The sequence below is a fragment of the Oncorhynchus gorbuscha genome, linkage group LG18 (assembly GCF_021184085.1).
Source record: "Oncorhynchus gorbuscha isolate QuinsamMale2020 ecotype Even-year linkage group LG18, OgorEven_v1.0, whole genome shotgun sequence".
NCBI lineage: Eukaryota > Metazoa > Chordata > Actinopteri > Salmoniformes > Salmonidae > Oncorhynchus > Oncorhynchus gorbuscha.
Window position 1 is genome coordinate 13980428 of NC_060190.1, and position 144179 is coordinate 14124606.

Consider the following 144179-nt stretch of genomic DNA (forward strand, 5'->3'; position numbering starts at 1 on the left):
ACCCATAAAGTTTATGCAGCCACCACAATGCTTGAAAATATGAAGAATGGTACTCAGTGATATGTTGTGTTTGCTTTGCCTCAATCATAATGTTTTCTATTAAGGACATAAGGTTCGTTGTAAGTTAACAAGCTAGCTTGCTAGTAAATACTTTTGCTGCTCTAAGTGAAGTTTGAGTCAACTGAATCTCTAAGAGCAGAACTATCAGTACGAGCCATCAACACAGTCAGTTCCACATTCCTCTTTCCACATTTGCCTTACATGATTTTATTCCCTATTAATGATGTTGTGTACTTGTGACCCATGTGAAATGCACTTAAAATAAAACTTTAGTTACTAACATATCCTGACTGTAAAACATTCATTATTGAGTTGGTGAGGATCAGATGATATATGTTGGGTCGTCTTTTTTTCTCCTAGGCATGTAACGAGCTGGGTCAGATCTGGATGTTGTCAGGTTTGAGTGAGCACGCCATGTTTGAACACGTCCCGAGCTGCCCCTCAGTCCAGTGGGGTCATTAAATAGGGTCGCCGTGGCTAGGAGGCCACGGAAGAGGACAAGGTGGGGGACTAAGACTACGGTGAAGGTGGGGGAGGGGGGGGTACTGTCACACCCTGACCATAGTTTGCTTTGTATGTTTCTATGTTTTGGTTGGTCAGGGTGTGAGCTGAGTGGGCATTCTATGTTACATGTCTAGTTTGTCTAGTTCTATGTTTGGCCTGATATGGTTCTCAATCAGAGGCAGGTGTTCGTCATTGTCTCTGATTGGGAACCATATTTAGGTAGCCTGTTTGGTGTTGGGTTTTGTGGGTGATTGTCCTTGTTACTGTCTCTGTGTTACTTTGCACCAGTATTAGGCTGTTTCGGTTTTCGTGGTACATTTATTGTTTTTGTATTTGATTCGTGTTTACTTTGTTTCATTAAACATGGATCGCAATAGCCACGCCGCATTTTGGTCTGACTCTACTTCACCTAAAGAGAACCGTTACAATATCTTTATGTACATATTCTTTATCCCTTTACACTTGTGTGTAAAGTTTTAGTAGTAGTTTTGGAATTGTTAGGTTAGATTACTCATTGGTTATTGCTGCATTGTCGGAACTAGAAGCACAAGCATTTCGCTAGACTCGCATTAACATCTGCTAACCATGTGTATGTTACAAATAAAAATGGATTTGATTTGATTTGACCAGTGAGCTGAGATAAAGCGGGGCTTTACCTAGCAAAGACTTATAGATGACCTGGAGCCAGTGGATTTGGTGATAAAAATGTAGTTAGGACCAGCCAACGAGAGCATACAGGTCGCAGTGATGGGTAGTATATGGGGCTCTGTATACTGTGATAGACTACATCCAGTTTGTTGAGTAGAGTGTTAGGGGCTATTTTGTAAATGGCATCGCCGAAATCAAGGATCGGTACGATAGTCAGTTTTACGAGGGTATGTTTGGCAGCATGACTGAAGGAGCCTTTGTTGCGAAATAGGAAGCCGACTCTCGATTTCCTTTTGGATTGGAGATGCTTAATGTGAGTCTGGAAGGAGAGTTTACAGTCTAACCAGACACCTAAGTATTTGTAGTTGTCCACATATTCTAAGTGAGAACCGTCCAGAGTAATGATGCAAGTCGGGTGGGCGGGTGTGGGCAGCAATCAGTTGAAGAGCATGCATTTAGTTTTACTAGCATTTAAAAGCAGTTAAAGGCCACGGAAGGAGTGTTGTATGGCATTAAAGCTCGTTTGGAGGTTTGTTAACACAGTGTCCAAAGAAGGGCCAGATGTATACAGAATGGTGTTGTCTGCGTAGGGGTGGATCAGAGAATCACCAGCAGCAAGAGCAACATCATTGATATATTTACAGAGAAAAGAGTCGGCCCGAGAGTTGAACCCTGTGGCACCCCCATAGAGACTGCCAGAGGTCCGGACAACAGGCCCTCTGACTTGACACACCAAACTCTATCTGAGAGGGAGTTGGTGAACCAGGTGAGGCAGTCATTTGAGAAACCAAGGCTATTGAGTCTGCCGATAAGAATGCAATGATTGACAGAGTCGAAAGCATTGGCCAGGTCGATGAAGACGGCTGCCCAGTACTGTCTTCTATCGTTGGTGGTTATGATACCTCAGGCGAGACTTCTTTAATATTAGACATTGCGCAGAAGCTGTTATTGACCAATAGACGCACTTCTCTGCCACTCGTCTTATCAGACATAGCTTCATTGTCTCGCCGATGCATGGAATATCCCGCCTTTGCCCAGTTCGAGGTGTGTAATCGCTGTTGTGATGTTCCAGAAGTAATTTTCGGTCATAAGAGACGGTAGCAGCAACATTATGTACAAAATAAGTAAAACAATAAGTTACAAACAATGCGAAAAACTAACAAAATAGCACAGTTGGTTAGGAGCCCGTAAAACTGCAGCCACCCCCTCCGAAGCCTTACTTGCTACATCCAATGATTTTGATCATGTTGTTATGTTAAACTGTCTCTCCCTACTGTGTTTTTCAGGGCAGCCAAAGTGTTCCCGACTGTGCCCCTCAAAAACCTAGCTTTCATTCACATTTAGAGGAGGGAGTACGAGACTGCAGAGTAGGAGATAGCCCTGCACATCAGGATGAGAGCATGGATCCCCCTCCCTGGCCTACAGTACACCCTCAAACACCTGGGCCTGCTCTAAAAATGCAGGGAAGGTTGAGAAGATGGTATGGTTTCAACTCAAGATGCCATGGTGCTGTTGCATATAATCCAATTAAGCCAAGTCTTAGACACATTTTATTTTTACATTTTAAAGAAGTTAACTTTTTTACAAACAAATCTGTATTTTGGATGCAAATGGCATGCTTATAGAAGTGAAGAATAGAAATAGAAGTGTACAGACTGTTATAGAGGTGTACAGACCGCAGCACTTGGTTTTGAGAAACTTATTCCAACCAGCGATTTCCTCATCCTTGTTGTGTGTATGGGGGAGCCAAAAAAACATGAACAATGGCTCTACATCTGCATTGCTTACTGTTTGGTGTTTTAGGCTGGGTTTCTGTATAGCACTTTGTGACATCGGCTGATGTAAAAAGGTCTTTATAAATACATTTGATTGATTGATTAATAACACCCAAATATGTCCTCTTAAAAACGGAAACACTCTCAGTATATTGCTGCGTGTCTTTAGATGTTGTACACATGAAATTGTGCCATTCCGAACTTTATCCGCAACGTTACACCATTTTGTGTGCCAGCTGTTCCATTCTCCGTGTAGCCTGCTGCTTGAATGGATGGAGAGGTATCGCTCTAGTCACAATATAATGTTACGAAAAACGTTCTGAATAACACAATTTCATGTGTACAACATCTAAAGACCGGCGTCAAAATACTGAGATCTGTGTCTCCTGAGTGGCACAGTGGTCTAAGGCACTGCTTTGCAGTGCTAGCTGTGCCACTAGAAATTCTGGGTTCGAGTTCAAGCTGTCACAGCCGGCCGTGACCAGGAGACCCATGGGTTGGCATACAATTGGCCCAGCGTTGTAAGGGGAGGGTTTTGTTGGCAGGGATATCCTTGTCACATCTCGCACTAGTAACTCCTGTGGCAGGCCGGGTGCAGTGCACGCTGACACAGTCGCTAGCTGTACGGTGTTTCCTCCAACGCTGGTTAAGTGGGCATTGTGTCAAGATGCACGGCTCTCGACCTTCGCCTCTCCCGAGTCCGTACGGGAGTTACAGCGATGAGACAAGACTGTAACTACCAATTCGATACCATGAAATTGGCGAGAAAAAGTGGTAAAAACATTAATAATTACTTTGCTTTTTCTAAAAGGAATTTGAGGTGATTTTGGAGCCTTTGTTCATGTTTATACACAGCTCCCATACTGCAGAACAAGCAATGAGGAAGTTTCTCAAAACCAAGTGAAATCACTAAAACAGTGTCTGGACCCTTCTATAACATGCCATATATATCAAAAATAGAGATTTGGTTCAGAATATGTGAACCACTCCCTTTAACATTGTTATTGATTTTACAGACCCAATAAACAAAGTGACCACCACATAATGCTCCATGCCACAATCAAATAAACACAAAAAATATAAAGACAATGGAATAAGTACTTTGGTCAAGTCCTCGTCTAAAGAGAGTATACATTAAAATTGCATTTAGTCCACTCCAGATGTAGGCTTGATCTGAGTCTGTGCAACCGTCCCATGTCTGGTAGCGTTATGTGCATTACTGTTTGGCAGTTAGCCTAGAGACCTTGAATTCTATTAGCTTGTAGCTTGTTTGCAATCCTGGCCTGTGAAGCTGACAGAGAAGATGTGTATGTTGTCCAGGGAAAGCTGAAGAAGTTTATTCCTATGCATAGAGCTGGCACTGGACATCAGGGAGAAGAAGAGTTTTGGACCCAAACACCCCAATATGGCCACAGCATTGTTCCACCTGGCTATACTCTGCTGCAAAGTGCTGAGAGGACCAACAGTGCTAACAGTTCACTGCATACCAGACACGGGTTCAAATGAGTTTTCCAGGAGTGCCAGATGTACGGGGTTTGCTGTTTTGGGTCTTGTTTTGGTTTATTAAACCAGGCAAGCTCAAACAGGCACAGATAAAGTGTTTGAAATGATTTTTCACATTAAACCCCAGGTCTGCTGCATGCATATTAGGGAAAGATGGGAACTGCTGGAAAGTATACAGCATGTGTATGGTTTGATTTGATTTCCCAGCTTAATTGGACTTCAAATCAGACTGTTTCTCTTTAATTCTATCTGGACATTGGTCTGACTGTGTGTTATTGTGTGTCTGACAGAAAAAGCACAGTGAGGCGCTGCCCCTGTATAAACAGGCTATGAGAGTGTATGAGGACAGTCTGGGATGCTCACACCCACAGGTCGGAGAGACACTGAAGAACCTAGCTATACTCAAGTGAGTACACACACCATCTTAGTGTTAATATACATACAGTACTATAAGCTGAACGACTAGTTTTATCATCATTGTCATCAACCCCATATCTCTTTCTGAGCCTTATCTTCTCTCTTCATCTTCCTCTCCTCCCTCCCTCCTCCCTCTCTTTCCCCCAGCTATGTGGAGGAAAGCAGCAGAGCTCAACAATCCATGGAGATCAAATAGGCGGAGCAGTCTCTGGTTTGTGGAAGGCCCATGTCGACACTCGTCCCCATTGGACGAGTTTCGACATGGGCCTTTGGCCTGCGAGGGCCCACACCTCTCCCACATGCCCCCAGGTGACCCCTCTCTATTCCGCCCCTTCCAAGAACACAGGTGGTGGGTCTCATTTTGCCTTTCATTGATCCTGTGTGTCCATTTCCTCGTCTCCTTCTAGAAATGCATTGGTGGAGAAGGTCAGAGGGAGGGACCTTGCATCTTCTCCTCGAATGCATTTTCAGGAGGTGGAAAGGATAGAGGACATGAAGAATCAAGGAAGTACAATTGAAGGCCATCCATGGTTCGCAATCTGCTTTCCTGAGAATAACAACGTCCATCACACTCTGAATAGTTTGTTATGCTGCTTTGAGATGGAGCAGTGTAGTGGTGTCGCCTGTCAAGAGTACTGTAGCTAACTTATAAAATAAATTATGCTTTAATGTCTGTTCAATGGCTATATTGTTAAGTGTTTAAAAAATAAATATATATTATAAATGTAATCATGATGTAACGTCTGCTTCCAGCTCACACTCTCAAACACATAGATACGCTGAATGCAGCTCACTCTCCAGATCCCAATCATCGGAATTCTAATAACCTGTTCACACACCTGTATGTCATTATCACACACAATTTAGTTCAGTTCTTTGCACCCAATCATTGTAGGTATTGTTTGTTTTGTGACACACTTCTAGCCGGAGTGCTGGTTTTCCTGTAATATACTCCTCCCCTGTACTTTCCTGTTATCAACATATTGCCTGATCTTCTGGATGATGTTAAATAGCTTTTTCCCTGCCTGTACTGTTGCCTTTTTGGACCTCCTGTGTTTGACCTGCCTGACCCTGGACTCAGCTACCTGCCTCCTCCTGTGGTCCTTTACAATAAATACCTGCTGCGCCCTGTGCTTGAAACCAGCTCTCTCTCTCCCATCGTGTTTATTACATATGAAATTACGTCAACACCAGGTTATGAAGGTTTTTTATTGCATATTCAAACGTTTCCAAATTACCACTGCTCTGTCATCTGTCAATTCAATTTCAATTGTATAATGATAAATCAATATCACCATCGACTGCAAGTCCTCTGGCTGAGTATCTGCTAAATTACCAAAATGTCAATGTAATTTGCTTTTCAAATAGATTTGACACTTAGTATTGGGACAGTGACACATATTGTTGTTGTTTTGGCTCTGTACCCCAGCAATTGGGACAAATTCAATGATATGTTTATTAAAGTAGTCAAGTTTAGTATTTGGTTACCATGATTACGAATAATCCTGAATAAAATTGTGAATCATGATGAGTGAGAAAGTTAGACGCAGAAATATATACTATCCGTAATCATGGTAGCATCCACATTAATGTAGAAGTGTTTAGAATCATATTCTATTCTTATCCAAAATGACACAATACTTTATTTACCATGAATTTCTATTGGGCACAAAATAATCTGAAACACAACCAAGCTTAATGTAATCATCGAGTACTAGGAATATGGGACCAAATACTAAATGTTTGACTTCTTTAATACAAAAGTGTGAATTTGTCCCAATACTTTTGGTCCCCTAAAATGGGGGGGGGACTATGTACAAAAAGTCTTCTAATTTCTAAAATGGTTCACCTGATACGGATTAAAATACCCTCAAATTAAAGCTGCCAATCAGCACTTTAACCTCATAGTCATTAGTGCTGGAGTACAAAGCCAAAACAAAAATATGTGTCACTGTCCCAATACTTTGTCACTGTATATGCTTCCATAATTATTTGGTGATCAATTCATCTTGGGCTCCAAAGTGGCGCAGTGGTCTAAGCCACTGCATCTCAGTGCTTGAGGTGTCACTACAGACACCCTGGTTTGAATCCAGGCTGTATCACAACCAGCCATGATTGGTAGTCCCACAGGGCGGTGCACAATTGGCCCAGCGTTGCCTGGGTTTGGCCGGTGTAGGCTGTCATTGTAAATTAGAATTTGTTCTTAACTGACTTGCCTAGTTAAATAAAGAATATCAATACAACTATTGGATGCATGCTGACTTAATACAATGACTCAGAGCTGTATTGATAGAGAATACTGAGCTCAGGTACTGTTGCTGTGTCAATTATATAATCAGTGCCAAGTCTCCATGCAGTACAGGACAAGGTACAAAATCTGTCGTTCTGCCCCTGAACAGGCAGTTAACCCACTGTTCCAAGGCTGTCATTGAAAATAATAATTTGTTCTTAACTGACTTGCCTAGTAAAATAAAGGTAAAATAAAAAAATTGATTCATATTGTATTTCAGTCATGTAAACTATGACATAAATTGCTTATTGTGTCGTACTGACTGTGTTGATGGCCACTACTGACAGTTCTGCTGTCAGTGCAGCAGAAGACCCAGTTGACTCAAACTACTTTTAAAGCAGCAATATCTCGTTAAGTTCTAAGAGCAGCTGCGCTGATAGTTTACCTGAGCTGCACCTAGAGCAACAACATAAGATGACGCAGTACAGAGGTTCTACAAGCAGCAGTGCTCCCAGTATACTGCTCATAGAACAGCAACATAAATGACAGTACAGTTCTGCTTTTAGAACAGCCGACAACCCAGTTGACTCAAACTGTTCTTAGAACAGCAAAATCTAGGCCTAGTTGAGTAGCACCGCTGATAGTTTACCTGAGCTGCTCCCAGAGCAGCAACATCAAGATAACACAGTAGACTTATACTCTTGGAGCAGCAGAAGTCCCAGTTGACTGATTTAATAGCAGCACTATCTACTGTGGTTAACAAAGTTCTGTTCCAAAAGCCGCAGCGCTCCCTATTAATTTATGCTGCTACTAGAACAGCAACATACAGTGCAAATGGAAAGTATTCAGACCCCTTGACTTTTTCCACATTTTGTTATGTTACAGCCTTATTCTAAAATTGTTGAAGCGAAAACAGTTTAACGTTTTTGTGTGCAAATGTATTCAAAATGTTAAAAAACATACCTATTTAAATAAGTATTAAGACCCTTTGCTATGAGACATTGAGCTCAGTTGCATCCTGTTTCCATTGATTATCCTTGAGATGTTCGTACAACTTTATTGGAGTCCACCTGTGGTAAATTCAACTGATTAGACATGATTTGCAAAGACACACACCTGTCTATTTAAGGTGACCGTACATGTCAGAGCAAAAATCAAGCCATGAGGTCGAAGCAATTGTCCCTAGATCTCCAAGACAGGATTGTGTCGAGGCAAGAACCTGGGGAAGAGTACCAAAACATGTCTGCAGCATTGAAGGTCCCCAAGAACACCTCCATTATTCTTAAATGGAAGAAGTTTAGAACCACCAAGACTTTTCCTAGAGCTGACCGGCCAGCCAAACTGAGCAAATCGGGGGAGAAGGGCCTTGGTCAGGGTGGTGACAGAGCTTCAGAGTTCATCTGTGGAGATGGGAGAAGCTACTGTACAAGAAGGACAGCCATCTATGCAGCACTCCACCAATCAGGCCTTTATGGTAGAGTGGCCAGACAGAAGCCACTCCTCAGTAAAAGGCACATGACACCCCACTTGGAGTTTGCCAAAAGGCACCTAAAGGACTCAGACCACGAGAAACAACATTCTCTGGTCTGATAAAACCAAGATTGAACTGTTTGGCCTGAATGCCAAGCGTCACATCTGGAGGAAACCTGGCACCATCCTTACGGTGAAGGAGGGATGTTTTTCAGCGACAGAGGCTGGGAGACTTGTCAGCTTCGAGGGAAAGATGAACGGAGCAAAGTACGGAGAGATCATTGATGAAAACCTGCTCCAGAGCGTTCAGGACCTGACTGGAGCGAAGGTTCACCTTCCAACAGGACAACGACCCTAAGCACACAGCCAAGACAAGGCAGAAGTGCCTTTGGGACAAGTCTCTGAATGTCCTTGAGTGGCCTAGCAAGAGCCCGGACTTGAACCCCAATCGAACATCTCTGGAGAGACCTGAAAATAGCTGTGCAGCAACGCTCCTCATCCAACCTGACAGAGCTTGAGAGGATCCGCGGAGAAGAATGGGAGAAACCCCCCAAATACAGGATTGCCAAGCTTGTAGCATCATACCCAAGAAGACTCGAGGCTGTAATTGCTGCCAAAGCTGCTTCAACAATGTACTGAGTAAATGGTAAATGTGATATTTCAGTGTTTTATTTTTAATACATTTCCAAAAATGTCTAATAACCTATTTTTGCTTTGTCATTATGGTATATTGTGTGTAGATCGATGAGAGAAAAAACAACAATTTAATCAATTTTAGAATAAGGCTTAAATGTAACAAAATGTGGACAAATTCAAGGGGTCTGAATACTTTCAGAATGCACTGTATTTCGCTGGATAGTTAGCTGGTTGTAGGCTTAAATTGTTTACTAGCAAGATAGCTTGGTAACCTGAGGCTAAAACTGTTGAGCTAGCTAACATTACTTAGAAAATACAATTTTAGCTAACTAACCTTAGCTTGCATTACATTTAGTATTTCATTAATGATTTAGACTAGCTGGATACAGGACATTAATGTGCAAAATGAACAATTTGCTAGCTATATTCAACTTAACTTGTTTTGCTTTCTTGCTGCTCGCTCCTGCAAAATTTTGTTCTTCCTCTTCTTCCCTCCCCTTTTCCCACAAATGTTTTTGAATCCCGCCATGTGACATGTCTATTTCCCAGCCTGCACTCAGTTTGGTATTCCAGCCTCCTCCCCATTTTCAATGTTTGCCTGCTCTGAGAACATGTTTGAATAAGTAACATAACAAGTTAGGTCTATTTGTATCAGCCAATGTGAGTGTTAAGCCAATTCTTTGTGTTAAGAATTCACTGAGGAATTAAATGTACTTTGCTGTGCAAAGAGTTGCCTCTGTTGATTCTAGAGTTCATGGGTGAGTCATCATTATACTGGTAAGCAGCTCCAAAAGTGTTGGGCTATATCAAGTAGAGACGTGAGGCTCCTTTTATACAAACAATATGTAGGATAGTCAAATAGACCTGCCAAAAGGAGATGCATCGCCTCGTCAAATTTGAACAGGTTGCTTTGACCATAACAAAAACAGACCTTTACTTAATTGTTCCAGTGACAGTCATTGTCGTTTGGGAAGGCCGTTTATTTAAAAATTGGATGACTGTCATTCATCTCCCAGCTCAATGTACATCAATGTACATCCATAGGTTTAGGCTACTACTTGATTCAAATATTTTCCCTAGCTGATCTAGGGTGTAATAATTACTCCAAACAGTTGCAAATGAGAGTTTCTATTGGACAAATTCTGGTAGGTTTATCCCCGTTTCGTTCCGTTTGCTTCTGTTTAAGAAACGTTTTAACAGAATCGGCAGAATGAATACAACCCTGATCACCCGCGCACACAGTTTTCTGTGTAGCCACCACATACAAACAACATCATCACTTTGCTTGTTGTATTATTTCTTCTCGCATCTACGTGCTCTCCTCCTCTCACCTTTTCTCTTCAATGTTGGACTTCAGTGCTTGTCACCAAGCCAATCCTACCATAGCCACTAACCATGGCCGAGGAAAAATGTTTTGGGGTGGGGGTGCTGAATTTCTTCCCGCTATACTGACTAGTATTTTGCTCTGCTCCACTCATACAGGAGTAATACAGGCCTAGTGCATTTATATATATATATATATATTTTTTGTGATTTATCAGGGGATGCTTCAGCACCCCCCCCCCCCCCCCCTTTCCTCTACATCATTGTCAATCACAGGAGGCTGCTGAGGGGAGAACAGCTCATAATAATTGCCGGAACAGAGCAAATGAAGTGGCATCAAACACATGGAGACCAGCCATTACCTCAAGCCCGTTCTCCCCAATTAAGGTGCAACCAACCTCCTGTGATGTCAGTGTCACCATATTAGCTAACGTCATAGCTAACATAGTTATTAGAACTAACGCGGTAGTTAATCCACTACAATCACACAGTACAGTGCATATCAAGCAGTTTACCAGTTACACTGGTGGGCTCCAATGCCAATAAATAATACAACTTAAATCTTATCTTGACTTGGAAGAGTTCCAGTGTTGGATAGCCTTAGCCAGCTAACGATCATACAGTGCCTTGCGAAAGTATTCGGCCCCCTTGAACTTTGCGACCTTTTGCCACATTTCAGGCTTCGAACATAAAGATATAAAACTGTATTTTTTTGTGAAGAATCAACAACAAGTGGGACACAATCATGAAGTGGAACGACATTTATTGGATATTTCAAACTTTTTTATCAAATCCAAAACTGAAAAATTGGTAGTGCAAAATTATTCAGCCCCTTTACTTTCAGTGCACCAAACATGTGGAAGAAGGTGCTCTGGTCAGATGAAACCAAAATTGAACTTTTTGGCAACAATGCAAACCGTTATGTTTGGCGTAAAAGCAACACAGCTCATCACCCTGAACACACCATCCCCACTGTCAAACATGGTGGTGGCAGCATCATGGTTTGGGCCTGCTTTTCTTCAGCAGGGACAGGGAAGATGGTTCAAATTGATGGGAAGATGGATGGAGCCAAATACAGGACCATTCTGGAAGAAAACCTGATGGAGTCTGCAAAATACCTGAGACTGGGACGGAGATTTGTCTTCCAACAAGACAATGATCCAAAACATAAAGCAAAATCTACAATGGAATGGTTAAAAAATAAACATATCCAGGTGTTAGAATGGCCAAGTCAAAGTCCAGACCTGAATCCAATCGAGAATCTGTGGAAAGAACTGAAAACTGCTGTTCACAAATGCTCTCCATCCAACCTCACTGAGCTCGAGCTGTTTTGCAAGGAGGAATGGGAAAAAATTTCAGTCTCTCGATGTGCAAAACTGATAGAGACATACCCCAAGCGACTTACAGCTGTAATCGCAGCAAAAGGTGGCGCTACAAAGTATTAACTTAAGGGGGCTGAATAATTTAGCACGCCCAATTTTTCCGTCTTTGATTTGTTGAAAAAGTTTGAAATATCGAATAAATGTCGTTCCTCTTCATGATTGTGTCCCACTTGTTGTTGATTCTTCACAAAAAATACAGTTTTATATCTTTATGTTTGAAGCCTGAAATGTGGCAAAAGGTCGCAAAGTTCAAGGGGGCCGAATACTCTCGCAAGGCACTGTAAATAGCATTTCTCTCCGTTTGAGCGGGGTGTTTGAGTAGGCTAAATTAGCTGGCTGCATTAAGTAGCTAAGTAAGTTAAAAAATACAACTAAGTATATTTTTCTCTCTCTCCTGCTGCTTCCCCTTAATTTTTGAAGAAATTACTTTGTTCAAAAAGGTTAAACTATTGTCTTCTTTTGAGTCAACTACTCACCACATTTTATGCACTGCAGTGCTAGCTATCTGTAGCTTATGCTTTCAGTACTAGATTCATTCTTTGATCCTTTGATTGGGTGGACAAAATGTCAGTTCATGCAACAAGTGCTCTGGTAGATTGGAGGACATCCTCCAGAATTAGTCAAAATTACTGTGTACATCTATGGAAGGTGGTGAGAACCATGAGCCTCCTAGGTTCTGTACTGAAGTCAATGTACCCAGAGGAGGGTGGAAAAAGCTGTCCACCATAGTGCTACCCCAGAGAGTGTTGTTGAGGCTACTGCAGACCTTCATTGCAAAACATTGTGTTTTAATCAGTTATTTGGTGATGTGAATATATTTAGTATAGTTTTTAAAAACTTTTGAAAATGTTTCAGTATTTTTATTTTTATGAAATTCGCTGAGTAGGATGGTCCTTCCCTTCCTCCTCTGATGAGTCTCCACTGGTGTGTTCTCGTTGTATTTCTAGGGTGATGGTGACTTTGGCTCAATACTAGTTTGAGTTATAGGAGAATATTAAACATGCCCAGTTGAAAACCAAAATACAGTATATTCAGATCCTCCTCGTCTTCAGCTTTTAAGTGAACATTTGTATCTTTATACAGACTTGATTTAATTCATTCACGGTACAAACCCTCCCCACTTCACTTTCTATTGTATCTCTACAAGTAAAAACAACAGTAGATCTGGGTGTGGCTTTGCTGTTCACGTGTTCAACCTCATGTGGGCGCACTGAAGAGCAGGGTGTGTCCTTGTGACTGACTGACGGACTGACTGGTGATCGGTACACAAGTAAGGTGATAACTTGCATAACAATTGCTTTTTTACGTGACATGGGCTGTATTAGCTCGTGAGTCATGACCGCAGTAAAAATCTATGTGCTTGCTGAGTCACAGTTATCTCCTCTGCACTCTGGACATGCATTAGTAGTACCCAACTTGCTAATGATCATCAGGTCACTAATGGCCTGGTACTCAGAGATCTATTGTCCCTCCACCAGGTCCTAATGGCCTGGTACTCGGAGCTCAATTGTCCCTCCATCAGGTCCTAATAAACTGGCACTCAAAGCTCCATTGTCCCTCTAACCACTCTGACATCAATGCAAATGCAATCGAAAATCACATCAAACACTTATAATCAAAACAGTATGTGCTTTGATTGATCAATATGAAGAAAGAAGTTCAACAACAGGTTGAAACTGAGTGGAAAACATGGTCGTTGTGGATGTTGTTTCAAAGCTTAACACAACAAAATGGATAATGATTTCTAAGGTGGTGATAAATCCCTTATGCATATTAGAGTTTATGCATAGGCCTATATTAGAGCCATGGCCTGAAGAAATACCTGATTTAAAATAATGATTGTGCAATTATTCAATACATATATTCAATACATAGCCTACCACATATTACACGAGGCAGAAAAACACTTAAAAAAATACTAATTTAATATATCTTTGGTACATAATTGGTCTTGCCTAAATTAAACCGATTCAGAGTTAGCCTACAATTATAGTGCATTTGTATTTGATTTTGAGTAGCCTAGAAATAGGGCATGTTTTTATATTTTCATAATTAATTAATAGGCTGACATTACTTTTATCTATCTCACCACCGTGCATTTCTATCTCCTCTCTGCTCTTCTTCATTCCTTTCTCCAGCGCCCAGGGAGAAGGGGTCTCAACAGTTCAATTACATATGTTTCGCTGTGAAAACATGTTACTATCGATGTTCCCAAACAGATTTCACTTGGTTTCCCAAATTAAGCAACAGGGTAGGAGAGCCTATGGCATACAGAGTTTGGGCAGAATATCACCTGTTGCATGGCAACAAAAACTGGAGTAGCCTACTCAAAATGAGTGAAAGGAACTTGTGGGAAAGTTGCCTCCATTCTCTATTTGATTGTATACGGATTACATGTCTTTTTTGTATTGCACCGGTTCCTGCCCATTTGATAATAGGCCGTTCTAAATCAAAACAAATTGTAAATATTAGGAAAGGCAACAGTCTGATGGGTGAAAAATATGATCACTTGATGAGAGAACAGCGTGTGCAGCCTGAGGCAAGGAACAGAGCCTAGCCCACATCTTTTGATTTCTAAGGCGTTCTATGGTTTGTATCATTCACAATTGAAGTTGCCAAATAACTCTAAATCTAGCATATAAGACCTGTTTCAAATGATCACTCATCAAGCTCAACTTAGCCACTTCATATGTGCACTCTGACTCCGTAATGGGAAACATATCCTTTCTATTTTATTAAACTAAGTTAAATTATATTCTTCTTACTAAAATCATATAATATAAAATAATTGCATGGGACTTATAAGGATATCTTGTCTGCTAAATGAACAAGCCTAGAGCCTAGGCCAAGGCGCATAGCCAGATAACATACAGTCGGCCAACTCATATTCTGTTCTTCTGAAAAAAAGATTCTTCATATCATAATGTTTCTTTGGATCTGCCTAAAATAAATAATGGATTTATTGTGTGGTGTATATTCAATTGATTTACGTATATATATGTTGAAACGTAGATGTTCAACAGCTTGTATCCATCGAGGCCTGGAGATGCTATATGTGTTTATGTTAATGAATGGTCAATTACCATGAGACTGGCAGTCTTTTGACCGACATTAACCGACTGACAAAATGTCAGGACAACTATAGTATGTCCATAACCTGATAATCTATACAAATGTTAATTAATAACTTGCATTCACTTTCTCCCCTGGCCTATAGCAGTTCAAGCATGACTGTCTTTATCATGACTATCATTATCATGACTGTCTTTATCGTCACTGTGTTTATCATGAGTTTTTATCATGGCTGTCTTTATCATGGCTGTCTTTGTCACGGCTGTCTTTGTCACGGCTGTCTTTATCATGGCTGTCTTTATCACGACTGTCTTTGTCACGGCTGTCTTTATCATGGCTGTCTTTATCACGACTGTCTTTATCATGGCTGTCTTTGTCACGGCTGTCTTTATCACGACTGTCTTTATCATGACTGTCTCTGTCATGACTGTCTTTATCTTTACTGTCTCTGTCATGACTGTCTTTATCATGAATGTCTTTATCATAAAATACATCCCAATCTGCGGTCAAACGTCCACCCCTCATCACTGTCAAACGCTCCCTAAAACACTTCAGCAAGCATGCCTTTCTAATCCACCTGGCCCGGGTATCCTGGAAGGACATTGACCTCATTCCGTCAATAGAGGATGCCTGGTTATTCTTTAAAAATTTAGAAACAGGAATAGATATAGCCCATGGTTCACTCCAGACCTGACTGCCCTAGTCCAGCACAAAAACATCCTGTGGTGTACTGCATTAGCATCGAATAGCCCCTGCGATATGCAACTTTTCAGGGAATTTAGGAACCAATATACACAGGCAGTTAGGGAAGCAAAGGCTAGCTTTTTCAAACAGAAATTTGCATCCTGTAACACAAACTCAAAAAAGTTCTGGGACACTGTAAAGTTAATGGAGAATAAGAGCACCTCCTCCCAGCTGCCTACTGCACTGAGGCTAGGAACCACCAAAAATCTGTGATAATTGAATTTCAATAAGCATTTTTCTACGGCTGGTCACGCTTACCACCGGGCTACCCCTACCCCAGTCAACAGCACTGCACTCCCCACAACAACTTGCCCAAGCCTCCCCCATTTTCCTTTCACCCAAATCCAGATAGCTGATGTTCTGAAAGAACTGCAAAATCTGGACCCCTGCAAATCAGCCGCGCAAGACAATCTGGACCCTCTCTTTCTAAAATGATCTGCCACAATTGTTGCAACGCCTATTACTAGCCTGTTCTGTCATGCAGGTGAAAGAGGACCCAAAAGCGACTTGGCGAAAACAGAGTCTTTAATCCAGTAAAGTAAATACAAACAAAAAACACAACTTTCACTCGAAATGACGAGGACAAACTGGAGACTCGATCTTGAACAGCAGGTGAACAGCAGGTTGCCTCGGGAAGGCACTTGAACCAGACAGACTCAGACACCTGCTTACCACGCAGCATCTGAGGAAAACACGACACGACAGGGCGATACACAAACACAGCACGGTGAATTCTAGACAAGGAACCGACAGGACAGGAACGGAACACAAAGGAAGAAATAGGGACTCTAATCAGGGGAAAGGATCGGGAACAGGTGTGGGAAGACTAAATGATTGATTAGGGGAATAGGAACAGCTGGGAGCAGGAACGGAACGATAGAGAGAAGAGAGAGCGAGAGAGTGAGAGAGGGAGGGGAGAGAGAGGGATAGAAAGAGGGAAAGAACCTAATAAGACCAGCAGAGGGAAACGAATAGAATGGGAAGCACAGGGACAAGACAAGATAATAAATGACAAAACATGACAGTACCCCCCACTCACCGAGCGCCTCCTGGCGCACTCGAGGAGGAATCCTGGCGGCAACGGAGGAAATCATCAATGAGTGAACGGTCCAGCACGTCCCGAGACGGAACCCAACTCCTCTCCTCAGGACCGTAACCCTCCCAATCCACTAAGTATTGGTGACCCCGTCCCGAGAACGCATGTCCATGATCTTATGTACCTTGTAAATAGGTGCGCTCTCGACAAGGACGGGAGGGGGGAGGGAAGACGAACGGGGGTGCGAAGAAAGGGCTTGACACAGGAGACATGGAAGACAGGATGGACGCGACGAAGATGTCGCGGAAGAAGCAGTCGCACAGCGACAGGATTGACGACCTGGGAGACACGGAACGGACCAATGAACCGCGGAGTCAACTTACGAGAAGCTGTCGTAAGAGGAAGGTTGCGAGTGGAAAGCCACACTCTCTGGCCGCAACAATACCTTGGACTCTTAATCCTGCGTTTATTGGCGGCTCTCACAGTCTGTGCCCTGTAACGGCAAAGTGCAGACCTCACCCTCCTCCAGGTGCGCTCACAACGTTGGACAAACGCTTGAGCGGAGGGAACGCTGGACTCGGCAAGCTGGGATGAGAACAGAGGAGGCTGGTAACCCAGACTACTCTGAAACGGAGATAACCCGGTAGCAGACGAAGGAAGCGAATTGTGAGCGTATTCTGCCCAGGGAGCTGTTCTGCCCAAGACGCAGGGTTTCTGAAAGAAAGGCTGCGTAGTATGCGACCAATCGTCTGATTGGCCCTCTCTGCTTGACCGTTAGACTGGGGATGAAACCCGGAAGAGAGACTGACGGACGCACCAATCAAACGACAGAACTCCCTCCAAAACTGTGACGTGAATTGCGGGCCTCTGTCTGAAACGGCGTCTAACGGGAGGCCATGAATTCTGAATACATTCTCGATAATGATTTGTGCCGTCTCCTTAGCGGAAGGAAGTTTAGCGAGGGGAATGAAATGTGCCGCCTTAGAGAACCTATCGACAACCGTAAGAATCACAGTCTTCCCCGCAGACAAAGGCAGACCGGTAATGAAGTCTAGGGCGATGTGAGACCATGGTCGAGAAGGAATGGGGAGCGGTCTGAGACGACCGGCAGGAGGAGAGTTACCCGACTTAGTCTGCGCGCAGTCCGAACAAGCAGCCACGAAACGGCGCGTGTCACGCTCCTGAGTCGGCCACCAAAAGCGCTGGCGAATAGACGCAAGAGTGCCTCGAACACCGGGATGACCAGCTAACTTGGCAGAGTGAGCCCACTGAAGAACAGCCAGACGAGTGGAAACAGGAACGAAAAGGAGGTTACTAGGACAAGCGCGCGACGCAGTGTGCGTGAGTGCTTGCTTAACCTGTCTTTCAATTCCCCAGACTGTTAACCCGACAACACGCCCATAAGGAAGAATCCCCTCGGGATCAGTAGAAGCCACAGAAGAACTAAACAGACGGGATAAGGCATCAGGCTTGGTGTTCTTGCTACCCGGACGGTAAGAAATCACAAACTCGAAACGAGCGAAAAACAACGCCCAACGAGCTTGACGGGCATTAAGTCGTTTGGCAGAACGGATGTACTCAAGGTTCTTATGGTCTGTCCAAACGACAAAAGGAACGGTCGCCCCCTCCAACCACTGTCGCCATTCGCCTAGGGCTAAGCGGATGGCGAGCAGTTCACGGTTACCCACATCATAGTTGCGCTCAGATGGCGACAGGCGATGAGAAAAATAAGCGCAAGGATGAACCTTATCGTCAGACTGGAAGCGCTGGGATAGAATGGCTCCCACGCCTACCTCTGAAGCGTCAACCTCGACAATGAATTGTCTAGTGACGTCAGGAGTAACGAGGATAGGAGCGGACGTAAAACGTTCTTTTAGAAGATCAAAAGCTCCCTGGGCGGAACCGGACCACTTAAAACACGTCTTGACAGAAGTAAGAGCTGTGAGAGGGGCAGCAACTTGACCGAAATTACGAATGAAACGCCGATAGAAATTAGCGAAACCTAAAAAGCGCTGCAACTCGACACGTGACCTTGGAACGGGCCAATCACTGACAGCTTGGACCTTAGCGGAATCCATCTGAATGCCTTCAGCGGAAATAACGGAACCGAGAAAAGTAACGGAGGAGACATGAAAAGAGCACTTCTCAGACTTTACGTAGAGACAATTCTCTAACTCTCTGAAAGGAATGTCATGTTTCCGAACCCATGCTTCGTCCATGAAACAACCCTCAGCCCCAGAGTCTATCAAGGCACTACATGTAGCACCCGAACCGGTCCAGCGTAGATGGACCGACAAAGTAGTACAGGATCTTGATGGAGAGACTTGAGTAGTTGCGCTCACCTGTAGCCCTCCGCTTACAGATGAGCTCTGGCTTTTACTGGACATGAATTAACAAAATGTCCAGCAACTCCGCAATAGAGGCACAGGCGGTTGGTGATCCTCCGTTCCCTCTCCTTAGTCGAGATGCGAATCCCTCCCAGCTGCATGGGCTCAGACTCTGAGCCAGAGGAGGGAGATGGTTGCGATGCGGAGCAGGGAAACACCGTTGATGCGAGCTCTCTTCCACGAGCCCGGTGACGAAGATCTACCCGTCGTTCTATGCGGATGGCGAGAGCAATCAAAGAGTCCACATCTGAAGGAACCTCCCGGGAGAGAATCTCATCCTTAACCACTGCGTGGAGTCCCTCCAGAAAACGAGCGAGCAGCGCCGGCTCGTTCCACTCACTAGAGGCAGCAAGAGTGCGAAACTCAATAGAATAATCCGTTATGGACCGTTCACCTTGGCATAAGGAAGCCAGGGCCCTAGAAGCCTCCCTACCAAAAACTGAACGGTCAAAAACCCGAATCATCTCCTCTTTAAAGTTCTGGAACTTGTTAGAGCAATCAGCCCTTGCCTCCCAGATAGCTGTGCCCCATTCTCGAGCCCGGCCAGTAAGGAGTGAAATGACGTAAGCAACCCGAGCTCTCTCTAGAGTATGTGTTGGGTTGGAGAGAGAACACAATCTCACACTGCGTGAGAAAGGAGCGGCACTCAGTGGGCTGCCCGGAGTAGCAAGGTGGGTTATTAACCCTAGGTTCTGGAGGCTCGGCAGGCCAGGAAGTAACAGGTGGCACGAGACGTAGACTCTGGAACTGTCCAGAGAGGTCGGAAACCTGAGCGGCCAGGTTCTCCACGGCATGGCGAGCAGCAGACAATTCCTGCTCGTGTCTGCCGAGCATGGCTCCTTGGATCTCGACGGCAGTGTAACGAGCGTCTGAAGTCGCTGGGTCCATTCCTTGGTCGGTTCCTTCTGTCATGCAGGTGAAAGAGGACCCAAAAGCGACTTGGCGAAAACAGAGTCTTTAATCCAGTAAAGTAAATACAAACAAAAAACACAACTTTCACTCGAAATGACGAGGACAAACTGGAGACTCGATCTTGAACAGCAGGTGAACAGCAGGTTGCCTCGGGAAGGCACTTGAACCAGACAGACTCAGACACCTGCTTACCACGCAGCATCTGAGGAAAACACGACACGACAGGGCGATACACAAACACAGCACGGTGAATTCTAGACAAGGAACCGACAGGACAGGAACGGAACACAAAGGAAGAAATAGGGACTCTAATCAGGGGAAAGGATCGGGAACAGGTGTGGGAAGACTAAATGATTGATTAGGGGAATAGGAACAGCTGGGAGCAGGAACGGAACGATAGAGAGAAGAGAGAGCGAGAGAGTGAGAGAGGGAGGGGGAGAGAGAGGGATAGAAAGAGGGAAAGAACCTAATAAGACCAGCAGAGGGAAACGAATAGAATGGGAAGCACAGGGACAAGACAAGATAATAAATGACAAAACATGACATGTTCAACCTCTCTTTCTCCGATCGTCTGAGATTCCCAAAGATTGGAAAGCTGCAGCGGTCATCCCCCTCTTCAAAGGTGGAGACACACTAGACCCAAACTGCTACAGACCTATACCTGTCCTATCCTATATCTATCCTTTCTAAGGTCTTCGAAAGCCAAGTTAACAAACATATCACCGACCATTTTGAATCCCACCATACCTTCTCCGCTATGCAATCCAGTTTCCGAGCCGGTCATGGGTGCACCTCAGCCACGCTCAAGGTCCTAAACGATATCATAACCGCCATCGATAAAAGACCATACTGGGCAGCTGTATTCATCGACCTGGCCAAGGCTTTCGACTCTGTCAATCACCACATTCTTATCGGCAGACTCAACAGCCTTGGTTTCTCAAATGACTGCCTCGCCTGGTTCACCAACAACCGATCGCTGCCCACACCTGCCTGCCCGTCCAGCATCACTACTCTGGACGGTTCTGACTTAGAATATGTGGACAACTACAAATACTTGTGTCTGGTTAGACTGTAAACTCTCCTTCCAGACTCACATTAAGCATCTCCAATCCAAAATTAAATCTAGAATCGGCTTCCTATTTCGCAAAACAAAGCATCCTTCACTCATGCTGCCAAACATACCCTCGTAAAACTGACTATCCTACCGATCCTTGACTTCACCGATGTCATTTACAAAATAGCCTCCAACACTCTACTCAGCTAATTGGATGCAGTCTATCACAGTGCACCCCAGTATCTCTACTTGTACACTCATCTTCTGCACATCTATCACTCCAGTGTTTAATTGCTATATTGTTATTATTTTGCCACCATGGCCTATTTATTGCCTTTTCCTCCCTTGTCATTCCTCATTTGCACACATTGTATATACACTTTTTCTATTGTATTATTAACTGTATGTTTGCTTATTCCATGTGTAACTCGGTGTTGTTGTTTGTGTCACACTGCTTTGCTTTATCTTGGCCAGGTCGCAGTTCTCATCTAGCTTACCTGGTCCAATTTGTAAGTCGCTCTGGATAAGAGCGTCTGCTAAATGACTTAAATGTAATGTAATGTAAATAAAAGTGAAATATATATATTTTTTTAATATAGCTTTCATCAACTGCATGTGTGTGATACCATGTATAAAATGAGGAGGTACTGTAAGCAACACCATAATTAAAATGATTGAAATACTAATAACTGTCAATAGTACCATTGTGTGTAATCAAGTGCCCATCTATTACTTCAGAATGTGACTCATTGAATGAATGTGACTCGTCGCTATAAAAGCTATAACATAACGCTGAATACAGTAATTAGTAGTAATCCCTTTGACAGTATTTGAATGAATTGAAATAAAGTCTAAAAACAGAACCTAGATTGAGAACGATTACAGCTGAACTATAACTTAGACTCAGAGCAAACGTTGTTACTCTTTAAAAACATGTATTCTATTTTACCTACATACAGTTGCAGAACAAAGGTGCCTCCTTAGTCGGGTCCTTTCTGGGTCAGGTAGGGTGTGGCCAGGCAAGCCAATAGCTGTGGGGCATAAACAGAAACCGCAGAAACCAGTCCTGACCATGTACACATAGTACAATGGAACAGAGCCATGGCTGTGGAATCGATGCTGGCAGTGAGTCATGGGATCTTTAAACTCTATAGTGCCAGAGGGGTTAGAGTGTGAGAGTTACAGAATGTGGGAGAGAAACAGGGTTTAACTATACAATACAGCCCTGATGTCCCTCTGACAGACTGAATAAAAGGTGTGGTCCTACCAGGGCTATTCAACAGGTAGGACCAGGGTAGTTTAGTTTAGTTAGACAATACACATCATCAGTAGGCATTCTAGTTAGAGGATGGTACAGTTAGTTTTGCCAGATATGACTGTGGGAGAATTGAGAAACTCATACAAGATTTGAAAAGTAGAGTGCTCTACTCACGGTGGTGCACAACCATAAATCAAGACACAGACCACATATGGTGTCCTCCATAATTATTGGGACAGTGAAGCATTTTTTCTTCTTTTGTCTATATACTCCAAAAGTTTGGATTTGAAATCAAACAATGACTATGAAGTTAAAGTACAGACTGTCAGCGTTCATTTCTTGGTATTTTCGTCGCTATGAACCATCTAGACCTTGTGACATTTCATTTTATGTTTCAGATTATTTTGTGTCCAATAGAAAGGAATGGTGAATAAAGTATTGTGTCATTTTGGAGTCACTATTATAAATAAGAGTATAATATGTTTCTACATTCATGTGGATGCTACCATGATTATGGATGTAAATTAATTGTATAATGATGAGTGGGAAAGTTAGACACACAAATATCATATCCCCCCCAACAAAAAGAAATGCTAATCTTTCCTGTTTTTGTAATGGTGAGAGGTTAGCATGTCTTGGGGATATGATATTTGTTTGTCTGCAACTCTCTCACTCATCAATCAAGCAAGCACATGTATTCATATAGCCCTTTTTACATCAGCAGATGTCACAAAGTGCTTATACAGAAACCCAGCAAGGTGGCTAGGAAATGTGTAGGCCGTCATAGTAAATAAACATGTGTTCTTAATTGACTTGCCTAGTTAAATAAAGGTTAAATAAAATAAAAAAGGAAAACTCGCTAGAAAGGCTGGAACCTAGGAAGAAACCTAGAGAGGAGCCAGGCTCTGAGGGGTCCTCGTCTGGCTGTGCCGGGTGCAGATTATAAAGAGTACATGGCCATTTAGGCCAGATCGTTCTTAAAGATGTTCAAATGTTCATAGATGACGTTCATAGGGTCAAATAACAATTACAGGGGTTGTAGAGGGTTCGACAGGTCAGCACCTCAGGAATAAATGTCAGTTGGCTTTTCATAACCGAGCATAGGTCGAGACAGCAGGTGTGGTATAGAGGGAGGGAGGGAGAGAGAGAGCAAGGGAGGGAGACTCGAAGGCAGCAGGTCTGGGACAAGTTAGTACATCTGGTGAACAGGTCAGGGTTCCAACTGTTCTGCCACAGGTAGAAACAGCAGCCCGACCAGCTGGACTGGGGACAGCCAAGAGTCATCAGGCCAGGTAGTCCTGAGGCATGGTCCTAGCGCTCAGGTCCTCCAGGAGGGAAGGGAGAGAGGGAGAGAGAGAATTAGAGGGAATATATTTAAGTTCACAAAGGACACGAGATAAGACAGGAGAATTTCACCAGATAGGACAGACTGACCGTATCCCCCCCCCCCGGTACTTAGACTATTGCAGCATAGATTCTGGAGGCTGAGAAGGGAGGGGTCAAAGGACACTGTGGCCCCATCCGACGATACCCCCGTATAGGGCCAACCAGGCAAGATATAACCCCACCCACTTTGCAAAAGCACAGCCCCAACACCACTAAAGGGATATTTACATTTACATTTAAGTCATTTAGCAGACGCTCTTATTCAGAGCGACTTACAAATTGGTGCATCAACAGACCAACTTACTAGCCTGAGACACGTCTGAGTATATCCCTCGAAGAGCACCAACACCGCACATGCCGAGGGAGCGCAAGACTGGGCAGGAAGATCAAGTCAGTGACTCAACCCATTCAAGTCGAACATACTGTAGCGCAAAGAAGCCTGTCACGACGTGACGCACCCGTCCTAGCGACGGCACGAAAGAGCACTTGTAAGCCAGTGACTCAGCCCCTGTAATAGGGTCAGAGGCAGAGAATCCGAGTGGCGACAGGGGAGCCGGCCAGGCAGAAACAGCAAGGGTGGTTTGTCATTCCAGTGCCTTGCCGTTCACCTTCGCACCCTTGGGCCAGAATACACTCAATCATAGGACCTACTGAAGAGATGAGTCTTCAGTAAAGACTTAAATGTCAAGACATGGTCTGCATCTCTCACATGGATAGGCAGACCATTCCATCAAAATTGAGCTCTGTAGAAGAATGCTCTGCCTCCAGCTGTTTGGTTAGAAATCCTAGAGACAATAAGGAGGCCTGCGTATTGTGACAATAGCGTACATGTAGGTATGTACGGCAGGACCAAATTGGAGAGATAGGTAGGCGCAAGTCCATGTAATGCTTTGTAGGTTAGCAGTAAAACCTTGAAATCAGCCCTAGCCTTAAAATGAAGACAGCGTAAAGACGCTAACACTGGAATAATATGATACCTGTCATGTTTTGTCTTAGATTGTCTTGTCATTTTGCTTTTCCCTCTGTTCGTTTTCCCCCTGCTGGTCTTTTTAGGTTCGTTCCCCTTTTTCTCTCTCTCTTCCTCTCTCTCTTCTCTCTATCGTTCCGTTCCTGCTCCCAGCTGTTCCTATTCCCCTAATCAATCATTTAGTTTTCCCACACCTGTTCCATATCTTTTTCCCTGATTAGAGTCCCTATTTCTCCCCTTGTTTTCCGTTCCTGCCCTGTCGGATCCTTGTCTATTGTTCACCGTGCTGTGTCTGTGTATCGCCCTGTCGTGTCGTGTTTCCCTCAGATGCTGCGTGGTGAGCAGGTGTCTGAGTCTGCTACGTTCAAGTGCCTTCCCGAGGCAACCTGCAGTTCTTGATCGAGTCTCCAGTCTGTTCTCGTCATTACGAGTGGAATTATGTCTTATGATTGTAGATTTACTTTACTGGATTAAAACTCTGTTTTCGCCAAGTCGCTTTTGGGTCCTCATTCACCTACATGACAGAAGGATCCGACCAAAGAATGGACCCAGCGACTACAGACGCTCGTAACACTGCCGTCGAGATCCAAGGAGCCATGCTCGGCAGACACGAGCAGGAATTGTCTGCTGCTCGCCATGCCGTGGAGAACCTGGCCGCTCAGGTTTCCGACCTCTCTGGACAGTTCCAGAGTCTTCGTCTCGTGCCACCTGTTACTTCCTGGCCTGCCGAGCCTCCGGAACCTAGGGTTAATAACCCACCTTGCTACTCCGGGCAGCCCACGGAGTGCCGCTCCTTTCTCACCCAGTGTGATATTGTGTTCTCTCTCCAACCCAACACATACTCTAGAGAGAGAGCTCGGGTTGCTTACGTCATTTCACTCCTTACTGGCCGGGCTCGAGAGTGGGGCACAGCTATCTGGGAGGCAAGGGCTGATTGTTCAAACAATTACCAGAACTTTAAAGAGGAGATGATTCGGGTTTTTGACCGTTCAGTTTTTGGTAGGGAGGCTTCTAGGGCCCTGGCTTCCCTATGCCAAGGTGATCGATCCATAACGGATTACTCTATAGAGTTTCGCACTCTTGCTGCCTCTAGTGACTGGAACGAGCCGGCGCTGCTCGCTCGTTTTCTGGAGGGACTCCACGCAGTGGTCAAGGATGAGATTCTCTCTCGGGAGGTTCCTTCCAGTGTGGACTCTTTGATTGCTCTCGCCATCCGCATAGAACGACGGGTAGATCTTCGTCACCAAGCTCGTGGAAGAGAGCTCGCGTCAACGGTGTTTCCCTGCTCCGCATCGCAACCATCTCCTTCCTCCGGCTCAGAGACTGAGCCCATGCAGCTGGGAGGTATTCGCATCTCGACTAAGGAGAGGGAACGGAGGATCACCAACCGCCTGTGCCTCTATTGCGGATTTGATGGACATTTTGTCAATTCATGTCCAGTAAAAGGCCAGAGCTCATCAGTAAGCGGAGGGCTACTGGTGAGCGCTACTACTCAGGTCTCTCCATCAAGATCCTGTACTACTATGTCGGTCCACCTACGCTGGACCGGTTCGGCTGCTACATGCAGTGCCTTGATAGACTCTGGGGCTGAGGGTTGTTTTATGGACGAAGCATGGGCTCGGAAACATGACATTCCTCTCAGACAGTTAGGGAAGCCAACGCCCATGTTCGTCTTAGATGGTAGTCATCTCCCCAGTATCAGATATGAGACACTACCTTTAACCCTCACAGTATCTAGTAACCACAGTGAGACTATTTCCTTTTTGATTTTTCGTTCACCTTTTACACCTGTTGTTTTGGGTCATCCCTGGCTAGTATGTCATAATCCTTCTATTAATTGGTCTAGTAATTCTATCCTATCCTGGAACGTTTCTTGTCATGTGAAGTGTTTAATGTCTGCTATCCCTCCTGTTTCATCTGTCCCCTCTTCTCAGGAGGAACCTGGTGATTTGACAGGAGTGCCGGAGGAATATCATGATCTGCGCACGGTCTTCAGTCGGTCCAGAGCCAACTCCCTTCCTCCTCACCGGTCGTATGATTGTAGTATTGATCTCCTTCCGGGGACCACTCCCCCTCGGGGTAGACTATACTCTCTGTCGGCTCCCGAACGTAAGGCTCTCGAGGATTATTTGTCTGTTTCTCTTGACGCCGGCACCGTAGTGCCTTCTTCCTCTCCTGCCGGGGCGGGGTTTTTTTTTGTTAAGAAGAAAGACGGTACTCTGCGCCCCTGCGTGGATTATCGAGGGCTGAATGACATAACGGTTAAGAATCGTTATCCGCTTCCCCTTATGTCATCAGCCTTTGTGATTCTGCAGGGAGCCAGGTTCTTTACTAAGTTGGACCTTCGTAATGCTTACCATCTCGTGCGCATCAGAGAGGGGGACGAGTGGAAAACGGCGTTTAACACTCCGTTAGGGCATTTTGAGTACCGGGTTCTGCCGTTTGGTCTCGCTAATGCTCCAGCTGTTTTTCAGGCATTAGTTAATGATGTACTGAGAGACATGCTGAACATCTTTGTTTTTGTCTACCTTGACGATATCCTGATTGTTTCACCGTCACTCGAGATTCATGTTCAGCACGTTCGACGTGTACTCCAGCGCCTTTTAGAGAATTGTCTCTACGTGAAGGCTGAGAAGTGCGCCTTTCATGTCTCCTCCGTCACTTTTCTCGGTTCTGTTATTTCCGCTGAAGGCATTCAGATGGATCCCGCTAAGGTCCAGGCTGTCAGTGATTGGCCCGTTCCAAGGCCACGTGTCGAGTTGCAGCGCTTTCTAGGTTTCGCTAATTTCTATCGGCGTTTCATTCGTAATTTCGGTCAAGTTGCTGCCCCTCTCACAGCTCTTACTTCTGTCAAGACGTGCTTTAAGTGGTCCGGTTCCGCCCAGGGAGCTTTTGATCTCCTCAAGAAGCGTTTTACGTCCGCTCCTATCCTCGTTACTCCTGACGTCACTAAACAATTCATTGTCGAGGTTGACGCTTCAGAGGTGGGCGTGGGAGCCATTCTATCCCAGCGCTTCCAGTCTGACGATAAGGTTCATCCTTGCGCTTATTTTTCTCATCGCCTGTCGCCATCGGAACGCAACTATGATGTGGGTAACCGAGAACTGCTCGCCATCCGCTTAGCCCTAGGCGAATGGCGACAGTGGTTGGAGGGGGCGACCGTTCCTTTTGTCGTTTGGACTGACCATAAGAACCTTGAGTACATCCGTTCTGCCAAACGACTTAATGCACGTCAAGCTCGTTGGGCGTTGTTTTTCGCTCGTTTCGAGTTTGTGATTTCTTATCGCCCGGGTAATAAGAACACCAAGCCTGATGCCTTATCCCGTCTCTTTAGTTCTTCTGTGGCTTCTACTGATCCCGGGGGGATTCTTCCTTATGGGCGTGTTGTCGGGTTGACAGTCTGGGGAATTGAGAGACAGGTTAAGCAAGCACTCACTCACACTGCGTCGCCGCGCGCTTGTCCTAGTAACCTTCTTTTCGTTCCTGTTTCTACTCGTCTGGCTGTTCTTCAGTGGGCTCACTCTGCCAAGTTAGCTGGCCATCCCGGCGTTTGAGGTACTCTTGCTTCTATTCGCCAGCGCTTTTGGTGGCCTACTCAGGAGCGTGACACGCGCCGTTTCGTGGCTGCTTGTTCGGACTGCGCGCAGACTAAGTCAGGTAACTCTCCTCCTGCCGGTCGTCTCAGACCGCTTCCCATTCCTTCTCGACCATGATCTCACATCGCCTTAGACTTCATTACTGGTCTGCCTTCGTCTGTGGGGAAGACTGTGATTCTTACGGTTGTCGATAGGTTCTCTAAGGCGGCACATTTCATTCCCCTCGCAATGCTTCCTTCCGCTAAGGAGACGGCACAAATCATCATCGAGAATGTGTTCAGAATTCATGGCCTCACGTTAGACGCCATTTCAGACAGAGGTCCGCAATTCACGTCACAGTTTTGGAGGGAGTTCTGTCGTTTGATTGGTGCTTCCGTCAGTCTCTCTTCCGGTTTTCATCCCCAGTCTAACGGTCAAGCAGAAAGGGCCAATCAGACGATTGGTCGCATACTACGCAGCCTTTCTTTTAGAAACCCTGTGTCTTGGGCAGAACAGCTCCCCTGGGCAGAATACGCTCACAACTCGCTTCCTTCGTCTGCTACCGGGCTATCTCCGTTTCAGAGTAGTCTGGGTTACCAGCCTCCTCTGTTCTCGTCCCAGCTCGCCGAGTCCAGCGTTCCCTCCGCTCAGGCGTTTGTCCAACGTTGTGAGCGCACCTGGAGGAGGGTGAGGTCTGCACTTTGCCGTTACAGGGCGCAGACTGTGAGAGCCGCCAATAAACGTAGGATTAAGAGTCCTAGGTATTGTCGCGGCCAGAGAGTGTGGCTTTCCACTCGTAACCTTCCCCTTACGACAGCTTCTCGTAAGTTGACTCCGCGGTTCATTGGTCCGTTCCGTGTCTCCCAGGTCGTCAATCCTGTCGCTGTGCGACTGCTTCTTCCGCGACATCTTCATCGCGTCCATCCTGTCTTCCATGTCTCCTGTGTCAAGCCCTTTCTTCGCACCCCCGTTCGTCTTCCCCCCCCGTCCTTGTCGAGGGCGCACCTATTTACAAGGTACGTAGGATCATGGACATGTGTTCTCGGGGACGTGGTCACCAGTACTTAGTGGATTGGGAGGGTTACGGTCCTGAGGAGAGGAGTTGGGTTCCATCTCGGGACGTGCTGGACCGTTCGCTGATTGATGATTTCCTCCGTTGCCGCCAGGATTCCTCCTCGAGTGCGCCAGGAGGCGCTCGGTGAGTGGGGGGGTACTGTCATGTTTTGTCTTATATTGTCTTGTCATTATGCTTTCCCTTCTGTTCGTTTCCCCCTGCTGGTCTTATTAGGTTCGTTCCCTTTTTCTATCCCTCTCTCTCCCCCTCCCTCTCTCTCCTCTCTCTATCGTTCCGTTCCTGCTCCCAGCTGTTCCTCATTCACCTGCATAACAAATCTTTGGGTTGTCCGAGGATTTATTGCTCGCCTTCTGATAATCCTTGGTTGAGGTCTGAGCAGATTATTTGATGCGATTGCAATGGTGGTCCGATAGTCCAGGATTATGAGGAAAAACATTTAGATCCACAATATTTATTCCACGGGACAAAACTAGATCCAGGTTATGACTGTGGCAATATGTAGGTCAGGAGGCACGTTGGACAAAATCCAGTCGATGATGGCTCCGAATGCTTTTTGGAGTGGGTTTGTAGACTTTTCCATGTGAATATTGAAATCCCCCAAAATTAGAATATTATCTGCCATGACTACAGGGTTCCGGGAACTCAGTGAGGAACGCTGTATACTAGCCAGAAGCTATAAAAAGTGATTGAGTTGGCTGCATAGATTTCCTGACTAGAAGCTCAAAAGACAAAAAAAATGTGTTTTTGTGAAATTAAATTTGATGTCATAAATGTTAGCACCTCATTAACACTTCATTATTCATCATTATTCACGATTCATTCAGGATGATCTGTAATCATGGTAGCATCCACATTAAAATGTAGAAGTGTTTAGAAGCATGTTCTATTCTTATTTACAATACAATGACTCCAAAATGACACAACACATTATTTATGAGTATTTTTGATCCCCTAAAATCACATTTCGACTCATCAGACCAAAGGACAGATTTCCACCGGGCTAATGTCCATTGCTCGTGTTTATTGTCCCAAGCAAGTCTCTTCTTCTTATTGGTGTTCTTTAGAAGTGGTTTCTTTGCAGCAATTTGACCGTGAAGGCCTGATTCCTCTGAACTGTTGATGTTGAGATGTGCCTGTTACTTGAACTCTGTAGCATTTATTTGGGCTGCAACCTGAGACTGGTAACTCTAATGTACTTATCATATGCACCAGAGGTAACTCTGGGTCTTCCTTTCCTGTGGAAGTCCTCATGAGAGCCAGTTTTATCATAGCGCTTGATTGTTTTTATGACTTTCAAAGTTCTTGAAATTTTCCACATTGACTGACCTTCATTTCTTAAAGTAATGATGGACTGTCATTTCTCTTTGCTTAGTTGAGCTGTTCTTGCCATAATATGGACTTGGTCTTTTACCAAATAGCTCTATCTTCTGTATACCAACCCATACCTTGTCACAACACAATTGATTGGCACAAATGTGTTAAGAAGGAAAGAAATTCCACAAATTAACTTTTAATTTTAATAACTTTTAACCTGCAAATTGAAATGCATTCCAGGTGACTACCTCATGAAGCTGGTTGAGAGAATGCCAATAAAGTGCAAAGCTGTCAGCAGCTTGGTTACTTTGGTGGCTACTTTGAAGAATCTCAAATATAACAAATATTTTGATTTGTTTCATAATGTTTTGTTTACTACATGATTCCATATGTGTTATTTTATAGTTTTGATGTCTTCACTATTATTCTACAATGTAGAAAATACTAAAAATAAAGAAAACCCCTTGAATGAGTAGGTGTCCAAACCTTTGACTGGTACTGTATGTGTTCATACAAAGGGGATGTTTGTCTCTACACTTTGTGTATCTAAAGAATCAGTTACGGAATGCCGATGGACATGGGTGGGGTTTCAGGTGAATCTAGTGACGGACAGCGGCTCTATGTTGTTTGTTTGGATCAGTTCCGTGTGACTGGGTTGTATACAGCTACAAACAACAGGAAATATTATGAACGGTAAAAGGGCGAGGCTAAGGTGAGGAGGTATATTTTAGTTAACACGCAAACAAAATATTGCGTGCTATATTTATATAAAGAGTACAACAAAAATGTTACTAAAACCAGAGACTGCATGTCACTAGCTCAAACTCAGTGTAAAGTACATTCTAGTAGGAAGAAGAATAATAAAGCTATTGTTTTGCTTTCAAAAGGCTTGTGAAATGATGTTTGTCTTCTCTGTCAGTTTAAGTTTATATTGTTTTATGGGTGATTGCACAGTAGGCTCATCCTGCGAGTTGGGTGTACACCACTGTTCTATTTAACACATATTCTACCAGTCGAATTGACTGAGAAGAGAACACATTGCTATTTATAGCAACAACCTGGACATGGTTGCAGTAGAGAGGTGAGGGGGTGAAAGAGGAGACTGGAAAGCTGGGATGATTAGATGGCCATTATGACCGTAGGAGGTCCAGATTGGGAATTTAGCTGGGACACAATCTTAGTACACTAGATTGTGTGGTCTGTCAACTTTTTTGGAGGGGAGAAGACAGGCAGAGGTCAGTTTACATAGTTCATACGTTTTCTCCATGGGGTTACTGCATGTTCATTCCTGTGAAACCTGCACATTCTTTGATAATTGCAGAGGAGGGACAGACATAAATCAAATTGATAAATGCTGAAAATCATACATTAACCGTCATTGTCAGGGCATGAGAAAGACACTCCTGTGGTTTTATCTGGGTGTGGCTTTCTCCTTTGAAGAGGAAAGCTGCAGGGCACACAAGAACAAAACGTTTCTCACTCTCTCTCACTCTCTCACACACTCGCTCTCACTCTCTCTCTCACTCTCTCGCACACTCTTAGAAACATGTGTGTACAAAAGAAAGTGGGGACTAGAGGGATGACAGTGGGACATGGCTATGCCATTTACCCGCCCGAGTTTCTATGTCTAAACCCTGAGTTGTGTTACAGACACACTGGTAATCCGTAGAGTACGTGGAGAAAAGGCTGAAGTTTTGTGAAGATGAGAGGAAATCACTCATATGAGTGAGAGTGTGAGCAGGAGAACCAGGCAGATGGCCTCAGCTAATTAGTTTCTCACTCATTCATTCACTTATAACTTACATATCAGAAACTTGGACTGATACATCTTGCCGCAACTGCCACGTAACTAGTACATGCCATACAGAGCCTAGAGAAAGTCTACACACCCCATGCACAATCTGCACATTTTGCTGTCTTAAAATCACATCCAAAAGTGATTCAATTGGATTTCATTCCTACCAATCTACATACTGTAACCTACTCCACAAGTGAAAGAAAATGTATAGAATATTTTGCGTCTTCACACCCCATGGTTAATACTGGGTGGAAGCACCTTTGGCAGCCATTACAGCTGTGAATAATACAATTCTAAAACACTTTAGACGGCTCTTAGGCCAACGTTTATCCATTGTTTTTGGACTTGAGACTGGAGCACTCAGGAACACTCAACGCCTCTTGGAAAGCCATTCTTAAGGATCTTTGGCTGAAAAATACACCTTTTTAGCAGTGCTTTGCACCGTTCATATTAAAGTTGATATTGACAAACTCCCCAGTCCTTGCCGGTGACAGGCATACCCATAAGATGATTTTGCCATCACAAAGCTTGAAAACACACAGGGTTTCAACCTGCGTTGTTGACGTCAGGATCAAAATAAATATGAAAAGAGCAAAGCCCAGGTTTAAAAAAAAAAAACCTGCCTCAGTCTTCTGAAAACCTAACTCTGGGATAGTTTTATTTTTCAGCTGGACAATTACAATTTTTCCTTCACTTTTAAAATGACGATTAGGTTGTGTATATAATATATAATTTAACACATATTTAGAATACATTTTAAAGCAGCAAAATGTGAAGACTGTGCAAGGGGTGTGTAGACTTTCAATAGGCACTGTAACTACAGTGTTTAAATGTCACTTTTTGATTTTGACATCTTCTAATAAGACCATGTTGACTGAGAGCTAGCTAGCTATATTTCTTTTAAGCATCTTCACCTATGTCACAATATTGCATTCTACTGCAAATCATTAACATAACTTGCATTGGCTTGAACAAATGTAAATCAACTTTTCCATGTACAACATGTGAGACTCAAATTGTAACCGGGATGGAATTTTCTGGTTATATGGAAATATGCAAACAAGCAATAGCTTGTTCTTGCACGCTGCAGATGTCAAGTACCCTGCCAAGGTGTTAAGGGAAAAGAACAGGGCCCACATTCACAAAACCTTTTTACGAAGAAATGTCTTCTTAACTGACTTCAGAAGAAAGTTAAGCAAAGTTGCTATTCCTCAAATGTTATTGGAAATGTTCTTATGTTTCTCCTTAAGCAAGATTCTTGAACATAAAGTTATTGTAAATGTTGTTAATTCCAAGAAAATCAGGGCAGTGAGCGGAAAACACAATTGAACATGTTTAATTATTTTTTTACCCCTTTTTCTCCCCAATTTCATGGTATCCAATTAGTAGTAGTTACAGTCTTGTCTCATCGCTGCAACTCCCTACGGACTCGGGGGAGGTGAAGGTCGAGAGCCATGTGTCCTCCGAAACACAACACAACCCAGCCAAGCCACACTGCTTCTTGACACAATGCCCCTCCAACCCGGAAGCCAGCCGCACCAATGTATCGGAGAAAACACTGTACACCTGGCGACCTGGTCGACATACACTGTGCCCAGCCCACCACAGGAGTCGCTAGTGCACAATGAACATGTTTTAGAACAGTAATCTCAGTAAGAAATATGCTAACATGATTGCCATTGCCATTGCTAGCTAGATAGCTAGTTAAATTGTCAACTAGAAACAAAAGTTTGTAAGAAAACAATTAATTATTAAGATATTGTTGAGGAATTGCACTTACGAACTATCTTATAAACATATTTTTTTCTTAAGAAGCTTCTAGTGTTTTGTGAATCTGGGCCCAGTACTTTATTCCCATCCGGGGTGAGTTTTCCTGGAGTAATGACTCCTCCCATGGTGGCTATAGAGTGGTACTTTTGTCGGTCCTGCAGACTCCTACTGTTGATGGAAAATGCATGAAGTTGAGTGAAACTTAATACAATGGTAAACTGAGTATGTGCATATTTTCACAAAAAACTATTAAGGAACAATGGACTGTTGCGTTGAAGGAAAAGAAAAGTAGATTTTCTTGCGAGATATCGGTGTGTGAGTAAAAGACAGGTCTGTTTGGGGAGAATGTTGTGTGGGTGTCATGCGAAAAATCCAATTTTACCGTAAAGTTTCAATTAACTGCATGCATCTCTGCAACTTGTTTCTTGGTAAGATAACATGTGCAGGAAATATGCATTAGGTGTGTCAATCAATATGCTCAGGAAATATGGCAACGCTCACCTGTCACAGCATGTCAAAGTTATACTGCGTGTGTTAACTGACTGATTGACCTACCTGGGGCTAATAGAAGCTGGCGTGTCCATGCTTTCAACCAGACACTTTTACGGGAGAGGAATTCCAACTCTTTATGGGTGTGTGCACATTTATATGTCTGTGTGAGTTCCTGCAAGCGCTGTGCAGGCAGAAGCCATATATAGAGTGAGATGGGGAGAGTGGAGTTACGCAACAATATTATATTTTCAATTTTTGCGTATCCACAAATACAGTACATATCTATCGATCCTCTTCCATCTCCTTCTGCGTCCTAGCGTGTTAATAGTGGGGGGAGTAGCCCTGCTGTGTCCCAACATGAGGTAATGACTACCTGTATTCCTCCCTTCTGCCTCTCCCATCCATGTCCACCTCCCACTCTCCCTCCACCCTTCCGCCCTGTGCAGCATAAAAAGGGAACAGTGCCTGGGCCGTGCACCACACTCCCTCTCCTCATCCCAGGCAGGCAGACTCGCTTTCAGCAGCCATGTCCTTCTCCAGATCTAGCATGTCCTACAGCAGCAGCGGCGGTGGAGGCGGAGGTGGCACCATGTCCATGAGGTCTGGAGGTGGAGGTGGAATGGGTATGGGAATGGGCTCCTCCCGCTTCTCCTCGATGGGTGGTGGTGGTGGAGGAGGCCGTGTCACTGCCATGAGGGCCGGCAGTGTGTATGGAGGAGCAGGAGGCTCTGGGGTGCGCATCTCTAGCTCCTCGTTCGGTTCCGGCGGCGGAGGTGGTGGTTATGGTTTCGGAATGGGAGGGGTGGTGGCGGCGGCGGTGGTGGCTTTGGTTTCGGCATGGGAGGGGGTGGTGGTGGTGGCGGTGGAGCCGACATTAATGTGTCCGCCAACGAGAAGGCCACAATGCAGAACCTGAACGACCGCCTGTCCACCTACTTGGAGAAGGTGCGCCTGCTAGAGACGGCCAACGCCGAGCTGGAGCTGAAGATCCGTCAGTTCATGGAGAGCAAGACGTCCCCCAGCGCTCGCGACTACTCTGGCTTCTACGCTACTATCGCCGACCTGCAGGACAAGGTATGTGACGTGTTTCCTAGATGAGAAGAGCACGGCATGTCAAAACATGATAATGTCTGCAAAGTGACAATGTTATCCTTTGCTAGAGAGTACAGGTGACATCGACTTGTTTTTCCAACAAGTTACTGAGACATTGAAAATGCTCAATTATATACATTTGTTATAATTGATTCAACCAAGGCACCAAAGATAGATGCAAAGACAGTATCCATATTTGCAGCTGAATCATTGAAAATTAAGCTGATCATTGAAGCTATTCCTTCCTCTCTCTTAAGAGCCCCTAGGCGATTGCAGAAGGCACAATTTGTTTCCTTGATCCATACTTTACAATGATCATAAAGACGACTGTTTCCCTGTAATGCAATTATGAGCTATTATTTACAGTGCAACTGAAACTCAGAATTCAATGATTACAATGTGGGATCACTGTGTGTACTGCATTCGTGTCAAATTCCACGCATGCCCCATCCTGATTTTGTATGCCATCCTCCACCTCTCAGATCCAGGCTGCCACTCGCGTAAACGGAGGCATCTATCTCAGTATCGACAACGCAAAGCTCGCTGCAGACGACTTCAGAAACAAGTAAGTACATCCAACACTATCCACAGATACAGTACACTGCTGGCACATTACATTAACCACTTGGAATAACCCCAAATCTGTAAAAACTCGCATACTGTTTTTTATTACATTTTGTGTTGAATCTATAAAAAGGAAACCAAATGACATTACCCTTCACCTCCACCATAACCACACACCCCCAACAGACATATCAGAAGCCTGGTGTTACTTTCTGTTATTTTCCCCAAACTTAATGGAATAATATAATCTATAACCCCCCTGCTCTTCTCACAGAGGAACACATTCAGGCAGTTCTTTGACCTAAGCTCTCTCCATCTCTCAGGTATGAGAACGAGCTGGCCATGCGTCAGTCAGTGGAGGCGGACATCGCCGGGCTGAAGAGGATGCTGGATGAGATGACCATGGCCAGATCTGACCTGGAGATGCAGATCGAGGGACTGAAGGAGGAGCTCATCTATCTCAAGAAGAACCATGAGGAGGTGGGTGTGGGCTGATGGGACATATTCATACAGTCCCTTAATATATTACATCTATTGACCATGTCAACCTGCTATGGGTCTTCACTAGAACACCATTGCTGTCTTTCTAGCACATCTGTATCAAGCAATAGTGTTCAAATGTATAATGAAGACAGAGGGCAGGTCAAGTTGTTACCATCAGGCAGAAGTTAGTCACTTCTTAGTCCTTTAAACTCACCTCTATGTTTTTCTCCAAAGGAGCTGCTGGCCATGAGGACTCAGATGACTGGACAGATCAACGTGGAGGTGGACGCAGCACCACAGGAGGACCTGTCCAGAGTCATGGCTGAGATTCGTGAGCAGTACGAGGCCGTTAGTGTCAAGAACCAGCGTGACCTGGAGGCCTGGTTCCAGACCAAGGTAGAACCTTTAGAACCCCTAAACGATGTTCATGGTGTAGATGTTCCTTTACTTCTAGTTGGTAACATTGTCACATTCTATCATGAGCTGAAATGTTGTGTTTTACAGACAGAGACGTTGAATAAGGAGGTGGCGTCCAGCACAGAGGTTCTCCAGACCTCCAAGTCAGAGATTTCGGAGATCCGTCGCACACTGCAGGGCCTGGAGATTGAACTGCAGTCACAGCTCAGCATGGTGAGCTGTAATTACAAACATCTGACCAAGGACCACAGTTTAGGGCACATTACTTACACAACGTTCTGCAACTTTCTGCAATAATCAACATTTGACTCTTCTATCATTCTCTACCATCCCTCAAGTATCTCACTTTCACCTGGACTCTAACACTATCCCTCAAGTTGTTGTAGCCAGGCACCACTCCATTACTATAGCTAACATCTACCTGCCTTCACATTCAATTACTAGAGATAACTTTTTCAGTATGACAGTAAACATTCCAAATTCCAAACCTACTCCCACAGTTTTTGACCCATCATCTCTATCTCTCCCGGCCAATAGAAAGGCTCCCTGGAGAACACGCTGGCGGAGACGGAGGGCCGTTACTCCATGCAGCTGGGACGCCTCCAGAGCCAAGTGACCAGCCTGGAGGAGCAGCTAATGTCTCTCCGCAGCGACATGGAACGCCAGGGCCAGGAGTACAAGATGCTGCTGGACATCAAGACACGCCTGGAGATGGAGATCGCTGAGTACAGGAGGCTGCTGGACGGAGAGGCTAGCGGGTAAGGCAGGAAGCGATTGGACAGAGGGGGGGCAATGAGACAGATAGGGATGGGGGAGGAGAGTGCTACATCTTTGTGGGATGGGAAGAGGGGTGACAGGGGACCTTGAACCACTTGAAAATGAATTGATTTTTTTAAATTTAAAATCAATGTTAATTTGAAGTTGACCTTACTATGAACCATGGTTACTTTTGACATGAATCTACGTGACCTTTTATTATATACTTATTATGATCATAGATGCTAATTATGCTAACCATGAGTTTTCCTTCCTCACAGCCTCAGCTCCTCGAAATCCGGCCACGGCTCCTCCAGCTCTCACGTCAGCTCCTCTAGCTCCGGCGTCAGCTCTGCTGTCAGTTCCTCCAGCTCCATCCCCAGCTCCTCCACACGCAAAGTGGTGATCGTCACAGAGGAATTGGTGGACGGCAAGGTTGTCTCCACAAGTGAAACCAAACATACCTCTTAATGTCCCACATACACAGCGAGCACTGCAGCAAGCAACGGGTTAACCCCATAGAAATATAATTACTAGAATGGGTATAGGAAATGAGAGGCCAGCACATGGAATATTACTGCTCCACAGTGTTTTGTTCAGGCAACCTAAAATACAACTTATACAAAGTCTTTGTCAGATGAAAATCCCTATTTTCGTTATCGGTCTTATTTGTTAATGGAAGCTCTGGTTATCTCTAGTTTAAGATGTGAATTCCATCCTCCTATTCTTTCTAGAATGGCAAAAGCCCATCAAATACCCACCATGGAACATTGATTTGAAGGGGGATTTATTTTCTGGTAATTCTATTTCTATGGTTAACACCTCCAGAACAACATATTCTACTACATCTGGATGGGACACCAACAACAAACCCCATTGTGAATACAATAAAGATGCTCTGACTTGCTGACACCATCATCCTGTTTTCTGTGTCTTTCAACTTGATGTATCTGATCTGGCATGCTCCTATACATCTGACTATCATACAGGGTGTCATCTTTTGCAAATGAGGCCAATTCTATGGTCTTGAGAAAGTGTCAGTATGATCTTGAATATATTTATGACATTCAATGGGACTGAGTTTTATTCTAGGAAAACACATTTAAAATATTGATAGTAGAAATGTTGAAAGTTGTCAGCAAAATTATATCATTATATCTCTATTAAGAGAAATTCAGAGTGCTTAGATTCAGAGTTATATATCTACTGTATAGAGAGTGTTTGTGGAGTCAACTGTAGAGCTGGAAACCATGTTTTGGTGGAAAGATTTAGATTTGAAAACAATTAATTTGACATTAGATGACAGATTGAATCTATTATGACATCCATTCTCAAAGATTCATATTATTAGTCTATGATAAAGAATGAATATCTCTATAACAAGTGAAACCACACAGCCCATTCTCATTGAACCACATAATCTTTATTGATGGTTACGTTGACAAATTATTACTTGATCTCATCCACATTCACATCGAGGTTCTGGGTGGTCTCCATCAGAACTACCATGTAGGTTTATGGAAGTAGGTCTGGTGCACAAGTGTCCTATTTTTTTTATTTGAAGTCAATGTAGCCAGAGGAGGATGGAAAATAGCTGTCCTCCGGCTACACCAGGGTGCTACAATAGAGGGTCCTGTTTAGACTTCTGTAGACCTTCATTGCGAAAGTGTGTTTTAGGACATCAGGTATTTGGTGATGTGAGTATATGTAGCATAGTTTTTTGTTAAGTATCTCTTTTGAAATGTTTTATTTTTTTGTATTTTCCTGAAAATCACTGAGTAGGGTGGTCCTCCTATTCCTCTGATGAGCCTCCACAGTTACACAACATCAGTAGTCATTGGAGTTAGATGATGGTACAGTTCGCTCCCTCCACTGGCTTCCAGTTGAAGCTCGCATCCGCTACAAGACCATGGTGCTTGCCTACGGAGCTGTGAGGGGAACGGCACCTCAGTACCTCCAGGCTCTGATCAGGCCCTACACCCAAACAAGGGCACTGCGTTCATCCACCTCTGGCCTGCTCGCCTCCCTACCACTGAGGAAGTACAGTTCCCGCTCAGCCCAATCAAAACTGTTCGCTGCTCTGGCCCCCCAATGGTGGAACAAACTCCCTCACGACGCCAGGACAGCAGAGTCAATCACCACCTTCCGGAGACACCTGAAACCCCACCTCTTTAAGGAATACCTAGGATAGGATAAAGTAATCCTTCTCACCCCCCTTAAAAGATTTAGATGCACTATTGTAAAGTGGCTGTTCCACTGGATGTCATAAGGTGAATGCACCAATTTGTAAGTCGCTCTGGATAAGAGCGTCTGCTAAATGACTTAAATGTAAATGTAAATGCATTGACAGATATGACTGTGGGAGAATTGGGAAACTCTTGAAAATTTGAGTGCTCTACGCAAAGTGGTGCACAGCCGTAAATCAAGATGCAGACCACATAAACACTACATGGCCAAAAGTACGTGGACACCTACTCGTCGAACACATCATTTCAAAATCATGGGTATTAATATGGAGCTGGTCCCCTATGCTACTATAATAGCCTACACTATTCTGGGAAGGCTTTTCACTAGATGTTGGAACATTGCTGCAGGTCCTTGGTTCCATTCAGCCATAGGAGCATTAGTGAGGTTGGGCACTGATATTGGGTGATTAGGCCCGCAGCTGGCATTCCAATTCGTCCCAAAGATGTTCAATAGAATGTCATTGTATGCTGTGGCATTAAGATATCCCTTCACTGGAACTAAGGGGCATATCCCAACTGGATCTCATCCACATTCACATCGAGGTTCTGGGTGGTCTCCGTCAGAACTGCCACGTAGGTCTATGGAAATAGGTCAGGAGCAAGAGCGTCCTGGTTTTTGTATTGAAATCGATGTAGCCAGAGGAGGAAGGAAAATAGCTGTCCTCCGGCTACACCAGGGTGCTACGCTAGAGGGTCCTGCAGAGACTTCTGTAGACCTTCATTGTGAAAATGTGTTTTAGGTAATCAGGTATTTGGTGATGTGAGTATATTTCATATGGTTTTATCTAAAAAGCATAACTTTATAATTTGAAAATATTATTTTTCAGATATCACTGAGTAGAGTGGTCCTTATATTCCCCCTCTGAAGAGCCTGCCCTGTTACTCAACACAGTAGGCATTGGAGTTAGAGGATGGTACAGTTAGTTTTGCCAGATATGACTGTGGGAGAATTGGGAAACTCATAAAAGGCTTGAAAAGTAGAGGGCTATACTCACAGTGGTGCACAGCCATAAATCAAGATACAGACAGAAATAAACACTACATTTTTTATTTTGAAATGTAACCTTTATTTAACTAGGCAAGTCAGTTAAGAACAAATTCTTGTTTACATTGATGGCCTTCTGGGGAACAGTGGGTTAACTGCTTCGTTCAGGGAAGAACGACAGATTTTTACCTTTTCAGCTCGGGATTCAATCCAGCAACCTTTACGGTTACTGGCCCAACGCTCTAACCATTAGGCTACCTGCCACCCCAAAATACATGGCCAAAAGTATGTAGACACCTGCTCATCAAAAACCTATTTCCAAAATCATTAATATGGAGTTGGTCCTCCCTTTTCTTCTATAACAGCATCCACTCTTATTAGAAGGCCTCCCACTATATGTTGGAACATTGCTGGGGGTACTTGCTTCCATTCAGCCACAAGAGCATTAGTGTGGTCGGGCACTGATGTTGGGTGATGGGCCTGGTTTGCAGTCAGCTTTCCAATTCATCCCAAAGGTGTTTGATGGGATCCCAAAGTCCTTCGATAGAATGTCATTGTATGCTGTAGCGTTAAGATTTCCCTTCACTGGAACTAAGGGGCCTATCCCGAACAATGAAAACCAGCCCCAGAACATTATTCCTCCTCCACCAAACATTACAGTTGGCACTATGCATTAGGGCCAGTAGTGTTTCTCCTGGCATCTTTCAAAACCAGATTAGTCCGTCGGACTGCCAGATGGTGAAGCGTGATTCATCACTCCAGAGAACACGTTTCCACTTTTCCAGAGTCCAATGGAGGTGAGCTTTATACCACTCCAGCCGAAGCTTGGCATTGCACATGGTGATCTTAGGCTTTTGTGCGGCAGCTCGGCCATGGAAACCTATTTCTTAATGCTCCAGACTAACTGTTTTTGTGCTGACCTTGCCTCCAGAGGCAGTTTGGAACTTGGTAGTGAGGGTTGTCACCGAGGACAGACCATTTTACGTGCTTCAGCACTCAGCGGTCCCCACTTGTGTGGCCTACCACTTCGCAGCTGAGCCATTGTTGGTCCTAGAGGTTTCAACTTCACAATAACATCACTTACAGTTGACTGGGGCAGCACAAGCAGGGCAGAAATTTGACAAACTGACCTGTTGGAATGGTGCCATCCTATGACAGTAACATTGAAAGTCACTGAGCTCTTCATTAAAGCCATTCCACTGCCAATGTTTGTTTATGGAGATTACATAGCTGTGTGCTCGATTTTATACACTTGTCAGCAACAGGTTTGGCTAAAATGGCCAAATTTACAAATTTGAAGAGGTGTCCACATACTTTTGGCCATGTACTGTATGATAGATGATATAGTGATTAATGCGTTCAGATTAATTGCTTTTATCTAAATTAATTGCACTGGCCTGGCACCTTGTTTGTGTGAAGATGCCAATATAAACTGACTGACTGACTGCACCCTTCTGATTTATGGCAACATTTAACCATTGTTTTTGGACTGAGACTGGACCACCCTGGAATACTCAACACCTCTTGGAAAGCCATTCTGGTGTGTCTTTGGCACACCATCTCCTTCTGCATCCTGGCGTTTGCCAACAGGTTGTCAAAGTGGGTGGAAGAGCCCTGCCCTGCCCTGCTCTACATGAGGTAATATCTCCCTGTATTCCACCCTTCTTCATCTCCCACCGATGTCCTACTCCCAACCTCCCTCCCTCATTCCGCCCTGTGCAGCATAAAAAGGGAACAGTGTCTGGGCCGTGCACCACATTCTCTCTCTTCATCCCAGGCAGGCAGACTCGCTCTCAGCAGCCATGTCCTTCTCCAGATCTAGCATGTCCTACAGCAGCAGCGGCGGTGGAGGCGGAGGTGGCACCATGTCCATGAGGTCTGGAGGTGGAGGTGGAATGGGAATGGGCTCCTCCCGCTTCTCCTCGATGGGTGGTGGTGGTGGAGGAGGCCGTGTCACTGCCATGAGGGCCGGCAGTGTGTATGGAGGAGCAGGAGGCTCTGGGGTGCGCATCTCTAGCACCTCGTTCGGTTCTGGTGGCGGAGGTGGTGGTTATGGTTTCGGAATGGGAGGGGGGGCGGCGGCGGTTGCGGTTATGGTTTCGGCATGGGAGGGGGTGGTGGCGGCATGGGAGGGGTTGGCGGCGGCGGTGGCAGTTATGGTTTCGGCATGGGTGGGGGTGGTGGTGGCGGCGGTGGAGCCGACATTAATGTCTCGGCCAATGAGAAGGCCACAATGCAGAACCTGAACGACCGCCTGTCCACCTACTTGGAGAAGGTGCGCTTGTTGGAGGCGGCCAACGGCGAGCTGGAGCTGAAGATCCGTCAGTTCCTTGAGATCAAGACGTCCCCCAGCGCTCGCGACTACTCTGGCTTCTACGCTACTATCGCCGACCTTCAGGACAAGGTATGTGACATGTCCCCTAGACGGCAAGAGCACTCAATGATGACATCACAGCATGTCAAAACATGATAACTTCTGCATTGTGAAAATGTTATTCTTTGTTAGAGAGTACCTGTACATGGTGTACACTTCATCAGATTGTTTTTCCAACAACTTACTAATAGTGAAATTAATATGACTTTTAGAAAATGCTAAATTATATACATTTGTTATAATTGATTCAACCAAGAATTTGCACCAAAGATAGATGCAAAGACAGTATGCATATTTGCAGCTGAAGAATTGAAAGTAAAGCAGATCATTGAAGCCAATCCTTCCTCTCTCTTAATAGCCCCGAGGCGATTGCAAAAGTTGCAAAATGTTTCTTTGTGTCATGTCATGCTATACAATGATCATAACGACAACAGGTTCCCTGTAATGCTTCTATGGTCTATCCTTTACAGTGCAGCTGAAACTCAGAACTCAATGCTTACAGTGTGGTATCACTGTTTGTGTGTACTGCATTCGTGTCAAATTCCATGCATACCCCATCCTGAAATGTTTTTGCCGTCCTCCACCTCTCAGATCCAGGCTGCCACCTGCTTGAACGGAAGCATCTATCTGAACATTGACAACGCGAAGCTCGCTGCAGACGACTTCAGAAACAAGTAAGTACATCCAACACCATCCACAGATACAGTACACTGCTGGTACAGTACACTGCTTACATTAACCACTTGGAATAACCCCAAATCTGTAAAAACTCGCATACTGTTTTTTATTACATTTTGTGTTGAATCTATAAAAAGGAAACCAAATGACATTACCCTTCACCTCCACCATAACCACACCCCCCCAACAGACATATCAGAAGCCTGGTGTTACTTTCTGTTATTTTCCCCAAACTTAATGGAATAATAGAATCTATAACCCCCCTGCTATTCTCACAGAGGAACACATTCAGGCAGTTCTTTGACCAGTTCTCTCTCCACCTCTCAGGTATGAGAACGAGCTGGCCATGCGTCAGTCAGTGGAGGCGGACATCGCCGGGATGAAGAGGATGCTGGATGAGATGGCCATGGCCAGATCTGACCTGGAGATGCAGATCGAGGGACTGAAGGAGGAGCTCATCTATCTCAAGAAGAACCATGAGGAGGTGGGTGTGGGCTGATGGGACATATTCATACAGTCCCTTAATGTATTACATCTATTGACCATGTCAACCTGCTATGGGTCTTCACTAGAACACCATTGCTGGCTTTCAAGCACATCTGTATCAAGCAATGGTGTTCAAATGTATAATGAAGACAGAGGGCAGGTCAAGTTGTTACCATCAGGCAGAATTTAGTCACTTCTTAGTCCTTTAAACTCACCTCTATGTTTTTCTCCAAAGGAGCTGCTGGCCATGAGGACTCAGATGACTGGACAGATCAACGTGGAGGTGGACGCAGCACCACAGGAGGACCTGTCCAGAGTCATGGCTGAGATCCGTGAGCAGTACGAGGCCGGTAGTGCCAAGAACCAGCGTGACCTGGAGGCCTGGTTCCAGACCAAGGTAGAACCTCTAGAACCCTTAAAATATGTTCATGGTGTAGATGTTGCTTTACTTCTAGTTGGTAACGTTGTCACATTCTATCATGAGCTGAAATGTTGGTTTGTTTCTGTGATGATTGACCACTTATTGTGTTTTACAGACAGAGACGTTGAACAAGGAGGTGGCGTCCAGCACAGAGGTTCTCCAGACCTCCAAGTCAGAGATTTCGGAGATCCGTCGTACACTGCAGGGCCTGGAAGCCGAACTGCAGTCACAGCTCACCATGGTGAGCCGTAATTACAAACATCTGACCAAGGACCACAGTTTAGGGCACATTGCGTACACAACTTTCTGCAACTTTCTGCAATAATCAACATTTGACTCTTTCATCATTCTCTACCATCCCTCACGTATCTCACTTTCACCTGGACTCTAACACTATCCCTCAAGTTGTTGTAGCCAGGCACCAAATCAAATCAAATAATTTGTATTTATAAAGCCCTTCTTACATGAGCTGATATCTCAAAGTGCTGTACAGAAACCCAGCCTAAAACTCCAAACAGCAAGCAATGCAGTTGTAGAAGCACGGTGGCTAGGAAAAACTCCCAAGAAATGCCAGAACCTAGGAAGAAACCTAGAGAGGAACCAGGCTGTGAGCGGTGGCCAGTCTTCTTCTGGCTGTGCCGGGTGGAGATTATAACAAAACATGGTCAAAATGTTCAAATGTTCATAGATGACCAACAGGGTCAAATAATAATAATCACGGTGGTTGTCGAGGACGCAACAGGTCAGCACCTCAGGAGTAAATGTCAGGAGTAAATGTCAGTTTGCCACAGCACAACCCAAGGGAGCGCCAACCCAGACAGGAAGCTCACATCAGTGACTCAACCCACTCAGGTGACGCACTCCTCCTAGGGACGGCATGGAAGCGCATCAGTAAGCTTGTGACTCAGCCCCCCGTAACAGGGTTAGAGGTGGAGAATCCCAGTGAAGAGAGGGGAACCGGCAAGGCAGAGACAGCAAGGGCGGTTCGTTGCTCAAGTGCCTTTACGTTCACCTTCTGGGACAGAATACACTTAATCATAGAGTCTGTGTCTCTAACATGGGTAGGCAGACCATTCCATAAAAATGGAGCTCTATAGGAGAAAGCCCTGCCTCCAGCTGTTTGCTTAGAAAATCTAGAGACAATGAGGAGGCCTGCGTCTTGTGACAATAGTGTATGTGTAGGTATGTACGGCAGGACCAAATCGTAAAGATGGGTAGGTGCAAGCCCATGTAATGCTTTGTAGGTTAGCAGTGAAACCTTGAAATCAGCCCTAGCCTTAACAGGAAGCCAGTGTAGAGAGGCTAGCACTGGAGTAATATGATCACATTTTTTGGTTCGAGTCAAGATTCTAGCAGCCGTGTTTAGCACTAACTGAAGTTTATTTGGTGCTTTATCCAGGTAGCCTGGAAAGTAGAGCATTGCAGTAGTCTAACCTAGAAGTGACAAAAGCGTGGATACATTTTTCTGCATCATTTTTGGACAGAAAGTTTTAGATTTTTGCAATGTTACGTAGATGGAAAAAAAAGCTGTCTTTTAAACAGTCTTGATATATTTGTCAAAAGAGAGATAAGGGTCCAGAGTAACGCTGAAGTCCTTCACAGTTTTATTTGAGGCGACTATACAACCATCAAGATGAATTGTCAGATTTAACAGAACATCTCTTTGTTTCTTGGGACCTAGAACAAGCATATTTGTTTTGTCCGTTACTATAGCTAACCTCTACCTGCCTTCACATTCAATTACTCAAGCTAACCTTTTCAGTATGACAGTAAACATTCCAAATTCCAAACTTACTCCCACAGTTTTTGATCTCTGTCTCTCCCGGCCAATAGAAAGGCTCCCTGGAGAACACGCTGGCGGAGACGGAGGGCCGTTACTCCATGCAGCTGGGTCGCCTCCAGAACCAAGTGACCAGCCTGGAGGAGCAGCTAGTGTCTCTCCGCAGCGACATGGAACGCCAGGGCCAGGAGTACAAGATGCTGCTGGACATCAAGACACGCCTGGAGATGGAGATTGCTGAGTACAGGAGGCTGCTGGACGGAGAGGCTAGCGGGTAAGGCAGGATGGGAAGACGGGTCCTTGAAACAAGTGAAAATGAATGTCTCCTTCAACATTTCACTTTAGAAGCAATGTTAATTTGAAGTTCACCTTAATGTGAGCCATTGTTCCTTTGGATGTGAATTTACTGCTATGTGACCTTTAATAGATACTTATTATGATCATAGATCCTAACTATGCTAACCATGGGTTTCCCTTCCTCACAGCCTCGGCCTCAGCTCCTCAAAATCTGGCCATACCTCCTCCAGCTCCCACATCAGCTCTTCTAGCTCCGGCCTCAACTCCGGCCTCAGCTCCTCTGGCTCCGTCCTCAGTTCCTCCACCAAAGGCAATGTGGTGATCACCGAAGGGGAAATAGTGGACGATAAGGTTGTCTCCTCAAGTGAAACCTAACATACCTCTTAAGATCCCACACACATAGCGAGCACTGCAGCAAGCAACAGGTTAACCCCATAGAAATATAATTACTAGAATGGGTATAGGAAATGAGAGGCCAGCACATGGAATATTGCTGCTCCACATTGCTTTGTTCATGCAACCTAAAATACAACGTTTCAATTTATACAAAGTCTTCGTCAGATGAAAAGTCCCTATTTTTGTTATCTGTGTAATTTCTTTAGGCCAGTTCTGGTTAACTCTAGTTTAAGATGTGTATAACATCCTCCAATACTTTCTAGAATGGCTAAAGCCCTCAGACACCCATCATGGAACATTGACTTGAATGGGGAATTATTTTCTGCTAATTCTATTTCTATGGTTAACACCCCAGAACAACATATTCTACTACATCTGGATGGGGACACCAACAACAGACCCCATTGTGAATACAATAAAGATGCTCTGACTTGCTGACTTCATCATCTGTTTTCTGTGTCTTTCAACTTGATGTATCTGATCTGGCATGCTCCTATACATCTGACTATCATATAGAGTGTCATCTTTTGCACATGAGGCCAATTCTATGGTCTTGAGAAAGCATATGTTTCAGTATGATCTCGAATATTTTTATGACATTCACTTGTACATTGATCTGATGGTGATCTTAGAAATGTTGAAAGTTGTCAGCAACATTATATAATTCTATCTCTTCAAGATAAATGACGAGTTCTTAGATTCAGAGATATACAATGTGTAGAGGGTGTTTGTGGAGTCAACTCTAGTGCTGGACACCATGTTTTGGTGGAAAGATTTAGATTTGAAAACAATTCATTTGAAATTAGATGACAGAATGTATCATCTATTACATCCATTCTCAAAGATTCATATTGTCAGTCTATGATAAAGAATGAATATCTCTATAACAAGTGAAACCACACAGCCCATTCCCATTCAACCACATAATTATTACTTGATCTCATCCACATTCACATCGAGGTTCTGGGTGGTCTCCATCAGAACTACCATGTAGGTTTATGGAAGTAGGTCTGGTGCACAAGTGTCCTATTTTTTATTTGAAGTCAATGTAGCCAGAGGAGGATGGAAAATAGCTGTCCTCCGGCTACACCAGGGTGCTACAATAGAGGGTCCTGTTTAGACTTCTGTAGACCTTCATTGCGAAAGTGTGTTTTAGGTCATCAGGTATTTGGTGATGTGAGTATATGTAGCATAGTTTTTTGTTAAGTATCTCTTTTGAAATGTTTTATTTTTTGTATTTTCCTGAAAATCACTGAGTAGGGTGGTCCTCCTATTCCTCTGATGAGCCTCCACAGTTACACAACATCAGTAGTCATTGGAGTTAGATGATGGTACAGTTCGCATTGACAGATATGACTGTGGGAGAATTGGGAAACTCTTGAAAAGTTGAGTGCTCTACGCAAAGTGGTGCACAGCCGTAAGTCAAGATGCAGACCACATAAACACTACATGGCCAAAGGTACGTGGACACCTACTCGTCGAACACATAATTTCAAAATCATGGGTATTAATATGGAGCTGGTCCCCCTATGCTACTATAATAGCCTACACTATTCTGTGAAGGCTTTTCACTCGATGTTGGTAACATTGCTGCAGGTCCTTGGTTCCATTCAGCCACAAGAGCATTAGTGAGGTTGGGCACTGATATTGGGTGATTAGGCCCGCAGCTGGCATTCCAATTCATCCCAAAGATGTTCAATAGAATGTCATTGTATGCTGTGGCATTAACTTCTTAAGGAGGTAGCAGAATACAGTTCCCTGGCAGGAACATCACTCAGCGGAGTTTCAGAGCGCCACCTATAGTTTTTGATAAAACTCAAACTGTCATTAAACTTTCATTAAAATACACATTCAAGGTAGTGAATTAAAGCTACATTCGTTGTGAATCTATCCACCAAGTCAGATTTGTAAAATGCTTTTCGGCGAAAGCATGAGAAGCTATTATCTGATAGCATGTAACACCCCAAAAGACCCGCAGGGGACGTAAACAAAATAATTAGCATAGTCGGCGCTACACAAACCGCACAAATAAAATGTAAAACATTCATTACCTTTGACCATCTTCTTTGTTGTCACTCCTAGATGTCCCATAATCACTATTGGGTCTTTTTTTTCCGATTAAATTGGTCCATATATAGCCTAGATATCAATCTATGAAGAGTGTGTGATCAACGAAAAAAATAGCGTTTTTTTCAAACAACTTTTTTTAAATTAAAAAAGTCGACGATAAACTTTCACAAAACACTTCTAAATACTTTTGTAATGCAACTTTAGGTATTAATAAACGTTAATAAGCGATCAAATTGATCACGAGGAGAATTATATTCTATAGCTGTGCGTCTGGAAATAATGTCCGGGTAAATCTCAACCAAAATATCCGGTCGGAGACCGGAAGAACTGCTCTGCCTTGTGTCTGTTTGACCAAGACAAAAATAGTAGGCAAATGACAAGACTGTTGACATCGTGTGGAAGCTGTAGGTATTGCAACCTCGGCTCCATTTAATGGGGGTCACTTTTAACAATTGGTTGAAGTTGCGCATGGATATATTTTTCCATTTTCAGTGATCAGATTTTCCTGCACTTTTCGATGAAACGCATGTTCTGTTATAGTCACAGCCGTGATTTAACCAGTTTTAGAAACGTCTGAGTGTTTCTATCCACACATACTAATCATATGCATATACTATAGTCCTGGCATGAGTAGCAGGGTGCTGAAATGTTGCGCGATTTTTAACAAAAATTCGCAGCTTCCTTAAGAGGTTTTAAGATATCCCTTCACTGGAACTAAGGGGCATATCCCAAACCATGAAAACCAGCCTCAGACCACCATCTTCCAAACCCAGATTCGTCCCTCGGACTGCCTGTTGGTGAAGCGTGATTCATCACTCCAGATTTCAGAATGCTTCCGACAAACTGTTTTTGTGCTGGCCTTGCTTCCAGAGGTAGTTTGGAACTTAGTAGTGAGTGTTGCAAAAGAGGACAGACTATTTTTACGTGCTTCAGCACTCGGCGGTCCGGTTCTGTGAACTTGTGTGGCCTACCACTTAGCGGCTGAGCCGTTGTTGCTCCTAGAGGTTTCGACTTCACAATAACAACACTTACAGTTGACAGGGGCAGCAATAGCAGGGAAAGGTGGCATCCTATGACGGTTCCACGTTGAAAGTCACTGAGCTCTTCATTAAGGCCATTCTATTTCCAATGTTTGTTTATGGAGATTGCATAGCTGTGTGCTCAATTTTATACACCTGTCAGCAATGGGTGTGGCTGAAATAGCCACATACTTTTTTCCATGTATTGTATGATAGATGATATAGTGATTTATTCATTCAGATCAATTTATTTAATCAAAAATTGAATGCATTTGCCTGGCACCTTGATTGTGTGAACACGCCAATGTAAACTGACTGACAGCACCCTTCTGATTTACCATTGCTCAGAAAATACCATAATTTCACAATTGTAATAAGACACAAATGGTACACTTTGGATTTGAATCCATTTCAACTAGATTGTAGTCTAGAAATTACTGCTTCAGGATGTCTTCTTCTAGATATACAGTTGAAGTCGGAAGTTTGCATACACCTTAGCCAACTACATTTAAACTCAGTTTTCCACAAATCCTGACATTTAATCCTAGTAAACATTCCCTGTCTTGGGTCAGTTAGGATCACCACTTTATTTTAAGAATGTGATATGTCAGAATAATAGTAGAGAGAATTATTTATTTCAGCCTTTATTTCTTTCATCACGTTCCCAGTGGGTCAGAAGTTTACATACACTCAATTAGTATTTGGTAGCATTGCCTTTAAATTGTTTAACTTGGGTCAAACATTTCGGATAGCCTTCCACAAGCTTCCCACAATAAGTTGGATGAATGTTGGCCCATTCCTCCTGACAGAACTGGTGTAACTGAGTCAGGTTTGTAGGCCTCCTTGCTCGCACACGCTTTTTCATTTCTGCCCACACATTTTCTATAGGATTTGGGTTCAGAGCGTTGTGATGGCCACTCCAATACCTTGACTTTGTTGTCCTTGCCACAACTTTGGAAGTATGCTTGGGGTCATTGTCTGTTTGGAAGACCCATTTGCGACCAAGCTTTAACTTCCTGACTGATGTCTTGAAATGTTGTTTAAATATATTCACATCATATTCCTGCCTCATGATGCCATCTATTTTGTGAAGTGCACCAGTCCCTCCTGCAGCAAAGCAACCCCACAACATGATGCTGCCACCCCCGTGCGTCATGGTTGGGATGGTGTTCTTTGGCTTGCAAGCCTCTCCCTTTTTCCTCCAAACATAAAGATGGTCATTATGGCCAAACAGTTACATTTTTGTTTCATCAAACCAGAAGACATTTCTCCAAAATGTATGTTCTTTGTCCCCATGTGCAGTTGCAAACCGTAGTCTGGCTTTTTTATGGTGGTTTTGGAGTAGTGGCTTCTTCCTTGCTGAGCGGCCTTTCAGGTTATGTCGATATAGGACTCGTTTCACTGTGGAAGTAGATACTTTGTACCTGTTTCCTCCAGCATCTTCACAAGGTCCTTTGATGTTGTTTCTCCTTCCTGAGCGGTATGACGGCTGCCTAGTCCCATGGTGTTTATACTTGCGTACTATTGTTTGTACAGATGAAAGTGGTACCTTCCGGCATTTGGAAATTGCTCCCAAGGATGAACCAGACTTGTGGAGGTCTATTTTCTGAGGTCTTGGCTGATTTCTTTAGATTTTCCCATGATGTCAAGCAAAGAGGCACTGAGTTTCAAGGTAGACCTTGATATACATCCACAGGTATGCCTCCAATTGACTCAAATTATGTCAATTAGCCTGTCAGAAGCTTCTAAAACCAAAATCATTTTCTGGACTTTTCCAAGCAGTGTAAAGGCACAGTCAACTGAGTGTATGTAATCTTCTGACCCACTTGAATTGTGATACAGTGATTTATAAGTGAAATAATCTGTCTGTAAACAATTGTTGTAAAAATGACTTGTGTCATGGAAAAAGTAGATGTCCTGATTAGATGTCCTTCTTAACAAGAAATGTGTGGAGTGGTTGAAAAACAAGTTTTAATGACTCCAACCTAAGTGTATGTAAACCTCCAACTTCAACTGTATTTGTTCATGTGAAGGAGGTCTGTTTGTTCCTACGTTGGGGACATTGTGTGTCCTGAAGAACCAGTTACAGAATTCCAATGGACAGCGGTTGAGTTCTGGGTGAATCTAGTGACTGTCAGTGGCTCTATGTGCTCGGCTCAGCTCTCTGTGCCTGGGTTGTATACAGCCACATACAACCAGGAAATGAGTTATGAATAATTAAAAGGCAAAGTAAGGTGATGAGGTATATTTTAGTTTTTACAAACTTTAGACAAGTCTTAGGCAACATGTATCCATTGTTTTTGAACTGAGACTGGACCACTCAGGATAACTCAACACCTCTTGGAAATCCATTCTGGCATGTCCTTGGCATTAAAATATGTGTAATTCCCCCGTTGTGAAATAAAGAGTTCAACCTGGGCTTTGCTCCTTTCATGTCTATTTTGATCCTGACAAATTCCCCAGTCCCTGTCTTGGTACATAACAGTTAGAGGTAAATAGCCATTCGGTGTTTGCTCAGAAAACGTGGCGAAGTTCACCTGTCACAACATGTCAAAGTTATACTGTATGTGTTGACTGATTGATTTACCTACCTGAGGCGAATAGAAGCAGGTTTGTTTATGCTTTCAACCAGACGCTATAAACGGGAGAGGAATTCCAACTATTTATACGTGTGTGCACTTTTATTTGTTTGTGCAGGCAGACACCATATATAGAGTGAGATGGGGAGAGTGGAGTTGCACAACAATAGTATATTTTCAATATTTGCATTTTCAATCCTTCTGCATCCTAGCATGTCAAAGTGTGGGGGAGGATCCCCAGCCCTATATGTGGTAAATCCTACCTGCACTCCTCCCTTCTCTATTCCTCCCTTCTGCCTCTCCCGCCCCTGTCCTCCTCCCACCCTCCCTCCTTCTGCCCTGTGCAGCATAAAAAGGGAACAGTGTCTGGGCCGTGCACCACATTCCCTCTCCTCATCCCAGGCAGGCAGACTCGCTCTCAGCAGCCATGTCCTTCTCCAGATCTAGCATGTCCTACAGCAGCAGCGGCGGTGGAGGCGGAGGTGGCACCATGTCCATGAGGTCTGGAGGTGGAGGTGGAATGGGTATGGGAATGGGCTCCTCCCGCTTCTCCTCGATGGGTGGTGGTGGTGGAGGTGGAGGAGGCCGCGTCACTGCCATGAGGGCCGGCAGTGTGTATGGAGGAGCAGGAGGCTCTGGGGTGCGCATCTCTAGCTCCTCGTTCGGTTCCGGCGGTGGAGGTGGTGGTGGTGGCGGTGGCGGTGGCGGTTATGGTTTCAGAATGGGAGGGGGTGGTGGCGGTGGCGGCTTTGGTTTCGGCATGGGAGGGGGTGGTGGTGGTGGCGGTGGAGCCGACATTAATGTGTCGGCCAACGAGAAGGCCACAATGCAGAACCTGAACGACCGCCTGTCCACCTACTTGGAGAAGGTGCGCCTGCTAGAGACGGCCAACGCCGAGCTGGAGCTGAAGATCCGTCAGTTCATGGAGAGGAAGACGTCCCCCAGCGCTCGCGACTACTCTGGCTTCTACGCTACTATCGCCGACCTGCAGGACAAGGTACGTGACGTGTTTCCTAGATGGCAAGAGCACGGCATGTCAAAACATGATAATGTCTGCAAAGTGACAATGTTATCCTTTGCTAGTGAGTACAGGTGACATCGGCTTGTTTTTCCAACAAGTTACTGAGAGTGATATATGAACATTGGAAAATGCAAGATAATATAATAATTGATTAAACCAAGATATTGCACCGAAGATAAATGACAAGACAGTATGCACATTTGCAGCTGAAGCATTGAAGATAAAGCGGATAATTGAAGCCAATCCTTACTCTCTCTTAATCGCCCTAGGCGATTGCAAAAGGTGCAATTAGTTTCTTTGTGTCATGCTTTACAATGTTCACAAAGATAACAGGTTCCCTGTAATGCTTCTGTGAGCTATAATATACAGTGCAGCTGAAACTCAGAACTGAGTGATTACAGTGTGATTTAACAGTTTATGTGTACTGTATTAGTGTGAAATTCCACGCATACCCCATCCTGAAATGTTTTGCCGTCCTCCACCTCTCAGATCCAGGATGCCACCTGCTTGAACGGAAGCATCTATCTGAACATCGACAACGCAAAGCTCGCTGCAGACGACTTCAGAACGAAGTAAGTACATCCAACACCATCCACAGATACAGTACACTGCTGGTACATTACATTAACCACTTGGAATAACCCCAAATCTGTAAAAACACTCATACTGTTTTTTATTACATTTTGTATTGAATCTACAAAAATAGAAACCAAATAACATTACCCTTAAGCTACACCATAACCACACCCTCCCAAAAGACATATCAGAAGCCTGGTGTTACTTTCTGTTATTTTCCCCAAACTTAATGGAATAATAGAATCTATAACCCCCTGCTATTCTCACAGAGGAACACATTCAGGCAGTTCTTTGACCTAAACTCTCTCCATCTCTCAGGTATGAGAACGAGCTGGCCATGCGTCAGTCAGTGGAGGCGGACATCGCCGGGCTGAAGAGGATGCTGGATGAGATGACCATGGCCAGATCTGACCTGGAGATGCAGATCGAGGGACTGAAGGAGGAGCTCATCTATCTCAAGAAGAACCATGAGGAGGTGGGTGTGGGCTGATGGGACATATTCATACAGTCCCTTAATGTATTACATCTATTGACCATGTCAACCTGCTATGGGTCTTCACTAGAACACCATTGCTGGCTTTCAAGCACATCTGTATCAAGCAATGGTGTTCAAATGTATAATGAAGACAGAGGGCAGGTCAAGTTGTTAACATCAGGCAGAGGTTAGTCACTTCTTAGTCCTTTACACTCACCACTATGTGTTTCTCCACAGGAGCTGCTGGCCATGAGGACGCAGATGACTGGACAGATCAACGTGGAGGTGGACGCAGCACCACAGGAGGACCTGTCCAGAGTCATGGCTGAGATCCGTGAGCAGTACGAGGCCGGTAGTGCCAAGAACCAGCGTGACCTGGAGGCCTGGTTCCAGACCAAGGTAGAACCTTTAGAACCCCTAAACGATGTTCATGGTGTAGATGTTCCTCTACTTCTAGTTGGTAACGTTGTCACATTCTATCATGAGCTGAAATGTTGGTTTGTTTCTGTGATGATTGACCACTTATTGTGTTTTACAGACAGAGACGTTGAACAAGGAGGTGGCGTCCAGCACAGAGGTTCTCCAGACCTCCAAGTCAGAGATTTCGGAGATCCGTCGCACACTGCAGGGCCTGGAGATTGAACTGCAGTCACAGCTCAGCATGGTGAGCTGTAATTACAAACATCTGACCAAGGACCACAGTTTAGGGCACATTACGTACATAACTTTCTGCAACTTTCTGCAATAATCAACATTTGACTCTACCATCTCTCAAGTATCTCACTTTCACCTGGACTCTAACACTATCCCTCAAGTTGTTGTAGCCAGGCACCACTCCATTACTATAGCTAACATCTACCTGCCTTCACATTCAATTACTAGAGATAACTTTTTCAGTATGACAGTAAACATTCCAAATTCCAAACCTACTCCCACAGTTTTTGACCCATCATCTCTATCTCTCCCGGCCAATAGAAAGGCTCCCTGGAGAACACGCTGGCGGAGACGGAGGGCCGTTACTCCATGCAGCTGGGACGCCTCCAGAGCCAAGTGACCAGCCTGGAGGAGCAGCTAATGTCTCTCCGCAGCGACATGGAACGCCAGGGCCAGGAGTACAAGATGCTGCTGGACATCAAGACACGCCTGGAGATGGAGATCGCTGAGTACAGGAGGCTGCTGGACGGAGAGGCTAGCGGGTAAGGCAAAATGGGATTGGATATGTCCCTCAACATTTGATTTTAAAAACAATGTTCATTTGAAGTTGACATGAGTTTGAGCCATGGTTACTTTTGACTTGAATCTACAGCTGTGTGACCTTTAATAGATATTATGATCATAGATCATAGATGCTATCTATGCTAACCATTGGTTTCCCTTCCTAACAGCCTTGTTCACAGCTCCTCGAAATCTGGCCTCAGCTCCTCCGGCTCCCACATCAGCTCCTCTAGCTCCGGCCTCAGCTCCTCCAGCTCCGGCCCCAGCTCATCCACCTCCACCACACGCAAGGTGGTGATTGTCACAGAGGAAATGGTGGATGGCAAGGTTGTCTCCTCGAGTGAAACTAAACACACCTCTTAAGGTCCCACACACACAGCGAGCACTGCAGCAAGCAATGGGTTAACCACATAGAAATATAATTACTAGAATGGTTGTAGGAAATGTGAGGCCAGAATGTGGAATATTGCGTTTCCCCAGTCCTTTATTCATGCAACTTAAAATACAACATTACAACTTATAAAAAGTATTTGTCAGATAAAAAATCCCTATCCTTGTTATCAGTGTTATTTGTTTAGGCCAGCTCTGGTTTACTCTAGTTTAAGAAGTGCATAACGTCCTCCTATACTTTCTAGAATGGCTAAAGCCTCTCAGACACCCATCATGGAACATTGACTTGAATGGGGATTTATTTTCTGGTAATCCTATTTCTATGGTTAAAACCTCCAGAACAACATATTCTACTACATCTGGATGGGACACCAACAACAGACCCCATTGTGAATACAATAAAGATGCTCTGACTTGCTGACACCATCATCCTGTTTTCTGTGTCTTTCAACTTGATGTATCTGATCTGGCATGCTCCTATACATCGGACTATCATATAGAGTGTCATCTTTTGCACATGAGGCCAATTCTATGGTCTTGAGGAAGTATATGTGTCAGTATGATCTTGAATATATTTATGACATTTACTCGTACTGAGTTTAATACTTGCCAATATTTGTTTAGAAATGCTGATAGTAGACATTTGAATGCAAGTTTGAATACAAAATTATATCATTCTATCTCTATCTATCAAACTCTCAGTAATTCAAGCATTAGATTCAGAGTTATATAGTGTATGAAGAGTGTTTGTGGAAAGATGTAAAAAATTGAAATCAAGTCATATGAAGTGAGAGCACAAAGTGTATCTGCTATGACATCCATACTCACAGACTCATATAGTCAGTCTATTATAAAGCATTCATATCTCTGAAACAAGTCAAACCACACGGTGGAGTGAGTTAGTGTTGACAGATATGACTGTGGGAGACTTGAGAAACTCGTACAAGGCTTGAAAAGTAGTGCTCTAATTACGGTGGTGCACAGCCATCAGTCAAGATGCAAACCACATGTAAGGGAAAGGGAGAAACCTAGTCAGTTGCACAACTAAATGCATTCTGCCTTCATCCAATATAGTAATTCATGCATTCAGATGAATTGCTTTTATCTAAACTGATTGCTTCTCCCTGGCTCCTTCTATGTGTGAACATGTCAATGCGGACTGACCGACTGACTGCACATTTCTGATTTAGCATCGCTTATAAAAGCCATAATAACACTTGATTGTGTTCTAGAGAATATTGCTATAGAATGTCTTCTTCATTACATATTTCTTCGGGCAAAGAGGGTCTGTTTGTTTCTACATTGTGTGTCTGGAAGAACCAGTTATGTAATGCCAATGGACAGGGGTTGAGTTACAGGTGAATCTGGTGGTTGACAGCGGCTCGATGTTGCACTGCTGTACTCTGCTCCGTGTGACATCCACGAACAACCAGATAATAAGTTATGAATGATAAAAGGTTGAGGCTAAAATGAAGCGGTAGTGTTTACACACAAACAAGCTATTGCATGCTCTATTTATATAAAGAATCAAACTAAAATCAAACTAAAACTGAACACTTCATGCCACTGGCTGAATGTCAGTGTAAAGTACATTTTAGTAGGGGGAATAATAATAAAAGTATTCCTTTACTTTGCAAAACCTTGTTCATCTGCTTTCAGTTTGTATTGTTTTTAAGATTAAGATTAAGAACTTTATATTGGTCAATTGCACACAAGGTCCAATCCGAAATGACTTCCTCTTTTTACCCGACCCACACATACATACAGATTGTCTGGAGAGGTGTGGGGTGCTGCCACACTGGATGCCCGGGGAGCTTTTGTTGTGGGGGGTTAAGTGCCTTGCTCAAGGGCACAACAGCAGGCAATGATGTCTAAGACTTGATACCAGTAACCCTCCGGTTGCCAGCTCACTTCCCGACTGATTTTTCCCATCAGACCCGGGATTCAATCTTGCAACCCGGTTGCTGGCTCCCCTCTCTAACTGCTAGCCTACCTGCCACCCTTTATGGGTGATTGCACAGTAGGAACAATTTAGAGGTGGGTGTACACCATTGCTTTATTTAACCCTTATTCTACCAGGTGAACTGACTGAGAAGAGAACTCATTCTTATTTATAGCAACAACCTGGGAATAGCTGCAGGGGAGAGTTGAGGGGGTGAAAAAGTCGATTAGAAAGCTTAGGATGATTAGATGGTCATCACAGTTGGAGGGACAGATTTGGGAATTTAGCTAGGACATAATCATGGCCCACTAGATAGTGCGGTCTGTCATCTTTTTGAAGGGGAGAGGACAGGCAGAGGTCACCTGACAAATTTCATGCTTCATATATTTTCTCCGGGGGGGGGGGGTTCTGCATGTTCATTCCTGTCAAACATGAACATTCTTCACTTGTGTCTGATCAACAGAGTAGCAGCAGCGTATATGATGATTGTGTGTGAGTGTGTGTGTGCATGTGTGTAGAGTCAGCATGAATGTGTGTGTTCTGTGTGTGTGTGTGTCAAATCAAATCACATTTTATTTGTCACACACACCTGGTTAGCAGATGTTCCTGTGAGTGTAGCGAAATACTTGTTCTTCTAGTTCCGACAGTGCAGTAATATCTAACAAGTAATCTAACAAATTGTAACAATGTATGTGTGTGTGTGTGTGTGTGTGTGTGTGTGTGTGTGTGTGTGTGTGTGTGTGTGTGTGTGTGTGTGTGTGTGTGTGTGTGTGTGTGTGTGTGTGTGTGTGTGTGTGTGTGTGTGTGTGTGTGTGTGTGTGTGTGTGTGTGTGTGTGTGTGTGTGTGTGTGTGGAGGTGTTTAACTATACTTGTGGGGACCAGAAATCACCACAAGAATACCAACTGGAGACATTTTGTTGATCCCCACAAGGACAAAGGCTATTTCCAGCGGGTTTGGGTTAAGGTTAGAATTAGAATTAGGTTTAGGAGCTAGGGTTAGGTTTAGGGTAAGGTTAGGGTATGGGTTTAAGGTTATGGTTAGGGTTAAGGTAAGGCTACGGGTTAGGGTTAGGGCTTAAGGAAAATTGGATTTTGAGTGGGACTGAATTGTATGTCCCCACACGGTTAGCTGTGCAAGACTGTGTGTGTGTGTGTTGTGTGTGTGTGTGTGTTTGTTGGAGTATCAATGTAAGTGTGTAGAGTCCTGTGAGTGTGCATAAAGTAAGTGCAAAAATAAATAAATCCATAAAAAGGGTCAGTACAGATAGACCGTGTCGTGATTTGGTTAGCTATTTAGTAATATCTCGTCGACAGATTTTCATGGACAGATGAAACAGCGAGAATCTGTCAAAGCTCACGTAGAATAATGTGATTACGAGGGGCAGTAGATCCTGGTTTTCTGTTTTTATCATTGATTACTTGGATGAATCAGAAATGGGGGCGAAGGCGGTGCGTAAACTGGTGCAGTGATTTTTAAGCCTGTGTGTGGATGATAAGCAGTTTCCACTAGATTCCACAGCCACAAAGTCATGATAAATACTGGTGAAATTAGTTAAAGGGAGGACTTTAGCCGAGAGTTTCCATGTGGCGAAGGAGGAAACTTTGCTTCCTTCCATTGCACAAAGGTAATCATAATTGTTAACGACATTCCCTCCAAAAGTAAAACAGGAAATGACAAACTTTACGATAAGTTTCTGGGTAACTGAGATGAGCTATTTAGCCGTTTTATGGCTGGGGACAGAAGATGTCCAGGAGCCCATTGGTGTCACGTACTGGTACCACTTGCCGTGAGAACAGTTTATGGCTTGGGTGGCTGGGCCTTCCTTTCACACCGCCTGATATAGAAGTCATGGATTGTAGGGAGCTTAGCCCCAGGGATGTACTGGGCTGTCCACCCCACCCTCTGTAGCACCATGAAATCGAGGCTGGTGCAGTTGCCATACCAAGCAGTGATGCAGCCAGTGGTGACGCTATCAATGGTGCAGCTGTATAACTTTTTGAGGACTTGAGGGCCCATGCCAAATCTTTTCAACCTCCTGAGAAGGAAGACGCACTGTCACGCCTTCTTCACGACTGTGTGTGTGGGCTATTTTAAGTCCTTAGTGATTTGGAAACCGAGGAACTTGAAACTCTCGACCCACTCCACTACATCCCCTTCGATGTGGATGGGGGAGTGCTCACCCCCCCCTTTAATGTTGTCCACGATCAGCTCCTTGGTCTGAAAGACAGGTTGCAAGCACTCACGCACACTGCGTCGCCGGAGCGCTTGTCCTAGTAACCTCCTTTCGTTCCTGTTTCCACCGTCTGGCTGTTCTTCAGTGGGCTCACTCTGCCAAGTTAGCTGGTCATCCCGGTGTTCGAGGCACTCTTGCGTCTATTCGCCAGCGCTTTTGGTACTGATGTTGTCGTTTGATTGTGCGTCCGTAACTCTCTTCCGGGTTTCATCCCAGTGAACGGTTCCAATGATTTTCCATACTCAGCCTTTCTTTCAGAAACCTGTTCTTCATCCCTGGGATAGGTTGTTGTACTGGCACCACACAGATCACTGACCTCCTCCCTGTAAGTGGTCTCATAGTCACCGGTGATCAGCCCTACCACCGTCGTGTCGTCAGCAAACTTGATGGTGTCGGGGTCGTGCTTGGCCAAGCAGTCGTGGGTGAACACGGAGAACAAGAAGGGACTAAGCACACACCCTTTTGGGGCCTCCATGTTGATGGTCAGTGTGGCGGAGGTTATGTTGCCCACCCTCACCACCTTGGGTCGGCCTATCGGGAAATTCAGGATCCAGTTGGAGAGGGAGGTGTCAATGAACAGCATTCTCCACACTGTGAGAGCAGTGTGGAGTGAAATTGAGTATGTGTCGATCTGTTGGGGCGGTATGCAAATTGGAGTGGGTCTAGGGTGTTTGGAATGATGGAATTGATGTGTGCCATAACCAGCCTTTCAAAACAATTCATGAACAGATGTGAGTCCTACAGGGTGATAGTCATTGTGGCAAGTAGTCTTAGAGTTCTCGGGAACAGGAATGATGGGGGTCAGCTTGAGACGTGGGGATTAGAGACTGAGACAAGGAGAGGTTGTAAATGGCTGTTCTGCGCAAGCACTGAGAACGTGCCCTGGAATACTGAGTGTTTATCTGAATAGCGAGATCACCCAGGGCTCTGAAATGGTGGGTGTGCTCATGCACAGCTCGGTGTTGCTTTTGTTGATGCGTGCATTAAATGCATTTTCTTCTAGTAGAGAAGGAAGATCATGGCTGGGCCTTCCTTTGTAATCCATAATGGACTGTAGCCCCTGCCACATGCAGCGGGTGTCGGAGTCTGTGTAATAGAATTCTTGTTCCTATAGCTGCTTGTTTGTGGCTGTCTGGAGATCGTAGCAGACTTCTTGCACTTGTTTGTGTCCTCAGCCATAGCCTTGGGGTTGGATGTGATATCCCTGTGTGAGCTAAGCCTGTCCTTTAGCTTAGTGCCAAACTCGTGTTAAATCAGGGCTTTTGATTAATGAAGGCGTTGACGGAGGTGGTTAGCTTGTCGATGATATCGGCTGAGTAATGTAAAATATTCCAGTCAGCGCTTGCAAAGCAGTCTTGTAGCCTAGTCTCCGATTCGGGGGACCATTTCACTATGGAGCGGGTATTTCCTGTTTGACCCTGCAAATCATTAAAATGAGAACATAACTTCTGCAATGCTCATTGGCTTTAACCAAATGCAAATCAACTTTCCCACATTCAGAACATGGGACTCAAGTGGCAACATCTGGAGCATGCTCTGGTTATATGGAAATATGCAAATAAGCAATAGCTTGTTCTTGCACGCTGCAGAAGCCAAATTCCATGCCAAGGTGTTAAGGGAAAAGAACAGTACGTTCTATCATTAATCACATCTGGGGTGATATTTCATGGGGTTCGATGCCTGGAGTAATGATTCCTCCCATGGTGCTATAAAGTTGGTAAGGGGAAGGAAAACTACTTTTGTTGGAGCTGCAGACAACTACAGTGGATGGAAAATGCATAATGTTAAGTGAAACTTAATATAATGGTACCCGAGTCTATGCATAAAATCACAAACACTATGAAGCAACAATGGACTGTTAAGTTTAAGGAAAAGGACAGGCGGTGATGACCGGTTGCATCACCGCCTGGTAAGGCAACTGCTCAGCATCTGACCGTAAGGCGCTACAGAGGGTAGTGCGTACAGCCCAGTACGTCACTGGGGCCAAGCTTTCTGACATCCAGGACCTACAGTATATACTAGGCTGTGTCAGAGGAAGGCCCCAAAAATGGTCAAGGACTCCAGAAACCGAAGTCATAGACTGTTCTCTCGGCAAGCGACACCGGAGCGCAAAGTCTTGGACCAAAAGGCTCCTTAACAGCTTCTACCCCTAAGCCATAAGACTGCTGAACAATTAATCAAATGGCAACCCAGACTATTTACATTGACCCCCAACTCCCATTGCCTCCTGCACCTTTGTTTTTATAGTGCTACTACTTTTTGTTTATTATCTATGCATAGTCACTTTTACAAATGACCTCAACTAACCTGTGGTGGTGGCGGTTATGGTTTCATCATGGGAGGGGGTGGTGGCTTTCAAGCACATCTGTATCAAGCAATTGTGTTCAAATGTATAATAAAGACAGAGGGCAGGTCAAGTTGTTACCATCAGGCAGTGGTCAGTCACGTCTTAATCCTTTAAACTCACCACCATGTGTTTCTCCACCGGAGCTGCTGGCCATGAGGATGGAGATGACTGGACAGATCAATGTGGAGGTGGACGCAGCACCACAGGAGGACCTGTCCAGAGTCATGTCTGAGATCCAATATGAGTCCAGCATGACCTGGAGTCCTGGTTCCAGACCACGGTAGAACTTCTAGAACCCCTAAACTGTGTTCATGGTGTAGATGTTCCTTTACTTCTAGTTGGTAACATTGTCACATTCTATCATGAGCTGAAATGTTGGTTTGTTTCTGTGATGATTGACCACTTATTGTGTTTTACAGACAGAGACGTTGAACCAGGAGGTGGCGTCCAGCACAGAGGTTCTCCAGACCTCCAAGTCAGAGATTTTCGGAGATCCGTCACACACTGCAAGGCCTGGAAATTGAACTGCAGTCACAGCTCAGCATGGTGAGCCGTAATTATTTACACGGACCATCATTTAGGGGGCATTACTTACACAACTTTCTACAAATTTATTGGATGCTAACTATGCTAATCATTGGTTTCCCTTCCTCACAGCCTCTTTCTCAGCTCCTCGAAATCCGGCCACAGCTCCGGCCTCAGCTCCTGTCTCACCTTCGGCCTCAGCTCCTCCAGCTCTAGCCTCAGCTCCAGCCTCAGCTCCTGCAGCTCCGGCCCCAGCTCCACCACATGCATGGTGGTGATCGTCACAGAGGAAATGGTGGATGGCAAGGGGCAAGCAATGGGTTAACCCCATGGAATTATAATATCGGCTGAGTAACGTAAAATATTCCAGTCAGAGCTAGCAAAGCAGTCTTGTAGCTTAGTCTCCGATTTGGAGGACCATTTCTCTGTGGAGCATGTCACGGGCACTTCCTGTTTGACCTTGTATACAGGAAGTAGGAGTATATGGTCATGATCTGATTTGCCAATATGGGGACGAGGAAGGGCCTGGTATGCTTGCTTGTGGATAGAGTAACAGTAGTCTAGGACTTTATCGCCCCAACTGGAGAAGGAGACGTGTTGATGGAAAAAAACATCCCAGATACAGGTTTCTATGAATATATTAATTATCAATACCAATCATTAAAAACAACATGCAGACAGAACATTTTATTTTTTGAGGTTGCAAAGGCTAATGGTGAAGACAAGGAAGTGTATAAAAGAAAAAGGTTATTATGGACCACATGAACCTCTTCCCCTCCCACCATTCTCGATCTCACGCCAGCACCAAGATGCCAGTTTCTGAGTTTGTAAAAGCCAGCAGAGTGGAGGTATGGCCATGAGAGTACATTGCACACTGCCATGTCATAGCACATGTTTTTCTATATATTTGAGAGATGCATATATGCATGACACAAACCAGGAGAGTTTAGGAGATGTTATAGAGATAGAAATGTTTGACTAATGCAAACTTAAACTTTTGTGACCAGAGGCAAAAACACTCCTCGCATAATTTTACTCCTCTGGGTTTGAGAGTAATGTGGGTACGAAAGAAAGTGGGGAATGGAGGGATAAGAGTGGGATATGGCTGTGCAATTTACTCTAGACTACATTTGATCATAATTATTATCATGAAATAGCATACCCAACAATAGATGTCATGCTAAATGAAGTAGAATTGCAGGAACTTAGCTTTGAAACAGAAATGCCAGGGCCACATTTCTGGTTCTAGTCCGCCCTTGCTTGAACCATGTACTTTTAATGCAAACTGCAATTCAGCTCATTTGGTTGTGCTATTAGACGAAGCACAGTGACAACACATTGAGTTGTACAAATACACAACATTTCTGTCATTGTTTTGCCATTTGAACCTTGTGCTAAACGGTTGAAAGTGCAGATATAAGACATTTAGGTAACAACGAAACAAAAAATCTGACCATGTTTTTCCATGGTTTTTGGATGGTTTAAAGCATAGTGATAACACATTGGGAATTCAACAAACTGTTGTTTGTCTTTTTCAATGGGTGAATATAGTTTATAATCTCATTGATCAACATCTCAACCAAATATCACCCAATTGTCCATGTTGCAATTGTAACGTCTGCTTCCAACTCACACTCTCATACACGTAGATCCCCTGAATGCAGCTCACTTCCCTGGCCACTTTCCAGCTCACACTCTCAAACACATAGATCCCCTGCACACAGCTCACTCTCCAGATCCCAATCAACCTAATTCTGATCACCTATTCACACAACTGTATATCATTATCACACACTATTTAGTTCATTTCTTTGCACCCAATCGTTGTGAAGTATTGTTTGGTTTTGACACACTTCTATTTGGAGCGCTGGTTTTCGCGTGACTTAATCCTCCTATGTATGATAGTTTTTGCCTGCCTCACTAACGATGCCTTTTGCCTGTACTTTAGCCTGTACTTTAGCCTATCAGATTTCCTGTTATCTACCTATTTCCTGATCTCCCGGACTACGTTTACTAGCCTTTTTGGACCACCTGTGTATGACCTGCTGCCTGCCCCTGGACCCAGCTTCCTGCCTCCTGCTATGTTCCTTTACATTAAACATCTGCTGTGCCCCTCGCTTGAAACCAGCTCTCTGTCTCCCTCGTGTTCGTCACAGAAATGACATGGTGAGCCCAGTGAGATATCACTGCAACTTGCATGTTAATAATATGTCAGCTATGGTGACAATTTACCAACAAAGTTTAAATGTAACTTTTTTGTTACATATTCTAGTTAGGCCGTGTTGACTTAAAGGCAATAGCTGTTTGTAGTGCAACATCTCCACCAATGTCACAATAATCCATTCTACTGCAAATCATTAACATGAGAACATAACTTCTGCAATGCTCATGGCCTTTAACAAATTGCAAATCAACTTTCCCACATACAGAACATGGGACTCAAATGGCAACATCTGGAGCATGCTCTGGTTATATGGAAATATGCAAACAAGCAATAGCTTGTTCTTGCACGCTGCAGAAGCCAAATTCCATGCCAAGGTGTTAAGGGAAAAGAACAGTGTGTTCTATCATTAATCACATCTGGGGTGATATTTCATGGGGTACAATGCCTGGAGTAATGACTCCTCCCATGGTGCTATAAAGTTGGAAAGGGAAGGAAAACTACTTTTGTTGGAGCTGCAGACAACTACAGTGGATGGAAAATGACTAAAGTTAAGTGAAACTTAATATAATGGTACCTGAGTCTATGCATAAAATCACAAACGCTATGAAGCAACAATGGACTGTTAAGTTTAAGGAAAAGGACAGGCGGTGATGACCGGTTGCATCACCGCCTGGTATGGCAACTGCTCAGCATCTGACTGTAAGGCACCAAAGAGGGTAGTGCGTACAGCCCAGTACGTCACTGGGGCCAAGCTTCCTGACATCCAGGACCTACAGTATATACTAGGCTGTGTCAGAGGTAGGCCCCAAAAATTGTCAAAGAATCCAGAAACCGAAGTCATAGAAGGGGTGGCAGCGGCGGTGGCGGTTATGGTTTCATCATGGGAGGGGGTGGCGGTGGCTTTCAAGCACATCTGTGATAAGCAATGGTGTTCAAATTCCTAATGAAGACAGAGGGCAGGTCAAGTTGTTACCATCAGGCAGTGGTCAGTCACGTCTTCATCCTTTAAACTCACCACCATGTGTTTCTCCACAGGAGCTGCTGGCCATGAGGATGGAGATGACTGGACAGATCAACGTGGAGGTGGACGCAGCACCACAGGACTGGTGCTGCGTGACCTGGAGTCCTGGTTCCAGACCACGGTAGAACTTCTAGAACCCCTAAACTGTGTTCATGGTGTAGATGTCCTTTACTTCTAGTTGGTAACATTGTCACATTCTATCATGAGCTGAAATGTTGGTGTGTTTCAGTGATGATTGACCACTTATTGTGTTTTACAGACAGAGACGTTGAACAAGGAGGTGGCGTCCAGCACAGAGGTTCTCCAGACCTCCAAGTCAGAGATTTCGGAGATCCGTCGCACACTGCAGGGCCTGGAGATTGAACTGCAGTCACAGCTCAGCATGGTGAGCTGTAATTACAAACATTTGACCATGAACCACAGTTTAGGGCACATTACTTACACAACTTTCTGCAACTTTTATCAATAATCAACATTTGACTCTTCTATCATTCTCTACCATCCCTCAAGTATCTCACTTTCACCTGGACTCTAACACTATCCCTCAAGTTGTTGTAGCCAGGCACCACTCCATCAGCATGGTGAGCCATAATTATTTTCACAGACTACACATTAGGGGGCATTACTTACACAACTTTCTACAACTTTCATAGATGCTAACTATGATAATCATTGGTTTCCCTTCCTCACAGCCTCTGCCTCAGCTCCTGCAGCTCCGGCCCCAGCTCCTCCAACTCCACCACAAGCAAGATGGTGATTGTCACAGAGGAAATGGTGGACTGCAAGGTGTAGGCAACGGGTTAACACCATTGAAATATAATTACTAGAATGGGTATAGGAAATGAGAGGCCAGCACATGGAATATTGCTGCTCCCCATTGCTTTATTCATGCAACCTAAAATACGTTTCAACTTATACAAAGGGAATATTCACCTGAAACGACGATCTTCATTATCTTTGTTATTTGTTAAGGGCAGCTCTGTTTAACTCTAGTATGGGGTGTCCATACCATCCTCCTATTCTTTCTGGAATGGCTCAAGCCCCTCAGACACCCATCATGGAACATTGACTTCAATGGGTTTTCTTTTCTGGTAATTCTATTTCTATGCTTAACACCTCCAGAAAAACATATTCCACTACATCTGGATGGAACACCAACAGACCCCATTGTGAATACAATAAAGATGCTCTGACTTGCTGACACCATCATTCTGTTTTTGATTTTTAATTTATTTTGGATTACCCTCAGCCAAGGCAGCAGCTACTCTTCCTGTGGTCCAAACACATTAAAGCACTTACATTACATAGAGAATGAAAGATTAAACAGTACATCATATAACATTATTACACCACTACATATCGACAATACAAAATGTACGATACAAAATGTCATATACCACCGTATAAACCTATTACTATGCATGCATGTGTGTGTCTCTTTACAATCCCCGCTATTTCATGAGACACATTTTTACTTGTTTTTAAAAATCTGATTCTACTGCTTTCATGTGGAATAGAGTTCCATGTAGTCATGGCTCTATGTAGTACTGTCCACCTCCCATAGTCTGTTCTGGACTTGGGGATTGTGAAGAGACCTCTGGTGGCATGTCTTGGGGGTGTCCGAGACGTGTGCTAGTAGTTTAAACAGACAGCTCGGTACATTCAGCTTGTCAACACTTCATACAAAAACAAGTAGCGATGACGTCAACCCGCTTGCTGGCTCACCTCTCTAACCGCTAGGCTACCTGCCACAGTTAGGCACATCCTGCAATCTAAACTGAGAGGTGAGGGGTTTATTTAACTCTTATTCTACCAGGTGAATTGACTGAGAAGAGAACACATTCTTATTTATAGCAACCACCTATGAAAAGTTGCAGTGGAGAGGTGAGGGGATGAAAGATAGTCATCCCGGTAGGAGGGACAGATTTGGGAAATTAGCTAGGACATAATCATGACACACTAGATTGTGCGGTCTGTCATCTTTTTGAAGGGAAGAGGACAGGCAGAGGTCACCTTACATAGTTCATGCATATATTTTCTCCTGGGGGGGGGGGGGTTCTGCATGTTCATTCCTGTCAAACATGAACATTCTTCACTTGTGTCTGATCAACAGAGTAGCAGCAGCGTGTATGGTGATTGTGTGTGTGTGAGTGTGTGTGTGTGTGTATGTGTGTAGAGTCAGCATGAATGTGTGTGTGAGAGAATGAAGTGTTTGTGTGTGTCAAATCAAATCACATTTTATTTGTCACACACACCTGGTTAGCAGATGTTCATGCGAGTGTAGTGAAATGCTTGTTCTTATAGTTCCGACAGTGCAGTAATATCTAACAAGTAATCTAACAAATTTTAACAAAGTGTGTGTGTGTGTGTGTGTGTGTGTGTGTGTGTGTGTGTGTGTGTGTGTGTGTGTGTGTGTGTGTGTGTGTGTGTGTGTGTGTGTGTGTGTGTGTGTGTGTGTGTGTGTGTGTGTGTGTGTGTGTGTGTGTGTGTGTGTTGGAGTATCGATGTGAGTGTGTAGAGTCTTGTGAGTGTGTAGAGTCCTGTGAGTGTACATTGAGTCAGTGTGTAGAGTCCTGTGAGTGTGTAGAGTCCTGTGAGTGTACATTGAGTCAGTGTGTAGAGTCCTGTGAGTGTGTAGAGTCCTGTGAGTGTGTAGAGTCCTGTGAGTGTACATTGAGTCAGTGTGTAGAGTCCTGTGAGTGTGTAGAGTCCTGTGAGTGTACATTGAGTCAGTGTGTAGAGTCCTGTGAGTGTGTAGAGTCCTGTGAGTGTACATTGAGTCAGTGTGTAGAGTCCTGTGAGTGTGTAGAGTCCTGTGAGTGTACATTGAGTCAGTGTGTAGAGTCCTGTGAGTGTGTAGAGTCCTGTGAGTGTGTAGAGTCCTGTGAGTGTACATTGAGTCAGTGTATAGAGTCCTGTGAGTGTGTAGAGTCCTGTGAGTGTGTAGAGTCCTGTGAGTGTACATTGAGTCAGTGTGTAGAGTCCTGTGAGTGTGTAGAGTCCTGTGAGTGTGTAGAGTCCTGTGAGTGTACATTGAGTCAGTGTGTAGAGTCCTGTGAGTGTGTAGAGTCCTGTGAGTGTGTAGAGTCCTGTGAGTGTACATTGAGTCAGTGTGTAGAGTCCTGTGAGTGTGTAGAGTCCTGTGAGTGTGTAGAGTCCTGTGAGTGTACATTGAGTCAGTGCAGAAAAAAAAGAATACATACAAAGGGTAATGCAGATTGTCTGTGTAGTGATTGTTAGCTTTTTAGTCAAATCTCATGGACACATGAAACGGCGAGAATCTGTCAAGGCTCACATAGAATAATGTGATTACGAGCGGCAGTGGTTCCTGGTTTTCTGTTTTCATCATTGATTATTTGGATGAATGAGAATTGGGGCGAAGGCAGTGCGTAAACTGGTGCAGTGATTTTCAGGCCTGTGTGCAGATGATAAATGGTTTCCACTAGATTCCACAGCCACAAAGTCAAACTTGGCTATATCATTTTCCACCCTTCTTTTTAGCCATGATAGGGAGGGCTTTGGCCGAGAGTTTCCATTTGCAAGGGAGGAGACTTCGCTTCCTTCCTTGGCAAGAAGGTAATCATAATCCCTCCAAAAGTAAAACAGGAAATGGAAACTTTCATGAGAAACCTCTGGGTAACTGAGATGAGTTATTTAGCAGTTTTATGGCTGGGGATAGAAGCTGTTCAGGAGCCTGTTGATATCACGTACTGGTATGGCCTGCCGTGCAGAAGCAGAGAGAACAGTTTATGGCTTGGGTGGCTGGAGTCTTCAACAATTTTCCGCGCCTTCCTTTCACACCACCTGATATAGAAGTCATGGATTGTAGGGAGCTTAGCCCCAGGGATGTACTGGGCTGTCCACCCCACCCTCTGTAGCACCATGCGATCGAGGCTGGTGCAGTTGCCATACCAAGCAGTGATGCAGCCAGTCATGATGCTCTCAATGGTGCAGCTGTATAACTTTTTGAGGATTTGAGGGCCCATGCCAAATATTTTCAACCTCCTGTGGAGGAAGACGCTCTGTCATGCCTTCTTCACGGCTGTGTGGGCCATTTTTAGTCCTTACTGATTTAGATACAGAGCAACTTGAAGCTCTCGACCAACTCCACTACATCCCCGTAGATGTGAATGGGGGAGTGCTCACACACCTGTTTCATGTAGTCCATGATCAGCTCCTTGGTCTTGCTGATGTTGAGGGAGAGGTTGTTGTCCTGGCACCACGCTGTCAGATCATTGACCTCCGCCATGTAGGCGGTGTTCTAGTCACCGGTGATCAGGCCTACCAAATTAAATCAAATCAAATTTATTTATATAGACCTTACATCAGCTGATATCTCAAAGTGCTGTACAGAAACCCAGCCTAAAACCCCAAACAAGTAAGCAATGCAGGTGTAGAAGCATGGTGGCTAGGAAAAACTCCATAGAAAGGCCAAAACCTAGGAAGAAACCTAGAGAGGAACCAGGCTTTGAGGGGTGGCCAGTCCTCTTCTGCCACCATTGTGTCGCCAGCAAACTTGATGAGGGTGTCGGAGTCGTGCGTGGCCATGCAGTCATGGGTGAAGAGGAAGGACAAGAGGGGACTAAGCACACACCCCTGTGGGGCCCCGTGTTGAGGATCAGTGTGGCGGAGGCCTACCCTCAACACCTTGGGTCGGCCTGTCAGGAAATACAGGATCCAGTTGCAGAAGGAGGTGTTCAGTCACAGGTTCCTCGTGGGATTGGAGGGGACTATGGTGTTGAACGCTGAGCTGTAGTCAATGAACAGCATTCTCACATAGGTATTACTCTTATCTATGTGGGTGAAATCAATGTGGAGTGCAATTGAGATTGCGTCATCTATGGATCTGTTGGGGCAGAATGCAAATTGGACTGGGTCTAGGTTATAGGGTGTCTGGAATGATAGAGTTGATGTGTGCCATAACCAGCCTTTCAAAACACTTCATGATTACAGATGTGAGTCCTACAGGGCGATAGTCATTGTGGCAGGTAGTCTTAGAGTTCTTGGGAACAGGAATGATGGTGGTCAGCCTGAGACATGCGGGGATTAGAGACTGAGACAAGGAGAGTTTGTAAATGGCTGTTCTGCGCAAGTTCTGAGAACGTGCCCTGTAATGCTGTCCAGCCTCACGGCCTTGTGAGTGTTTACCTGATTACCGAGATCCACCAGTCCTCCGGATCTGGGGTGGCCCTCATTCACGGCTCTGTGTTGTTTTTGTAGAAGCATGCATTAAATTAACTGAGTTCTTCTGGTAGAGAGGCATCATTGGGCAGATCATGGCTGGGCCTTCCCTTGTAATCCGTAATGGACTATTGCCCCTGCCACATGCGGTGGGCGGTGGAGTCTATGTAATAGGATTACAGCTTGTTCCTATATTGTTCTTTTGCTTGTTTGATGGCTCGGTGGAGATCGTAGCGGGACTTTGTGTCCTCAGCCGTAGACTCGGTGTTGGCAGCGATAGCCCTTTGTGCGGTAAACCGCCAACCTCTGTGTTAATCCAGGGCTTTTGATTGGGGAAGCAGTGAACCGTAACTGGGGAGACAACGTCGCTGATGTATTTCCTAATGAAGCCATTGATGGAGGTGGTTAGCTTGTCGATGCTATCAGCGGAGTACCGGAACATATTCCAGTCAGCGCTAGCAAAGCAGTCCTGTAGCATAGCCTCCGATTCAGAGGACCATTTCTCCATGGAGAGCATCACAGATACTTCCTGGTTGACCTTGTAGATAGGAAGCAGGAATATAGAGTCATTATCTGATTTTCCGAAGGGGGGACGTGAAAGTGCCTTGTATGCTTGCTTGCGGATAGAGTAACAGTGGTCTAGGACTTTATCGCTCCTAGTGGAGAATGAGATGTGTTGATGGAACGAACCAACCCAGATACAGGTTTCTGGGATTATATTCGTTATTAATTCTCTTCCCCTCCCATCTCCCACAATCCCAAATCCCTAGCCAGCACCCAGATGCCGGTTTCTGAGGGTTTGTAAAAGTCTGCTGTAACGATCCTCTTCCTGTGAATGACTGGAACATGAGACGTGTTCATGATATTTTATTAAAATCAGAACACTAGAACAAAAAACAACAAAGAGGAAACGAACAGTTCTGTAAGGAAACTAACAATACAGAAAACAACTACCCACAAAACCCATGTGGGCAAGAGCTACCTAAGTTTGGTTCCCAATCAGAGAGAATGATAGACAGCTGTCCCTGATTGAAAACCATACCCGGCCAAAAACAAAGAAATACAAAAACATAGAAAAAAGAACATAGAATGCCCACCATAGTCACACCCTGGCCTAACCAAAATAGAGAATAAAAGCCTCTCTACAGCCAGGGCATGACATCTGCAGAGTGCAGGTATAGTCATGAGATGACATTGCACTTTGCCATGTCATATAACACATGTGGTCTTCCAAATGGAAAATGACCCCAAGCATACTTCCAAAGTTGTGGCAAAATGGCTTAAGGACAACAAAGTCAAGGTACTGGAGTGGCCATCACAAAACCCTTACCTCAATGTGTGGGCAGAACTGAAAAGTGTGTACGAGCAAGGAGGCCTACAAACCTGACTCAGTTACACCAGCTCTGTCAGGAGGAATGGGCCAAAATTCACCCAACTTATAATATATTATAACTTATAATCCATTCTACTGCAAATCATTAACATGAGGACATAAATGCTGTAATGCTCTTTGGCATTAACCAAATGCAAATAATCTTTTCCACATACTAAATGTCAGACTCAAATGGAAACCTCTGGAGCATGATAAAAACACATCTGCAAGAAATGCTCTGGTTATATGGAAATATACAAACAAGCGACAGCTTGTTCTTGCATGTTGCAGATGCCAAGTTCCCTTCCAAGGTGTTAAGGGAAAAGAACGGTACTTTAATCCCATCTGAGGTTTCTTTTCCTGGGGTAAGATGCCTGGAGTAATGACTCATCCCATGGGGGCTATATAGTGGTACTTTTGTCAGTCCTGCAGACTCCTACTGTTGATGGAAATGCATGAAGTTGAGTGAAATTTAATACAATGGTAAACTGAGTATGTGCATAAAAGGAACAATGGATTGTTGCTTTTAGGGAAAAGGACAGGAGATTTTCTTGCAAGACATCATGTGTGAGACAAAGACAGGTCTGTTCAGGGAGAATGTTGTCCGGGTGTCAAGCGATAGATCATATTCTACGAAGTGAAGTTTCTTTGCAACTTGTTGTCTTAGTAACATAACAGGTACAGATAAATAGCCATTCTGTTTGTCAATCTATATTATCAGGAAACACGGAACAGCTCACCTGTCAAAGTTAAACTGTGTGTGTTGACTGATTGACTGACCTACCTGGGGCTAATAGAAGCAGGTGTGTCTGTGCTTTCTACCAGACGCTATTTATGGGAGAGGAATTCCATCTGTTTACAGGGTGTGAGCTTTTATATGTTTGTGCAGGCAGACACCATATATAGAGCAAGATGGGGGAGGGTGGAGTTGCACAGCAATAGTATATTTTCAATATCCACACATAAAGCACATATCTATCTATCCTCCTCCATCTCCTGCATCCTAGCGTCTGCCCGCAGGGTGTCAAAGTGGGTGGAAGAGTCCTGCCCTGCCCTACATGAGGTAATGCTTACCTGTATTCATCCCTTCTGCCTCTCCCACCCATGTCCAACTCCCACCCTCCCTCCTTCTGCCCTGTGCAGCATAAAAGGGAACAGTGGCTGGGCCGTGCACCACATTCTCTCTCCTCATCCCAGGCAGGCAGACTCGCTCTCAGCAGCCATGTCCTTCTCCAGATCTAGCATGTCCTACAGCAGCAGCGGCGGTGGAGGCGGAGGTGGCACCATGTCCATGAGGTCTGGAGGTGGAGGTGGAATGGGTATGGGCTCCTCCCGCTTCTCCTCGATGGGTGGTGGTGGTGGAGGAGGCCGTGTCACTGCCATGAGGGCCGGCAGTGTGTATGGAGGAGCAGGAGGCTCTGGGGTGCGCATCTCTAGCTCCTCGTTCGGTTCCGGTAGCGGAGGTGGTGGTTATGGTTTCGGAATGGGAGGGGGGCGGGGGCGGCGGTGGTGGCGGTTTTAGTTTTGGCATGGGTGGGGGTGGTGGGGGTGGTGGTGGCAGCGGTGGAGCCGACCTCCATGTGTCGGTCAATGAGAAGGCCACAATGCAGAACCTGAACGACCGCCTGTCCACCTACTTGGAGAAGGTGCGCTTGTTGGAGGCGGCCAACGCCGAGCTGGAGCTGAAGATCCGTCAGTTCGTTGAGAGCAAGACGTCCCCCAGCGCTCGCGACTACTCTGGCTTCTATGCTACTATCGCCGACCTGCAGGACAAGGTATGAAAGTGAAAGCATTCAATGATGAATGTTATGACTATGAATATTGGACAATGCAAAATTACATTTTTTTTTTTTATTCAACCAAAATTGATTCAACCAAGATATTGCAGCAAAGATAGATGCAAAGACAGTATGCATATTTTTAGCTGCAGTATTGTATATAAAGCAGATAATTGACGCTGTTCCTTCCTCTCTCTTAAGAGCCTCTAGGCGATTGCAAAATGTGCCATGCTTTACGATCATAACGACCACAGGTTCCCTGTAATGCTTCCATGAGCTCTAATTTACAGTGCAGCTGAAACTCAGAACTAAATTATTATAGTATGGTATCACTGTTTGTGTGTACTGCATTCGTGTCAAATTCCATGCATACCCCATCCTGAAATGTTTTTGCCGTCCTCCACCTCTCAGATCCAGGCTGCCACCTGCTTGAACGGAAGCATCTATCTCAGCATCGACAACTCAAAGCTCGCTGCAGACGACTTCAGAAACAAGTTAGTACATCCAACACCATCCACAGATACAGTACACTGCTGGTACATTACATTAACCACTTGGAATAACCCCAAATCTGTAAAAACACTCATACTGTTTTTATTACATTTTGTATTGAATCTACAAAAATAGAAACCAAATGACATTACCCTTCACCTCCACCATAACCACACCCTCCCAACAGACATATCAGAAGCCTGGTGTTACTTTCTTTTATTTTCCCCAAACTTAATGGAATAATAGAATCTATAACCCCCCTGCAATTCTCACAGAGGAACACATTCAGGCAGTTCTTTGACCTAAGCTCTCTCCATCTCTCAGGTATGAGAACGAGCTGGCCATGCGTCAGTCAGTGGAGGCGGACATCGCCGGGCTGAAGAGGATGCTGGATGAGATGACCATGGCCAGATCTGACCTGGAGATGCAGATCGAGGGACTGAAGGAGGAGCTCATCTATCTCAAGAAGAACCATGAGGAGGTGGGTGTGGGCTGATGGGACATATTCATACAGTCCCTTAATGTATTACATCTATTGACCATGTCAACCTGCTATGGGTCTTCACTAGAACACCACTGCTGTCTTTCAAGCACATCTGTATCAAGCAATGGTGTTCAAATGTATAATGAAGACAGAGGGCAGGTCAAGTTGTTACCATCAGGCAGAGATTAGGCACTTTTTAATTGTTTAAACTCACCCCTATGTTTTTCTCCAAAGGAGCTGCTGGCCATGAGGACGCAGATGACTGGACAGATCAACGTGGAGGTGGACGCAGCACCACAGGAGGACCTGTCCAGAGTCATGGCTGAGATTCGTGAGCAGTACGAGGCCGGTAGTGCCAAGAACCAGCGCGACTTGGAGGCCTGGTTCCAGACCAAGGTAGAACCTTTAGAACCCCTAAACTATGTTCATGGTGTAGATGTTCCTTTACTTCTAGTTGGTAACGTTCTATCATGAGCTGAAATGTTGGTTTGTTTCTGTGATGATTGACCACTTATTGTGTTTTACAGACAGAGACGTTGAACAAGGAGGTGGCGTCCAGCACAGAGGTTCTCCAGACCTCCAAGTCAGAGATTTCGGAGATCCGTCGCACACTGCAGGGCCTGGAGATTGAACTGCAGTCACAGCTCAGCATGGTGAGCTGTAATTATTTACACAGACCACAGTTTAGGGGACATAACTTACACAACTTTCTACAATTTTCTTCAATAATCAGCATTTGACTCTTTCATCATTCTCTTTACCAAATCTCAAGTATCTCACTTTCACCTGGACTCTTCCACTGTCCCTCAAGATGTTATAGCCAAGCACCTCTACATTACTACACATTTAATTACGAGAGCTAACTTTTTCAGAAGGACAGTAAACATTTCAAATTCCAAACCTACTCCCACATCTTTTTGACCCATCATCTCTATCTCTCCCGGCCAATAGAAAGGTTCCCTGGAGAACACGCTGGCGGAGACTGAAGGCCGTTACTCCATGCAGCTGGGACGCCTCCAGAGCCAAGTGACCAGTCTGGAGGAGCAGCTAGTGTCTCTCCGCAGCGACATGGAACGCCAGGGCCAGGAGTACAAGATGCTGCTGGACATCAAGACACGCCTGGAGATGGAGATCGCTGAGTACAGGAGGCTGCTGGACGGAGAGGCTAGCGGGTAAGGCAGGAAGCGATTGGACAGAGGGGGGGCAATGAGACAGATAGGGATGGGGGAGGAGAGTGCTACATCTTTGTGGGATGGGAAGAGGGTAAGGCAGGATGGAATTGGATGTCTCCCTCAACATTTCACTTTAAAAAACAATGTTCATTTGGAATTGACCTTAGTATGAGCCATGGTTACTTTTGACATGAATCATCAGCTATGTGATCTTTAATAGATACTTATTATGATCATAGATCCTAACTATGCTCACCATTGTTTTCTCTTCCTCACAGCCTTGGCCTCAGCTCCTCGAAATCTGGCCACAGCTCCTCCAGCTCCCACATCAGCTCGTCTAGCTCCGGTGTCAGCTCCGGCCTAAGCTCCGGCCTCAGCACCTCCAGCTCTGGCCTCAGCTCCAGTCTCAGCTCCTCCAGCTCCGGCCCCAGCTCATCCACCTCCACCACACGCAAGGTGGTGATCGTCACAGAGGAAATGGTGGATGGCAAGGTTGTCTCCTCAAGTGAAACCAAACACACCTCTTAAGGTCCCACACACACAGCGAGCACTGCAGTAAGCAATGGGTTAATCCCATACAAATATAATTGCTAGACTGGGTATAGGAAATTAGAGGCCATCACATGGAATATTGCTGCTCCCCAGTGCTTTGTTCATGAAACCTAAAATTCAACGTTTCAACTTATACAGTGTCTTCATAAGATGAAAAATCCCTGTCTTCCTTATCTGTATTATTTGTTTAGGCCAGCTTGGGTTAACTGTAGTTAAAGATGTGCATATTGTCCTCCTATTCTTTCTAGAATGGCTAAAGCCCCTCAGACACCCATCATGGTACATTGACTTGAATGGGGATTTATTTTCTGGTAATTCTATTTCTATGGTTAACACCTCCAGAACAACATATTCTACTACATGTGGATGGGACACCAACAACAGACCCCATTGTGAATACAATAAAGATGCTCTGACTTGCTGACTTCATCATCCTGTTTTCTGTGTCTTTCAACTTGATGTATCTGATCTGGCATGCTCCTATACATCTGACTATCATATAGAGTGTCATCTTTTGCACATGAGGCCAATTCTATGGTCTTGAGAAAGCATATGTGTCAGAATGATCTGAATAGTGTAATTTATGACATTCACTTCTGCTGAGTTGAGTTTAAAAGTTGGCAATATAGAAGAAGTATGTGAATAGAAGAAGTCTGATTGCTAGTGTCACAAACCGGCTCGTAACCAGTTACAAAGAGGGTTTTGCGTTTACGCACTGAAGGTAGGTGAGGAGTCAAACGCAGGAGAGCAGAGATGTCAGTGTAGTGTATACTTTAATCTAGGCAAGTCCGAAAACACGGTGCAGTACAATACCCCAAAACAATGGGAAGTAACTGTATTCTCGTAAGGCGCAAAAACACAACGCATCTTACTATAATAACCGCATGCGAAATACACTGAGGAAAGCCTCCACAAGCAACAAGAAAAATGATCCCGCACAAACCTAAGCGTGGAAACAGGGGTAAATATACACACATAAATTAAAGCAAATGAAAACCAGGTGTGAATGAACCAAAGACAAAACAAATGGAAAAAGAAACATGGATCGGTTATGGCTAGTAGGCCGGTGACGCCGACCCCCAAGCACCGACGGAACAGGGAGAGGAACCACCTTCAGCGGAAGTCATGAGGGAGACACCGTGGAGATAAGGAAAAACAAAAATATATTTATTAACTAAATATTTATTAACTAAAACTATATACAAGTAACAATGGTGTGTGTAGTCAGTATTCAGTAGTGTAAGTGAGTGGTTGCATGCATAGATGGTGAAAATGAGGGGTGTTGAGAGGTGCCAAAACAAACAAACCACAAAATGCCACAACCAAAAATAACAGTGTGTCTGCGTGGAGAGAGTTTCCTCAATGAACAGGGAAAGGTGTACTCATCCCCGGGACACACCCGAGCCCAGGTGCATAACACCTCGCTGACGACCCTCTCGGCTCCGCCCCCAGACATCCTACCAAGGAAAACGAGCAAAGAGAAAGAATTCGGCAGACAGAGTGGCAGGGCCGCCACACTGGCTGTCGGCAAAATTACATCATTCTATCGCTATTAATCAAACTCTTAGTTTTTCAAGCATTAGATTCGGAGATATACAATGTGTAGAGGGTGTTTGTGGAGTCAACTCTAGTGCTGGACACCATGTTTTGGTGGAAAGATGTCGAATTGAAATCAAGTCATATGAAATGAGAACACAAAATGTATCTGCTATGACATCCATACTCACAGACTCATATAGTCAGTCTATTATAAAGCATTCATATCTCTGAAACAAGTGAAACCACACAGCCCATTCTCATTCAACCACATAATCTTTATTGATGGTTCTGTTAATAGAACCATCACCTTTCCATCCACAATGGTCTGGGTCACGGTGATCATCTTGGTAACCACTGTGGAGTCAAAAATGGACATGGAATATATCTCATTGCAACACTCATACTGAGCACTTTAAAGCATACTTTTAGAATAATTTTTGTTTCTTCATATCTTCTTCATTAGTCCACTTTTGATACAGTCCAAAATAATTGTCAACTTCCAAGTTTTGAAGATACAGTATGTTGCTTTCAGCTTAAAATCAAGCAAGACCAAGTCTCATCAGTCTCATGATGATGCATTTGGCAAGAAGCCTACAAAGGCTTATTGCCCACTGTATACAATAACTTACCTTGGGTGGAGCTGTCGTCCTCTCCGTCCAGCAGCCTCCTGTTCTCTGCAATCTCCAGCTCCAGCCGGGTCTTGAGGTTCAGAAACATGTCGTACTCCTGCTTGTTGTGGGCAATGTTGGCGTGGAGCTGGGAGAGCTGGAGCTCCAGGCTAGTCACCATGCTCTGGAGCCCTGCCAGCTGAGCAGAGTAGCGTTTCTGGGTGTCTGCCAGCGTGGCCTCCAGGGAGGATTTCTATCAGGGGAGGAGGGAGTGGAAGGGATGAGTGGGTGAAGAGTGAAGTAGCACCAAGACACTGATCTTGGGTTAGTTTTGCATTTATCCCCAGTAATGGTTAAGTTTAGGATTGGGGGACGGGAAGCTGATCCTAGATCTTTACTTAGGGAAAACTTCCCCCTGGAGCGGACTAGTTAGTAAACTGGTGCCTTGTGCAATGACATGCTACCACAGTATGTGATACTGTTGCACAAGTTTTGCTTCTGTTGGCGGAGGATAGAGTGGGTGCCCTCTCCAATGCACTACACACATGGATAATATTCGATTATTGTATAACTCTGTTGCACAACACTGTGTGAGAGGTTGTGAATCTGGTGCTCCAATAGACTACACACCCAGAAAAATGTTTGGTCAAGTCCAGACATGAGGTGGGCATTTTGCCAAGTTCAAAATGTCAGTAAGGTATTTATGGGTGTCAGTGTGTGTGTGTGTGTGTGTGTGTGTGTGTGTGTGTGTGTGTGTGTGTGTGTGTGTGTGTGTGTGTGTGTGTGTGTGTGTGTGTGTGTGTGTGTGTGTGTGTGTGTGTGTGTGTGTGTGTGTGTGTGTGTGTGTGTGTGTGTGTGTGTGTGTGTGTGTGTGTGTGTGTGTGTGTGTGTGTGTCCTTCGGACTCTGTGAGGTGGCACACCAGCTGCTCATTGTTTGTCATGACTTCAATCTCCACTGTGGCCAGCTATACAGGTTAAAATAAATAGCATTAGTCAACACAGTTTACCTCAGAGGCAACTCATTCAGTCTCTAAATTGATTTCCATGCATCAATAGATCATTGACCTCATCCTATACAGAGAATATACTTTCTTCATGCTTTAAACATGTTTTTTAATTGACACTTCAAATGTAACATTTTTTAGGGCAGCTGAATTGCATTATTCTTATGAAGAAAAAAAACCTTATGAGTGTTGTAATGAGATTTAAAAGAGAGAATAACTCTTTTAGATAAATGACATCATATAGTAAAGATATCTTGGTCATTCGGCTCACCTTGCCCTGGTACCAGGCTTCCAGCTCTTTGCGGTTCTTGATGGCCACAGACTCGTAGTGCTTCCTAATCTCGGTCATCGCTGCGTTCAGGTCCTGGGATGGGGCAGCATCCACTGATACATTCACCTGGCTGCCCACGTGGGTCTTCACCAGGGCAATCTCCTGTAGGTCAAAGGTCAGAGGGCGTAACCTCAGGTAGTAACCATAACAACCAACAGTAGCTTGACTGCGATTAAACAGGTCTCAATGTTTTAGATCTGAGTATTTGCTATTACAGTGCAGCACCACACGTGTGATTACATGTTTTTCAACCAGAGGACTTTTAACCTACTGGACTAAGCTATTGTCAACTAATCTAATGTCTCCTACTGGTCAATATATTACCCATTATTCACCATACATGAACTGTTATGTGTGAATTTGTGCATGTAAAAGTCACACAAAGGGTAATAGTGAGTTAATGGAAGAAAGTAAGAATACTAGGAAGTGTGAGGAGGGGGAGAGGAACTGTGTTGTAAAAAAAAACACCCATCCATCTGTGTAAAGGAAATCCTGGTGTGATATCAGCAGAGGTTAGTTAAATGTCATATTTGTGTACTGAACATTAACTGCTCCAATAACACCACATACAAAACAGGGCTAAGTACTCCTTAGTGGCCAATGATATCCTTCCGCCGAGCAACTGTCATGTGGATGCCGGCTGAAGTGAGTTTTATGCTGCTGTAAGTGGAATGAAATACATGTAGGGTCCAATGTATATCGTCACTGAACACTGAAGCAAATAAACAATATATTGTTCTAGTACTGTTTGCACTATTAGGCCAGTATTACCAAGTAAACATATGCATGTCATTCCTATTCATATTCACGAGAACAAACATATCTGTTATACTGTAGGTGTGGATGTAAAGGAGGGAGGTAAAAACGTGTTGGCGTTGGTGGACATCAAAGATAAGAAGGTATAGCATTTTGTTAGATTGGTGTTGCTAACGCTTTGTGGCTTTGAATGGGTGTACTGTGAAAAACAGCTCCCCTGTGCTATACAGTGTGGTTGTACTGTGAATAACTGTTGGCCCGGAACAATCTGTTACCACCTGGTGGCTCCTCTTGAGCATGATGAGCTCGTCCTTCCGACCCTCGTAATGCATCTCCAGGTCAGAGCGGCCCAGGTTCATGTCATCCAGGACCCTCCTCAGACCACTGATGTCTGCCTCCACTGCCATCCTCATGGCCTGCCCTTTCGCATACCTGAGCAGGTCAAAGATCATGCTAAAGTCAAGCAGGCTACTAATATGTTTTAAGATTGTAGTATTTTGCTCTGTCTATGGAGTAGGGATGGCTTGACACTGGCAGTGTCTGAACACCCATACTAGCATACTAAATAGTGTGCAAAAAATAAATGAAATTTGAAAATAGTAATCCAAATGCATCATCTAATGTGCAAATGCATTGACTCCCACCACTCGTTCATTTTGGTACAGCGTGTCAATTAATCTGTTGTCCAACACGTGAGTCGGGAAAAGACAAGTGAATTCTACTACAGGTAGATCAAACGCCAAAATTAGTATGCAGTTTAAGTATGTAATACTCTAGCTAGTGTGGGTAATCGGACACGACCATTGATCAGTTTTGCCTTTTCCTCACTAATAGTTATGGATAAGATTTAGCTTGGGTAGGCTGATTATGGTTCTGTATCTAAAAGGGTAACTTCGACTCAGAGTGTGTTGTATAAAGCCTTGAGTGAAAGACAAAGGTTTTATATGAATAGTGTGTCATGATTCATAGTCGTTAGTAGCCCCTTACTTCATCTTGAAGTCCTCAGAAGCAAGCTTGGCATTGTCAATGTCCAGCACAGTCTTGGTATTGGACCTGGATGCCAAATGGGTCTGGATGACTGTGACCTGCAGCAGGAATTCCAAAAATGAGACTTGGGCTGTGTCCCTTTTCCCTATATAGTGCATTACTTGTGACCAGGACCCATAGGGCTCTGGTCAAAATTCAGGCACATTTGAGATAATATCATGCCATTTGCGACTCAGATTTGGTTGTATGAAGTTGTAGTTAATGACATTATTTTAGTACGTAACCTGCATTGCCCTTCAAGGAACAGAACAAAAACGTCTTCTGCCAGAATTCCTTTTGGCTGAAACACCCCCATCCCATCTCACACACATTTCCCTCCTCACCCCCATAGAGAGGAACAGATGCAATAACTAACTGCCTGTACACAGAACAGCCAGCAAATAAATCAACAGAGATGATGGAGTAGGTGCTAGTGGGACTAAATTAACATTGTCAGCTGTCAAACACCCCTAATTCTAACACACATGGAGTCACAAATGTAATCCGCGGAGTCACAAATGTAATCCGCGGAGTCACAAATGTAATCCGCGGAGTCACAAATGTAATCCGCGGAGTCACAAATGTAATCCGTGGAGTCAAAAATGTAATCCATGGTGTCACAAGTGTTGTCACATTCATAAAAACATATTTTACCACTGTTGTGTTTGCAAAGCAAGAAATATGTTTGTAATATGTTCTGTGTTAACCAGAAAAAAACTTTCATGCAGGTGGTGCTATTTTAAATAAATCATAAAACATCCAAATAGTTGTTGCTGTTTGTAATGATATAATGATGTAATGATGTAATTATGTTATATAATTATCAGGAAGCCTAATTAGCCTGTTATTCAACCACCACTTAAATCTAGATGTAATACTTATTTCCGTAGCCTAATTACCATTACAATATCCTATTTCTAAACAGGTTGAACTACACTTAAGCAATAAGGCCAGAGGGGTTTTGGTATATGGCCAAAATGCCACGGCTAAGGGCTGTTCTTACACATGACGGAGTGCCTGGATACAGCCCTTAGCCGTGGTACAGTATTCTGGTTGAAGTCGGAAGGTTTCATACACCTTAGCCAAATACGTTTTTAAACTCAGTGTTTCACAATTCCTGACATTTAATCCTAGTAAGAATTCCCTGTCTTAGGCCAGTTAGGATCACCTCTTTATTTTAAGAATGTGAAATGTCAGAATAATAGTAGAGAGAATGATTTATTTCAGATTTTATTTCACATTCCCAGTCGGTCAGAAGTTTACATACACTCAATTAGTATTTGGTATCATTGCCTTTAAAGTGTTAAACTTGGGCCAAATGTTTCGGGTAGCCTTCAACAAGCTTCCCACAATAAGTTGGGTGAATTTTGGTCCATTCCTCCAGACAGAGCTGGTGTAACTGAGTCAGGTTTGTAGGCCTCCTTGCTCGCACATGCTTTTTCAGTTCTGCCCACAAATCTTCTATGGGATTGAGGTCAGGGCTTTGTGATGTGGCCACTCCAATACCTTGACTTTGTTGTCCTTAAGCCCTTTTGGCACAACTTTGGAAATATGCTTGGGGTCATTGTCCATTTGGAAGACCTCATTTGCGGCCAAGCTTTAACTTCCTGACTAATGTCTTAAGATGTTGCTTCAATATATTCACATAATTATCCTCCTCATGAAGCCATCTATTTTGTGAAGTGCACCAGTCCCTCCTGGAGCAAAGCACCCCCACAACATTATGCTGCCACCCCCGTGCTTCACAGTTGGGATGGTGTTCTTCGGCTTGCAAACCTCCCATGGTGTTTATACTTGCGTATTATTGTTTGTACAGATGAAAGTGGTTCCTTCAGGCATTTGGAAATTACTTCCATGGATGAACCAGACTTGTGGAGATCTACAAAAGAAATGCTGAGGTCTTGGCTATTTTCTTTTGATTTTCCCATGATGTCAAGCAAAGAGGCACTGAGTTTGAAGGTAGGCCTTGAAATACATCCACAAGGACATCTCCAATTGACTCAAATGATGTCAAGTAGCCTGTCAGAAGCTTCTAAAGCCATGACATAATTTTCTGGAATTATCTAAGCTTTTTAAAGGCACAGTCAACTTTGTGTATATTAACTTCTGACCCACTGGAATTGTGATACAGTGACTTATAAGTGAAACAATCTGTCTGTAAACAATTGTTGGAAAAATTACTTGTGTCATGCGCAAAGTATATGTCCTAACCAACTTGCCAAAACTATAGTTTGTTAACAAGAAATTTGTGGAGTGGTTGAAAAACAAGTTTTAATGACTCCAACCTAAGTGTATGTAAATTTCCAACTTCAACTGTATACCACCAGTGGTGATATCAACATGTAAATCTTGGTGGGGCAAACTCAAAACAAATGTTGTAGATGCATGCCAGCAAAGACACTACACAACACAGCACTAAACAATACATTAACTGCACTATAACGGTGCCCACAAACCTACATAAAGCTGTCCCAACAGCAGAGCTTTCTTTTCAGCACCATGGAGTGAATCTTGACCACTGCTACACCTGGCTATCAGCAGAGCCTTGTCTGGCAGCAAAACAGTTCATTCAGCCTCATTTACTGCCTTTAAAAAACATAGTTGATATGGATGTCTTGCTTAAACAAATGTGATTTCTCCTGACAATTGATATGTACAAGCTATGGCATAAGGGGAAGACGAGCGGATAAGAGGCAATCTGACATTAATGAGCGAGCTAGGATGGACGCAGTCAATATAACTATTTGCACTTTTGAAATGTACAGCGACAGAATTCAGTACATGGGCTATTCTTACAGCATTCTCCCTGTACACTAAGTCAGAACCGTATGATAAATAAAGGGAGCATATAAGCAGACAATGAAAGCGCTTACAATATTCAATGTTTACATTTCTCTAAAAGCTATAGGCTACATGTGCACCACCAAGTAAGAACAGTAGGCTAAATTATGAGGGGAAAGGGGACCAATTTATTAGGGTAGTAACAGCTTACAACACAACATACACTTAGTATTACTTTCTTAACTACAGTATACATATCTCCCTGGCATAATACATAATTTATGCAGCAGCAATTTGACTCACTGTGCTCTGTACTCAAGTGATGTGATCACTTGAACAGGAAGGTAGTGCGGAAGGTCCTTTTTGTGGGGATATTTTGTCATCAAACTTTGTCATCAAATTCTGGCATTCTCTGGATTCATGGTGCTTTCAAGACAACTGGGAACTTGGAAAAAAAGAAGGTTGAATCATGATGTCAGTCATCTTCAGGTCGGAGATCTAGAAAGAGGCCAGAGTTCCCGACTTGGAATTCCGAGTTGGATGACCATTCAAAACATATTTTTCCAGTCTGAGCTCATTTTCATTTCAATCTTTGCAGTTAGCCACTGATTCTTTCCAAACCACTCATTGTTGAATTTGCAAATTCCAACTTGTTGTGTAATGTTGATGTCAAATGACCAATGAGCACTCATACGTTTTATCTATAATTTCTATTCATATGACACGGATTGAAAAGAAAAGGATTTGCTGGTAGATTGTCGTCGTGATTCATGATGATGACTAGCTTAATAGCAAGATTTATTTTGAAAGTATGATGTTGACACAACCAGTCCAATCAAAGCCACGGTAGATATTTAATTATAATTTTTTATTTTATCTTTATTTAACTAGGCAAGTCAATTAAGAATAACTTCTTATTTACAATGACGGCCTACCGGGGAACAGTGGTTTAACGACAGATTTTTACCTTGTCACGTCAGAGATTCGATCCCACAACCTTTTGGTAACTGGCTCAACTCTCTAACCACTAGGCTACCAGCTTCTATCTCAAGGCCATCAGACTGTTAAATAGCCATCACTAGCATATTAAAGTGTGCTGCCCTATATACATAGACTTGAAATCACTGGCCTCTTTAATAATTGGAACACTAGTCACTTTAATAATGTTTACATATTTTGCATTACTCATCTCATATGTATATACTGTATTCTGTCCTATTCTACTGTATCTTAGTCTATGTCGCTCTGACATTGCTCATCCAAATATTTATATATTCTTAATTGCATTAATTTACTTTACTGTATTGTTAGATATTACTGCACTGTTGGAGCTAGAAACACAAGCATTTCGCTACACCCGCAACAACATCTGCTAAACACGTGTATGTGACAAATACAATTTGATTTGATTTGATTTTTAACGTGATTTGACGTCATTTTATCTGTGGCCAATGACCTTGAGCCTTCTTAGATGGGCACTTCTCATTTAACTCTATGGCAGCAGGGTAGCCTAGTGGTTAGAGCATGGTCTAGTAACCGAAAGGTTGCAAGTTCAAATCCCGAGCTGACAAGGTACAAATCTGTCATTCTGCCCCTGAACAGGCAGTTAACCCACTGTTCCTAGGCAATCATTGAAAATAATAATTTGTTTTTAATTGACTTGCCTAGTTAAATAAAGGTCCAACTAAAAAGACAGCGGCGGATTTAGGTATGGGTGACATGGGCAACCGCCCAGGGTGGCATCTTGGTGGGGGCGGTACGGGCCGCCCGCACCCAAAAAATTGTAATGGTGACATTCGTCAATTATATCATGTCACCGTGTGGGACTGTGGGTCAATTAACCTTGTCGGAGTGGGCGCCCTGATTCTAGTTTGTGAGCTACTGCCTGGAAAGATCTCCCACTCAGAAGTGCATGATGGAGGGGGGCGGGGGTAGTTTGACCTCAGGTCTTCCCACTGGAAACCCGAGGCAGGGGGAGCAGGAGAATCTATCAAATAGGGCACCTCTAACTTTGTACAGTACTAATGCAATTAGTCAAATCAGTCACACTACGAAATGCTACCAAACAAACCACAATTCATTCATAATACTGTGAATATGTAGTTTCACAAACATATTGTTGCATTTTTTCTGGTTTGTGCGAAATCCTTATGAATAGTATAAAACCAGTCTGCACACCACCAAGGTGAATTGGTTTACTCTTGACTCTTGGTTGACAGTGTTGGGGGATGGGTAACGTATTGATGCCAAATCAACACCAATGGATAAGAAAAGGTCTAAGCCATCACGTTCCCAGTTTAGGAAAAAGAGGAAAGAAGAAGAGGTGAAACAAGCAAAAGATAAAGGTATGCAGCTTTGTCATGTCTTTATGAGTATAATATTATGCATGTCATGAAATAGGCTAATATAACATATGTTTGTAAGCCTATGTTACTATGTTGCTTGCTATGCTATTACACATAGGGCGACAATATTCCATTTTCTGTCCAACTAGCTTACACAACATTGGATATCATTTCACACAGTTTCATCATGATAATAATGTGTGTAGCCTGCAGCAAACGATTACAGCCTAACTAGCACATTATTGATTTGGTTAACTTTCATTGAGGTGACATAATAAAGGTTTTCTGTGATTGTATTGACTAGGTCCTGAGCACAGTAAGGTGAAGTTAATTTGGTTCCTATTCTGAAAGTTTGATACATTGTGCATAATGACATGTATATTTAATTGTGCAACAAATGTATTTAGGGTGTTAGACTCATATACTGTATTTCACTGCTATGCATGTGTATGTGCCAGTGTTTGTGTTGCTTCACAGTCTCCGCTGTTCCATAAGGTGTTTTTTTAATCTGTTTTTTCAAATCTAATTTTACTGCTTGCGTCAGTTACTTGATTTGGAATAGAGTTCCATGTAGTCATGGCTCTGTGTAGTACTATGTGCCACCCATAGTCTGTTCTGGACTTGGGGACTGTGAAGAGACCTCTTGTGGCATGTCTTGTGAGGTATGCATGAGTGTCCGAGCTGTGTGCCAGTAGTTTAGAAAGACAGACAGCTCGGTGCATTCAACATGTCAATACCTCTCATAAATACAAGTAGTGACGAAGTCAATCTCTCTTCCACTTTCAGCCAAGAGAGATTGACATGCACATTATTAATATTAGCTCTCTGTGTACATCCAAGGGCCAGTTGTGCTGCCCTGTTCTGAGCCAATTGCAATTTTCCTAAGTCCTTTTTTGTAGCTACTACTGCATCAATATGTTTTGACCATGACAGTTTACAATGTAGTGTTGCTTCAAGCAGTTTAGTCGTCTCAACTTGCTCAATTTCCACATTGTTTAGTACAAGATTTAGTTGAGGTTTATGGTTTAGTGAGTGTTTTGTTCCGAATACAATTATTTTAATTTTATAAATATTTAGGGCTAGCATATTCCTTGCCACCCACTCTGAAACTAACTGCATCTCTATGTTGAGTGTTGCAGTCATTTCAGTCGCTGTAGTAGCTGACGTGTATAGTGTTGAGTCATCCGCATACATAGAAACTCTGGCTTTACTCAAGGTCAGTGGCATGTCATTAGTAAAAAATAAATAAAAGCAAGGTGCCTAAACAGCTACCCTGGGGAATTCCTGATTGTAACTGGATTATATTTGATAGGCTTCCATTAAATAACACCCTCTGGGTTCTGTTAGACAAGTAACTCTTTATCCACATTATAGCAGGTGGTGTAAAATCATAACACATACATTTTTCCAGCAGCAGACTATGATCAATCATGTCAAAAGCTGCACTGAAGTCTAACAAGACAGCCCCCACAATAATTGTATCATCAATTTCTCTCAGCCAATCATCAGTCATTTGCGTAAGTGCTGTGCTTGTTGAGTGTCCTTCCCTATTAAGCATGCTGAAACTCTGTTGTCAGTTTGTTTACTGTAAAATAGCATTGTATCTGGTTAAACACATTTTTTTCCAGAAGTTTACTAAGGGTTGGTAACAGGCTGATTGGTTGGCTATTTGAGCCAGTAAAGGGGGCTTTACTATTCTTGGGTAGTGGAATGACTTTATGTTATGCAGGTGAATGAGGACCCAAAAGCGACTTGGCGAAAACAGAGTCTTTAATCCAGTAAAGGAAATATGCAATACTCCTAGACAAATCGGAGCGGTAAATAAAGCATAAAAAACAATATCACTCGTAATGACGAGAACAGACTGGAGACTCGATCATAAACTGTAGGTTGCCTCGGGAAGGCACTTGACTGTAGCAGACTCAGACACCTGCTCACCACGCAGCATCTGAGGGAAACACGACACGACAGGGCGATACAAAGACACAGCACGGTGAACAATATACAAGGATCCGACAGGACAGAAACGGAAAACAAGGGGAGAAATAGGGACTCTAATCAGGGGAAAAGATAGGGAACAGGTGTGGAAGACTAAATGATTGATTAGGGGAATAGGAACAGCTGGGAGCAGGAACGGAACGTTAGAGAGAAGAGAGAGAGGGAGGGAGAGAGAAAAAAGGGAACGAACCTAAAAAGACCAGCAGGGGGAAAACGAACAGAAGGAAAAGCAAAATGACAAGACAATATAAGACAAAACATGACAGTACCCCCCCACTCACCGAGCGCCTCCTGGCGCACTCGAGGAGGAATCCTGGCGGCAACGGAGGAAATCATCAATCAGCGAACGGTCCAGCACGTCCCGAGACGGGACCCAACTCCTCTCCTCAGGACCGTAACCCTCCCAATCCACTAAGTATTGGTGACCCCGTCCCCGAGAACGCATGTCCATGATCCTACGTACCTTGTAAATAGGTGCGCTCTCGACAAGGACGGGAGGGGGGAGGGAAGACGAACGGGGGTGCGAAGAAAGGGCTTGACACAGGAGACATGGAAGACAGGATGGACGCGACGAAGATGTCGCGGAAGAAGCAGTCGCACAGCGACAGGATTGACGACCTGGGAGACACGGAACGGACCAATGAACCGCGGAGTCAACTTACGAGAAGCTGTCGTAAGAGGAAGGTTGCGAGTGGAAAGCCACACTCTCTGGCCGCAACAATACCTTGGACTCTTAATCCTACGTTTATTGGCGGCTCTCACAGTCTGTGCCCTGTAACGGCAAAGTGCAGACCTCACCCTCCTCCAGGTGCGCTCACAACGTTGGACAAACGCTTGAGCGGAGGGAACGCTGACTCGGCAAGCTGGGATGAGAACAGAGGAGGCTGGTAACCCAGACTACTCTGAAACGGAGATAACCCGGAAGCAGACGAAGGAAGCGAGTTGTGAGCGTATTCTGCCCAGGGAGCTGTTCTGCCCAAGACGCAGGGTTTCTGAAAGAAAGGCTGCGTAGTATGCGACCAATCGTCTGATTGGCCCTCTCTGCTTGACCGTTAGACTGGGGATGAAACCCGGAAGAGAGACTGACGGACGCACCAATCAAACGACAGAACTCCCTCCAAAACTGTGACGTGAATTGCGGGCCTCTGTCTGAAACGGCGTCTAACGGGAGGCCATGAATTCTGAACACATTCTCGATGATGATTTGTGCCGTCTCCTTAGCGGAAGGAAGTTTAGCGAGGGGAATGAAATGTGCCACCTTAGAGAACCTATCGACAACCGTAAGAATCACAGTCTTCCCCGCAGACAAAGGCAGACCGGTAATGAAGTCTAGGGCGATGTGAGACCATGGTCGAGAAGGAATGGGAAGCGGTCTGAGACGACCGGCAGGAGGAGAGTTACCTGACTTAGTCTGCGCGCAGTCCGAACAAGCAGCCACGAAACGGCGCGTGTCACGCTCCTGAGTCGGCCACCAAAAGCGCTGGCGAATAGAAGCAAGAGTGCCTCGAACGCCGGGATGACCAGCTAACTTGGCAGAGTGAGCCCACTGAAGAACAGCCAGACGAGTAGAAACAGGAACGAAAAGAAGGTTACTAGGACAAGCGCGCAGCGACGCAGTGTGCGTGAGTGCTTGCTTAACCTGTCTTTCAATTCCCCAGACTGTCAACCCGACAACACGCCCATAAGGAAGAATCCCCTCGGGATCAGTAGAAGCCACAGAAGATCTAAAAAGACGGGATAAGGCATCAGGCTTGGTGTTCTTGCTACCCGGACGGTAAGAAATCACAAACTCGAAACGAGCGAAAAACAACGCCCAACGAGCTTGACGAGCATTAAGTCGTTTGGCAGAACGGATGTACTCAAGGTTCTTATGGTCTGTCCAAACGACAAAAGGAACGGTCGCCCCCCTCCAACCACTGTCGCCATTCGCCTAGGGCTAAGCGGATGGCGAGCAGTTCGCGGTTACCCACATCATAGTTGCGTTCAGATGGCGATGAGAAAAATAAGCGCAAGGATGAACCTTATCGTCAGACTGGAAGCGCTGGGATAGAATGGCTCCCACGCCTACCTCTGAAGCGTCAACCTCGACAATGAATTGTCTAGTGACGTCAGGAGTAACGAGGATAGGTTGATTAGGGGAATAGGAACAGCTGGGAGCAGGAACGGAACGATAGAGAGAAGAGAGAGAGGGAGGGAGAGAGAAAAAAGGGAACAAACCTAAAAAGACCAGCAGGGGGAAAACGAACAGAAGGAAAAGCAAAATGACAAGACAATATAAGACAAAACATGACACTTTAGCTTCCCTCCAGGCCTGAGGGCACATTGTCATGTTTTGTCTTATATTGTCTTGTCATTTTGCTTTTCCTTCTGTTCGTTTTCCCCCTGCTGGTCTTTTTAGGTTCGTTCCCCTTTTTCTCTCTCCCTCCCTCTCTCTCTTCTCTCTGTCGTTCCGTTCCTGCTCCCAGCTGTTCCTATTCCCCTAATCAATCATTTAGTCTTCCCACACCTGTTCCCTATCTTTTCCCCTGATTAGAGTCCCTATTTCTCCCCTTGTTTTCCGTTTCTGCCCTGTCGGATCCTTGTATATTGTTCACTGTGCTGTGTCTTTGTATCGCCCTGTCGTGTCGTGTTTCCCTCAGATGCTGCGTGGTGAGCAGGTGTCTGAGTCTGCTACGGTCAAGTGCCTTCCCGAGGCAACCTGCAGTTTATTATCGAGTCTCCAGTCAGTTCTCGTGATTACGAGTGATATTGTTTTTTATGCTTTATTTACCGCTCCGATTTGTCTAGGAGTATTGCATATTTCCTTTACTGGATTAAAGACTCTGTTTTCGCCAAGTCGCTTTTGGGTCCTCATTCACCTGCATAACACACATGCTCTCTAGTAGGCTTAAATTGAAGATGTGGCAAATAGGAGTGGCAATATCGTCTGCTATTATCCTCAGTAATTTTCCATCTAGATTGTCAGACCCCGGTGGCTTGTCATTGTTGATAGACAACAATAATTTTTCACCTCTTCCACACTGACTTTACGGAATTCAAAAGTACAGTTCTTGTCTTTCATAATTTGGTCCGATATTCTTGGATGTGTAGTGTCAGCGTTTGTTGCTGGCATGTCATCCCTAAGTTTGCTTATCTTGCCAATGAAAAAGTCATGAAGTAGTTTGCAATATCAGTGGGCTTTGTGATGAATGAGCCATCTGATTCAATAAATGGAGCCGAGATGGCTTTTTCCCCAAAAAATTTCATTTAAGGTGCCCCGAATCTTTTTATTATCATTCTTTATATAATTTATCTTTGTTTCATAGTGTAGTTTATTTGTATTTTTATTTAGTTTAGTCACATGATTTCTTAACTTGCAGTACGTTTTCCAATCAGTTGGGCTGCCAGACTTAATTGACATACCATTCTTCCTCATGCCTCTCAACCTTACAATTTTTAAATTCCTCATCAATCCATGGGATTTAACAGTTTTTAACAGTCATTTTCTTAATGGGTGTGTGCTTATTAATAACTGGAATAAGTAGTTTCATAAATGCGTCAAGTGCTGTGTCTGGTTGCTCCTCATTACACACCACAGTCCAGCAAATATTCTTCACATCATCAACATATGAATCACTACAAAATGTATTTTACACTATATTAGGCCCAGCCTTTGGAACTTTGGTTTTCCTAGATATGGTTATTATATTGTGATCACTACATCCTATGGATATTTTTACTGCTTTAAAGCAATCTGCAGCGTTAGTAAAAATGTGATCAATACATGTTGATGATTTCATTCCTGTGCTGTTTGTAACTACCCTGGTAGGTTGACTGACTACCCTGGAACTGGATCTGAAATTATAAGCCATTTTTTTGAGTCTTTTAATGCTAAAATCAGTTATATAAAATCCATTTTCAAATGTTCTGAGCTAGCCCTCCTGATGTCGCTTGACCTCACATGGACAACGACAGTGTCAGCTCCCGGCATCTGTGGTAGAACAGTCGGAAGCAGCCTTGTTATGTCCTGTATGTGTGCTCCTCGGTAGCACAGGGTTTTTGCCTTGGGGACCGAGATGTTTCTCACCATAGAGCTGCCTATGATGATAGCTGGTCATGTTGAATGGGCCGGTCTCTCTGGCAGCCTCACGGTCTGAACCCAGGTAGAAGCCACCGGAGAGGGAGACAGAGCGGTGGACGAAGACGTAGGTATCTCCGGATCCAATCTTGATTGGGAAGCCACCACGGACGAAGGCCCGTAGAAAATAGTAAAAAATTAAGAAAAACCTTTGAATGAGTAGCTGTGTACAAACTTTTGACTGGTTCTGTATATATACGTATCTATTATTTTGCTAAACAGGTGGGGCTCAAATCAAGTGGGGCTCTGCATGAAGGATCGCCACAGTGTACCCCAAACCCCTGAGGTGACAATTTTGCTAGACAATATACCCATAGTATATTGTCTCATATACCACAGCTTTCAGGCAATCAGCATCCAGGAGCCAAACGACCTGGTTTATAGCCTGTTGGTATTGTATTGTTGATCCAGGTACCAAAACAATCATGATCAAGGATCATGTCCTACTTGGCTAAATAAAAAAAGGATGTGCCTTGGATTATAGACTTTACTTCTGGCAATGATTATGCAACAGTTGTGATATGATCTGGAAGGTTCAGTGGTTTTGATGTCTCTCTCTGCTACCACTAGAGTGTGCACTATAACCACAGGTATTATGTCCACCAATCAAGTTGACTTGCAGTAGGGTGTGGCCATAGAGACTTATTGTACGGGTGTGGATAGGTGACGAAGGATGGCCAGACAACACAGGCACTCTGTCTCTGTTGATACGTGCAATGAAAAGAACAGATCAAATTTTAATTAAACAACTCTTTATGCTTTGCGGCAATGTACTGTCTGTACTGTCTGTAGCCCTGGGATAACATTTTAGACATAGATATGTACACCCACATGATCATATTATTCTACCATTATCACAGAGTAGCATATGTTCTGCTATGAAAAACATTGGCTGTATATTTTGTCTGCTTGCTCATAATCATACAAAAATATTTTCTCATCATGTCGAATTGACGTTGAAAGATTTCCAAACTTAAGTTTGATAAAGATGAGGACCAGCCTTTTCAACATCATGTTTGAATGCATTTTTACATCCAAAACTACAATGATGTAGTGTAGGCCTATATACCAGTGAAATCGGCTTAAAATGACCTTGTTTATATTGCAGGGGTTTACTCACAGGAGGCACAACACAATGGCGGATTTTGGGTATCTAAAGATGATGGTATGTGACTTCAAAAGACACAATATAATTAATGAATGCACATTGAATTCATGCTTAGCATTCATGACTATTAATGACAAGCACCTCAAGGAGTAATTCAAATATTTCAATTATACACTCATACAGTGCACTGAGTCTCACATAAAGTATACTGTATACTGTATTTCTGCTAGTTCCCAACACATATGATTGCCATACTCACACCATTGTACTCTTCAACCTTTGTTGTTTACCATATTCACAGGTGATAAACAGCTGCATTAAAGACATAAACAACTTCTTTGTTGTCTTTTTTTATGCATCTCAGTTGTTTTTATGTTTTTTGTTACAGTCCAATCACAAGCTACGTGAACGTTTATGTATGTGACAATAGATGCGCCATTGGGTTTCAATGCTGCAGCCCAAACATATTTCACAACTTCACCTGCCACTCAGAGATTAAGGAACAGGCAATTACAGGCTTGTGATAGGCAAGGGAACGGTGTACCGGCCATCAGCTCTCACTGTGTCATTGGTTATTGTGATTGATGACAACAAAACTGTGACACTGTATCCGTCTGTACTCATGATGGGAATCCAGACGATCGAGACTTTAGCAATAGACAAAGAGACGTTCAGGAATGAGTAAGGAAAACACTCATACCCGATGATGATATATTCACCTTCTGGTACTATGTGATCAGGTGCAATTGCCATGGCAGCCATGTTGTAAATAAATAGTAACCAGGGCCCATATTCACAAAGCATCTCATATACAGTGATCATATAATCCTATCCATTATGATCTAAAAGGAAAAAACTGGTCCTAGATCAGCGTTCCTAATCCGACTACTCCTACTCCTAGTCATTTAACATTTACATTACATTTATAAGTCATTTAGCAGACGCTCTTATCCAGAGCGACTTACAAATGTTAGTCTATAGTCTATGTTTTTTGAATACAGGCTCCTGGTTTGGGCCATGCCATAGAGCGATACAGTACATACTAGAGACAGATGGATAGAAGTGATATACAGAACTTTAAACTGTTTTATTTCCAGAAAAACAGTGGGTACCCTTCCAAAAAGTTATTTGTTGTGGCAAACTTCCTGCAAAGTTTTGGTAAATTTGCTGCAAACTAAGGTGTGCAAAGAAAATGCTGCCAAAAAGTTTTCAAATATTTGCCACCAGTGGTGAATCTGCGGCAAACCTTTGGCAACAATAATATTTTTTTGCCACTAGTGGGAAACAGTTCACCAGAAGCCGTTTCTGGTGAAGACATGAGTTCCAAGATGAGTAACTGTTGACGACCAGTCAGTGGGAGAAGAAAATCCAGTTGGAAAATGGAAACCAAGCTATAGCACAGATAGGACAATAAGACAGATATTTCACTGGAAGTATAAATGTGAAGCATCCGGTTGGCGTTTCCACACACTACCAAATGGTGATGAGAGGAATCCCAGTGGCTGGCAGTGGGAGAAGATGGAGTGAGGTGGATTTTGGCCAACATTCTGCTAATCTTCTCATTGATGAAACATTTTACCTCCACACAGTTTTCTGTTTCCAAAAGTAGAATCTGTATCAAAGAGTGGACTGCTTTTTATAGACTTTATTTACCCTTTGCCAAAGTTTCAAAAAATGGCGTTGTTTAGAAGGAATGCAAGGGCAAAATGTGTTATTGCAGACGCACACTTCACAGAGCAGGCATTCCCTAACAGAAATATGCAAGTAAATGCATATTTGCCCATCATGATTAATTTGCTCCCTTGGAATCAACAGGCTCTGGTCTATCTTGGGTTAGTTCTAAAAGTATTTGGCTATAGTCCCAGTCGGTCTTAGATGGAAAGACACAGCCCTGCCCACCTGTGGGAAAAACAACCTGTGGTTACCCACATTACCCCATGGGCTCACAGAAAAAACGTCACCTTTTTCAAACACAATTTTCTTGTTGTCTGTTTGTTTTAGTGAATTACAAAACAACATTTAAGAAAAGTACAGCATGTCTTAAGATTACTTTTCTACATTGCCTTCTCCCGGGCGTTGTCACTACTTAGAAAAATGTAATATTGTAGGGCTTCCGCCATGCTCCTTTTCATGATCTTGCTACGAGCCATGTGAGTGCTAGCTAGCTACCGACCAGAACATTAAGCTAGACCAAAAAACACAAAGTCAGAATCGGCCGTCTGGGCCACCTTAGGCAGTATTACTTATGGCTAGGATGCAGGGATTGAGCTGAATTCTGGTTTGAGTTATCTGGCCCAAATGTATGACTTTAGCCTCGGACCGATTCTGGTGAGCGTTATCTGTTCCAAATGTATTACTTGGGGCTCGGGCCAATTCCAGTGTGAGTTATCTGGCCCAAATGTATTACTTGGGTCTCGGGCCAATTAGGGCTACTCTCTGGCAGTTGATTACACAGCCTGCTTTATATAATTAACATTTCATTATTTAAAAAAATAAATAAACATATTTTCTCATTGTTTCTGTGATAAAAAAATACAGTTAATGTTTAAATTAAATTCTTTAAGAGTCCTGTTTAAGTTGCATTGTTGTATTTTGATACTTTGTGCAATTGATAAGCATTAAAAACTTTGTGGCTGGAGCCTCCCGAGTGGCGCAGCGGTCTAAGACATTGCATCGCAGCGCAAACTGCGTTGCTACAGATGCTAGTTCGATACACGTGCCTGCTGCAACCGGGAGACCCAAGAGGCGACGCACAATTGACCCAGCGTCGTCTGAGTTGGGGGAGGGTTTGGCCGCCTGGGATGGTCTTGTCCCATTGCGCTGTAGCGACTCCTGAGGTGGGCCAGGTGCATTCACGCAGACACAATCACCAGATGTATGGTGTTTCCTCAGACATAATTATTTTGGAGGTGGATGTGTTTAATTTATATACATAAAATGCACAATAGTAATATTTAAAATTACTAAATTGGGTAATTTTGTATACATTTATTTAAATTTGCATCAGGCCACTTCTTAGGGGATTCTGGTAAGATGCCGGCAAAGTCGACTGAATTCCGGTAGATGGAAACGGCCCAATGTACTTAGGCCAATTCTGGGCAGTCATTAATTTTGATTCCAGCCAGATTCAATCAGGTCCGGTCCCCTGGAAGAGGGCCGCTTCTGGGCCGATTCCTCATTGCTAGCTGGGAAGTAGTGAGTGGAGTCACAAACAAACTATACTAAACAAGTTCAATGTCTTACCTGTGATTCAATGTTTTCAAAACACATAGCGATGTGTAGCCTACTTGGACACAGGGTCCCCACATTTCCCAATCTCTGACATCAAATAGCATGAAGCCACAGGGCTCTTCTCGCAGGCTCTATTTCCATACGTGGGAGCATTGCGAACTATAGGTTGGGATTTTTGAACTGGTTACATTTTTGGGTATGTTTTGTTATTTCTGCATAACAAAAAAATCAATGACGAAGTTGGCACTTTTACACTGGGGGGTCATTGGGAAGGAATGTTTGTTTCCCCCAATTTATGGGCTTGGTCGAGGGGAATTCCTTATTATTACGTGAATATCAACCCGAAGTGATCCGATTAGTGCCTAACTCATTAAATAAACTTCCTACTAAACTTGTGTTAGCTAATTGATGCCTGGTTAGAAATGTCATGCTTTATGGGATCGGGTAAACACATGTTGTTGCAATATCAGTTTCAATCTGTCAGCACCACTGACTGGCTAGCTAGCTAACGTTAGTAGTGGCTAGCTCTTAGCTAGCTAGTTAGCTAACATTAGCTATAATATTTTGCACAATTGATGTGATAGCCCTGTATATAGCCTAACTACTGTTAATGAATGTATTTTTTTATATATGTATTCTTTTTACTTCAGTTTATTTTAGTAAATACTTTCTTAACATTTTTTGTTGTTGTTGGTTAAAACCTGTTAAGGAAACCCCTGTTTACTGCCCCTTCTGGAGGAATTGGGTACCCATATAAAACAGGATACATTTTTGTCAAAAGTTGCTAATATATGCATATAAAAAAAATATTATCGAATAGAAAACACTCTAAAGCTTCTAAAACTGTTTAAATTTTGTCTCTATGTAAAGCAGAAGACTCAGGGCATGCATTCTCCCAAAGTCTCTCTTGTCATGGAAAATGTTGGCCCAACTTTGACGTCATCGTATACGCACTTCCCAAACAGCTACAGCACTTGGAACAGTCTGTACGTGTTCAGCACGAAGCCTGCTTTCAATGGGGCTTCTCATTGTGAGAATCGCGCGTTCACGAGACTTTGAGCGTGCCGAAAGGTCTCGGTCACCCGAAAAAAAAGTGTATGATTATGCGCGCTCTGCTCCGGTGAAGTCTTTTCTTCAGGATCGATTAAACGACGTGTGTGTTTCGCTTCGTCCTCATAATTGCTGTACACCTTTATAACATGTTAAAGCTTAATTATGAACATAGTTTGACAAGTTTACTCGACATATAATATATAATTTCGATGTTTTGGTGCGCATCCACTTGAATTTTGCCTACATTTAGACCGAAATGTGGCTATTTTGAGAACCGAAAGACACAGACTTGAAAACTAAACGCTGTTTTGGTAAGTATGATCCCTTCCAGGTCTTTTGATGGAAGAACAGCAAAGGTAAGGGAATATTTATGTGTTAATTTTGGGTTTCTGTCGACTCCAAGATAGAGGAGGCATAATGATACCTTTGGAGCGCCGACTCCTAGTATAGCCTAGTGAACGCAACCTGTAACGTTAAAAATAAATGTAACACAGCGATTGCATTTAGAAGAAGTGTATCTTCCTATACATATGTAAAACATGCATATTTAGTCAAAGTTTATGATGTGTATTCCTTGTAAGCTGACGTTATCTGCCGGAGCTATTTCATTTCTCCTGACATTTTAGTAGCATTTTTTGAACGATGCGTCATTGTAAACAGAGATTTATGGATATATATTGCAGATTATTGAAAAAAATGAATGTACTGTGTAACATGTTATATTACTGTCATCTGATGAAGATTTCAAAAGGTTAGTGACATATAACATTTTTTTTTATCCTGCGTTTGTTGATTGCATATTTTTTCCTACTTGGCTATGCTAATGAGCTATGTCTGCGGTGGTGGTTTGACATAAATATGTGCTATGTTTTCGCCGTAAAACATTTTAGAAATCTGACTTGCTGGGTAGATAAACAACTTGTTTATCTTTCATTTGAGCTATTTTACTTGTTAATGTGTGGAGGTTAAATATTTTTAGGAATATTTATTGCGTTCCCTGCGCCACATTCCAGCTGGGGGGGTGGGGGCGCGTTCCCAAATGGGAACGGGTGTCTCCAACAGGGCTTGTAAGTAAAGCATTTCACCTGTTTTATACGGCACATGTGACAAATACAGATAGCTATCGAATCAAATCAAATATTATTTGTATGCGCCGAATACAACTAGAGTAGACTTTACAGTCAAATGCTTGCTTACAAGCCCTTCCCAACAATGCAGAGTTTAAAAATAAAATAGTAACACGAGGAATACAACAAAATGCACAGGGAGTATCAGATCAATGTGCAGAGGTATGACGTATTTGAGGTAGGGAAAGGGGGATACCTAGTCTGAAATGTGTCTTCCACATTCTTTGAATCAAAGAGGTGCGGGGGGCTGCCATAATCAACATCCCCTGCACCCGGGGGCAGAATGACAGATGTTTTACCTTGTCAGCTCAGGGATTCAATCCAGCAACCTTTCAGTTACTTGCCCAACGCTCCAACCGCTAGGCTACCTGCCGTAGATATGTACATGAAGGCAGGGTAAAGTGACTAGGCATCAGGATAGATAACAATAACAGTAAAATAAAGAACAGGAGTAGGAGCATAAAAGTGTAGTGTATGTGAATGTGTGTGGGGTTTGTAGTGTGTATGAGTATATATGGTTTGCATATATAATCTAATGAGTGTGCGTAGGGTCAGTGCAGGATAGTTCAGGTACCATTAATTGACTATTTAACAGTCTGGCTATTTAGCAGTCTAATGGTTTGGGGGTAGAAGCTGTCTCATAGCCTGTTGGTCAGAGAGCGAATGCTCCGGTACCATTTGCTGGACGGAAGCAGAGTGAACAGTCTATTGTTTTGGGAGGCTGGAGTCTTTCTCAATTTTTTGGGCCTTCCTCTGACACAGCCTGATATAGGTCCTGTATGGCAGGGAGCTCGGCCCCAGTGATGTGCTGGGCTGTCTGCACCACCCTCTGTTGCGTTTGCAGTCAATTTGCGGTGCATTTGCCATACCAAGAGGTGATGCAGCCAGTGAAGATGCTCTCGATGGTGCAGCTGTAGAACCTTTTGAGGATCTGAGAGCCCATGCCAAAACATTTTAGCCAACTGAGGGGGAAGAGACGCTGCTGTGACCTCTTCACAACTGTGCGGGTGTGTGGACCATTCTTATGTTAGGTCCTTAGTGATGTGGACGCCAAGGAACTTGAAGCTCTCGACACGCTCCACAACAGCCCCATCGATGTGGATGGGGGCGTGCTCTTCCCTCTTTCTCCTACAGTCCACAATCAGCTCCTTGGTCTTACTGACGTTGAGGGAGAGGTTGTTGTCCTGGCACCACACTGCCAGGTCTCTGACTTATTCTGTGTAGACTGACTCATTGCCGTAGGTGATCAGACCTACCACTGTCGTGTCTTCAGCAAACTTGATGATGGTGTTGGAGTTGTGCGTGGCTATGCAGTTGTGGGTGAACAGGGAGTACAGGACGGGACGAAGTACACACCACTGAGGGGCCGTCATGTTGAGGGTCAGCATGGCAGAGGTGTTGTTGCCTACCTTCACCAGCTGAAGCCAGCCCGTCCGGATGTCTGATGAGTTCAAGTTGTGCTGGATTTATTTTTAACTGTTAAGAAATTGAATACATGTTGTTTAGTATATTAGTACATTTTGTAGGGTTAGTTTAGTTTTCTCTGTGAGAAGCAAGTTCATTGAAAGTTATATGTGATTTTTTTTCCAATATTGTTATTAATTTCCTAGAATTATTTGCCAGAAATTCCCAAGTCACCACAAATTTGCTGCAACAGTTTGCCACAAAACTAATCTGCATGTGAAAATATCACAGATGACAAAATATGACAGAATATGGCAGATTTGCAGCAAATTGGCCAAAATATTTGGCAAAACTGTTTACCAGAAGCCTGTTTTTTCCGTAAAGGTAATTATGGGCAGTTCCGGAGAGGAACTAACTTCGACCAGCTTTTTGTTGTTCAAACTAGCGAAGGTAATATTTCATATCATAGATGAGGTATTCAACAGTAACCACATCCCTACTTACAAAAAAGGGACGAGAGCTGGTGGAGGACATGCAGCCACCTGTTCTTGTTCAGTTTCTGTATAGACCAAAGCCAATCCCCCTTCCAACTCTCCATCATTTTTCAACCATGGCCTCTTCTATAATCTGATTTAGGATATTTATAAATCAGTGAGGTATCCTTGATAATGGCTATTTGTAAGTCGCTCTGGATAAGAGCGTCTGCTAAATGACTTAAATGTAATGTAAATGGCTATTGAAGTACAAGGAAAGTGTCTCATAACATTTACATTTTGATTCACTATAAATGCATGTCTCAGATTCCATGGACCCCATTGAGGGTAATTGAGGTAATTTGAATCAGTTTTTATATGTTTTTATTTACCAACTAGTAAAACCTATTGATCTTTAGACCGTAACACTACTAACAAGTGTAAACCATAAAAAAAGCACAAGACAATCTGCCTTGTATTTGTTGTCATGCCAACAGTAAGTTTCTTGGCCCAAATTCATTCCCTCAGTCCCAGGTCGAAAACACCCATGCCAAAGGTAGTCCATTTCTCAAGAGTTCTTATCTTCCCTTTCTATCCCTGTGTTTAACTAAGCTGTAGGGCCGGGGAGAGAGTGGGGGATGGGGAAAGAAAGAGAGTGCATGGGTGGAGCAGTGTTTCTACAGTGACTCATTCTTAGCTACGGCTTAAACTCATTTGATTTAAACTTTCAGACAAAGCCAGACTTGAGTGCACCTTACACAAACGTCAAGAGCTTAGTTCTAGACAAGGCAAGTTGAGTCAATTCAGTCTAGGTGGAGGGCTCTATTCAATCTGCATCGCAGCAATTCAGCTTTACTGCGTGATTCTAATTTAAAGGAAATGTTCATGCTTTTTAGCCCGAGACTGCATTCACGGTAAACACTGCATATGTCGGCTCAATCTGAAATGACCTTTACATTTCTATTTCTCAATCTGTAACACTTCAGCAATACAGATTGAATAGAACCCTGAGTCTTTTGCATAAAGCATCATAAACATACACTCTTAGAAAAAATATTTCGAAAGGGGTTCTTAGGCTTTCCCCATAGGATAACCCTTTTTGGTTCCATGTAGAACCTTTTTTTGGTTCCAGGTAGAACTCTTTTCAAAAAGGCTTCTATGTAGATTTATTTTATTAAGAGTATAGTGATAGCTGAGTTATACGCAGTTACAGGCTTCATTTAAGTTATAGATGTTACAGCAGTGAAGATATGAGAGTTGGATTGAGGTCATTTTTGGAAAAATACAGTGAAATTATTGCTCACCCTACAGCTTGTTATCAATACGTGCAAGGATAGGATATCTCCAGTTTTTAGCTGCACTGAAACACACAGAAATGGCACAGGGTTTCAATGCATTGTGAAATAAATGGACCCTCATTCAGTTTTATGCCCGATACCTAAGGATCTCTTTGGGGTTGTTATTCCATTCGTAGTAGCACCATAGCTACAGTAGCTGCCATATACTTCAAAGAGAGAGAGAGTTCAGATAGGTCAGCCACACCTCAGCAAATATCCCCTTATTGTCTTGTCAATTTAGGATTGAGACTCAGCATATATTCATAACAATCTCTACAGTATCTTTACGGCAGGCAAACAGACAATCTACACAGTAGAGAAGGTTTTCCGTTCACCTCTGTAAAGGTGAATTATTATTTCAGTGCAAGTGAAAAAAGGCACCCAGACGTGAGCCTAAGTCACGTTGTTGATTTTTACAGGTTGCAAGCTCCGACGTGACACGGTACAATGGGTTGGTTGTTGAAGTGTCTGTGTGAGTCAGTGACCGCATCCTTCTGCTGCTCCAGACGACTCACCGGCCCGGTATCTGCCCGCTATGCCCACTTCTCACCACCTGTGCCAAGGCCAGGTACTTTCATCCCCCGGGTTGTGCAAGAGTAGAAAACTTCCATGAACCGGAGAGACTTCTAGAACCAGGGTTCTATATTCTGTATTTGTTTTTAATCCAATGAATACAGAAGATTCACTGCAATTCAAGGAATGAATTGCTGTATGGATTGTTGGATTATTCTGCAACAAAGTTTTGCGTGCAATTCTTCTTCGTTTGCATTCAGGAAGTGGTTTCCCCTCAAATTTACTAACATCTCTCACATGTATGAAGAAAAATTGAAGGCGCCCCCCTCCAACTCAGGCACAACCCTATCAGAGATTATATGAGGTATGAGGCCCCATTCCCCTCCTTGCTCCCTGTTTCTCAGCAGCTGATACCAGATGTGAGTGGGAGCGGGCCAGTGTCCAAGGCTGATCTCACACACAACTCCCCCTGAGGCTCTCTCTCCCTCATCATCCTTCATCCCTCATACACTCTACCTCAACCCGACCAAAAACAACATACTTCATCCGCACTGGGATTCTCAGTTCACTAACACACACACACACACACACACACACACACACACACACACACACACACACACACACACACACACACACACACACACACACACACACACACACACACACACACACACACACACACACTGTACTCTAACACACACACATAAACAATAACACACTACAGTCTAACACACACACCAGCACAATACACACTAACACACACTAGCACACTGCACGTTAAACACACAAAGACACAGGACACGGCCCATGGGGCTGAATGGGAAGTTTGGAGTAGAAGGAGAACAATGGGCTGTGTCCATGGGCGTATGTATGGAAAACAACAGAGGTCTGGGGGTCTTCATACAGTCATGTTTTCTACTATATAAATTATGTTTCAATCAAGAAAGTGCTCAATAGTAATTGACTGCATGGCAACACTTTATGGGTAGATTCATTGCTTCTTTATAAAATCCACATTTTTGATATACAGTATGTTCACACCTCTGAGATGAATTTCATCACTCGCTGACGAATAAACAAAATGGTCTTCAGCTGATTACGTTGAAATATCTAAGCAGTTCATGTACAAATATAGGTAACTTGGAATAACCATTTAACGGTTTTACTACATTTAATTTCTTCAATGAAAGACACCCACAGTTTTAATGATAGATATAGTATGCCTAGCACTTATCCTGTAATAAGATGTTTACTTTAGGTGTGGCAGGTAACACTTTACTTTAGCTTGGAAAAAAGGCATACTTCAACCATGTATACCTAACGACTGGCAAATAACACACACTCACCCCCTCTCGCACACACACAGCACACACACACACACTCCCTCCCCCACACACACACAGGCATTCCATTACAGTTTCCTCACAGGGGTGGAAACTGAACGCTGGTCCTTAAAGGCAAACAGACTGTGGCGGTGCCAAGGCTGTTGGAGAGTGTTGTAAAGTCACCCTCTCCTCCCCCTGACCGTTCCCTGTTTTGTCCTCCTCTCCCACCTCCACGAGGCCCGCCCCAGGGCTCAGACTATATCAGGAGCCAGCCTCCCTCTGTCCAACTCCACACTCCTGGAGGCTCCAGCTCTACAACGGTCCTCTCTCCTCTCGTCGCCACCCCACTGACCTACAGCAGCCAGCAAGTCAGCATGTCTTACTACTCATACAAGAGCTCCAGCGGCGGCGGCGGCCCCATGAACTTCTCCGGGGGCTCCAACATCATGTCAAGCCGGGTGGGTTACGTGTCCAGCGCCCCCAAGGCCTTCAGCGTGTACGGAGGTGGTTCCGGCGGTGGCACCCGGATCTCCTCTTCCTCTGTCCGCTCAGTCTCCTCTGGGTACGGCGGTGGGGCCGGCTTCGGTGGCGGCTATGGATCCGGTGGTGGAGGCTACGGATCCGGCGGTGGTGGCGGCTTCAACCTGTCCAGCGCCCTGGATGGCGGCGCCATCCACCTGAACGAGAAAGCCACCATGCAGAACCTGAACGACCGCCTGTCCACCTACCTGGATAAGGTGCGCTCGCTGGAGGAGGCCAACTCCAAGTTGGAGATTCAGATCAGAGAGTATTATGAGAAGAAAGGGCCTGCCGCTGAGAGGGACTACAGCAAATACTGGGCCATCATCAACGACCTGAAGGACAAGGTAGTGTGCTGACCTCGTCTACTATGGCCTGTTCAAATCCATCATTTCGTACCTTGCATTGTTAAGTATGCCATGCTGACAGGCTACCATGGAAACTACAATCAGCTTACAGTATGTAGGAATAAGAAACACAAAATTCATAAAGTATACTTCAGGAATGACTTATAGTTTTTAATCAGAGTTCAGAGGGTTATACAAACAATGAGCTGTCACTGACATTTATAGATGAAGTCTATTATTTAAACACATTTAGCAAATGAATTACATCTCAAGCACGAAGGTGACATGGTCATTCCAGGAGCTGATACAGATGGCTTTTTCTGGTAGATTCATGTTTAGGTTTCATGCTATAACTCCTGGAATGTGTATTCAACAAGCTTTGGGAAACAGACGCAGCAGCGTATTAAAATACTATCAGCTTCCAAGTTGACTAACTGCGACTCAACCATGGTGAACAATGAAAGTCTTTCATGTTTTCTTTTAGATCAACGGTGCCACATGCAACAATGCCAACATCCTGCTGCAGATTGACAACTCTAAACTGGCTGCTGATGACTTCCAGACCAAGTAAGGGCACTTCCTCAATCAGCTCCATAGTATCAGCTTTTACAACACTAGGCTATTAGAGGCAAACAAGCAAATCATCACTCAATAGGTCTTATCTACAAGTTTGGATTCAAATGTCTCATGATAACTTCCTCACTTTCTCCCGACCAATCAGGTTCGAGCATGAGCTGATGATGCGCCAGTCGGTGGAGGCTGACATCGCCAACCTGCGTCGCCTGCTGGACCAGACCACTCTGACCAAGGCCGACCTGGAGATGCAGATCGAGGGGCTGCAGGATGAGCTGGCCTACCTCAAGAAGAACCACATAGAGGTGTGGGGGCAATTCCCTTTTTTCCATTGCAGTAATGAGATGTTATTCAATATAAACACACCCCAGTGACAATAGAGAGGAGAAAGTTAGTGGTGGGGATTGTTTTTAAAATTTGGATAGAAAGTAAGAGGGATGAGAGTGACTCCATTTCCCATGATTCCACAGGAGCTGGCAGCCATGCGTGCTCAACTCACTGGCACAGTGAACGTGGAGGTGGACGCAGCGCCCCAGCAGGACATGTCCAGGACGATGGAGGAGATCCGCACCCAGTACGAGGGCATCATCGACAAACACCGTCGCGACCAGGAGACATGGTTCAATGACAAGGTAACCGTTGCCATGGCACACCTCACTAAAATTCCCCAACTGTCTGCCACACTAATCTTTTGAAATTAAATCTTCAAAACCAAAATATGTAACTGACCGTCATTAACTGTAATCATTTAGAAGATGGTGGTTTCAATTCTTCAGGAGAGTGAGCTACAGTGGGATTAAAATGGCGGCCCTGGTTTGTTTGTGTTTCAGTCAGCCAACCTGTCCAAGGAGGTGGCCACCAGCACAGAGATCATCCAGACCACCAAAACGGAGATCAACGACCTGAGACGCACCATGCAGGGCCTGGAGATCGAGCTGCAGTCACAGCTCAGCATGGTGAGCCAGAATCACTAACGTCTAGCAACGGACCACAATTTATGGGCCATAACTTACACAACTTTATGCCACTTTTGGCAACAGTCAACATTTGACTCTCTTTCACCATTTTCTTTATCAATCCTCTGGAGTTTAGTTTCTCTCTTTCAGCAGAGGGAAAGAGCGAGACAGACATGGTTGAAAGGGATTGACGAGATAAAAGGGAGGGAAGAAAGGGGAGGGCTTGGAGAGGGATGGAGTAGAAGAGGGGGAATGGGAAAGCAGTGGGGAAAGGCTAAAGGGGTGGGATTAGTGGACAAGGGGATGTTAGGGTTATGAAGAGGTTTTTTGCTTTTTGCGGGCATCTGCACCCTCTCTGGAAGACAGCAAGAGTATGAGTGTGTCCAGAGGAATGCAGAGGTGACAGAGCCAGAGCCTAACTCCCATGGAAACTTAGCTGGGGCTTATCAAACTCAGTAAAGCTATCTCAATCCATCCCGCTGCAGTAACAAGGCAACATTCCATGTTGGTCTACAGCACAGGAGGCTGGTGGCACCTTAATTGGGGAGGATGGGCTCGTGGTAATGGCTGGAGCGGAATCAGTGGAATGGTATCAAACACATGGTTTCTGTGTGTTTGAAGCCATTCCGTTAGCGCCGTTCCAGTCGTTATTATGAGCCGTCATCCCCCACTAAAGGCCATTAAAAGAAAAGAAATATCTGCTGCGGTTCCTTTTTTATTTGTTGGGAAAACATAGAATTCAGTATCTCATTTAAAATAAGCACCTCAAGAAGTGACCTTGCTGTGCTTGGTGGAGCCGGCATATTTGTTTCACTCAACATAGTCTTGGTATGGTTTATTAGAAGACGTTTGATGACATTTGCATATTAAATTTGTTTAAGTGTAATAACTATTGCTGGTTTTAGTTGTATTTTCATTATTTCTAAAAATCCATTTCCTGTTACTGACCCTGTATCACCTCTGTCGCCACACAGAAAGCAGCTCTTGAGAACACACTGAGAGAGACAGATGGCCGCTACAGCGCCATGCTCTCGGGGTACCAGAACCAGATCGACATGCTGGAACAGGAGCTAAACAGGGTGCGCCAGAGCATCGAGACGCAGGGCCACGATTACAAGATGCTGCTGGACATCAAGTCCCGTCTGGAGCAGGAGATCGCCACCTACAGGGGACTCCTGGAAGGGGAGGAGTCCAGGTAAACCCTGCAAATCTATTGGAAATGCCCATAAACGTCCATACAATTAACACGGCCCATACTCATAGTTATTATTATTAGTCATTCAGACAGATACAAAATGGCTACCGACTCCTACTAATATTTTTCACCATCCGTCTTTTCAGAACTGTTGGCTCAGGTAAATATCATCTATTTTATATAATGGCTTTATAATGATAATATATGATGGTTGTAATAGTAGGTTATCAGCATGTTGTAACTCATTTTCTTTCTGCAGGGGGATCGAAAACCACAGTTACAACCTCCACAGTGCGCTCTTCCAGCTAGGTGTCCATCTCTACTGGCAGTGCATAATATTATCAGAAACACACCCACAAACACCACACATTGTTACAACTAAGAGCGGTCAAATAAAAGACCTGAGAAGTACCGTTAAAACTGCAATGCCTCTCATCCTGATAGGTCAATAATATACCTGTCTTTAAGATATCTGCCGATCATAGGAAGCCTTACTGGAGTTCCAGGATGAGAAAGTAGGAATAATTAACCATTTTTGCTATCAAAGTGTGTGTGACCATCCTGTTTCTGAAAATAAATGTTCTGGTGAATATGAATCGCTATTGTGTGGCTGAAATTATTCCAATAAGGTAGACAGCTTTTGGAAAAGTTGACGATCATAAGCCTGTATTGTCCCCCCCCCACCCCATCTGTTGCCTGTATTTATTCAAAAGCATGACAACCAAATAATACTCTCTGGGCTCTGTGTTAGATATAACATTGGGGTTGTCAGGAGGTTGTCAGGATGTCGTGGACAATGGCTGAAAACTCAACTGTGGAAATCAGAACATGTGAGAGAGAGACATTGAAGGTTACTGAAGGTATTGTGTGCCTTGCAGCTTATGTACTCAAACACCACTGAATGGAGAAGGGAGCAGGGAGCAGGATCCGTGACCACGGAACGGAGTATATGACCCTGGGTGTGGTAAAATGACTCCTCAAAAGTGAGTCGGGACACACCCAACTGGACAACTAATCTATGCCCTCAGACGTACTTTAGCATTTCGACACAGTGTCACAGCATGCTGAGTTTCCTACTCACCAAGCGGCATTGTTGCCTAGAGACAAGTGGAAAAACATTGACTGAAGAGGCAAATGCTGACCGGCTGAACAAAGAAAGTCTTTGTTGACAGGGTTGGTATCCGTGTTGCACTTTGCTCTTGGTGGAACTCTGATTGAGTAGAGTGGAACTAATCAGAGGTGTCGGGTACAGAAGTGAGGGGGGGGGGGCAGCAGCACACAAGGGGTGTGTACTTGCCTGTGTCTGTTTCTGTGTGAACACACTTTTTATGTTTATGCTTGACAGGTGTATCTGTCTATGCTATGCATAAATGAGAATTGCGAAAGTTCTCCAGTGGAATACTGATATGACTAATGTTGATATTGGAGCAGAATCAAAAGGACATTTAGAAACTGCAGTTCCTGCAAGGGGACCATGTTTGAAATACGTAATCACTCACAGACACACGCATACACACATCGTTGCGCAAAACATACCAAATATGCGCACACACACACAATACATGAATAATAAACGCATAGTCAGGCCGGGTTCTAAATAATGTCCTTTAAAATGGCTGTTCTTATTATTGCTATTGCTGTTATATTGGTGAGTCTGCTGTTGTCGTCTCCACCGGCACACACACACACACCTCACACACACACACACACACGCACACACACACACACACACACACACACTGCTCTTGCTTGTAGAATAGGGGTGAGTTCATAGAAGTGATGGATAACCACCTTACATTGTGGTCAAATGAAATGTTTAACTGCTCTCATCATATGTCATCTTTTCCTGTTAAAACACTGTAATTGCTGCCTTGGTTACAGAAACCAATGCTTGAGTCTTGTGGGGGAGTGCCAGCAACTTTAGGTGACATTGTTTACAGCTGTAAAGCTGCAATCACAGTTGATTTCTTTTGATCACCTGGCAGATGCCTGAAACTGATGTGGTTGGTATTTTCTATTGACAATTGAATGTTTATCAGTTCCGGACCATTTCCTTGTCAATCCACACAATACAATACAGTTGAAGTCGGAAGTTTACATACACCTTAGCCAAGTACATTTAAACTCAGTTTTTCACAATTCCTGACATTTAATCCTGGTGAAAATGCCCTGTCTTAGGTCAAATAGGATCACCACTTTATTTTAAGAACGTGAAATATCCGAATAATAATAGAGAGAATGATTTATGTCAGATTGGATTTATTTCATCACATTCCCAGTGGGTCAAAAGTTTACATACACTCAATTAGTATTTGGTAGAATTGCCTTTAAGTTGTTTAACTTGGGTATAAAAAAAATGCTAGCCTTACACAAGCTTCCCACAATAATTTGGGTGAATTTTGGCCCAGTCCTCCTGACAGAGCTGGTGTAACTGAGTCAGGTTTGTAGGCCTCCTTGCTCGCACACGCTTTTTCAGTTCTGCCCACACATTTTCTATGGGATTGAGGTCAGGGCTTTGTGATGGCCACTCCAATACCTTGACTTTGTTGTCCTTAAGCCATTTTGCCACAACTTTGGAAGTATTGTCCATTTGGAAGACCCATCTGCGACCAAGCTTTAACTTCATGATTGATGTCTTGAGATGTTGCTTCAATATATCCACATAATTCTCCTCCTCATGATGCCATTTATTTTGTGAAGTGCACCAGTCCCTCCTGCAGCAAAGCACCCCCACAACACAATGCTGCCATCCCCGTGCTACACGGTTGGGATGGTGTTCTTCGGCTTGCAAACCTCCCCCTTTTTCCTCCAAACATAACGATGGTCATTATGGCCAAACAGTTCTATTTTTGTTTCATCAGACCAGCGGACATTTCTCCCAAAAGTACTATCTTTGTCCCTATGTGCAGTTGCAAACTGCTTTTTTATAGCGGTTTTGGAGCTTTGGCCTCTTCCTTTCTGAGTTCCTCAGTTATCTTCACAAGGTCCTTTGCTGTTGTTCTGGGATTGATTTGCACTTTTCGCACCAAAGTACGTTCATCTCTAGAAGACAAATCACGTCTCTTTCCTGAGCGGTATGATGGCTGCGTGGTCCCATGGTGTTTATACTTGCATACTATTGTTTGTACAGATGAAAGTGGTACCTTCAGGCATTTGGAAATTGCTCCCAAGGATGGATTAGACTTGTGGAGGTCTACAATTATTTTTCTGAGGTCTTGGCTGATTTATTTGGATTTTTCCATGATGTCAAGCAAAGAGGCACTGAGTTTGAAGGTAGGCCTTGAAATACATCCACAGGTACACCTCAAATTGACTCAAATTATGACATTAGCCTATCAGAAGCTTCTAAAGCCATAGCATAATTTTCTGGAATTTTCTAAGCTGTTTAAAGGCACAGTCAACTTAGTGTATGTAAACTTCTGTCCAACTGGAATTGCGATACAGTGAATTATAAGTGAAATAATCTGTAAACAATTGTTTGTAAAATTACTTGTGTCATGAACAAAGTAGATGTCCTAACAGACGTGCCAAAACTATAGTTTATTAACAAGAAATTTATGGAGTGGTTGGAAAACGTGTTTTAATGACTCCAACCTAAGTGTATGTACACTTCTGACTTCAACTGTACATCTTATACATGGCTTGGACTGTAATAACATCTCATCTAATTTAATTTGAAGGAATAATTACCAGCTCCCTTACATCACATCCCACTGTGCACAGACGTCAGTTCAAAATCCAAATTTGATTAACATTTGTTTGTCAACATACAGTACATGAATTCAACCAGTTTTTGCGTAGTGGAATTTCTGCTCATTATACTTTGATCATAAATATGAGAGCAATCATGAAACACACTTGTTTGAAACATCCCTAGAAGAAATTGTGCTTTCTTTCTTTACAGTACAAAGTTCAGATTAGTATCAAAAGTAAGTTGAACACATTCTCCTCCTCATCCCAAAAAGTCTGTAGAAATGTATCTGGCTTGGGACTTGTGTGAGGTGAGAGAAGGAACATTTCTCATTGGTGACGAATTCTACTCATAGCCCTCATGTTAGCGTATTCTAACTTTGCTGAATAGACAAAGAGAGGAGAAAACCCTTGACCTCTGCCCAGAGTTTCAGACACAGCATGGCATGATTGGCATCAATAACTATCTGTGAAAGTCAAAACAACGACTGGAATGCAGGTCTCAGTGGAACTGGGGCATCTCCAAGGGCAATGCAAGATAGCCAAGCAATAGCTGGATGTGAATTTCAACAGCGCGGCTCTGACTTGGGTCTGCACACAGTACCATGGGATCAAACACTATCATAAATGTGCCAGTGCTAGCATCCCTGTTGTGTCATTGAGATAGACGGCCACTGACATCACACCACATCTCTCTCCTTGTTTATCATAGCGTGATTCATCATACGACCATAGAAAATGTGCCGCAATAACTGCCATGACAAGGGAGCAGTTTGTTTCACAGCTATTATGAAGGGGTGTTGTTGCAGTGGAGAAAGTTGACAACACATCAGGAATGGAGGCTGGTAAGGGGCCAGCCAGTTGACTTAGGCAACAGTCAGACTGGTTCTCAGTGTCAACCACAGCCTGTTCTTATCAGCTATATGCTACTGACAGTAGCTACTACACTGCCATGAGAAATACGTGGGGTCAAGAAAGACAGACCAATCACAGCATACCATCATTTAGCTAACCGCCGTGATTATACACAGCTGCTGTACAAATAGTGGAAGGAAGACACATTATGACATCCTTAATAAAATAAGATAATGTATCTCTCTTGGTGGCGAGAATAATCAAAAAGCAAAGCCATCCAGGATATTTAGTCTTCATTCTGTTGTTGCATTAACATGTAATGTTCCCTTGACCAAGTAACTTAACCCCCTAAACTGCTCATTGGGCACTGCACTGTGGATGCCCTCTGCTCCAGGCTCTACAACCTAATGTGTGTGTGTGTGTGTGTGTGTGTGTGTGTGTGTGTGTGTGTGTGTGTGTGTGTGTGTGTGTGTGTGTGTGTGTGTGTGTGTGTGTGTGTGTGTGTGTGTGTGTGTGTGTGTGTGTGTGTGTGTGTGTGTGTGTGTGTGTGTGTGTGTGTGTGTGTGTGTGTGTGTGTGTGTGTGTGTGTGTGTGTGTGTGTGTGTGTGTGTGTGTGTGTGTGTGTGTGTGTGTGTGTGTGTGTGTGTGTGTGTGTACCGGAGGAGATGGGGAGAAAAGCAGAAGACAAATGTCCACCTCATCTGGACTAATACTTTAAATCATAAACAGGTGTGACATATAGATAAGCATGTAACAAAGTGGAAGATGATAAGTATACATGAGTCTTGATTTGTTCTTCATTAATATGTCTGTTATAGTTAGTGGAAAGTCATTTGCCTTCATATGCCCATAAACAGCCATTCCCCACAGGGAACCGCACAGTGTACACAATGCAACATACTTGTCACAAGATAAACATTGATATTTGTTTGGTTCAACCAAATGTGGTACAAATAATGGTAGGCCTATATAGCAAGTTACCTAACAGTGATGTAGCGACAATATTGAATAACACTGCTACAGTAACTATCAGAAAGGAATGTGAGCTGTGAGACACATTTTCCAATCAAGTTGGCACTGAAAGTGAAGGTACGACTCAATTCAAACTTTGAATGCTTTTGTAAAAGTCTAGTGCACTTACCTGACCAGTGGGACAAACTAGCTACTTTTCTATAGTGTGCTTTCATTCTGGCATGTTTACAATTCCATAAATCACTGGTGTTGGTCTTAGTGACTAAACACATTCATTGATTCAGATAAGGATTTTAGTGTACCATGGTGTTACCACACTGACATCCAGTGTTTGATTCTCTCCATTACAATGAGTGTGAGACAGAGAGCGAAAGAGAGCACACACCCTATCTTTGTGGAAAGTGCGCCCTCTATCCATCTCTATGCCTCACACCAATCGCATTGAGTTCAAGGTGGTTTTCCAAAGTGGATGGTGTCCTCTAGTGGAAGAACACTAGAATACAGGCTCTCCTAGTTGAAATGACCATATGCCAATATGTTTGCACCTCTGTGAACTTCCTACTCCAATCCAGGGATGGAAGGTATCGCTGTACTCCTAATTATCCCACAACAATTTACGGCAAATATAATATAATATAAATACTACGACTTTTTATTAAAACTGCCCTTTTGGTTCTCATGCTTGGTAGCTGATAGATCATTCTTGAATTAGGGTGGCATTTGGGCATGGCATTTTAGACAAGGTTCCCATTCCACCATGCTGAATTCTCTGAACCTGCAGAGAGAAAAAAACATTCTATATCTCACTATTTCTAAACACAACTTAGCTCAAATATGAATTAATACGATTGTAGACTGACTGAATGACGGAATCATGTAGATTGTGGCCGAAAGGCTGCTGTCTAACTTTACGGCATACTGGGAGGTCCATAGTAAAAGCACTGATGGGAGTCTGACCACTACCAGCAAATAGGGAGTCAAAATGGTGGGAGCTTTCCTTAACTCACCAGCCTATCAAGCATGTAGAAGAATAGCAAGAACAACTTATAACCAATACTGACCATCAGGTGGGACTTCCATCGGTGCCATCAGAGCCTACATGTCTGTCACGAACAGCTGTGGTCCGGGTTTGCCACTCTGGCTGAGGGCCTCAGTTATGTTCCCATCCGGGTTCATCTGGGGGTTAGGGTCACCCCACAGATCTGCTGTAAGTAGGGGGAAAACTTAGACACCAGACATCTACCATTGATTGGCTGAAGCAGTATGAGAAGTTAAGTCTCATGTAGGCACCTGCTAGAATATTTATAACCTTGGGAAGACTGCCAGTCCCCCAGATAGCCTGTGTTCCCCATTGGTGGAGGGGGATACATCCCAATTGGTGAGGGACGTGGTAGAGGCTTGCTCTGTAAAAAGATATATCAATACAATTGAAAAACAATTAGTAAAAGCAATTTAATAACACACAGTTCATTCAATTGCTTTGCTCTGATTTAAAATGTCAGTTGAAAGTTCATACCTCCTCCTGTGGTACGCTCATATCCAACCACCTGTTGAGCATAGGATTCCAGACAATCTGACAGAGAAAATTATAGGAATGAGAATCAATCTTTAGCCATCTACCATTCTCTATCTTTAACTATCCCTCGATATACATTTTCCATCTACAAACTCAGTGTGCAAAATATACAAAGATTCTGCGTATTAGTCCACTAATGTTTCAGGACAGGATATGAAGAGCAGGTTTCTTACAGATTTGAGGAATCCTCTGGCAGGAGTGCCTCCTTCTTACGGCAAAAGCCAAGCCAGCCCTCTCCGCTGGTCTTGGCCCTCACAATGAGAGGCTCAGCAGCAGGTGCGCTCTGGACCACAGGTCGTTGAGCGGGGCATTTAGGGACCACAGGACATTTAGTCACGGGCTGTTCTTCCATTCCTGGCTCAGGACATCCACGTATCTGCTCCGTGGGTCTGTGACAAGTAGGACAGACGGACACAACCTCAACCCTCTGCATGCAGTACAGGGCACCAGCATGATTAAAGGCAGGTTGACATTTATTGGGATGATTCATGTACTGAAGGCAGCTCTTCAGGGTGGTCACTAGCTGGCACAATCACAAAGTCATAAAATCACATTAAAACATACCCCTAACCTTAACCACACTGCTAACCTTATGCCTAATCCCAACCTTAAATGAAGACAAAAATGCACATTTTGTTTCCATACATTTTTTACGATATAGCCAATTTTGACATTGCGGGCTGGCCAATCTAGCAGAAACCACTCAGCGCTGCCTCCAGGACAAGATTCATGCCAATAAACGTTGAAGCCTCCATAAATGACACTACTCCTGTTAGTTACTGGCACGCTTACTCAAAGTCATACATGGGAGGCCTCTAGGTTCACTGCTGTTAAACAAAAAGACTGTCTTTACTCACCTCTTCCACCTCTTCCAGGTGCGCAGGTTGTTGGAACAGGTTGAGGACCACAGGGATCCCCTGGCCATCCGGGCCTCATGGAGGGTCGTGGTGGATGAAGATAGGTCTGTAATAAACATCAACCAAACAAGCAAAACATGACACTTCTTATCATTAACATGACACTGCATATCAATGATATGACACCTCGCTGTTTCAAAAAAAGAGTGAGGTGAGTGACTTGAATATACATCTTGAAGTATAAGCTACATATTGCCTGCTTCATGGGAAATAAATATGTTGTACTGTACACCGATGAATAGAGCACTGGGTGAGATCTGTCATTTCCGTGGAATTTACCTTTGGGAGCCTCCTCACTGAGTACATTGGCTGTGACGGTGCCGCTACTGGAGCCTCCATAGAGAGCTTGGGTCCTGCCTGGGCCCTCGCTGCTGGGAGGCACACCAAGCCACCGCTCCCCTGATGACTCAGCTGCTCCCTCTGTTTCAGGGAGACCTCTACCTTGGGTGGCTCCAGGCCCAACTCCAGGCCCATCACCTCATTGCATTGAGGAATCTCAGCCACAACTGGGGGGACGGCCTGATGCTGATTTTCCCTCAGTAAAACTTCTTGGCACAGCTGTGTTAGAGGACCAACTGGATCCCCTGGATATCCTGGGCTCATGGTGGGAGGTGGGGGTGGAGGTAGAGGATAGGTCTGTAATAAACATCAATCAAAATAATATGACTCTGTGAATCAATGATATGACTCTGTGAATCAATGATATGACACTGGCACGGCCGGCCGGCACGCTCATTAGGCAGGATTAGTCAGCTGCCTATGATGGCAGATTGACGAGGGCAGCATTTTCTAAGCTAAACTGACCAAGATACACCTCCAACAACAACACATAGAACCTCATGTAATTCTGCCCAAAAACAATGACAATTTCTCTCAACCAGTGGAAAATGGGCTTTTTAGGTGAGCGCTGATTCCGCCCTTTGATAAGCAGTGCCCACTTTGTCAAAGGAAAGGGCGAAAAATATTTTGCTTGTCCATTCCCCAGGGTGCTGTTGAAGAGATGCATCTCTGATGCGCTCCACCATCGTTTCATCAACAACAACTAAAAAGAGTATGTGGCCTTTTCTGTAGCCTACAGGTTGGAGATAAAATATATGACAATGTAATGAGACGGACACTTGTTACATCTTCTCCGATTTCTCCGATTAAATAGCCTAACCAAAATGGCACTCATTAACAAACAACATATCCTAAAAATAGGACAGTATGGAATGGACAATTACAACTGTGGTCCAGGAGTTTCACCCCATTGTCATGATCAGTGGTTTCAAGTTTGTATCCTGATCATAGAGAGAGAAAAAAATACTTCTGCATTTTCCGCATTGTAAACACATTGCAAATAGGCTTGAGATAACTCTTGATAAAGTTGGGTAGCAAATATTCCGAGCTTAAATAGACAAATTGATTAGTCACAGGAACCAGGACTATTAAAGCCAATGCAATGGCCTGTTTTACAAACGGTAGGCTTACCACATAGATGGGCATTCATAACATCCAATTTCAGGCAACACTGTAGGCTACACCTCAGTAAGCATGGATCTACGCTGATGCCGGTCCGGACCAAATCTGAACCAATCATAGACGTCTATGTTTGGTTCAGATTTGGTGCAGTCCAGACCAGCCTTGATTTGGCTCAAACATAGACATCTATAAATGACTTATTTTCAACTTTTATTCAGAACCCAAAATGCCTGATTTCAACATCCGGAAAATACATATTTTCAACATCATGAAAATAGGTATTTTCACCTTTCATTCAAAACCTAAATTGAACCTAACTTCCCCGTCTGGAAAATACATATTTTAGACATCTTTTCAATGTCATTTTGCTTACTGTGACTAATATAGGTTTACGGAGGTCAGCATTTTTTGGTCTTGCTTAAGGCGGCAGAACCGCAAGGACCGGCCCTGGACACTGATATTGGGCATTTGATCATTTTCCATAGTTCATTGGCCCCTAAGACCCTCACAAACTTTTATAGAAGCACAATTGAGAGCATCCTGTCGGGCTGTATCACCGCCTGGTGCAGCAACTGCCCCACCCTCAGGGCTCTCCAGAGGGTGGTGCGGTCTGCCCAACGCATAACCGGGGACACATTGCCTGCACTCCAGGGCACCTATAGCACCTGATGCCACAGGAAGGCCAAAAAGATCATCAAGGACATCAACCACCCAAGCCACAGCCTGTTCACCCAGCTACCATCCAGAAGGCGAGATCAGTACAGGTGCATCAATGCTGGGACCGAGAGACTGAAAAACAGCTTCTATCTCAAGGCCATCAGACTGTTAAACAGCCATCACCACCAGGTTACTCAACCCTGCAGCTTAGAGGCTGCTGCCCTATATACATAGACATCTGTCCAAAATGATACAGAAAAATGAATCCATGCTTTTGTCACTTCAAGGTTAGAAGTGCTCTACAATGCTCTGCTTTCCAGCTACTCGGATAAAGCACTAAATAAACTTCAGTTAGTGCTAAATACGGCTGCTAGAATCCTGACTAGAACCAAAAGATTTGATCATATTACTCTAATGCTAGCCTCCCTACACTGGCTTCTTGTTAAGGCAAAGGCTGATTTCAAGGTTTTACTGCTAACCTACAAAGCATTACATGGGCTTGCTCCTACCTATCTTTCCGATTTGGTCCTGCCGTACATACCTACACGTACGCTATGGTCCCAAGACGCAGACCTCCTAACTGTCCCTAGACTTTCTAAGCAAACAGCTGGAGGCAGGACTTTCTCCTATAGAGCTCAATTTTTATGGAATGGTCTGTCTACCCATGTGAGAGACGCAAACTCGGTCTCAACCTTTAAGTCTTTACTGAAGACTCATCTCTTCAGTTGGTCCTATGATTGAGTGTAGTCTGGCCCAGGAGTGTGAAGGTGAACGGAAAGGCACTGGAGCAACAAACCGCCCTTGCTGTCTCTGCCTGGCCGGTTCCCCCCTCTCCACTGGGATTCTCTGCCTCTAACCCTATTACAGGGGCTGAGTCACTGGCTTACTGGTGCTCTTTCATGCCGTCCCTAGGAGGGGTGCGTCACTTGAGTGGGTTGAGTCGCTGACGTAATCTTCCTGTCTGGGTTGGCGAGCATTCATTAAGAGAGCATTCATTAAGCTGAAACTGCTTTAAAAATACTTGAGGCCCACTTTGTCCCAGAACAGGCTTTGCAGTCTTGCCCTGCTGTCCATTGAAAGTCAGTTAGCTAGAAAGCTGGACTTCAAAGACTTGATCAGGGACTTAGCTAGTAAGGGCCTGAGCAAATGGATCACTACACACATGATGCCCACTGGCTGAGAACAAGACTGATAACAGACTGAGAACAAGATATATCTCAAAGTAATGGCTGGATTGTTGTAAAATTAGCTGTGCACAATCAAGACCCCAAGTGGAAGAAACCTATTGATTTGGTGACCACTTGACCTTTCCTCTAGCGCCACCATCGGGCCTTTTCATTTCCATTTTGCTTTCCCATTTCCCCTTACAGCTGCTTATTTTCTAGTTGGTATGTATACTTAGTTCAAAAATCTGCTGCTGATTTTATTATTGTGTTTGTTATATCATTCTACAGATGATCATGTTAATTTATTTTAATTGAAGATGTTCATGTATATTTAAGTTATATTTCTTTTACGTTATTCATTAATGTTAAGATAATTTTTCATTCAAGAATTTTACCATTAAAATTACATTTAGACTGTAAAATATGGCCTTTAGCACATTTCCTATAGAGGGTATGAGTCTTGCATCAAATAGTGAATTCCACTGTATGCAGAATGTTGCATGCATGTCTGCACAGTGTTATATTTTCATAGCTCACTGTCAGTAAACATTGTACAGTACATATTGGACTACAATAGAGTTGCAAAGCTTGCAAAGGTATAGTTATTTAAAGCTTTGAATGGGTTGATTGGGTTCTGGAGGTGTGTGGTTACAGCAATTGCGCAGGGTTGGTGTGGTCTGTGGTGGTGGGGCCCAACGTGGTATCTTTTCATGGAGCCCAAAATCCCTGGCGGCACCCCTGCCTAGTAAACAGTATCTATGCACACCAAAGAAATTGAAATATAACCATTAAACTTCCACCTGAGGTAATGCTTTAATTTTCTATAGTACCCCTCATGTTCAGGGTGTTAAACAGTATGTAGGTATTTGAGTACTCACAGGAGGGGCATCCATGATGGGCAGTGTCCTTTGTAAGGCCTTAATCCCTTAGCATACAATATATTGGTCCACAATAGACATCCAAAGACAGTCCACAATAGACATTCAACTGACTTTGGTCATAGGCCTGGATAATGAGACAGTACTGTTTGCTATAGTTCATGAAAGCCATGTCATAGTTAACAATATAGTTTATGTCATAGTTCATGTCATAATGATGTATCATCAGGGCCGCCGGAAAACGTGTGGCGAGGCAACAGGGGAAATGTGACTTCATAATTTCTCTGTCCTTCACATGGGAGTGCTGTTGCAGGTTCTTCGCATGTTGTGTGGGATGGGCACAACGCACAAAGCTCAAGGCGCTCTGTAACTTTCCTATGCTATTTATTTAGCAAGCTGACAACACATACAGTGGGGCAAAAAAGTATTTAGTCAGCCACCAGTTGTGCAAGTTCTCCCACTTAAAAAGATGAGAGGCCTGTAATTTTCATCATAGGTACACTTCAACTATGACAGACAAAATGAGAAGAAAAAAATCCACATTGTAGGATTTTTAATGAATTTATTTGCAAATTATGGTTGAAAATAAGTATTTGGTCACCTACAAACAAGCAAGATTTCTGGCTCTCACAGACCTGTAACTTCTTCTTTAAGAGGCTCCTCTGTCCGCCACTCGTTACCTGTATTAATGGCACCTGTTTGAACTTGTTATCAGTATAAAAGACACCTGTTCCTGTGATTGTCTCCAGCCCCTCCAGGTGTCGCTTATTTTCCCAGTGTATTTATCCCTGTGTTTCCTGTCTCTCTGTGCCAGTTCGTCTTGTATGTTTAGTCAAGTCAACCAGCGTGTTTTTCCGTACTCCATTTGCTATTATCCTTTTTCTAGTCCTCCCGGTTTTGACCCTTGCCTGTCGCTGGACTCTGTACCCGCCTGCCTGACCATTCTGCCTGCATTGACCACGAGCCTGTCTGCCACTCTGTACCTCCTGGACTCTGATCTGGTTTTGACCTTTGACCTGTCCTCGACCATTCTCTTGCCTACCCCTTTGGATTATTAAACATTGTAAGACTCCAACCATCTGCATCTGGGTCTCGCATTGTGCCTTGATAAAACCTGCATAAAGCAAGCTCAGCTTTGAGTTTTATTGTCCAACTAAATTGCTTTCTCTGTGTATTTGAAACCTCGGCAGCCCTTCTTTAAAATATAATTAATACGAACAAGCACAAGGTTGCCGCAGTTTGACAGGGTTTTCATCCTCCCCAAGGCCAGGAGTTTTTCCATTAGTTTTTTATTTATTTAAACCAACTGACCTGATAAGAACAACTCTGGTCCAATCATAGCCCATATTAAATATGTTTCCAACCCAAGGCGCAAAATAAATCAGGGAGACGGACCTGGAGGAGCGAAGAGTGCGTATGGAGCAGGAGGATAGAATAAGGTCAAACAGGTACTTGGGTCCAGAGTTGTGGATAGCTTGGTAGGTGTGAAGCAGAATATTGTAGTCGATGCGTGAGCATATGGAGAGCCAGTGGTTGAACAGCACTGGAATGATGTGCTCGCAGGGGAAGGTGTGGGTGAGGGCACGTTCAGCACAGTTCTGGACATTTTGTAGCCTGTTCAGGCACTTGGCAGATCTGGCAACAAAAAAGGTGTTACAATAGTCTAGACGGATGAAATAAAGGTGTGGATGAGTCACTCAGCTGCAGGTTGTGGCAGCATAAGTCGTAACTTGGAAATGTTCCGTAGATTAAGACATTTTACTTTGGTCATACTCTTGATGTGGGCTTCAAATGAGAGCCGACTGTCAAATATCTCACGCAGGTTGCGAACCTCAAAGGAGGGGAGGACCTTGGCACCATCAATATTGAGGCTGTAGCTGCTGGTGTGGTTTATGATCGTTTGAGAGCCAATCAGGATGACCTCTGTCTTTTTGCAGTTTACAGTGCATTCGGAAAGTTCTGACTTTTTCACTTTTTCCACATTTTGTTACGTTACAGCCTTATTCTAAAATGGATGAAAATGTTTTTTTCCCTCAATCTACACACAATACCCCATAATGACAAAGCAAAAACAGGTTTTTAGACATTTTTGCAAATGTATTAAAAATAAAAAATGGAAATATCACATTTACATCAGTATTCAGACCCTTTACGTAGTACTTTGTTGAAGCACCTTTGGCAGCGATTACAGCCTCGATTCTTCTTGGGTATGACGCTACAGTACAGTACAAGCTTGACACACCTGTATTTGGGGAGTTTCTTCCATTCTCCTCTGCAGATCCTCTCTCAAGCTCTGTCAGGTTGGATGGGGTGCGTCACTGCTTGAGATTTTTCTACAACTTTATTGGAGTCCACCTGTGGTAAATGTAATTGATTGGACATGATTTGGAAAGGCACACACATGACTATATAAGGTCCTACAGTTGACGGTGCGATGTCAGAGCAAAAACCAAGTCATGAGGTTAAAGAAATTGTCCATAGAGCTCCGAGGCAGAGTTGTGTCGAGCCACAGATCTGGGGAAGGGTACCAAAACATTTCTGAAGCATTGAAGGTCCCCAAGAACACAGTGGCCTCTATCACTATTAAATGGATGAAGTTTGGAACCAACAAGACTCTTCCTAGAGCTGGTCGCCTGGCCAAACTGAGCAATCGGGTGAGAAGGGCCTTGGTCAGGGAAGGGACCAAGAACCTGATGGTCACTCTGACAGAGGTCAAGAGTTCTTCTGTGGAGATGGGAGAACATTCCAGAAGGACAACCATCTCGGCAGGACTCCACCAATAAGGCCTTTATGGTAGATTGGCCAGACAAAAGCCACTCCTTAGTAAAAGCCACATGACAGCCAGCTTGGAGTTTGCCAAAAGGCACCTAAAGGACTCTCAGACCATGAGAAACAAGATTCTCTGGTCTGATGAAAGCAAGATTGAACTCTTTGGCCTGAATGACAAGCGTCACGTCTGGAGGAAACCAGGCAGCGCTCATCACCTGACCAAAACCATTCCTACAGTGAAGCATGATAGTGACAGCATCATGCTGTGGGGATGTTTTTCAGCGGCAGGGACTGGAAGACTAGTCGGGATCAAGGGAAAGATGAATGAAGCAAAGTACAGAGAGATCCTTGATGAAAACATGAGTGCTCAGGACCTCAGACTGTGGGCGAAGGTTCACCTTCCAACAGGACAATGACCCTAAGCACACAGTCAAGACAACACAGGAGTGGCTTCAGAACAAGTCTCTCAATGTCCTTGAGGGGCCCAGCCAGAACCCCGACTTGAACCAGATCAAACATCTCTGGAGAGACCTGAAAATAGCTGTGCAGCGACGCTCCCCATTCAACCTGACAGAGCTTGAGAGGATATGCAGAGAAGAATGGGAGAAACTCCCCAAATACAGGTGTGCCAAGCTTGTAGCGTCATACCCAAGAAGACAAGGAGGCTGTAATTGCGGCCAAAGGTGCTTCAACAGAGTACTGAGTAAAGGGTCTGAATTCTTATGTAAATGTGATATTCCCGTTTTTTTTTTTTTTAATATGTATTTTGTTTTGTCATTGACCGGTATTGTGTTTAGATTGATGAGGGGAAAAAAATATATTTTTATTTAAACCATTATAGAATAAGGCTGTAACGTAACAAAATGTGGAAAAAGTTAAATGTCTGAATACTTTAAGAATTATTAAGCCTATTAGCTATACAATTGTAATGTTATACCCCTGAAAGGGGGGAAATATGAGAAATGATTCATTCTGACACGTAGCATCAGCGAAAGTTCAATCAGATGTAATGATGAATTGCATAAAATAATCAACTGTCTACATAGGTATCTCTTTTTTTCAAACTACGTAGCGTTCACATTTTGTATTCCTAGGCATTACTAATAAAACTCTGCACAAACAGACATAAATGGAGCACACATGATTGGATTATCACATTCACATGAAATACTAGAGCATTACTTACGATTTTGTATTAATATAAAAAACTATAAAGTCCAGTGGACAAATCGATATATGATGAACAATCATGATATAAATGAAAACATATGACATTTTAGAACTGTATTGTTTGCATTCTGATTGCAATTTAATGGAGGCCGAAAATAAACATACGCCATGTGGAGATGTTCATATTGAAACATATCTTCTTTTTTTTAGGTTCCTAACTTGTTTGATAAGATTAGTACAGACTTTCTTAGTGGACCCTGCATGGAGATCAGACCCCAAGTTTGTGAACCACTGTACTAACCTCTCTCTGATTGCTTCCTCTCTCTCTCTCTCTCTCTCTCTCTCTCTCTCTCTCTCTCTCTCTCTCTCTCTCTCTCTCTCTCTCTCTCTCTCTCTCTCTCTCTCTCTCTCTCTGTCTCCTCTGTTTCCTTCTGCATGCATTGCAGGCTGATTCAGCCTCACCACTGCGCCAAATCACTGTCTGTCTCAGTAGCCTACTCTCTGTAAAACAAAGTTATTATGAGAACTTAGAAGCCCATTTTTTTGCTCCTGCTAAGGTCGGCTCGATTTAAAGTTAGCGTAGTACTTCATCCTTCTAGCTGGCTAAGTAGTAAGAGCCATTCAACGTTACTGCAATAGATGTAAAAAAAAAACTTTAAAAAATACATTTCAAAGCCATGCCTGTGCACGTGATTTTCCCCATAGTCCCTTTAGGGATGATTTCTCCTCTTCTCAGCTGTCTGTCACAGCCTCCTGGTTTCCACCAATCAGAGTGCCCAAATGCACATTTAGACTCTGACCCCTCCCACTCAAGGTCAGAGTTGTTATCGTTGTCTGCAGACAATGATGCAAATTTGGCTGCCGACCAAGTTATCAGTGTGTTTATTTTAGGAAGAAGTGAGTTGTCGGGTTTAGATGGGTTAATGCTACTTTATGGTAATTGACTGGAAGCAGGGCCTGATTATCTTGTTACATCTGTAGCTGAATAGTACTGCTGCATATTATGTATACTGAACAACAGAAATATATATTTCTGAAAGTAAAAAAGCCCTTTTGTGGGGAAAAATTCATTCTGATTAGCTGGGCCTGACTCCCCAGTGGGTGGGCCTTGCTCCCAAGTGGTTGGGCCCATCGCTGCGCCCCTGACCAGTCATGTCAAAACCATAAATTAGGGCCTAAAGAGTTTATTTCAATAGACTGATTCTTTCTTTGAACTGTAACTCAGTAAAATCTTTGAATTTGTGGCATGTTGCGTTTATATTTTTGTTCAGTATATATTTCATGTGAATGTTGTTTATAGTTGCATGTATTGTATTGAATGCCTGAGCATTTTGCGGTATATTGTTATTGTTTATTCCGGAGTTCTAAATTGAGCAGCTGCTGAAAAATGAGCTCCTGTATATATTGAGATTTAAATGGTTTTTTAGAGTGAAGTACATCAAAAAAATCAAGAGAAAACTGCAAGACTCAATAGAAGACAAAACAAGGAACAAACCAAAAAAGACAGGCTTTTGAAAAATTAACTATTTTTCATAAAATTGTACAGTTATCTTAGCTAGCTGAATTGCTAGCAGAATTGTTTACTTGTTGCTAAGCAGTTGCTAGGGACTCTCCTGGAAGAAGCTAGCTAGCTTACAAAGAATAACAACAAAAAATATCTAGTTAACAGAAGAAAGGAAGACAAAATAAGGACAAAAGAAGGACAGAAGAAAAAGGAAAAGAAAGAGGACAACATAGTGAAACAGTCAGCACTTCTATTGCAACTTGTATTTCGTCGTCCTAACGTAGTCTACACTGCTATCTGCCCAGCAGCTAGCCAGCTAGCATACGTCCACCGTCTACCGAATAGCAGCACTGTAAAAACTATTACACTCAACTGAACGACTTGATTAGTGTAGTGTTAGCTAGCTACATAGTTGTCTTTGCTGTCTTCGTATCCAAGATAATTGTGTAGTTTAGAGCGTGTAGTCTTAGAGTGATTATCTTAATTTACTGAGGTTAGCTAGCCAGCTATTTGTCGTCCTTAACGTAGGAGACACTGCTAGCTAGCCAACAGCTAGCCAACGTCTACTGAATAGAACTTCCGCACTCAACAACCCGGTCGCATTCCGCTTCGCTCCACAGGTAGTATCACATTTTTCATTTCATTTCATTACAGCACAACGGTTTGATTTGTTTGATCGTAGCTAGCTACATAGCTAGCTACATAGCCGTCTGTGTATCAAAGATAATTGTTGTCGTTCTTTTAACGCAACGTAACGTAATCAACACTGCTAGCTAGCCAGCTAGCCCCCGAATAGCAGCACTGTAGAAACTATTACACTCAACGGAACAACTTGATTAGTGTAGCGTCAACAACGCAGCCACTGCCAGCTAGCCTACAAAGTCAACAACGCAGCCACTGCCAGCTAGCCTACTTCAGCAGTACTGTATCATTTTAATCATTTTAGTCAATAAGATTCTTGCTACGTAAGCTTAACTTTCTGAACATTTGAGACGTGTAGTCCACTTGTCATTCAATCTCCTTGCATTAGCGTAGCCTCTTCTGTAGCCTGTCAACTATGTGTCTGTCTATCCCTGTTCTCTCCTCTCTGCACAGACCATACAAACGCTCCACACCGCGTGGCCGCTGCCACCCTAATCTGGTGATCCCAGCGCGCACGACCCACGTGGAGTTCCAGGTCTCCGGTAGCCTCTGGAACTGCCGATCTGCAGCCAACAAGGCAGAGTTCATCTCAGCCTATGCCTCCCTCCAGTCCCTCGACTTCTTGGCACTGACAGAAACATGGATCACCACAGATAACACTGCTACTCCTACTGCTCTCTCTTCGTCCGCCCACGTGTTCTCGCACACCCCGAGAGCTTCTGGTCAGCGGGGTGGTGGCATCGGGATCCTTATCTCTCCCAAGTGGTCATTCTCTCTTTCTCCCCTTACCCATCTGTCTATCGCCTCCTTTGAATTTCATGCTGTCACAGTTACCAGCCCTTTCAAGCTTAACATCCTTATCATTTATCGCCCTCCAGGTCCCCTCGGAGAGTTCATCAATGAGCTTGATGCCTTGATAAGCTCCTTTCCTGAGGATGGCTCACCTCTCACAGTTCTGGGCGACTTTAACCTCCCCACGTCTACCTTTGACTCATTCCTCTCTGCCTCCTTCTTTCCCTCCTCTCCTCTTTTGACCTCACCCTCTCACCTTCCCCCCTACTCACAAGGCAGGCAATACGCTCGACCTCATCTTTACTAGATGCTGTTTTTCCACTAACCTCATTGCAACTCCCCTCCAAGTCTCCGACCACTACCTTGTATCCTTTTCCCTCTCGCTCTCATCCAACACTTCCCACACTGCCCCTACTCGGATGGTATCGCGCCGTCCCAACCTTCGCTCTCTCTCCCCGCTACTCTCTCCTCTTCCATCCTATCATCTCTTCCCTCTGCTCAAACCTTCTCCAACCTATCTCCTGATTCTGCCTCCTCAACCCTCCTCTCCTCCCTTTCTGCATCCTTTGACTCTCTATGTCCCCTATCTTCCAGGCCGGCTCGGTCCTCCCTCCCGCTCCGTGGCTTGACGACTCATTGCGAGCTCACAGAACAGGGCTCCGGGCAGCCGAGCGGAAATGGAGGAAAACTCGCCTCCCTGCGGACCTGGCATCCTTTCACTCCCTCCTCTCTACATTTTCCTCCTCTGTCTCTGCTGCTAAAGCCACTTTCTACCACTCTAAATTCCAAGCATCTGCCTCTAACCCTAGGAAGCTCTTTGCCACCTTCTCCTCCCTCCTGAATCCTCCTCCCCCTCCCCCCTCCTCCCTCTCTGCAGATGACTTCGTCAACCATTTTGAAAAGAAGGTCGACGACATCCGATCCTCGTTTGCTAAGTCAAACGACACCGCTGGTTCTGCTCACAGTGCCCTACCCTGTGCTCTGACCTCTTTCTCCCCTCTCTCTCCAGATGAAATCTCGCGTCTTGTGACGGCCGGCCGCCCAACAACCTGCCCGCTTGACCCTATCCCCTCCTCTCTTCTCCAGACCATTTCCGGAGACCTTCTCCCTTACCTCACCTCGCTCATCAACTTATCCCTGACCGCTGGCTACGTCCCTTCCGTCTTCAAGAGAGCGAGAGTTGCACCCCTTCTGAAAAAACCTACACTCGATCCCTCCGATGTCAACAACTACAGACCAGTATCCCTTCTTTCTTTTCTCTCCAAAACTCTTGAACGTGCCGTCCTTGGTCAGCTCTCCCGCTATCTCTCTCAGAATGACCTTCTTGATCCAAATCAGTCAGGTTTCAAGACTAGTCATTCAACTGAGACTGCTCTTCTCTGTATCACGGAGGCACTCCGCACCGCTAAAGCTAACTCTCTCTCCTCTGCTCTCATCCTTCTAGACCTATCGGCTGCCTTCGATACTGTGAACCATCAGATACTCCTCTCCACCCTCTCCGAGTTGGGCATCTCCGGCGTGGCCCACGCTTGGATTGCGTCCTACCTGACAGGTCGCTCCTACCAGGTGGCGTGGCGAGAATCTGTCTCCTCACCATGCGCTCTCACCACTGGTGTCCCCCAGGGCTCTGTTCTAGGCCCTCTCCTATTCTCGCTATACACCAAGTCACTTGGCTCTGTCATAACCTCACATGGTCTCTCCTATCATTGCTATGCAGACGACACACAATTAATCTTCTCCTTTCCCCCTTCTGATGACCAGGTGGCGAATCGCATCTCTGCATGTCTGGCAGACATATCAGTGTGGATGACGGATCACCACCTCAAGCTGAACTTCGGCAAGACGGAGCTGCTCTTCCTCCCGGGGAAGGACTGCCCGTTCCATGATCTCGCCATCACGGTTGACAACTCCATTGTGTCCTCCTCCCAGAGCGCTAAGAACCTTGGCGTGATCCTGGACAACACCCTGTCGTTCTCAACTAACATCAAGGCGGTGGCCCGTTCCTGTAGGTTCATGCTCTACAACATCCGCAGAGTACGACCCTGCCTCACACAGGAAGCGGCACAGGTCCTAATCCAGGCACTTGTCATCTCCCGTCTGGATTACTGCAACTCGCTGTTGGCTGGGCTCCCTGCCTGTGCCATTAAACCCCTACAACTCATCCAGAACGCCGCAGCCCGTCTGGTGTTCAACCTTCCCAAGTTCTCTCACGTCACCCCGCTCCTCCGCTCTCTCCACTGGCTTCCAGTTGAAGCTCGCATCCGCTACAAGACCATGGTGCTTGCCTACGGAGCTGTGAGGGGAACGGCACCTCAGTACCTCCAGGCTCTGGTCAGGCCCTACACCCAAATAAGGGCACTGCGTTCATCCACCTCTGGCCTGCTCGCCTCCCTACCACTGAGGAAGTACAGTTCCCGCTCAGCCCAGTCAAAACTGTTCGCTGCTCTGGCTCCCCAATGGTGGAACAAACTCCCTCACGACGCCAGGACAGCGGAGTCAATCACCACCTTCCGGAGACACCTGAAACCCCACCTCTTTAAGGAATACCTAGGATAGGATAAAGTAATCCTTCTCACCCCCCTTAAAATATGTAGATGCACTATTGTAAAGTGGCTGTTCCACTGGATGTCATAAGGTGAATGCACCAATTTGTAAGTCGCTCTGGATAAGAGCGTCTGCTAAATGACTTAAATGTAATGTAATGTAAATGTTTAGAGATGGTTAATTCCTATATAGCCTGTAGTAGACTGTCCTTGTGCTCCTGCATGGACAGTAAGATTTATGACTGTGGAACTAGACACCGATCAGATAAGATCTCCACCAGTCCTCAGAGAGAGGGCCATACATCTCACCTGTCTAAGTAATTAGTCTCTCTCTCTCTCTCTCTCCAGCAAGATGTTTATACATATACAGTACAGCTGTTATGTGAATATCCCTTCGTAGATGCCATGCCTCTATTTCCTGTGTAGATATTCCTTTTGCATAGCTTACAATATTGTATATTTAAGCAATAAGGCAATGGGGGGTGTGGTATATGGTAAATATACCCCGGCTAAGGGCTGATCTTAAGCAAGACGCATCACGGAGTGCCTGGACACAGCCCTTAGCCGTTGTATATTGGCCATATACCACACACCCCTGAGGTGCCTTATTGCTATTATAAACTGGTTACCAAAGTAATTAGAGCAGTAAAAATAAATGTTTTGTCATACTCGTGGTATGCGGTCTGATATACCACGGCTGTCAGCCAATCAGCATTCAGGGCTCAAACCACCCAGATTATAATTGTTCTTACTTACCAGAACCACAAGTTCATCCTATGTAAACTGATGATTTCTGTCTGTGAATGTGAATACTATAGTGTGTGGTGGTGATGAAGATAATAAAAGTCCTGGTCTAAGAAGCATCCGTACTGTTCTGGCCTGACACTCTGTAGCGTGTCAGAGCCAATTATATCAGCATTAAGTACTAGCGTGTGAGGGTATTCACAGCCAACCACTCAGACAAGCTCCAGCTAGCCATTTTTACAATAGAAGTCTCCTAACTGACTGACATAAAATATCTACAAGCGACTATTTACCGGTTTTGTACTCATTCTCCGAGTCGTTAAAAATAAAATAGAGCTCAGACAGATCAAGAATAGCTTATAATTCTTCTGAGCTTTGATCAGTGTTGGGAGCAATATTTAGAGTTTGACCCATCATTTATTTTCTTTATTGATAACAAAATATACAGTACCAGTCAAAAGTTGACACATCATTGCAGGGTTTAAAAAAAAACTATTTTCTACATTGTAGAATAAAAGTGAAGACATCAAAACTATGAAATAACACATATGGAATCATGTAGTAACCAAAAAAGTGTTAAACAAATGAAAACAGATTTCAGATGTGAGATTCTTCAAAGTAGCCACCCTTTGCCTTGATGACAGCTTTGCACACTTTTGGCATCATCTCAACCAGCTTCATGAGGTAGTCACCTGGAATGTATTTCAATTAACAGGTGTGCCTTGTTAAAAGTTAATTTGTGGAATTTATTTCCGTCTTAATGCATTTTTTTTTTTAAATTACATTTTACCTTTGTTTAACTAGGCAAGTCAGTTAAGAACAAATTTGTGGCATGTTGCGTTTGAGGCAATCAGTTGTGTTGTGACAAGGTAGGTGGATATACAGAAGATAGCCCTATTTGGTAAAAGACCAAGTCCATATTATGTCAAGAACAACTCAAATAAGCAAAGAGAAATGACAGTCCATCACTACTTTAAGAAATGAAGGTCAGTCAATATGGAAAATGTCAAGAACTTTGAAAGTTCTTCAAGTGGAGTCACAAAAAACATCAACATCATGAGGACCACCACAGGAATGGAAGACCCAAAGTTACCTCTGCTGAAGAGGATACGTTATTAGAGTTACCAGCCCCAGAAATTGCAGCCCAAATAAATGCTTCACAGAGTTCAAGTAACAGACACATCCCAACATCAACTATTCAGAGGGGACTGTGTGAATCAGACCTTCATGGTCGAATTGCTGCAGAGAAACCACTATTAAAGTACATCAATAAGAAGAAGAGACTTGCTTGGGTCAAGAAACACGAGCAATGGACATTAGACCAGTGTTTGCTTTGGTCTGATGAGTCCAAATTTTAGATTTTTGTTTCGAACTGCCGTGTCTTTGTAAGACACACAGAGGATGATCTCCGCATGTGTGGTTCAAACTAGGAAGTATGGAGGAGGAGGTGTGATGGTTTGTGAGTACTTTGCTGGTGACACTGTCTGTGATTTATTTAGAATTCAAGGCACACTTAACCAGTATGGCTTCCACAGCATTCTGCAGCGACTATCATGTGGGAGTATCATTTGTTTTTTTCAACAGGACAATGACCCAACACACCCCCAGGCTGTGTAAGGGCTATTTGACCAAGGAGAGTGATGGAGTGCTGCATCAGATGACCTGACCTCAACCCAATTGTGATGGTTTGGGATGAGTTGGACCGCCGAGTGAAGGAAAAGCAGCCAACAAGTGCTCAGAATGTGTGGGAACTCCTTCAAGACTAGAAAAGCATTCCTCATGAAGCTGGTTGAGAGAATGCCAAGAGTGTGCAAAGCTGTCATCAAGCTAAAGGGTGGATAAATCTCAAATTTAAAATATGTTCTGATTTGTTTAATACTTTTTTGCTTAGTACATTATTCCATATGTGTTATTTCATTGTTTTGTCTTTACATTTCTACATTGAAGAAAATAGTAAAAAATAAAGAACAACCCTTGAACGATTAGGCATGTCCAAATTTTTTGACTGGTACTGTATATATTTTGTTATTTATTTTTAATTAGCATAAATGACCAAGGTCCGGACCTCGGTGTCCTCATATGTAGTTACAGCCCTGATGTTTGTCTAAGGTTAACGAGGTTGTGATTGTGTGAATCTCTATGTGGATGTAGATATGAAAACACGTTTTCCCCTACAAAGATGACAACCACATTTTGTTAAAAGGAAAACACTTATTTTAGTGCAGGTCCCATAAATATGTGCCTTGATGATGACAGAGTTCTCTAAAGCCCTCTCAGAATGATACCATTTGATACTTGGCACCATTGAAAATCAAAGCCAAGACCAAGTTTAACTATCATACAGTAGGAAGTGCTTGCTGCCATCTGGTGGAACACAGCTGAATGAGAGGAGAAATTATTTGAGAGATCATGTTCAAAACAAATACACAATGATCAAATACAGTAGATACTGAAACATATTTTATTGTGTATTTTGGGACATTTCAAACAAACATCATACATGATCATTTGATCAACACTGAAATATGGTAAAGCATGTTTGTTTTGTCAACTTAAATATGGTAAATTTATCAATCACATCCCTTACTTTCACATCCCTTTCTCATCCAATATACCTGGATCTCCTCCCAGACCTGGACTAAAGCATCCGCCAACTCCTCGACAGTCTGTGTTGCAACGTGGCGTTGGTGGATGGAGCGAGACATGATGTCCCAGATGTGCTCAATTGGATTCAGGTCTGGGGAACGGATGGGCCAGTCCATAGCATCAATGCCTTCCTCTTGCTGGAACTGCTGACACTCCAGCCACATGAGGTCTAGCATTGTCTTGCATTAGGAGGAACCCAGGGCCAACCGCACCAGCATATGGTCTCACAAGGGGTCTGAGGATCTCATCTCGGTACCTAATGGCAGTCAGGCTACCTCTGGCGAGCACATGGAGGGCTGTGCGGCCCCCAAAGAAATGCCACCCCACACCATGACTGACCCACTGCCAAACCGGTCATGCTGGAGGATGTTGCAGGCAGCAGAACGTTCTCCACGGCGTCTCCAGACTGTCACGTCTGTCACATGCTCAGTGTGAACCTGCTTTCATCTGTGAAGAGCACAGGGAGCCAGTGGCGCCAACCCCCACCTGTGGACGTCAGGCCCTCATACCACCCTCATGGAGTCTGTTTCTGACCGTTTGAGTAGACACATGCACATTTGTGGCCTGCTGGAGGTCATTTTTCAGGGCTCTGGCAGTGCTCCTCCTACTCCTCCTTGCACAAAGGCGGAGGTAGCGGTCTTGCTGCTCGGTTGTTGCCCTCCTACGGCCTCCTCCACGTCTCCTGATGTACTGGCCTGTCTCCTGGTGGCACCTCCATGCTCTGGACACTACGCTGACAGACACAGCAAACCTTCTTGCCACTGCTCGCATTGATGTGCCATCCTGGATGAGCTGCACTACCTGAGCCACTTGTGTGGGTTGTAGACTCCGTCTCATGCTTCCACTTGAGTGAAAGCACCACCAGAATTCAAAAATGAGCAAAACATCAGCCAGAAAGCATAGGAACTGAGAAGTGGTCTGTGGTTATCACCTGCAGAACCACTCCTTTATTGGGGGTGTCTTGCTAATTGCCTATAATTTCCACCTGTTGTCTATTCCATTTGCACAACAGCATGTGAAATTTGTTGTCAATCAGTGTTGCTTCCTAAGTGGACAGTTTGATTTCACAGAAGTGTGATTGACTTGGAGTTACATTGTGTTGTTTAAGTGTTCCCTTTATTTTTTTGAGCAGTGCATATATATTTTAGGCATTTAGCAGACTCTTATTTAGAGCAACTTACAGGAGCAATTCGGGTTAAGTGCCTTGCTCAAGGGCACATTTTTCACATAGTTGGCTCAGAGATTCAAAAGAGCGACCTTTCAGTTACTGGCCCAACGCTCTTAACCACTCGACTACCTGTCGCCCCGTTCTTCAGTGTCTCCAATCTCACTCCTAACTCAATAACAGGCCGGCTCAAGCATGAACCATTACATAGAGTACTGTTTATACTATAGCTCTGAGTCTTACTCAACTGTCCTCAGTCACACTGTTTATATTGGTCTTGTCCCACCCTGTCCCAATAAGACTTCACCATTACAATGCTTTTATTACCTCAGTTCCTTCCCACCCTTGGAACTTGAAACCGTTCAATTGAGTTGTTCACCTCCCTGTTTATTGACTCCAGTATCTTTGTAATCATCTGTAATTAAAGTGATTTGTTTGGGGAATTTAGACTGTGACCTCAAATCATATATTTTATTGGAGATATCTGACTGCTTCAGTGTCATCAGCGAGATCAAACTTTATAGATGCAAAAGATGCTACATGTACAGGGCTGGGATCCACACCCATTAGACTAACCGTCCTTTGACAATGTCCCTGTCACGGCCGTCGAAAGAAGTGGATCAAAGTGCAGGGTGGTCAGCGTACATTTTTCTTTTGTTTAAAATGTCGCCAGCAAAACAACAAACGAAGACACAACCGTGAAGCTTACAGGGCTAACGTGCCACTAACAAAAGTAAACTACCCACACTGAAGGAGGGGAAAAAGGGCTACCTAAGTATGATTCCCTATCAGAGACAACGATAGACAGCTGTCCTCGATTGTGAACCATACCGGCCAAAACATAGAAATAAAGAAATATAGAAAACAGATTATAGAATGCCCACCCAAATCACACCCTGACCAAACCAAAATAGAGACATAAAAAGGCTCTCTCGGGTCAGGGCGTGACAGTCCCAGGATTTTGTTTCTTTAGAGGTTTCGCTGCCTATTTATTTGTCCGTTTTGATTTGTTAATGACATCATACTGAATCATACTATCATGTAATGTGCATTTGTTGAAAGAGCATGTTAAATGTTTGGGTGAAATTGAATGATATCAAATATATACTAAATGTTATTATAAAGATAACATTATTACACTACAGAATGTGTCAAACTCATTCCATGGAGGGCCGAGCATCTGTGGGATTTCACTCCTCCCTTGTACCTGATTGAGGTCACTAATTAGTAAAGAACCCCCTTCACCTGGTTATCTAGGTGTTGATTGAAAGGAAAAACCAAAAGCCCGCAGACACTAGGCCCTCCATGGAATGATTTTGACACCCCTGACCTATAGTACTGTGTACTGTGAACCATCAGATCCTCCTCTCCACCCTCTCCGAGTTGGGCATCTCCGGCGCGGCCCACGCTTGGATTGCGTCCTACCTGACAGGTCACTCCTACCAGGTGGCGTGGCGAGAATCTGTCTCCTCACCACGCGCTCTCACCACTGGTGTCCCCCAGGGCTCTGTTCTAGGCCCTCTCCTATTCAAGCTATACACCAAGTCACATGGCTCTGTCATAACCTCACATGGTCTCTCCTATCATTGCTATGCAGACGACACACAATTAATCTTCTCCTTTCCCCCTTCTGATGACCAGGTGGCGAATCGCATCTCTGCATGTCTGGCAGACATATCAGTGTGGATGACGGATCACCACCTCAAGCTGAACCTCGGCAAGACGGAGCTGCTCTTCCTCCCGGGGAAGGACTGCCCGTTCCATGATCTCGCCATCACGGTTGACAACTCCATTGTGTCCTCCTCCCAGAGCGCTAAGAACCTTGGCGTGATCCTGGACAACACCCTGTCGTTCTCAACCAACATCAAGGCGGTGGCCCGTTCCTGTAGGTTCATGCTCTACAACATCCGCAGAGTACGACCCTGCCTCACACAGGAAGCGGCGCAGGTCCTAATCCAGGCACTTGTCATCTCCCGTCTGGATTACTGCAACTCGCTGTTGGCTGGGCTCCCTGCCTGTGCCATTAAACCCCTTCAACTCATCCAGAACGCCGCAGCCCGTCTGGTGTTCAACCTTCCCAAGTTCTCTCACGTCACCCCGCTCCTCCGTTCTCTCCACTGGCTTCCAGTTGAAGCTCGCATCCGCTACAAGACCATGGTGCTTGCCTACGGAGCTGTGAGGGGAACGGCACCTCAGTACCTCCAGGCTCTGATCAGGCCCTACACCCAAACAAGGGCACTGCGTTCATCCACCTCTGGCCTGCTCGCCTCCCTACCACTGAGGAAGTACAGCTCCCGCTCAGCCCAGTCAAAACTGTTCGCTGCTCTGGCCCCCCAATGGTGGAACAAACTCCCTCACACGCCAGGACAGCAGTCAAAACCTTCCGGACACCTGAAACCCCACCTCTTTAAGGAATACCTAGGATAGGATAAGTAATCCCTCTCACCCCCCCTTTAAGATGCACTATTGTAAAGTGACTGTTCCACTGGATGTCATAAGGTGAATGCACCCAATCGCTCTGGATGGAACTGCTAAATGACTTAAATGTAAATGTAAATGTAATAGTATAAAATAAACTGATATTTATATATTTATTTTTTATTTCACCTTTATTTAACCAGGTAGGCAAGTTGAGAACAAATTCTCACTTACAATTGTGACCTGGTCAAGATAAAGCGAAGCAGTTCGACACATACAACAACAGAGTTACACATGGAGTAAAACAAACATACAGTCAATAATACAGTAGGAAAAATAAGTCTATATATAATGTGTGCAAATGAGGTGAGATAAGAGAGGTAAAGGCTAAAAAAGGCCATGGTGGCAAAGTAAATACGATATAGCAAGTAAAAATTGTAGATTTGCAGTGGAAGAATGTGCAAAGTAGAGATAGAAATACTGGGGTGCAAAGGAGCAAAAAAAAATACATTAGGGGGAGAGGTAGTTGTTTGGGCTAAAATATAGATGGGCTATGTACACAGGTGCAGTAATTGGTGAGCTGCTCTGACAGCTGGTGCTTAAAGCTAGTGAGGGAGACGAGTGTTTCTGTTACGCCCCTGAAAAAGGGGAGAAATAATCACGAGAGTGATACGGTATAATTTCCTCAATAATAACTTTTAGTGCAATCATTTTACAAAAGTAACACATTTTACAGAACAACAGATCTACAGGAAATAGATAGTCTTTAGGGTACAAGGCTTTTTCAAGTCACAACAGTATACACTGTAATTCACTGAAACAGATACTAATTTCAATATAACTGTTAAGCACAAAGCTTTAACTCAGTAAACCATAATTCAATTTATCAACAGGCAATAAAGTATTTGAAAAACCATTATACAAATAACACCGCAAAATATCTTATTAACAACGCACATGTTCATTCACAATCGACATAAAATGGCAGCTACTCTAAGTACGAAGCTATTCTTCGCTACAACCTAGCAGGGCTCATATTACTCTCTGCAAACTTAATTCTAACTTCCTCAAGATGTTACTAAGACACACCTTAAACACTCTTGACATGTTAGCGAGTTATTGCATTTAAATTACTTCTTTTTTTATCATCAATAACGTACCTGAAAAGGGGAGAAATAATCACGAGTGATACGGTTTGTTTCCTCATGGGTGGAGACCAGAGCAATCGATTTTAGGCTCATAGATTAAGAGCATTTAGTAGATTACAGATGAACACTTTTACCCTTCCATTAGGCACCACAAAATAAAGTAATCAATATAACGTTTACACATTCCTCTCACAATTCGTACCCTTTGTACGCTTGACGGATTTTAACTTTAACACAATTATATGAATGTTATCAATCTCTATCCACTAATACTGAATGCATGATCTTTTTAACCTTAGATGTTTTAAGATCCTCACATACTATGAACTTACTAATACTTTTTAATGTATAACAGGCTATGAATATTTCCTTTAACCTGTCACATTTCCAGCTTCAGAGATTTTTGCAGTCCGTTCCAGTCATTGGCAGCAGAGAACTGGAAGATGAAGTGGCCAAAGGAAGAATTTATTTTTGGGGTGACCAGAGAGATATACCTGCTGGAGCGTGTGCTACAGGTGGGTGCTGCTATGGTGACCAGCGAGCTGAGATAAGGGGGGACTTTACCTCGCAGGGTCTTGTAGATGACCTGGAGCCAGTGGGTTTGGCGAGGAATATGAAGCGAGGGCCAGCCAACGACAGCGTACAGGTCGCAGTGCTAGGTAGTATATGTGGCTTTGGTGACAAAACGGATGGCACTGTGATAGACTGCATCCAATTTATTGAGTAGGGTATTGGAGGCTATTTTGTAGTCGAGGATCGGTAGGATGGTCAGTTTTACAACGTTATGTTTGCATGAGCCGCAGGAGTGAGTGATGCTTTGTTGCAAAATAGGAAGGCAATTCTAGATTTAACTTTGGATTGGAGATGGTTGATGTGAGTTTGGAAGGAGGGTTTACAGTCTAACCAGACACCTAGGTATTTGTAGTTGTCCACATATTCTAAGTCAGAACCGTCCAGAGTAGTGATGTTGGACGGGCGGGCAGGTGCAGGCAGTGATCGGTTGAAGAGCATGCATTTAGTTTTACTTGTATTTAAGAGCAATTGGAGGCCACGGAAGGAGAGTTGTATGCCATTGACGCTCGTCTGGAGGGTTGTTAACACAGTATCCAAAGAAGGGCCAGAAGTGTACAGAATGGTGTCGTCTGCGTAGAGGTGGATCAGAGACTCACCAGCAGCAAGAGCGACATCATTGATGTATACAGAGAAGAGAGTCGGTCCAAGAATTGAACCCTGTGGCATCCCCATAGAGACTGCCAGAGGCCCGGACAACAGGCCCTCCGATTTGACACACTGAACTCTATCAGAGAAGTAGTTGGTGAACCAGGCGAGGCAATCATTTGACAAACCAAGGCTATCGAGTCTGCCGATGAGGATGTGGTGGTTGACAGAGTCGAAAGCCTTGGCCAGGTCAATGAATATGGCTGCACAGTATTGTTTCTTATCAATGGAGGTTAAGATATCGTTTAGGACCTTGATCGTGGCTGAGGTGCACCCATGACCAGCTCTGAAACCAGATTGCATAGCGGAGAAGGTATGGTGGGATTCGAAATGGTCGGTAATCTGTTTGTTGACTTGGCTTTCGAAGACCTTAGAAAGGCAGGGTAGGATAGATATAGGTCTGTAGCAATTTGGGTCAAGAGTGTCTCACCCCCCCTTTGAAGAGGGGGATAACCGCAACTGCTTTCTAATCTTTGGAATCTCAGACGACACGAAAGAGAGGTTGAACAGGCTAGTAATAGGGGTTGCAACAATTTCGGCAGATCATTTTAGAAAGAAAGGGTCCAGATTGTAGCCCGGCTGATTTGTAGGGGTCCAGATTTTGCAGCTCTTTCAGAACATCAGCTGACTGGATTTGGGAGAAGGAGAAACGGGGAAGGCTTGGGCGAGTTGCTGTGGGGGGTGCAGTGCTGTTGACCGGGGTAGGGGTAGCCAGGTGGAAAGCATGGCCAGCCGTAGAAAAATGCTTATTGAATCAGAGTTTCCTATCCTCAGTGCAGTGGGCAGCAGAGGAGGTGTTCTTATTCTCCATGGACTTTACAGTGTGCCAGAAATGTTTTGAGTTTGTGTTGCCGGATGCAAATTTCTGCTTGAAAAAGCTAGCCTTGGCTTTTCTATTGCCTGTGTATATTGGTTTCTAGCTTCGATGAAAAGTTGCATATCACGGTGGCTGTTTGATGCTAATGCAGAACGCCATGGGATATTTTTGTGTTAGTTAAGGGCAGTCAGGTCTGGGGAGAACCAAGGGCTATATCTGTTCCTGCTTCTACATTTCTTGAATGGGGCATGCTTATTTAAGATGGTGAGGAAGGCATTTTTTTTAAATAACCAGGCATCCTCTACTGAAGAGATGAGATCAATATCCTTCCAGGATACCCCAGCCAGGTCGATTAGAAAGGCCTGCTCGCTGAAGTGTTTCAGGGAGCATTTGACAGTGATGAGTGGAGGTCTTTTGAACGCTGACCCATTATGGATGCAAGCAATGAGGCAGTGATCGCTGAGATCTTGGTTGAAAACAGCAGAGGTGTATTTAGAGGGCAAGTTGGTTAGATTGATATCTATGAGGGTGCCCGTGTTTATGGCTTTGGGGTGGTATCTGGTAGGTTCATTGATAATTTGTGTGAGATTGAGGGTTACGGTTACAGAAGTCATCAAATGAGAGCGCCTGGGGAATAGGAGTGGAACTAAGCACTGCAGGGCCTGGATTCACCTCTACATAAACACTAAACACTAACCAGAACAGCAATGGACAAGGCATATTGACATTAAGGAGAGGCATGCTTAGTAGAGTGATCATAAGGGTCCAGTGAGTAGTGAGGTTGGTTGGGGTAATGGCAATTCAGACAGCTAGCCGGGCCATCGGTAGCAAGCTAGCATAGGATGGAGGTCTGTTTTTAGCCACCTCATGCGTTTCCGTTGGTAAATTAGTGGGGTTCCGTGTGGTAGAGGGGATCAATCCAATTGGCAAAATAGATATAGTTATAGTGACCCAAGAACAATTGTCCAATAGACTTATTCAGATAGCAGCCGATGAGACAGCTAACGATTAACGGGCCGCAGATGAGCATTCAGGTAACGTCGCGACGGAGGGGCCAGTTGGATAACTCCCTCGGGCAGATAACGTCGGTAGTCCAGTGAAGAAAGGACCGGTAGGGCTCCGCAACGGCAGTAAAACGGGAACGGATAGGTGATTGTAGCCCAGGAGTGGCTGATGGAACTCTTCAGCTGGCTAGCTCCAGAATAATTGATGTTTGTTCCGGGATCGACGTAAACCAATAGTCACACGGATAGCAGCTAGCTAGCTGCGAGATCCAGCTGTAAATGTCCAGAGCTTGCGGTTGAAATCCAGGGATATGCAGAGAAAAATAGGTCCGGTGTGTTCTGGTCTGAGTAGCGTTGTACAAAACTGGCGATAGCTTTTTGAGCTAAAGGATAGCTGATGACTACAAACCGTGGTTTGCTGAATACTAACGTTAGCCAGTAAACTGGCTAGCTTCTGGTTAGCTTCTGGCTAGCTTCTATTCTGGATTTCAGATAAATTATTTTTTTTTCTTTTAAATTGGTGAGGCGGGTTGCAGGAGAGTGTTTTGAAGTTGAGTTTTTGGAAAATAAAATCTATAATGATATGCGAAGAAAGATGTGAAATATATATATACACGGGACACGACAAGACGAGGACAAAGGACGTCTGATGGCTATGCCATCTTGGTAAGAAAAGATAAGAAAAAAGTTATAAGATAATCTCTTTAAATGTTCCTTGATATTTTATCATCCCCTTTTGAACAATGTTATTTTCCAATGATAAGACAGTGGACTGAGAGGAAAAATTATTTGAGAGATCATGCTCAAAACAAATAGACAATGATCAAATACAGTAGATATTGAAACATATTTTATTATGTATTTTGGGACAATTCAACCAAACATCATACATTATCATTTGATCAATAATGATATTCAAAAGCATGTTTGTTTTGTCAATTTAAATATCAAATATGGTCAATTTATCAAAGATTGCACAGTGCTGTACATTCACCGAGCATACAGGCAACACCAAAGCGATGCCATCCAGAGGAGATTCAAATATTTTAACATTCCTGGTATTCCTTTTAGCTGTAGGCGGAACCAGGCTTTTAATGACAGGTGGGTTTGGGTGGGCAAGGGATCTATTTTTTCGGGACCTCCATCTCCACATCCTCTGTACGGGAGACCACCTTTCCATCAACCATCTCCTCAATCACCGTCCTCACTCTCTTTGTCACCACTGGCTCAGCTACAAAGTAGGGACAAATAACCATTAGTACACTTATTGTTGGGCATAGCTAAAGAGGAGAAGCACAGAGCTATGAGAACACATAGCACCTTAACACATTCAAATCAACCAAATCCTTTGTGTTCTAGAGTGCTTCACAATTACTACCGCTGG

At 44.0% G+C, this 144179-nt stretch overlaps 5 protein-coding genes and 3 pseudogenes across 9 annotated transcripts in view; 6 read left to right on the forward strand and 2 right to left on the reverse strand.

The window, feature by feature from the left end:
* Positions 1-35293: 35293 nt before the first annotated feature.
* On the forward strand, positions 35294-39018 carry LOC124004094 (annotated as a pseudogene). Its single transcript, XR_006833312.1, has 7 exons — positions 35294-35862; positions 36363-36445; positions 36768-36924; positions 37162-37323; positions 37432-37557; positions 37882-38102; positions 38382-39018. The product of XR_006833312.1 is annotated as a keratin, type I cytoskeletal 13-like (transcript).
* A 4085-nt stretch (positions 39019-43103) lies between these two features.
* LOC124004093 (keratin, type I cytoskeletal 13-like) lies at positions 43104-57534 on the forward strand. 2 transcript variants are annotated; one of them, XM_046312873.1, is made up of 8 exons: positions 43104-43215; positions 53941-54428; positions 54942-55024; positions 55347-55503; positions 55741-55902; positions 56042-56167; positions 56479-56699; positions 56889-57534. In XM_046312873.1, exons 1-8 carry the CDS (start codon positions 43134-43136, stop codon positions 57079-57081), a joined length of 1512 nt encoding a protein of 503 aa, XP_046168829.1. In that variant the 5' UTR covers positions 43104-43133; the 3' UTR covers positions 57082-57534. The 2 variants fall into 2 exon arrangements, with proteins under 2 accessions (XP_046168829.1, XP_046168828.1); XM_046312872.1 differs by lacking the exon at positions 43104-43215 and having other exon boundaries at positions 53793-54428.
* Positions 43222-47754, forward strand: LOC124004098 (annotated as a pseudogene).
* An 8282-nt stretch (positions 57535-65816) lies between the features above and the next one.
* On the forward strand, positions 65817-68502 carry LOC124004097 (keratin, type I cytoskeletal 13-like). 2 transcript variants are annotated; one of them, XR_006833313.1, is made up of 5 exons: positions 65817-66323; positions 67357-67463; positions 67602-67727; positions 67853-67923; positions 68035-68502. XR_006833313.1 is itself a non-coding variant. In XM_046312877.1 (4 exons), exons 1-3 carry the CDS (start codon positions 67341-67343, stop codon positions 67898-67900), a joined length of 297 nt encoding a protein of 98 aa, XP_046168833.1. In that variant the 5' UTR covers positions 67241-67340; the 3' UTR covers positions 67901-67923; positions 68035-68502. The 2 variants fall into 2 exon arrangements, 1 of the variants encoding a protein (XP_046168833.1); XM_046312877.1 differs by lacking the exon at positions 65817-66323 and having other exon boundaries at positions 67241-67463.
* A 469-nt stretch (positions 68503-68971) lies between these two features.
* Positions 68972-78802, forward strand: LOC124004092 (annotated as a pseudogene). Its single transcript, XR_006833311.1, has 9 exons — positions 68972-68977; positions 69647-69652; positions 75093-75670; positions 76085-76167; positions 76490-76646; positions 76884-77045; positions 77177-77302; positions 77601-77821; positions 78100-78802. The product of XR_006833311.1 is annotated as a keratin, type I cytoskeletal 13-like (transcript).
* LOC124003233 (keratin, type I cytoskeletal 13-like) lies at positions 78657-83757 on the reverse strand. The gene is made up of 4 exons (XM_046311321.1): positions 83600-83757; positions 82888-83044; positions 81797-81958; positions 78657-80773 (listed from the first exon to the last, which is right to left on the reverse strand). The coding sequence occupies exons 1-4, from the start codon at positions 83755-83757 to the stop codon at positions 80504-80506; spliced, it is 747 nt and encodes a 248-aa protein (XP_046167277.1). The 3' UTR covers positions 78657-80503.
* A 22964-nt stretch (positions 83758-106721) lies between these two features.
* LOC124004096 (keratin, type I cytoskeletal 13-like) lies at positions 106722-110639 on the forward strand. The gene is made up of 8 exons (XM_046312876.1): positions 106722-107319; positions 107804-107886; positions 108041-108197; positions 108363-108524; positions 108723-108848; positions 109823-110043; positions 110190-110203; positions 110303-110639. Exons 1-8 carry the CDS (start codon positions 106828-106830, stop codon positions 110350-110352), a joined length of 1305 nt encoding a protein of 434 aa, XP_046168832.1. The 5' UTR covers positions 106722-106827; the 3' UTR covers positions 110353-110639.
* Positions 110640-143630: 32991 nt separating this feature from the next.
* The window catches only part of LOC124004095 (keratin, type I cytoskeletal 13-like), a 5131-nt gene continuing 4582 nt past the window's right edge, over positions 143631-144179 (reverse strand). The window contains exon 8 of the mRNA XM_046312875.1: positions 143631-144026. Within this exon, the coding sequence (XP_046168831.1) occupies positions 143920-144026 (107 nt within the window). The 3' untranslated portion in view covers positions 143631-143919. The remainder of the gene's footprint in view (positions 144027-144179) is intronic.

Bases quoted from the DNA above. Each gene is read 5' to 3' on its own strand.
- LOC124004096 (XM_046312876.1), top strand. From the start codon at position 106,828: ATGTCTTACTACTCATACAAGAGCTCCAGCGGCGGCGGCGGCCCCATG. The intron at 107,320-107,803 runs GTAGTGTGCTGA...GTTTTCTTTTAG, and splicing joins TCAACGACCTGAAGGACAAG to ATCAACGGTGCCACATGCAA. The intron at 108,849-109,822 runs GTGAGCCAGAAT...GTCGCCACACAG, and splicing joins TGCAGTCACAGCTCAGCATG to AAAGCAGCTCTTGAGAACAC.
- LOC124004093 (XM_046312873.1), top strand. From the start codon at position 43,134: ATGTCCTTCTCCAGATCTAGCATGTCCTACAGCAGCAGCGGCGGTGGA. The intron at 55,903-56,041 runs GTAGAACCTTTA...TGTGTTTTACAG, and splicing joins AGGCCTGGTTCCAGACCAAG to ACAGAGACGTTGAACAAGGA. The intron at 56,700-56,888 runs GTAAGGCAAAAT...CCTTCCTAACAG, and splicing joins CTGGACGGAGAGGCTAGCGG to CCTTGTTCACAGCTCCTCGA.
- LOC124003233 (XM_046311321.1), bottom strand. From the start codon at position 83,757: ATGCACTATATAGGGAAAAGGGACACAGCCCAAGTCTCATTTTTGGAA. The intron at 81,959-82,887 runs GTAACAGATTGT...TTTGACCTACAG, and splicing joins TCAAGAGGAGCCACCAGGTG to GAGATTGCCCTGGTGAAGAC. The intron at 80,774-81,796 runs GTGAGCCGAATG...CTCCCCTGATAG, and splicing joins AAGCCTGGTACCAGGGCAAG to AAATCCTCCCTGGAGGCCAC.
- LOC124004097 (XM_046312877.1), top strand. From the start codon at position 67,341: ATGTGTTTCTCCACAGGAGCTGCTGGCCATGAGGATGGAGATGACTGG. The intron at 67,464-67,601 runs GTAGAACTTCTA...TGTGTTTTACAG, and splicing joins AGTCCTGGTTCCAGACCACG to ACAGAGACGTTGAACAAGGA. The intron at 67,728-67,852 runs GTGAGCTGTAAT...CCATCCCTCAAG, and splicing joins TGCAGTCACAGCTCAGCATG to TATCTCACTTTCACCTGGAC.